Genomic DNA, 129,604 nt, shown 5'->3' with positions numbered 1-129,604 from the left:
ATGAATTGATGATAAATAAGTTCATTTAGCAGATGTCTTCAACTCATATAATTTCTCTATCTTTTTTTTTTCTTCCTTTCCATTAGTTCCCTTTTTTCAAAAATCAGGAAGTTTGAAAGACAATTAAACATTTTGCCCCAGATATCAAGAAGGAAGCATATAAGATATATATTCAACTATTATAAACTCAAATGGTTAGCAGATATCAAAAACTTCGAAAATTTTGACCATAAATTTCCAAAGGGTAAGACTCATAGTAAGGGTAAAGCAGTCCCTGTATTTCCCTGCATGATGCTAAAATTTTACAAATTGATAAGGATAGCTACATGTACTCAATTTACATGGTCTGCCAGCAGACCGCAGTCCACACAAAGATTATGTTGTAGATTAAATAGACGGTAAGATAACAGATTCATCATAATTTATAATTGCACTGCAATCTTACATTATTAGGATCATCTCCTTATTGCAAAAGTTATCTCTAGAACAGGGACGTAAATTGACTTGAGTCATCCAATGAAGACGATCATTCGATTAAGCATATTAGTAAACAAAACTTCTAAATATTATAAAAGCATAATGAACCCTTTTGAAGATAGAACTACCATGTTTGCTAAAAGGATAGCTAGCTCGAAACCACAAGTCAATCAAGGTAAAGTTGTCTCTGCAAAATCGGCAATGTCCACCAACCAATTATCAGAAAATGAAACAGGCCAAACTTAGTTCACTTCTTTACTCCATCCATAAATACTCTAAAGTCTAAACCCATAGCAGCCAAACCCGACCGAGCCAGGGGAATGCGGGCAGCCGCAAGAGGTTCATTTTCATAGTTTCGTACTATAATTAAAGGGTTATAAACAAAATCCTGCAACACATTAGCAACTAAATTTGACTAAATTATCAAATTAGGCTGGAAAAACCGCACAAAACTCTTCTTGCAGAAGAATACCAACGTAAATTGCACACAAAAAAGATTCTAGCAACAAAATTGCTCGTTATAATCTCTTATAACTTCAGTAACTATAATCAACAATTCTAGAGTAAGAACCCTAAATTGACAATAATATTGACGATAGTATGAAACTAAACCCTAGATTTTGAAATTGATGATCGGTGATTAAAAGGTTTACCTCAGGCGCAGCTTCAATGGAGGAGAAAAAGCTCAGGCGCCGCTTAAATGGAGGATTCAGAGTATGCTTCAATGGAGGAAGGAGAGGGTGCAGCGTATAAGTGAGAAGCTTAAAGGCTAAACATAATGAACATAATTGGAAGATAAATAATACGCATATTTTCACCCGTACGATCTAAAAAATACGGAATATCAACGTTTAAAAGTCATTTTCTTTTAAACTAAACTAGTATTTTAGCCCGTTCGATGCACGGGCTGGTTATTTTTGTTGAAATGTGTTGCATATATATTTGTGTTATATGTGTCGATGTTGTTTTGGATTTTAGTTAGGTATATATATATATACATAGATATTGCGTGGTATGAAATGACTTATTGATTTAAGTTATATTTTAAGTTTAGGAGATGAAAATATTATTTTATTGTCTATGTAATTAGTTTAACTTTAGTTTATCATGGTAGAATGAAACTCTTCATTTTCTTATTACTTAAATTTGCAAGTCTTGGAATGCATAAAGACTTTAAACATTATTTATTTTACTCTATTGAAAGATTAAGGGAGGTGACATGTGGCATATGCGTGATTGGTGACATGTGGCTTAGTATGAATTTTGTGGTTAGAGTTTTTAAATACTAGGTATAGATTTTCACTTTTACTAATTTTAAAAAGCACTGATTTGATTTTAATTACATTAAGGGGCCGTTTGGTTCGCACGAGGGAATCGGAATGTAATAAACAAAGGGAAAGGAGAAGAATGGAATGAAAATACCCTTTTTTTGCTTTGTTGTTTGTTTTTAAAACAAGGGAATCAATCCCACCACCACCACCACAACCACCACACCACCACACAATTCATATAGTTTTCATCATTCCCAGCCACGAAACCCTCGCCGGCCCTCCCCCTCCCCTCGCCGGCTCTCCCCCTCCCTTCGTCGCCCTTCGCAAACTCTCCCCCACCACTCGCTGGGCCCAAAACGACGAATCTCACCCTCAAATAACCTCCCTTAGGGTTTTCGGAGGTTTTTCAAGGTAGGGGAGGGGTTTTTGGGCGGCGAGGGGAGGGGGTTTTGAGCGGCGCATGTTTATCGGTGGGCGGCGAGGGGAGGGGAAGGGGCGGCTAGGGTTTCGCGGGTGGTGGGAGAGAGATCGGGGCTAGGGTTTTGCGGGGCTAGGGGTGGTTTTTGCGTGGGAGGGGAGGGCGGCGAGGCTTGGTGGAGCGGCGGCGGTGGTCAGGCTGGTTTTTCGGTGGTGTTGGTAGGTGTGAAGGTGGTGATGTGGTGGTGTGGTGGTGTGAAGATGGGTAGGGAAAGGGAATGGGAAAGTCTAGGGGGGTGGGGAATGGAGTTGGAAGGATTTGGGGTAATGGGGAGGGTAATGGGAATGATTAAAAGTGCTAAACAAACATCAACAAAGGGAATGGGGCCAGTTGATTCCCATTCCCTTTCCTGATTACCCCAACCAAACGGCCCCTAATACTCAGTAAGAGCTCATTCTCCAACCCCCCCCCCCCTTTTTTTTTCCTAATTTACATGTCATTATTATTTTTTTTTTTGGTCATTTTAACGAAGGGTCTGTTTTCATTGACTGAACTCAGCTGAACTGAATTGAATTGAATTTCAACGTAAGAGAACAAGCCCCAAGTGCCTTAATTTAGATCAAAATTGACAAAAAATAAACATAGGGAAATCCTTTGTACCTTCTTCACTTGCTTTGAACGTGTGTATTTTTTTCTTTTTATATAGCGGAGTAGGAAAGAAGAAGGCACCTTACCAAAACGAATCCTTTCATAAGTCAACCTGATTGGGATAATTTTACATTCCTCACTCAATAGCGACACGCATGAGACGCTGAACTTATGTCACTAAACTTTCTTGCTTGTATTTTTCATTAGTATTCATCTTGTATATGCCCTAACCCAACAATGAAAATTATGCAATCTCATATCTCGAAAATTTTGGTTGGTGAGAGTAGAGGAGTACTAGAGGTGAGCAACAATTTTTTTTTTTTTTTTTTTTTGAAATAAGAGGTGAGCAACATACTCGTAATTTAAAATATCCAAAAATTGCAAAGTAGTCGATAGATCGGTTATAACAAATTCTGTTTCGGATAAAGGAAATGGGATTTGCTCAATTTTAGTACCAATTCCCAAATTATTGGAACAAAACCGCTTGTATACCCGATTGACCAGATTGAGATTACTATACTTACTCATGCCCTAGAAGTTACAGACAACGCGAAATGAGAACCTTACAAATTACGTGCAGTATATTTATTACCTCCAACTTTTTGTTCGTTACATACATGGAGACGATACATGAGAATTTGAATTATCGCGCTATAGGATCAATAGCGAGGCAAAAACTTGTAAAAGAATAGATTGTGATGATAATTAAACAGTGAAAGTCGAGAAAAACTGAATGATGATTTGCAAGGACTACAGCTAGTTTGACAACTTGTTCAGTGATTGAAGAAAATCAATTACACAAGTTTGGAACCCAACAGCAACGCACAGGGCCTGCATGAAGCTGCCAGCTTCTCCTTCCAGAATACTCTCATAGACCCCTGTCAAAAGATTCCAGCAAAAAAAAATTAATAAGTAAGACTTTCCATGTACATAGTATCAATCACTAAGATTAAGCAGGGAAAATGATCTAGCCCATACTCATGCTATGTGCAAGCACCTAGTGCCCTTCCAAAAGAAACTAAAGCTAGATCATAATGCATAGTAGGCTACTAGGCTGTGATCCAAATTACTTGACATCTTAAATTACAGCGCACAGATTTGCTGCTTACATTCACTTATTAAGCAATTACACAAATTAAGCACAGCCCCACCTAAACAAGATTAATTGTGACCGGTGAAAGCCATATATTGCCTTCATTTATCAAGTCATACATTCAGAAAATTATCCCTCTGATGCTACAGAGCACTCAGAGGGCACCATAACATCCCATGTGCTAAACACACGTCAAGCTTTAAGGGCATCATCTGCCTGAAAGATGATGTGGTTGCGGTGTAGGTAATAGGCTATCTATTTGACACCGGAGGATGCAAGTAAGTCCAACATGCAATTTTTATAGTCACAATTCCAGTTGGAGCTGAGTGCTAGTTTCAGACAAACATCAATAATTTATCATTGGATAGCAGCATAATTTCCCAAGAAACATCTAACTTTGCAGAGCTTGCACATGATAACAAGAACTAGTAGGACAAAGTAGCATCTCTCTAAACGATGACTATAAGGTTATTTTAGCAGCATTTCTGCAAGAAAAATTTTGGAGGGGGGGGGGGGGGTTAATCTACAAGTTTACCTAAAATGAGTGTGTATACAATGTGAAGTGTTGATGACCACTTGACCAGTTGTGGTCAGAAATTGCTTTTCAAAATTTCAGCTACAACTATATTGGTATTTTCTCAAACGAATATCCTTGATTCAACCACAATGACCACCCAGTTATCCAGAAAAGCAAATCTTTCACTATATACTTAACTCCTTTTTTTTTGACAAAATCCACATTAGCAAAAGAATATCAAACACATAAACAATGCCGATACAGCAATTTTACGAGGTAGAATGACCACAGTGAGTATTCCAGTTCAATTAAGAAAGCCGACATATCTTTCATTCGGGATAGAGATATGTTGAAAGAGACACAGTCTATTAATAGTTTGATACATAAACAAGCAGATTGACAAGATGTTGACAATTGGTAAGCAATTGCATATCAAATAATGATTACTGGAACGCTCATAAAGAAAATCCAAATTGATGATACCCTTGCACCACTTAGGTCAATATTATTAACCAGTAAATCACCTCAATTCTTCCTTCTCTTACCCAAGAAGCAATGGTACCATCAACACGCTCGAATTCTCAAACCTAACAACATATACTTCAAGCACCAATCCAAATATGCAATCAACTAAGCAATTCACAATTAACAAGTAATTTCTGACAATTGAGGAGCAAACTTTGCTAGCAGTTACCAAAATAGTGTTCAACCAGGCAGTCACATTAATTCTCTCAATATCCACTTCACAAGTGTATCAACATCCTAAACAATCACATATACCCTCATACCAACCAACTCCAACAAAAATTCAATTCTAAACTTACAAATTTCACCCTAAATCATAACTAGTGTAAATCAACCAACAACATCTCCCTCACAACACATACTCGTAGCATTTCAGCCATTTCCACTACCTCGAATCAAATCCCATCTACATCCTTGCCCTGGATGTCTCCTTAGACACCAAAAACAACATTTTCCCACAACATATAACATTTCAGTCATATCCCAGACCTTGGATCAAATCCCGTCTACATCATTTTCCTACACGACTCTAATATATACACAATTAAAATCAAATATCATTTCCACAGCATGAATTCATACCCAATCAATAGAAACCCTTAAATAAAAATTAAAAATTGAAATAGTTCTGACCTGACTTTCTTGATGAGGATGGATTTGAGCTTACGAGCAAGGTCCTGAGATTGGAGACGACGATGAAGAGCTTTGCGGGCTAAAACGCGCTTCTCAGAATTCTTGATGTGATGAGTTTGTTCTTTCTTAATCATTCGTTCGATCCCACTTGAAGTCATTTTCCTCTGCATGAAAGAAAGCGCTTGCTCCAGGTTACCGTTTTGAACCCTAACTCGGATCCCCCGCCATTGTTGGAGGGATGAGCTCGCTGAGTTGATTGCTGAACTCGGGCGCTTCAGCAGACTCGCCAGATGACTCATTGCTGAGTTCATTTTTCTGGGGTTTTGTTTAGGGGTTTTCGTCGCCGGTGATGATGAAGTTAGAATGTTAATGAGTATGAGTGTGTTTGGCTAGAAAAATTGAAGAGCTGGGTGAATAAGAGCCCAGCCCAATGGAGATTAGGAGATCCATTGTGACAGGGGATCCTCCTAGATGAGATGGTTATATCCATTGTGACATCCGGAGATCCATTTGGATTTACCAAATACGAGTATCATATTCGGATTAAAGAGTTCGGACTACAAAGACTGAACTCAGCTGAAGTGAACTGAACTGAATATTTTATAAGAGAAGGAAATTAAAAGCTGAACTGAACTTCAACGTATAAGAGCAGGCCCTTTAATTTCTTTTCAAGAAAATGAATGAATGGTAACCAATTGTTTTCAAGTTTGAAGCACCATCTCAATATCTTCATATTGGATCGTCATTTGAAGTACAACAACTTTTTTTTTTTTTTAAAAAAAAACCTTATGCTATCACCATCCTCGCCCCTCCCCATTTGTTAAAGTTGGCTTGGAAACTCATCATTACTTAAGGCTTTAAGCGTTTTTTCACACCAAGGTGACCACTTTTCTATCCAAACACCTTGCATTATCGACATTAATTTTCAACAAAAGCGGACAACTATGTGTATAGTGTTTCTACTCTTTCAACTTGTTTCACCACTTCTCTTTCACAATTTCTTCGCTACTCCTCGTTTTTTGGGAAGATATAAGAACATCATGAGCATTAACAGACATCTCTTTTAACTACAAGCATTTATTACACTCGTAGGTGATGATCATGTAATTCATCTTAGTGTCAAAAGATACGCTCAAATATGTTGCATCCATAGTTCCATGCTCTACACTCAGTGTTATACTTGATAGGCATCCCAATCCAATTGATATTAACTTTGAATAACCCACCCAGCTTTGCTTATCCCCATGCCGTTGCAAAATATGAAATTCCTCCCCTCTTGCATTAGTTTTAATTGATATAGCTTCCCTCTGTAGGAATAAAATTTCACATTATGAGCCTTCACTCCTTTACATTATAATCCCGACTCAAATTACATTATCCATTTCGAAACTAAATAATTCAAACTAATCCGAAAGTCATCATAACCAACCATGATTTAAATTGATCCATATCCTCAATTAATCAACAAATTGGCTTGCTATAAGAAATCTGGATCCGCTGAAGTTGACAACAGATTAAACAATTACTTTACCCACTTAACTCAAATTAGCTGAACAATCCAATTGTCACCTTTACTCCAATTAGACTTTATTCTATTCCAACGGGTTTTTAACATTTTTTTCACAAAAAAAAGGGTTTTTCTATATAGTAACCTTGTTTTTTTCACTTTTCTACGTTGTGCCCCAATATATATGACTTTCTACACGGTAACCCCAATATACTTTTTGTTTCCATACGGTAACCTTGCTGTTATCCTGCCGTTAAAAAATTCCGTTAGTGGGGCCCACCCTCCATTTATTAATATTATTTTTATCGAATTGGTATTCCGTTAGAGGTTTCGGGGGCTATTTTGGTTCTTAAGGGTCCAAATTGAGCTCAGATTTGACAAAAAATAACGTAAATGTCTCATTTTGTGTGTTAAAATGTCAACACGTAAATCGAGACATTTCTTAATAAGCAAAACGAGGCATCTACGTTATTATTTTGCCAAATCTGAGCTCAATTTGGACCCTTAAGAGCCAAAATAGCCCCCGAAACCTTTGACGGAATACCAATTCGATAAAAATAATATTAATAAATGGAGAATGGGCCCCACTAACGGAATTTTTTAACGACAAGGTTACCATATGGAAACAAAAAGTATATTGGGGTTACCGTGTAGAAAGTCATATATGTTGGGGCACAACGTAAAAAAGTGAAAAAAACAGGATTACTGCGTAGAAAAACCCAAAAAAAAAAAAGTGCAATGACCATAACACCCTTGTAACTTCTCAACAACTACACAGCACCTTTACTCGAAGTCAGTCTAGAAGTGGTGGATGCCTTGAGTTGTAAGAGAGAAATTGACGGTGGCTTCACACTCCAAACACTGACACTCTTCGCCATGGCCGCTGAGCTACGAGAGCTCCGCCATTCCAGCTCTCTCGGAAGCAGATCTTCTTCCTCCCCTCGTAAAAACCCTCAACAACAACAGCAACAGCAGCGAGACGACGACGTTTCCCCCCTTCTCTCCGATTCTGATGACACTGCCGACGGCGTTCACGTGCGTAACTCACGTGACCACCGACCTCCCTTCTTCTGGTCCCACTTATTCTCCGATGATTCTAGGGGTTCCCCATCAAAGCTCTCCCTTTTCTTGATCATCTTTCTCGTTATTGCTGGATTTGTCTCAGTTTCTTCCCTCATTCGTCGATTGGTATGTTTAATTTTGATCAATTTCTGAGATTTAATGTCACTTTTTTTCGATTTAATTTTCTGGGTTTATAAGAAATTGATGCGTAATATTTATTTTCCTTTCCCAATTTGGCCACTTTGGTATAGTGTGTGGGTATTTCAGATTTGGATTTGATTTTTCTGGGTTGTTTGAGATTTCTGATTGCAATTACTCTTCCCCCAGTTTTAGCAATTGGATAAATTAGTAATCTTGATTATTGCAATGACAAGATTTATAACATTGTTGATGCTGTAGATTGATTTGGGTGGTTAATTTTGTTGAACATTTGATTTTGGTTGATGGGATTGAAGGGGAATTATGCTTACAAACCCTGTAATATTGAATTTGGAGACTTTTCCTGTTTGAATTTCGATTCGTTGGAATTCTATTAACAGGTAGTATAAGATTTAGTGGTGATTAATGGTGGTTATTCTTTGATGCTTGGTTATAAGGTTTTCATTTGGAAGACTGACTTTTATGTTTCAATGTCTATTATCAGAATGCACCCTATTTATGCCAGAAGGAGGGCCTTATTCTTCAGTGTCCTCGGGTAAGCTTTGTGTAGGATCTCGATATGATGTCATCTTGCTTTACTTTTCTCTTTTCTGTTTCGTTTGGCTGATTGTTTGGTGTGTTTCTGTTCGAGATACAGGTCAAAGAGGCGCCTTCTCTCTGGGAGAATCCGTTGTCAGCCACTACATCTTGGAAACCCTGTGCAGAGCGTCGTAGTAGTGGCATATCAGGTTGTTCACTAGAAAATTGTTAAGACTTTTTCTGCTTGTTGGGCTTCTAAATTTTTGAATTTTGATATGATATTGAAATGTTGAAATCCTTTCACTGTGTTAAGTATGTCTAATCATATACAAGTAATTGCATTTGCATTTGCAGTTTATGTTTGCCGGTATGATTTTTATACTAGTGACTGTTCTAAGGAATCCCCATGTGACTTCATATTTTTGGTGCAAATTTTTTCTTTCTTCCATGCACGGTCAGGCCTCTCGATCAGCATAGATGGGCGCATGGCTATTCTAGAACTACATCTATATAAGAACATTTTACATGCCAAATCTGATGTGGGATTAATCAGCTTTGTTAAAACTGACTGTACAATTTATGTTGATGCTCACAGATCCTCCTGCAGAGAATGAAACAAATGGATATATATTTATACATGCGGAAGGTGGTCTTAATCAGCAAAGGATTGCCGTATGGTCCTTATTCTTTTCTCACATATTGTTTAAATATATCTTTTGAGTGATAAAGTCTCTGTTCAGTGCCATCTGAACTCTCTTGGATTGTGTATTTGAGTCGTTCAACGGAGAATTAAATCATGCAATAAGATATAGGGTAAACTAGGAATAGGATATTCTTGTTTATTACTACTGTATGCCGTTATTAGATCATGAATAACTAGTTCCATATGACAATCCTGCATGGGATACGTTTTTCATAGCTGATAGATTATTCCTTTACTTTGATATCTACATTTTTTCATATAATTTCATGTACGTGTTGTCTACTATTATAGTATTATGTAATGTTTCTCAGAATATTTGAACTGTTGTAGTCTATTGCTAAATAGAAACTTATTTGAAATGTATTGGCTTCTGTGTAGATATGCAATGCAGTGGGCGTGGCCAAAATATTGAATGCTACCCTTATATTGCCAGTGTTGAAGCAGGACCAGATCTGGAAAGACCAAACGTGAGACACCTTATTTATCTATTTGCTTTTCAAGGCTTTGTAGATTGAGCTTCTGCTTTAATAAGGCTGATTGTGTCATTATATCCTAATCGTTCTCCTTTCTGCTGTAACTGCTGCTCAAAAACCTTTGTTATTTAGTATCTCCAAATTGGTGTTGAATTGAATTACTGGTAAGCTTAGTAAGAGATGGTGAAGTGCTATCCTGTATATTTGCAGCCTCTGTGTAGTTTGTTCTGTACAGTCCAAAGGCTTTTTGAGGGTTGCTTGGTGCTATCTTTTTGTTGTTGTTTTTATTCCCCCCTTCTTTTTTATTCTCCGATTGATAATTTGCGTTCACAAGTTATATAAAATTTCCAATTTGTATTCTGCAGGAAATTTGAAGACATTTTTGATGTTGATCATTTCATTGACTATTTAAAGGATGATGTGCCGATTGTTCGTGACATTCCAGAGTGGTTTACAGACAAATCAGAGTTATTTACAAGCATCAGGTTTGTTTGTTTGTTTGTTGTATTTTTTATTTCCTTTTTTCGTGTAACTTACTTTAGTTTAGTTGATTCTCTTTTTTACTTGTCCAAAAACTGAGCCTTTATATCAGTAGCTTTTCCAGAATTTTAAGTAAGAATATGTAGCTTGATTTTCAGATAGTGCTATTCTTTTTAAGGGAGCTGTTGTCAGGTGTAGGGTTCAGTAATCAACATTTAACTAATAAGCACAGCGTGATTGTTGGTGAGAAACAGTTTCTAATCTTTCCTGGCCAGGGGCAGGTTTCTGATTATGTGTTAAGACTGATTTATTTCAGCCTTTCGGATTTTGGTCATATGACAATAAATGTTAATATGATTGGCTTGTCACTGATTTTGCATTATTCTTTGGAGTTTAGCAAATTTAGAAGTTAGAACTATGAGGGAAGATCACACAATTTGAAACAACAGCATGTGCGCCTTTACATATACTTGCTTTCCTGTCAATTGATTTAAGAAAACCAAGCATGAAGCAAGTTTTTTTTTGTTTTTTTTTGTGTGTGTGTGTGTGTGTGTGTGTGTGTGAGTGTGAGGGTTAAGCATTGGAATAAAGAAATGATTTTGAGCTTCCAGATTCGGCATAATTTATGATCAGAATTATTCAAATATTAACTGTATGGTTTTATATTATCCACTAATTGTTGTGGACGAAGGTCCTGTTTCAGTTTTGGGCTTTCCACCTGCTTAAGACCAATGTGGTCTGGTATATCTTTTGAAATTTGTGACAGAGTTCATAAAAACTTACAACAAGCACTTAAACTTATTAATGCCTTACTGAGGGAACCTATAAAATTTAGCTTACACTTTCATGGAATAAATATAGTGACTGGGGACCTTTTGAATATCAATCAATTCATATAAACTGTTAGTAAAAGGCCTGATTCTAAATTATTGAAGCAAGGGTTATGTAAGTGGAAATAACTCAAAAGGGGTGAATAAGAATTTTCTTTGAGGGGATCGGACTATCGGAGTGATTCTGAATATTACTCTTCTTTTTCCCTTGGTTGTAAGAGTTGAAAAGACTGATTCAAAATCTAGCATTGAAGTAGGCGAAGGTATTTGTTTTTAAGGTTATGATATGTGTTGATATTATAGCTTCTAAATTTTTTTTGGGATTTCTTGGGTATTGTTACCGTTGCAATAATAATCCATATGGAGATTCTAGTGAGGGCAACTTATACATAGCCTTACACCTGATTAGTTGAGAAGCTGTTAGGAATTGTGGAGCATGCTGAATGTTTGGATAGTTCCCCATAATTGGTGTCATGTTGTTCCTTGAGATCTAAATGTAGACACTGATTTAGGCCATACAAATTACTGTACGTCCAATCAAAATAAGTATCATAAGGTTAAGCTCACACATTAATGAGGGTCATTACATTTGTATATTGAACTGATTTGTAGTATTGCAATTTTTTGATATTCTAAACGACCTATAAGCTATAACATAGATTAAGAGAAATTAAACAAATCATAAATAGGGCATTATTTTAAAGTGGAGGAAATAGAATACCATTAACTTAATGTAGGAACACGATATACTCCTTGTTTTCAGTTGGAACTAGGAGCTCTCTCTGTATCCTTTTAGTTCGGAATTGTTTTAAATGAAACTTCCTGTTGTTTCTCATGGTAACCATTAAGATGCTTGTCTGTGGTTTTTACGGAGTATTTCATTTTATTTTACAAGTATTTTATTTATTTTTATTACATGGTAGAAATTAATTTTTCCACTTCTCTGGGGTTTGTATGATAGGCGGACGGTGAAGAACATCCCAAAGTATGCTTCAGCCCAATTTTATATTGATAATGTTCTGCCTCGAATCAAGGAGAAGAAAATAATGGCCTTGAAGCCTTTTGTTGATAGACTTGGGTAAGTTGTAGCTGGTGTTGATTTGTAAACTCCTTATAAATGCAGGTTTCATTACTTATATGAGGTATACACCCTCCTCTGTCAGGTACGATAATGTTCCTCGAGAAATCAACAGGCTAAGGTGTAGGGTGAACTATCACGCTCTGAAATTTCTTCCTGAGATTGAGCAGATGGCTGATTCACTGGCATCAAGAATGAGAAATCGCACAGCTAATTCAAACCCATACATGTATGAACCTTAACTCATGGAAAGAGAGTCACCAATGAAACATTTCATTTAATATTTGCTATACTCTAATACTGGTGTTTCTTCTGAACAGGGCTCTACATCTTAGATTTGAGAAGGGAATGGTGGGTCTATCTTTCTGCGATTTTGTTGGGACCAGAGAGGAGAAAGTCAAAATGGCAGAGTACAGGAAGAAGGAATGGCCAAGACGCTATAAGGTGCTTTCAAATAAAACTTTTTTTTTTTTTTTTTATTTGACGATTCGTTATTTCTCCAGATTTTATTGCTGTGTTAAGCCTTTAAGTGTTGATAGATATAAACAAACATATGCTTAATGTGTTCATCTTAGTTTCTCATGAGAGTGTTTGTTGCAGAATGGTTCCCACTTATGGCAATTAGCTCTGCAGAAACGAAAAGAAGGTCGATGTCCACTTGAACCCGGTGAAGTGGCTGTTATTCTCCGTGCTATGGGATACCCAAAAGAGACTCAAATTTATGTTGCGTCTGGGCAAGTTTATGGGGGGCAGAATCGGATGGCACCACTCAGGAACATGTTTCCTAATCTGGTGAGATTTTCTTACCTCTTGTTTGCACCCAACCCCTAGCTAGAAAGGTTTTCTTTTTGTGGATAAATTAAAAGCAATGACAAAAGTGGAACTGATCAAATAAGTCTTATTGGTGTTTAAATGTGCTGTTCCTTTCTGTCGGGAAAAAAAATAAAATAAAATTGTGCTGTTCCTCCCTGAAGATACCACTATACCTGAGTAACTGCATCCCTGTTGTCTTCTTTCCTTCTTTTTTGGGCATGGTGGGATAGGGAATAGGGGAAGCTTAACATTATTATTCACCAATCCGTCGTATTATCATATGTACCTTTGTCAGAACTTAATACTCCTTCCATATTTAGCCTCAGAAGTCTGTATCTGAAATCTTTTTTGTCATTTAAATGAAGCATTCCAAACAAAAACACTTTAATATGTATTTGCGCTTGACACTCGTAACAAAGTTATTCACTGAAAATCGTATGGCCTCTATATAGGGTATGATTCCTGAAACAAAGTTGATCAAACATATTGCGGAGTAGTGATTTTGCATCTAACTTGTCAATATAAAGGTTATATCACCAGACTATTGTTAGACTGAATCATAGATGATATTGTTTTTGATTTCAATTACAGGTAACGAAGGAGGAATTGGCAAGTAAGGAAGAATTGGATGGCTTCAGAAAGCATGTTACAAGCCTGGCAGCGCTTGACTTCTTGGTTTGCTTGAAGTCTGATGTATTTGTGATGACCCATGGAGGTAACTTTGCTAAGCTTATCATTGGCAATAGGCGATACATGGGCCATAAGTTAAAGTCTATTAAACCAGATAAAGGCCTTATGTCCAAATCTTTCGGGGATCCATACATGGGCTGGGCCACCTTTGTTGAGGATGTTGTGGTGACCCACCAAACAAGGACGGGTTTGCCAGAGGAAACCTTCCCTAATTATGATCTATGGGAAAATCCTCTAACCCCTTGCATGTGTAGGGCATGAAGAGTGCACATATATGGAGTTTGAAATCAGGTTTTGTACAAGAAAATTGGAGTGGACATTGTCTTAAAACAGATGCCTCCTTTCTCGAGATGGGTTTTATGGAGTATCAGGTTGAAAATTGCTTTGTTGATGCTCCTTACTCAAGACCAGTTGTGGTTCTAAAGTATGCACCAAAGTTTGAAGTAATCTGGAGGTTGATAGACTGTTTAGAGGGAGACTGGTTTCACGAAGTTCTCGAAGGGTTGTCATATAATTGTTCTTGTACTAACTGTTAGGCAATTATAACCTGTATATTAATTTAAATAGAAAACTTAGATGCCCAACTGCTACTATTATATTGTTGATGTGTATTTTCACTTCCCACACGTCGTTTATAATTTGCTCGGCGCAGCTGAATACCTGATTGTTCTATTAGTGTCAACCAGGAACAACTCACTCATTCACAGATTAGAAATTGGTTGCTTACTACTTCCATCTCAAAATGAACTTTAAACTTGTTCACATTGACTGCATACTATTCTCGTATTATCAAGTCATTTCTTTGATTACTTAAGATGAAAAGGATACAAAATTAGATACAAAGTGAACAATAACCCTTCTGTTTCAATCAATATACTCAAACTGATATTTGCACCAAAAAAAATATAGTCAAAACTGATATTCACAAATCGAAACAGTCACTAAATTCAGCATTCAGTAATCTCTCATACTCATCATAATCACGGAATAGCCATAGCTATTAACCCTGAAATTATTTACCTGAGATAACATGTACTAGTAATAAGCAAAATTTACAGCACTTGGTAAGTTTGTATAATCACTACTATTCAATTAATTCCTAGCAAAATTTCAATCAAACAATTTATTGCTTGAAAACATCAAAATTAGAAAGAGGATTATGACTTATGATTGTACCTCACTCTCCCAAGTTCACATCCTCCTGATTCTCCTGTGCTTCTTCCACCATTAATGGCGGCAGTGGCGGAGCACTCCAATTCGGCGACCAATTGTTAGGTGAGAGAAACTCTGTATGCAACCACTCTGCAAACCCTGGTGGCATCGAGTATTCACCATGAGAGAGGAACTCCACTGACGGTGAAGGCGCCGGAGTTTCCACATCCTCTTGTGAATAAGCATCAATTGGCGGAACTGATATTGAATTGATGCTTCCTCCAGTGAATGCCACATCATGAGACTCTGGAATTGCTCCAAATTCCGGCCAAAATGCACCAATCGGTGATCTAACTTCTGAAATTTCCGGTGATAATACGTTAACTGGCACCGAACCTCCGTCAATCTGCGGTGAAAACGCTGGAATTCCTCCAAAATCCGGCGAATACGGCGGAATTCCTTCAATCTGCGGCGAGGTAAAGCCTATTGGCGCTGATGTTCCGTCAAACTCCGGTGGAAATGACGAGAAAGCATAATCTGGCGCCTGAACTTGCTCAATCTCAGGTGAAAACGCCGGAAAACCTGCAATCTGCGGCGAGAATGCGCCAATTCCAGGAACAGAGACTGATTTGATGTCATTATTTCCAGTAATTGGAGCAGGAGTAGGAGAGAAAATCGGCGGCGGAGTAATGACGGAATCAAGGCGATGGAAGAATTCTTCATTAGAGGAGACGAGAATTCCGTCGAGGCCATGAACGGCGATATTAGACCTCAAGTAGAGATCAGGAAACGAAACACGAACTCCATCAATGGCGACGCGCCGGCGACCAGAGGATGCGACATGGAGAAGATGACCTCGCACGAGCGTCTCCAGATGAGGATGAGAGGAGAGAGAAATGTTGCGAAGCTCCGAAAACGAGAGACGGCGAGGAACGACATGGAAGCGCAGAGAGTGAACGTAGGTGAAGGCGTCGGTCGACATGTCGAGAGAGAAGAGGACGGAGTTCGGTGGTGCAAGGAAGGTGAAACCACGGCGGCCGACGACATGGAAGGCGGCGGAGGAGGTGGAGTTGAGCTTGTGTGAGAGGATTTGGACGGAGAGGTCGGAGACGGCGATGGAGTTGCCGAAGAGGTTGAAGCCGTGGAGATGGAGAGCAAAAATGGCGGATTCGAGGTCGGTGATAGAGAGGTCCGCCATTGATGATGAGATGAGGAGAGAGAAAGTGAGGAAGATGATGAGAGAGTGTTTTTCCGCCATTGGAGGTGTTTGTGGAAGAAGAGAGGGAAAATAAAAGAAGAGAGGGAAAATAAAGTTTGAATTGAGGAGTAGTAGGTTTTTATAGTGGCAGCTGGCTGTAGGTAGTTTGTTACGTACTGGTGGATTAGTTGGTGGGTGTTTTATTTTTATTTTTGTTTTATACGAGTACCATAATTTCTCATTTACACCGTAGTACGAAACTACTCACGAACTGTACCGAGTAATCGAGTATATACTACGGAGTACTATTAAAGTTCAAACTTTTGATCTCAAGTTAGTAGGAATTTATTGAGAAAAAAATAAAGGAATTTAACCATTAAATTATATCTTAGCATGTACGAGTATTTTTAATAGCCAAAAAATATTGTAATTGTAATACATGTCTTAGGGCCTGTTCTCATACGTTGAAATTCAAACCATTTTAGTTCAGCTCCTAATTTCCTTCTCTTATGAAATATTCAGTTCAGTTTGGTTCAGCACAGTTCAGTTCAATTCAGTTCAGTTCAGTTGTGTTCAGTCAATGAAAACAGACCCTTAATATATATATCTTTAATATTATTCACAATTACTACTTACTAGAATACATGTAATAAACTAATAACTCGAGGCATCGTCCGATACAAAACTAGTTGAAAATAAAATGAAAAATGTGAGGAGAAAAAAAAGAAAAAAAAAAGAGATGGAATGGAATAAAGTAAAAAAAAAAAGGAAAAAAATGAGAGAAAAAATCATTATAGGATTATGATCTGAGTATATTTTTATTTGTTTGGTTCAATTAGGAAATGAGTCACTTAAAGTCTTAAATAGTGGGATCCGGTAATTATTGCACAAGCCCTCTAACAAGACATTTTTTTTTAAAAAAAAAAAAATACAGTATATATTACGAGTAGTATTTTTTGGTCATTTATTATTATTAGTTTGTTTATTTTTAAATATTAAATATGCACAAAATATGTCAAATAAAAAAAAAATATGCACAAATGAAATTAGCAAAAAAAAAAAAAAATAAAAGACATATTTGGATGCACCTTAACTTTCTTCTCATTTTAGATAAAACTAGATGTAAGCCCGTGCGATGCACGGTTCTAGTAATCATTTTATTTAATTTAAAATTTGTATACTTAGAAAGATCATTCATTAAATATATGGATAAAATTCCTAATATTATAAGAAATTTTTTTAATTTTAACACTAAAGTTATCTTTTGTTGTTTTATTTATTTTATGTGACGCTTGAATTTAAAATCCTAAACCTTATTCACTAATTTTGCTTATGTGACAATTTAAATTTTTAATTCAAAAAAGAAATGACAAATCTCGTTTTTTTATTGATCAAAATAAGTCTTTTGCCTATGCGTTTATTTAATATACTCGTTCGGTTTAAATTGTTAGTCTCATTTATAATTGTTTCACTATAAAATATTATGGGAAATTAGTCATATGAGATTTAGTTTTATTCGTCTCGATGAGTACATTATTAAAATCAAACTTTTTCTTAGGGAGAGATTAAAGATATTAGTGATTAAAAATTTGCATCCATAAATGTAAAAAAGATAATTATTACTTAGTTAATTTTTTTTTTTAAAGAAGATAATTATTGGTTTTTAAAAGTAATTTAAATTTTAATTATTCTCTATTCGTTGTTTTTACCTGTGTGTCAAAATTCTTAAATCTTATTCGTCACTTTTTCTTAGGTGGCGAGTGAAATTTTTAATTCTAAAATAAATTATTAATCTTATTTTTCATTGGTCAAAATAACACTTTTACTTATGTGGCGCGCCATATGCTCCCGAAAAATGCCTACTTTATATATATATATAAATTAGGTTGTAGATGATATCTTGATTACTGGTTTTCAAATTGATAATATAAGTTGGTTTCATTTAAGCGTGAAGACAATTTTGTTGTTCATCATCTCGCTAAATTAGTGTCTTTTGGTGTAGAACAAGCCTGGAAAAATCATTGTCCTTAAGAGGTTACCCCGTATGTCCTTTCGGACAAAGTAGCTTTGAATCTTGATTAATAAAGCACTAGGAACTAATCTAAGTCATTGATGATCACACTCCATCTAATAGGAATTAGGAACTAATCTTAGTCATTGATCTCACTCCATCTAATGGCTTACATTACACCCGTTCTCATTAACGACATTATCGTAGTTTCGCAGTTTTTTTTTTTTTTAAAAAAAAAAAAAAAACTTTTAACTCAATTTCATTTACTTTAAGATTGATTTCATTTACTTTTACTAATTTTGCATTTTGTAGTTAGCGGGGCTCGAACTTATAACCTTTAATGTTATTTTAATGTTATTGGCGATCCTTGTTTTTCTCCTTTTGTAACCTAAAATGTTTTAAGGGACGACATAAGGAGCTCTTTTTTCCTAGTTTTTCTCCTTTTGTGTCCTAAAATGTTTTCAAACAATTTTAAATTTCAATAACCTTTTTTTATAAAAAAAAAACACACACACACATTTTAAAAAATGATAGCTTTGTAATTACAATTGAAATCAAATTCAACAAAAACAATCAGCCATGCCTTAATTTGTTTTTGTAATACCAAGATAACTTGCATTATGCTATAAAAACACTCAAACACCAAGGCACCAAGCCCCATGAAAAAACACACACATTCCCTATAATTCCCCTTAATCCGCAGCATAATTGTTAATTAATTGGTTGCTAATCCTGTTTATCAAGAGAAACTAATCTGAAAAAAAATAATATTACTCCGTATTACACACTTTTAGTTTGTAATCAACCACAAAAGCTTCTAACACCACCATTAGGGGGTGTTGGATATAAGATCGAATATAGGTAGATGAGGATAAAAGATTTGGCATCATTACAAAATATTTGGATAAAATCCAAACGTGATGAGGGATAAGAGATTAGGACAAGGATACGATGTTGTTACAGTACTTTATACCATACCATAGTGAGACAGGATAAAAGATACATCACCAAACAGACTGTAAAGGTACCACGTATTAACGCCATTTAAACGTATTCCTATATAAACAGATGGCAGATGTTGCAGCTGCTTAGCTTATTCAAGCAGTGATCAGTCTCAATGAAGTTCTTTCTTTCTCCCATTTTCTCTCTCTTCTCTCTGCTTTTACTTACCAGGTAAATATTCAAACTAACATTTTTTTTTTTTCTGGGTTAATTTTTTTAGTTTGTTTTATTTTCTGGGTTTATTTTGTTGCTTGAAGTTGTTATTGAATGTTTCTGCTTTATATCATACTCGTGTGGATGCCAATTAGCTTAGTTGGTATAGTCTCTGGGTTGTGCCCGTGACTCGTAGTCGAATCTTTGTCTACATCATTATCACTGCCTATTGTGCTTTAAACACATTTTTTATTTCCTTTTTAGTGTTAAATCTGTTAATGTAAGTCCAAGAATTGAGAATTTGATGATGAAAAAAAGTTGGGGCATCCCCTTGATTATAGGTTTATTACAGTATTATAAATGGCCGCTTATGTTAACCTGTTGTGTTTCAGTACAATTTTTGGTTAAAAAAACTACTTAAGTACCCAGTTGTCCTAATTATAGGACTATTTTTGGTAACTTGAAGATAAAAGTGTTGTAGTTTAGCACCAGTTTAGCTTAAGTAGAAAATTTGGTGATTGGGAGCTGCTAAATTTGACAGAAAGTGTATAATTTCTGAATTGGGACTATCATTTGTGCATAATTTTTGTGTTAATTTTTGTTAATACTAGTAAGTTGGATGTGTTTGTTGTCAATTGGTTCATAACTTAGAGTATGTGGGATGCTTATTTTATTCCAACATCTTATAATAGAAATGGGATCATACAATTTAGAGAAAGGTTTGGGAAGGTGTAGATTTGGTTTAACCGTTTAAGAGACAATTGTGAAATATATACTAAAGTCGGTTTTCACAGTTAGTATCATGTTTCTTAGCTCTAGGATGCTACTATTTTGTCAAAGAGATCTTAATTTAAGGGGAATGATACATTTTGAAAAATGGGGTTTGTGACTTATAGAGAAATATCAAGTCGAGGATCTTAAATTGCATCGAAAGAAGATAGTAAGTGATAGAGTATAAAACATATTCCTGGGCCTCAACCATAAGCTTAAGCTTTTGGTTGAGTTGATCCTTTAACATGGTATCAAGAGCTAACGTGACACAAAGGTCACGGGTTCGAATCTCATCCACCCCTCCTTCAAAGTGGAGTTAATTCGCACCAGGTATGGGTGGGCTTGTGTTGCATCCACATTTCAAGCCCAAAGGGCCTTTCATGTGAGGGGGAGTGATAGAGTATAAAACATATTCCTGTGCCTCAACTATCAGTTTAAGCTTTTGGTTGAGTTGGTCCTTTAACATGGTATCAGAGCCCAGGTTGCGGGTCTCTTCTAAACTGGGTATTTAATCGCTACTGGATAAGGATTTACCTCGACAGGATGTCCAGCCCCTAAGAGGATTATTGATCTGGCCTTATCCAGTTAGCTCTGAAGTTCTAAGGACATTCATAAGTGAGGAGGAGTGTTGAAACCCACTGTAGCCCACTTATGAGTGTCCCACATTGGAGAAAGAGGAGAGATGGTTTCACTTTATAAGGTAGAGAAGTATCTCCTACTGTTAGCTCAAGGGATTATATTGTATTGTTGTTCACATGTGTTTTGTCAAAAAGAAAAGAATCATCAAAGCTTAGAAGTGTGGTGAACTAACATTAATATTTTCTCAACAGGGTAACATCTAAAGGCTTACTCCATGCACATACAAAACATGCTGCGACACCACCAAGGGGTTGGAATTCGTATGACTCATTTTGTTGGACAATCTCAGAAGAAGAATTTCTAAAAAATGCAGAACTTGTCTCTAAACGGCTTCGTGCTCATGGATATGAGGTCTGTGCTGTGATAGCTTTGATTTTTACTGTATTTGTTCCTCTCATTTAAGACTTCTACTATCCTGTAATGACCTTTTACCTAGAACCAACAATTTCTGTAATTTCCTAATTTTCTTGCAGTATGTTGTGGTTGATTACCTCTGGTATAGAAAAAAGGTACCTGGAGCTTTTGTAGATTCTTCAGGATTCGATGTCATCGATGAGTGGGGAAGGATGGTTCCTGACCCTGATAGGTGGCCTTCATCCAAGGGTGGGAAAGGATTCACCGAAGTGGCCAAAAAAGTGCATAAAATGGGGTTGAAATTCGGAATTCATGTTATGAGAGGAATAAGTACACAGGCAGTAGATGCTAACACACCAATCTTAGACACCAGTAAGGTATTGTTTTCAATACTGAGACTCATTTGTTAGTTGTTCCATTGATATCATCTTTTATATCAAGTTATCTTAGCAAAAGAAGTTAATTTTTGCCTGGTGTAACATGGTTTAGTTGATCTTGGACCATTCAAGGCATAATTACAGTATGAGAACTATAAACTACGGATTGTTTTGGTTTTCCTATTTTTAATCTTGGTTCCCCCCTTCAGGGAGCTGCTTATGTTGAGAATGGAAGAAAATGGACTGCAAGTGATATAGGGATTAAAGAAAAGAAATGTGTGTGGATGTCACATGGGTTTATGAGTGTGAATACAAATTTGGGAGCAGGAAAAGCATTTTTACGATCTCTTTATGAACAATATGCTGAATGGGGAGTTGATTTTGGTAATTTAATGACTGCTTACTAAACTTCTCGTATAAAGTTTCATCATGCTCTACATTTTAATACCTTTGTCCATATCAGATTCTTTTGGCATTGTCTTAAAAAATGTGTGACATGATCATTCCAATTTGTCAGTACTGGAAAATATATCTAATGCTTAACTACTGCATCTTGTTTTGATTTCTTGTTGTTTAATGTTTGTTTGAATGTCATTGTGCCTTCAAATGGTACAGCTTCAATATTTTTTAACTCTATAAGAGCAATAAATAAACATTTTGGCATGCTTTTTAAGTGAGGTATAATGTTTTCTCTTAAGTTTTTGTCACAAGTCTGGAATGTGTATTTATAATGCCCATTATTTTGCTTACATATTGTTATTGTCTTGATCACAGTGAAGAATGATTGTGTTTTCGGGGATGATTTGGATATAAAAGAAATTAGCTATGTATCAGAGGTATTGAGATTAAAAAAACTCTACTACTTCATAGAACCTACTTTATATCTGTTAGACCTTTTACTAGAATATGTTTGACTCTGTGTAGGTTCTTAGGAAACTTTCACGCCCAATTCTATATTCTTTATCCCCTGGTACAAGTGTCACACCTGCTATGGCCAAGGAAATTAGTGGATTAGTAAATATGTACAGAATAACCGGGGATGATTGGGACACATGGGGAGATGTGGCTGCACACTTTGATGTAACAAGGTGAATTAGTTTCTTACCGTCATTTTCATCTATGTACATATCTTCTGGTGGATCTACATCTAGTATCTTTTCTTCGTTCAATTTTGCTACTTTCCTTTACTAATATTATTACTCTTTTCTATTCCCTCTATTCAGAGATTTTGCTGCTGCGAAGATGATAGGATCCAGTGGCCTGTTGGGGTTATCATGGCCTGACTCAGATATGCTGCCACTGGGGTGGCTCACTGATCCAGGTATGTAATCACACTCACAGATACCCTCCCGTACTTTATAAAAGGCCACATTGGACTTGAATGGTAAAACCTTACTAGCTTAAACCATTAATTTGAATGTAGTTAATTAAGTAATGACTTGAAAATTATTATTTTAGATTTATCATAAGACATTTGTAATTGATGTACAATGATAATATATAATGGTCAATATATAGCTTGACCACAAAAGGCAGAAGTGGCCCGTTTATAGAGGAAATTTCATACTCGTATGAGAACTGTTTTAGTAAGCCTAGCCTCTGGAAGTGCAATATGATTGTAAAACCTATCCTATTTGAGATTTTAATCTTTAAGGGCCATGACATAAGAACTTTCTTCACTTCAACTTGGCACACGGGGGGTTCTGGTTTGTCAGAAAATAGGCTAATAGATTTAATAATGCTAGATCTTTTGGTACTTCAATCATGGAACAAAAAGGATTTTATTTCAACTAGTTAATATGCATGAAACTCATGCAATTTTGTTTTTTAGAAACATCAAAAGGATTTTAATTTGATTATATTTTATTGTTTAGCTAATAGCACTACTGACTTCAATAACTGAATCATATAGGCTCTAATGAAGGCCCACACAGGAACTGCAAGCTAAATTTCAATGAGCAGAAAACTCAGGTGGGTAAAGCTTGTACGAATGAGCTGTGATTCCTTACAGTACTGTCTTTGTACCTTGATTTTCTCAACTATTTGGGTTGTGAAACTTAATTTTCCAGATAACTTTGTGGGCTATGGCCAAGTCTCCGCTTATGTTTGGAGGAGATATGAGAAAACTTGATGACACCACGTATAATCTCATCACTAATCCTACCATTCTGGAAATCAATGCTTTTAGTTCAAATAACCAGGAGGTATGTTTTGCTTTAGACTGAACTTAAACAGTACTTTGTCAAATTCAACCTAATGAGCTGATATTTTGTGGTTTTTTTTTCCCTTATAGTTTCCTTTCATTACGAGCTCTGATTCTACCAAAAGTGACCCCTCATCTCATTCAGCACATAAGGAAAACATTCAAAGTTCTCACACAAGTTCTTTGGCTCTTGTGAGTTGCAAGGAACCCAAAGCAAAAGGCTGGTTAGTTGAATCTTTTGACCACGGTCTTGACCAAGTTTGCTGGAAAGATAATTCTGAAATCAATGAAACGCCCTTCTGTGTATACAAGGGAGAAGCTCAAGCTACATCGTAACCAATCTAGTTCCTTAAATATAACCTTCAAATTTTCTTATTGTTAGCTTTATGCTTTACTGATCCTAATGAAATGATTCTGTAGAGATAAAGAGCTCTATGGAACACAGTTTGATGGAAAATCTCATCTATTAGAAACTTCCGAAGCAGAACTCTGTATTGAGGCTTCTTCCAGACAAAGACTTACTTCACAAGAGTTCAAGAGGGGCTCTTCATCTCCATGCAAAAGGGATGCCAATCAGGTAGTTTTTGATCTAAAATGGTGTCTATATATGCTTAAATACTCTGAGGGATCTATTTTATATGCTTAAATAATTTGCAGAAATAGCAATATACTTGTATGTAATTTTGTGAGATTAGTTATGTGCCAATGTTCATGGTGATGCAACTCCATTTCCCATCACGTGTTTTTCTTCATAAGTTTTCATGGTAGTGGCTTACCATAGGCATTGGCACGGGAATTTTCTCACACTACCATTTATTACCAACAATGGGCCATGAGCAGTGGTCCTTTTGAGGAGCCATACTCGAAGGTGAGATTAAGGGTGACAGTCCCTGGAAATATTCTTGCCCATGTTGGACAGGTAAATAGCTAGTTATGTACTTATGTCAATGTGTTGAGCGGATCAAAGGTAGTTTATGATGTTGAGACTCGGCTGATGCATATTGTCCAAAATTTTGTTAGATGACTATCTATGAGTACTCGGATTCTGATGCATACAGAAGTGTATCAATACTAGAACTTTTTCTATCAAGGGCTAATGCAGCTAAATTTTCAGATGTGGGAATTAAATATGAATGGCACCCTTGCAAACAGTTATTCTGGTTTATGTGCAACTATAAAGACAGTTAAAGGTAGTATTTTGAAGCATCTCTCTCATTTTCAGTGCACTGTACTCTCTCAAAAAATTGATGAACTTAAATGAGCTCCTTAATCTTTCTTTCTTTTTGTTCTTCAGCTAATGCTATCCCTGGAGGAATTCGCTCTTGGGTTGCCACTGGAAGAAAAGGTTTGATTCAATTTCTGGACTTAATAACGATGCATATTGTGCAAAGTTTTATGCACTCCAAATTGGCTTTCAGACGTATTTATGTTTTATATGTCATCTATATTTCCAGGAGAAGTGTATCTCGCCTTCTTCAATCTGAACGAAGGGAAGACAAAAATAACAACGCACCTGTCAGATCTAGCAAAGGTGCTCCCTGGTGTAAAATTCAAAGATGAAACCAAATGCGGAGAAGTTTGGAGCAGGAAAGACTGTCATATAAGAAAAGGGTCAATTTCCATGGATGTAGAAGCACATGGAGCAGCATTACTTGTTCTGGCAAACAGCAGTGAATTAACCAAAATAATTAGCATTGGTTATAGAGTTAAGGTTACCTCCAAATTTTTAGTGCTTTTTCCCTTGAACTTTGTTATGGGAATCGGAATGTTTATCAATGGCTAAATTCCTTTTTATTTTTCTTTTTGTTTTTCTTTGACAGATCAATGGCTAAGTTGAAAACCTGAGAAGAAGGTTTGTGGGGAGAAATAGAGAGCACCCCTTAATCTTCTTACTCCGGGAGATGGCTCGAAATTATGGGTGTTACAAGGCAATAAAGGTTTTTGTGCGTTCATAATCTTATTTTGCATCCAGCCCAAAGGGCAGTCATGAACTCTTTTACACAATAATATGATGATTCTCTTATTGTCCTGTTGCCTACATATCTGGTGGTTTTGTGGCTGTATGTATTATACGTGTGCCGAACAGTACAGAGGGAAAAATTGCACCAGACTAAGAAAATAAATCATCAATCATCAATCAATCAATCAATACTATATACTAAAAGACACACCAGCAATGACACGTGTCATCTCCTGATGTGTCCTTAGTTTTTTTTTTTTTAACTAAAAAAAAAATATTTCAATTAAGGAAACAAATCACTTACAAAATCATATTATTATTATTATTATTATTATTTTTTACATATTCCATATTAACATGTAGTTATTATTATATTTCCTCCGTTAACTATTATTTGCAACAAAGGGGGTGTTTGCGGACTCTTAGGCAAAATTTGTTTGTGAGAGTAAAATGGAGAGAGAAAAAGTTGGGTGCATGTGATGAGGAGAGAGATAGAGAGAAATGATTACCTAAAAAGGAAAAAAAAACATTTGTTGCACATGATAGTTAGCATCCATTTATAGTATATGTTGCAAATAATCGTTAATGGAGGTAGTATTTAACATAAAAGATTTATTCACAAATCTTTCTAAAAATAATCAATTATATACCAAAAATCAAAATTTAAAATATATAATCTTACAATATTGCTCAGATTTTTTGCCTACTTTTGTTTTAGTTGTGTATTGGAAGCTACAATTAAAATTGCAAATACCAAATTAACATATTTCATACTTTTATTATTTCTCGACTAATTTATGATTATACTGAGTACAGTAATACTTCTCAATCAATACTATATAACTATATATATAACTAAAGATCACCGTGCATGGCACGGGATCTAGAAAACACTTTCGCTTGGCCTCAATATGAAACTAATGAAATTTTTAAAGCGGATGCACCATGCTCTGTGCATCTGGTTTTCTTTAAAAAAAGGCGGAATGAACATATAGTTGTTCAATAAAGAATATATAGTTGTTTTGTAAAAAACATATAGATATTTCATAAATAACATCATATATAGTTGTTTTGTAAAAAATATATAGCTATTTTATAAAAAAAAACATCATAAATAGTTGTTTTATAACGAACATATAGCTATTTAGTGAAAAAAAATCCAACTTTACATTCTTTACATATATCTAAAGAACACCCGTAACATTAATAAAGAACGTGATAATATAATGTAATGAATATTATTGTTATTTAGCCAAAAAGAAATAGAAAAAATGTAATAGTATTTTTAAAGAACATCTAGTTTTTCAATCTTTAAATGAATTATTTGTTCCATAATTGAAGAGTTTTGATAATTTCCCAATCTCAATTTAGAAATTTGTATATTTCTTCATATTTTAATTTCACTTGTTTGAATTCTTTAGAGAGATGAATAAAAATCTTAGAGAGAGAAACATAAATATATAGAGAAAAAGAAATTCTACTGATAGAAGACGATGGCTGCGTATTCAGATCGAGTTTTGTGATGCTTTTGATCATTAATTATTTGTTAATGGTGATTGTTAATGTAGGTGAATATGTGGATTTCTTAATCAAAGATCTAAGGTAATTTTGAATGAAATTTTTTATTTATTTTTCATTTATTGTGTTATTTTAGATTTGAATTAGAATATTTTGTAATCATAAAATTTATTGTTTATTTTCCTTTTTAAAATTTGACGAATTTGGATGTTGAATTGGAGAATAATGTGACAAAGGTTGAAGATGATGTTCTTTATAAGATAGTGTTATGTTCATTTTTATTAATAGCTCTATGTTCTCTCTTTTTTTTTTTTTTTTTTTTTTTTTTTTTTTTAATATCTCTTATGTTCAATTATTATATTTTTCATGTTCTTTTAAAATAGACGCTCAAAAATTATCACGTTCATTACATTTTAACAATATGTTCTTTTCACTTTTGATATATATTCTTTAATCTTTATAATTTTATAACATGTTCTTTCAACTCTTAATAAAATGTTCTTCTCAATTTAGCTAAATGTTCTTTACATCTCTATACAATGTTCTTTCTGTTTTTTTTTTGGGAAAAGATGTAGCAATGTACCATGCGCATGGTGCATTTGCCTCCACGAATCACTAATTGTGAAACTAATACAATCTTAACAAGTTCGTATAAATCAATTGATTGCATCAAGAGGTTGTCAATTCGGGTAAACGGTTCAGGTTTGGGTTGGGTTTATTAGTTTCGGGTTACGTGTCGATTTATAATGGGTTGAAATAATAAACTGGTCGGTTTGGGTCAGTTTTGAAAATTATCGGATTAGTTCGTTTTGGGTTTTTTTTTTTTTTTTTTTGTGGTTTCTATTCGGGTCGGGTCCTAATCGGATCCGGTTGTAACAGGTTCGGGTCATAATCAGTTTGGGTTGATCTGATTCGGTTTGAAAACGGGTTTAGCTAGTTTAAAGTGGGTTTAATCGAGTCAGGTTGTAATCGGTTCGGGCCATAATCAGTTTGATTTAATTGGTTCGGTTGAAAATGGTTTTCGGTTCAAAACAAATCAGGTGAAATCGAGTCTAGTCATTATCGATTCAGGTCATATTCGATTTGGATTGAACTGGTCGGTTTGAAAACGGGTTTAGCCAATTTAAAGCCGGTTCAAGTTCAAATCATATTGGGTTTAAATGGAGTTGTATCATTATGGAGCCGGGTTAATCAGATAATGGGTAGGAACGGGTCTTGTTATAATCAAGTTAAGTCAAATAAAAGTTAGGTTTATCGAGTACTATGTTGAAAAGATATCAGATCACAAACATATTGGGTACAGTTGTAAACGACTAAGTCAAAACGGGTACAAATTGGAAACGGTTCGGTCTCAACACAGGGGTGCTTATGATGTGAGTTGAGTTCGAGTTTGGGGTAGCTCGACTCGACTCGTTGACAAATTTAGTCGATCTTTGATCGAGTCGAGTTTTGACCGAGCTTTGACCGAGTTGAGTTTTGACCGAATTTGACCGAGTTGAGCTTTGACCGAGTCGTCAAGTAGCTTGCATTTTGATTTGTCTTAGTAAAACTCTCAATTTGGTGTAACATCTTTTCATTATCTTTAACATCTTTCATTCTCTTTAATTTTGTCATTTAAGAGTACATAAATAATATTTATTATTAATGTATAATCTAAAATAAAATTTGGTTTTTTATCAAAAATCTTTATTTTTTTTTTGTATATATAATATTTTATGAATGAATTCGAGCTTCTTACGAGCTTTCAAGTCGATTAATGATCAACTCAACTCGGCTCGTTAACATTTCGAGTCAATCTCGAGTTCGAGTCGAGCTCACTCGAGTCGAGTTTTGACGGAGTCGAACTCGAGTTACTCGCGAGTTGTCTCGTCTCATAAACACCCCTTAGTCAACACGATACGGGTAGTAAACAGTTTGGTCTCAACGGGTTAGGGTTGGAAAGAATTTTTTTACAACGGGTTACAGGTTATAAACGGTTCAGTCACAACGGGCTACATACGGGTTGGAAAAATTCAAGTTTATCGGATTGTTGTTGGGTTTGAACAGTTTTCGGTTTGAAATGGGTTGGGTTACTATCAAGTTACGATTTCTTCTATTGGATTGAGCAAGGAGATCCCTCAGACGTAATCAGTTCAATTTGTTTTCAGTTTTGGGTTGTAATGGTTTGGCTTAACGGGTCGGGTCAGTAACGATTTGATCAAATCCGATTCAGGTCAGTTTTGGGTTGAAAAAAATTGGGTCAGATTACGGGTTTTATACGGTTCAATTTATTTTCGGATCGGTTCGAAACAGTCGGATTTAACGGCGCGGGTGAAAATCTGACAGCTTTTTGCATGCAATAGATAATGAAAACTAATTTACTTAAGGGAAAACTTTTGTATACACCCGGTTTTCAGTAATTTACTGTCCATCGGGTACACTTTTGTCAGATTTAGTGTCACTTTTGTCAGATTTAGTGTCACTTTTGTCAAATATATCAATGAAGCATAAATAACTCTTATATATATGTCAGGGTAACTTTTGTGCATTTTAGTATAACTTTTGCACATTTTATTGTCACTTTATAACGGATGTTCAGTAATTTACTGAACATCTATCCGTTTTATTTAAAAGTTTGTGTTACTTGACAACAGGGCCGTCTTCGACAATTTGGTGGCCCTGTTCTAACTTTTAAAATTGGGCCCTTTAATTTTGGAGGACTATTTTAAAAGGTTAAAAATATTATTATTATAAAATGACTTTTTCTTTTCGAATACAGTACTACAAATTATTATAGAGCTTAAATATTCGTAGTAATAAGTTTAATAGCAATTCAATAAAACAACAAACAAAAACTTTTTATTTAAAAAGTGTCATCCTTTTAATATTTTTTGAAGCAAAATCCACAAATATATCTTCATAATTAAAAATGAATTTTTAGGTTTTAGTTTGAAAATGATGGTCTTTTACGAAGAAGAAGGTGAATTTATAAGGTTACAATTTTTATTTTTTAAAATTATGAGGCCCTGATTTTGGAGGGCCCTGTTGCGTGTGTGAGAAAAAACATGCCTAAAGACGGCCCTGCTTGACAACCTTGAGCAAGGAGAAAGAAAGGAGAATATGTGCAACGATGTTACAGTTGTGGCGCTTATTTTTTGAGTTCTAAGCACTTAATTACTACCTCCGAAAAATAACCCCTGCTTCGTTTTTTTTTTTTTTTTTTTAAAAAAAAAAATCTTCAAAATTGATGTCTTCGAACAATTTGTGACACACAATCATTTATAATTAAATCAACATTGATATTTTCTAGTATATCTCCCTCTCATAGTTTTCAATTGACAATATTGCCAAACCATTCAACATTTTTTTGTACATAATTAATAAACTCAAATTAATTTTTAGGCCCCAGGCAATAACCTGAGTTATTACGTTAATTTCATGATTAAAATCCTTAATTATATTCAATTTCAATAATATTTTAGTACTATATAATATGGTACTCTATAGGTTAGTGGCTAGCAAAATAGTTTTGATACTTGATGTTTTGAGTTCAAACCTTGTCACCTTTAAATACATAGTACTTATCGATATAGATTTCTTGTACGTATTTGATTAGTAAGCTTTAATTATTCAAATTCAATTGATAATTAATAAATAATAACTTGTACGTATTTAATTTGTAAACCTCTAATCTGTTTTATGTAAGGACCTTTTCTCTCTCAAAAAAAAAATGTAAGGACCTTTTCTATCCATAACATTAGCTATTCTGTCAATTTAGCATGTTTATTGTTTGTGGATAGTCTTTCGAGCCGTTAAATTCTTGCTGATCTTCTCGTATGTTTGATTCAATATCTAATGTATGATTTTGTTTATTAATACGGAGTAGTAATGATTATAATCTTATACTAGTACGAAGTAACTTTTGTTAAAGATGTGATATATTATGAACTACAAGTATGCACTGAAACATATTCAACATGGTCATACAAGATTATTATTTGTATACTCTGATCCTTATTACTTGTATTTATCAAAGACAGTCGAAATTGAAGTTTAAATAGTATAACAGGTTCACCCTTTTATTAGCTTCAAAAATTTTTGTGTATACCGATTTACAATAAAATTAGTGTACATTAAATAGTTTTTGGGCAATTTTTAATCAATTTAGGCAAACTTTTAACTTTTTTTGGAGCAACTTTCAACCTAGTACGATTTTAAAATACATAGGCAATGGAAAGTTTTCAAGTGTGATATTCTAATTTTGACTCAATGAGATTTAAATTTTACTCATTTAAATTGGATAGCTATATCGATAACACAAAGTTTTATATACGGTTGGCCGTAACCACATTTTTTTTCTAATTTTATTTTAATTTTTTTTGTTTTAAAAAAAATTTCTCTCTCTCCTCTCTCTCTCTCTCTTCTCTCCTTCTCCTCCATCAATGGTCGAGCACTGACTTCCTCGAAGCTCCAACCCATATCGTCGTCGTCTTCGTTTCTCTCTCCTCTTTTCTTAATTCTCCATCCGATCTACCAACTGTCGTCGTCATGGATTAGGGGCCGGGCTGGTCATGGTTAGGGTGGTTTCGTCGTCGTGGGTTATGAGTTCGGTCAGGGTAAGGGTGGGTTTTGGGTGTGGGTTCGGGTTCAGTCAAGTTAAGGGTGGGTTTCGTGGGTTAGGGGCTGACGGCGTGTTGTTTGGGGCTGGGGCTAGTGGCGTGAGGTGGTGGTGTGGGGTAGTGGTTTATTTGTGTGATGAGTGAGGTGCAGCAAGTGGTGGGGTGGTGGAGTTTAAGGCTTTGAGGTGGTGTTGGATTAGGGGTTACTTACTTGATTAGAGGTTACTAAGGCCAGGGGGTTAGGGTTATTTACTTGGTCAGTGGTTACTAGGGGGTACTAGAGGTTATTAGATGAGTTACTTGAGGAGTTACTTAAGTGGGGTTACTAGAGAAATTAATTGATTGGGGTTACTTAAGTAGGGTAACTTAAGTAAATCGCATTTGACAAAGCTATTTGATGATTTTCGGGGTGAAAGGGGAACCAAAAACTTGTTGTATCGATAAAGCACAACTTACTTTATTTAATCCAGGGTAACTTTCATTTATATAAATAACTTTTATTGATTTTGGTTTTTATATTTTATTTTTCAGATGTACATAATTTATCATGTACACCCTTTATGTAAAAGTTTGTGTTTCGCTTTGATTAATTAACTAGTTATTGGTCTAGGGCAATACCCCCGTTCATCATGAATTTATAATTTTTTTTCCAATTTATAACAAATGAGGTTCCTGTCGAGTAAAATTATCACATAAATTTCATTCATGCATTCAAATTCAAGCGTTAAGGCCCTGTTCTCTTACGTTGAAATTCAGTTCAGTTCAGCTCAACTCCTAGTTTCGTTCTCTTATAAAATATTCAGTTCAGTTCAGTCCAGCTTAGTTCAGTTTAGTGCAGTTCAGTTCAGTTCAGTCAATGAAAACAGGCCCTTAGTTGACAAATTCAATAATAAAAATCCAAAAATGATTTATGACTTATGAGAAGAGAGAATAACGTCCAATCTGCAATTTGACCTTCAACAAATCTAATACTTCCTCCGTTTCTTTTTACTTGCAACACAGCCTTGTGGCACGTGGTTTGAGGTCGGGTTTATGTAATGTAAACGGATAAATTATTCATTATAATTTTTACAAACGATACTTAACCCTATTCAATTCTAATCTTCGTGTAAATAATATATTGATAAAATCGCTCGTTTACCCTCACTAATCATCTCCTAAAACTGCGTGCCTAAAAGGTGTGTTGCAAGTAAAAGAAAACGGAGGAAGTAGTACATAAGTAGGCAGAAATTAATCAGCACCAATTAAAAAATACTCGGCACATAAATTAAAATAAACGAAATTTTAAGCTACACACCAAAAATAATTTCCCTCCAATGGTTTCGATGACAGATTTACTACAATAGTCTAGCAATATAGGAAGGGCCGGGTTAATGGCCAAATTTATTTCACTATATATGACCAAATAATGGGTTCTATTTAATTTTGAGCAAAAATAAGATACATCAAGTACAAAAATTAAACACATATGAGCAACATTATTTAGTTCTATTATTCAATCCACAAAACTAGCTAAAAATTAATGGGTTCTTCCTTGCTCACTGACTCACTGGAATTAATAACCAAACGTTACAGTACAGTAAAATAAATGACGTGAACAATAATGGTTTTAAACTTTTAATCTCCATTTAAAGTTTTGATTAAAATTACAAAACATATAATACAAAGACCAAACTCAAATGAGCATAGACATTTAGTTCAATAATCATTCAATAAAACCACCAAATTAGCTAAAAACTGGAATAAGCCCATCAGGTACCAAATTAATTAGGCACTATCCCTTGTTCTAATTGAAGATTAGATAGATAATTGTTATGAAGAGTAAATCAAGCATAACAACTAAATGGAAATAAATTTAAACAATAAAGCTACTCGTATTAAATTAGGCGGAGATTGGAATAAGTCTATCAGTTACCAAATTAAATTAGACACTAATTTTTGCTCCAAACATCCTATTGAAGATTGCTGATTATTATTAAGAGTAAATCAAACAAAACAATTCGTAGTAAATGGACATAAGGCAGTGAGACCATTTCATATCGAGGAAAAGATAGAGCACATTACACATGGAATGACACATAATACACATGTGACGCCTAGTCATTTTGAGGAAAAGGTAACACATGCCAATTTCATATTGTCTCTTTGAGTTTTAATTATAGATAATTAATTAATTATAGATTGTTAAGTACATGTATTATTTTCTTAAACATGTGCATGGGCTGCCACATTTTCTTGATTCTGTTTAAATACTACACGTCTAGACCAAAGAAAGCACACATATCTATTTAACTTAATACCTAAACTCCTAAAATTAAAAATAAAATAAAATAAAATAAAATTAATAATTAAAATTAAAAAAAAAAAGAAAAAAGAAAACCTTGCTTATATATACTCCCTGCACACAAATCATAAACCATGGCACATTGGTCTGATCTCCCTTCGGAGCTCCTCGACCTCATTGCCACCGGCTTTGACACCCCATTCGACACTTGTCGTTTTCGTTCCGTCTGTTCCACATGGCGGTCCGCCATCCCTCAAACACTACCCATATTTTTTCCACCTATAAAATTCCTTAACTGTGACCTCCGACTCACCAAACACACATTTTGCCATCTTTCTGCCTCCTTTGACAACGACGATGGCCCCGGGTGGCTCATCAAGACTGAGGAGCACAACCCGGGGGCGGTCCATTTGTTCAACCCTTTCTCTAGGACCCTCATCAAACAGTTAGCTTCATATATTCCTAGGAAGTTGGATCTAACCAACATTAAAATCAAGGATTTGGGTTGTGAGTATGTCTTACGTAACGTTAGTAATCCTAGTACAGAAAATATGGATTACTACAACATGGAGCAACAAAAGGTAGCTTTTACCTTCCTTAATAATTCTAATAATGTTAATGATTATTATGTTATTTTGTGTACACATAACACGGGTAAGCTACTCATGTACCAGTCCAAAATCAAATCATGGACGTTTTTGGATGATTACACTTTAGGTTATGATGATCGAAGCATATTTGTTAATGATTGGTCGTTAAATTACGTTGATGTAGTAGAGTTCGATGGTACATTTTATGCTATTACCAACTCGGGTAGGACTGTAGCCATTAAAGTTGTTGATAATTCCGTTACAGTAACATTGGTAAATATTGCTATTATTGGTGGCGATAAAAAATGTCTAGTAAAAGTATCTAATGATCTATTATTGATAGACCTGTATACCGATATTACTCCTAAAATTATAAAGGTACACGGGATTGAGATGTTCAAGCTCGATAAGGATATACAAAAGTGGAATTTGGTTAAGAATTTAGAAGGGCATGCAATTTTTATGAGCAACCATTCTTCATTTCCCGCTATTGGTTTAAAAGGGTGCAAAGGTAATTGCATATACTTTCATTTTAAGAACTTAGACAATAAGGATTCATGTTATTCGGAGATTAAAGTGGGAGATTTGGATAAAATGGATGATTTTGAGTGGAAAAGTGATGAAGTTGGTGTTTTTGATTTTGAAAAAGGAATTTTTGGATTGTTGGAAGAATATTTGGATGATTCTCAGCTACTTTCTTGGCCTCCACCAAGCTGGGTTACTTTGGCTCGTGTGACATGAAGTCATTAATTTACGTTATTTAGAGTTTTTTACATGGACTTCGATGCAGAGCTGAGGTAGATGTATTCACTAATAATTTTTTTCCTCATTTTATAATTTTAAGTTGAGGATAAAAAGGGTATTTACAATTTAAAAAGGATAAAAAAAGGGTATTTACAATTTAAAAAGGATTTTTCTTTAGTGTTACTATACTTTCTTAGTGTAGATAGTCGTCATGCATCTTCCTATGGTGGAATGTCCCCCTATGACGGAGTCGTTAATTCTTATTAGTTCGTTGGTAAACATTTGTTCAGTTTTGCAACGGTTGTCGAATTCTCAAATGCGTTCAAGCGAATCATATAATAATCATCCTTACGACTATAATAAATCGTTAGACCGTCTCTTCAAAAAGGCTGCATTTTTCAGCGATGTGTGCGAGGGATGTACCACAATGCAAGATCTTTTCAACGATCATAGCTATGATAAAGGAACCCTTTATTTGATTCAATTTTATGTATTTGTTAACTTAGATTTTATTTGTAGATGTCGTATGACTTTTTATTAATGAATTGATTTTGTTTAAAAAAAATGAGGAAAAAAAAATAAAATCAAATAAGTATCTTAACTCCAAGGGTGCATCTAAAAATATTTTACTTCCTTAGCTTAAAATTTTGATAAAGAATGTAGACTTTAATTAATCTAGATTTTTCATTTTTTCCCCCACTATTCTTTTTATAAAAATTGTCAACAATAATACGACATCTGACAGGTCTTCTGAAAATAATACAATCTTTTGATTACTCTCCAATAAAATGAATATTACCCACATGAATGATTCATTGTATAGATGTTGAGCTTGTTGACACATTAATTAAAAATAGTTTGAATCGTATGTTTGCCATTGTTGGCCTATAAGTCCAAGCAAACGATTAGTTAGGGGTTGTTTGGTTCGCTGAATATAGGTATGAGGTATGGGTTAGAATGACTAAAACCCATACATTATGTTTGGTTGTCAAAAGCATGAATTTTAAACCCATAACTCAAACCCATGAGATATGGGGTTTAAAAACCTTAGGGGGGAGGTGGGTTTGGCTCATTCCATTCCCTTATGTATCAAATACATAGTATTAAGGGGATGAGATTACATTCCATAATTGAACCAAACACATGGTATTAAGTATCAAGTTCCAACTCGAAACCAACTGAACCCCATTCTTGATTCTAAACTCATACCACTTTGCGAATCAAACGTCCCCTTAATCAGTTTTCCATCTAATAATTTTAGGGAAAAAAAATTTATATATGAGTTAGGACTAATTTTCCTACATTGAAAAAAAAAAGATATTTAATTACAAAGTTACGAAGTGTAAGGTTGGTGAACCACTCCACCTATCTCCAATTGATTTGAAATGGTTAATCCGTACAATAATGACAAATATCGGATGTATACCCTGTAATGAATGAAAGTTACCCATTATATATAAGTTACCCTGATATAAATAAAAGACATTTATACTTTATTGATAAAAAGTACCCAAAAAAGTCTAAAAATGACCTTAAATTCAATAAAAGTTACCTCGATGTACATCGGATGTATATAAAATTTTTTTATGTTTAATTCTTGTGTTGCCAGATTCGGGTACTGGTAGTCCAAGCCTACTGGCTACTACCAACTAGGTAACTATAGATGATAAACCAATATGTTTGTTTTTTTAAATTTTTTTTTTTTCAATCATTAATAATCAATACAATTAAATAGCCAACTGCAACGGAAGAATCATAATGAAGACCAAAAATTGTAGTTCCAAATAATGATGAAGCTGCTAGTTGGTTTGCTGTATTCATCATATTCATTTCTACTGTAGTTTAGGACGAGGAAGAAGATGGGACGGTAGGGGTAGGAGCGTAGATTATTGTAAGGGTAGTTTGGTCTTTTGTGTTTATACATGTTATTTATCTATCATGCATTTAAATTATTTTGTACTGCATTTAGTACTTGTGAAAAAAAAAAAAAAGCCATTTTGAAGCAATTTTTCAACATGTTGTGGCTGGCCCATACAACAAAATTCTGTTAAACCAACAGGGTCTGAGGACCTTATTATGCATATTGGTTTATGCTCGAAATTCCAGATGGCCCAAAGTTGGAGTAAGCAATAAAAGACGCTAATCCCTCGCAGCCCAATTTTATTTTAGTTACAAAGGAATATGTTAAAACTTAAAAGGCTTTTGATGACATAATGCCTTGCGTTAGCATCTCCCATTTTTATATAAAAGGAATTACTAGTACATCACGTTGCATATTCCTAAACTTTATAAATCATATTTCCACTTTCCCAATAATTCCAGCCACCCCAAGTAATTGGAAAGATTTAAATTAGAGTGTACTATAATACTCTTTTTTATAAGTGTTCCTATAAAAAAGGAATTTTATGTTTAGATGAAATACAAATCTCCATTAAATATTAATACAAATTAATCCCAAAATTAGGATACCATTTTCGAGTTCCCGAAAATACATCTTTTATCGAAGCTATTCCCTCCGTCCCAAGATATTTTCCCTATTAAAGCTTCACTACTAAACTTAGTTTCATTTTGCAAAATTAAAAATAAGACAAGAAAAGGAAAAGAATTTTTGGCCAATCTTTTGGCGCCTTAATTATATTAATTGTAAACATATAAGAACTACAAAATCCAACATTTTTAGTCATCCTCTTCCCAAACTTCATCATCTCTCTTGCAAATATATAGAACAATCGAACCAATTCTTCATTTTTGAACTCTTTCTCTCTCCTGAATCTTCTCCACCATCTTAGCAATGTCCCTCACCACCAAAATTCCAACTCTACCCTCATTCAATTGCTCCTGTTCTAACACAATCTCCAATAAACTCAACAACCCACCTCAAAAATCATCTCTTTCCACCCTAAAACCCCTAAATTTCACCAATTTCTCTGTAAAAATTTCAAATCTAGGTCAAAAACCCATCTCAAAATTCACCTCATTTTGCAATTTAAATCCATACCCAGATGAAATTCATGGAATTTCCCCCATTTCATCATCTGGGGTTGTTTCTTTGAGGTTGTCGAAATTGGTTACCGAGTTCCGGTCTCTTCTGGAACCGATTGATAGGGTTAAGAGGCTTCTAGCCTATGCTGCGGTTTTGCCTCGACTCGGTGAGTCGACTCGGTCGCCGGAGAACCGAGTTCCTGGTTGCGCCGCCCAGGTTTGGCTAGAAGTGGTGGTTGATGAGGTGGGGAGGATGAGATTTGGGGCTGATAGTGATTCGGAAATTACTAAAGGGTTTTGTTCTTGTCTCATTTTTCTGCTTGATGGTGCTTTTCCTGAGGATGTTTTAAAGGTATGATATAATATATCCTTGATTTTTCATTTATAGTGTATTCTTATGGTTTACGGAGTATTTTTTTGTTGAAATGTTGTTGATAACTAAGGAAATGTTGCTCATTTTAATTTCATTTATGTTGAATTAACTATTTTTAGCTAGATTTTGGTAAATCAAATTAAGGGTTGATTTGAGGATATGGACGATTAGATAATTAATATCGATTTTATTAGAGATTAAACTATGGATAAAATCAGCTTTCAAAAAAAAAAAAAAAAAAAAAAAAAATGGATAAAATCACTGGAATTTGGCTATAATTAGTACTCTCTCCGTCCCTTTATTACATGCCCGTATTCCTTTTTGGGGTGACCAAAATTAAATGTCCATTTCCATTTATAGGTTGTACTTTTTGCCAATATTATTCTTGTTTTGATGATTTGTCATTATTTTTCTTTTTCTTTTTTGTACTTTACATCAATTTCCAATGCTTTCTCTCTTCTAATTCTCAACCACCTTTTATTCCTCTCTATCTCTCTCTAACCCCACGTGCACATTTGTACTCCCAATTTTTAGTTTTAAGGAATCTTTAACTTTCTTAATTCCCGTGCAAAATGAGAAATAGGCATGTAATAAAGGGACGGAGGGAGTATTATTTAAGTAAATGGTTTCTAAAGGTATTATATCAAAAAGATAAATTAGTGGTGAAAGTGTGTCATAATTGACATATTTTCCTGTTTGTAGAGGAAAATGATATGTTCCCTGATTGACGCATGATTTTGTCATGAGCTATAAATTTTGTTTTAGTGCATGATTATTTGGTGGGTTTAAAATTACTCATAAATCATAATTATGATTGCTTAGTAAATGTTTTAAGGTTCGCACCTTAATTATGGCCCTTGATTCAGGAATCACAGCACCAGAAAAGAAATAGTTTTTTATGGGGTTGGGCTGATTACTGAATAATTTATGCTTGTTGGTTCTTGATTAAAGAAATAAGCTAAACGGTTTGGTGCATGTTGTGCGAGCATATGCTTAGATTCTTTTAAGGATATCCTAACTTTCCTTTTACCTTTGTAAAAATGTTTTTCTTTTGACAATTGACACCCAATCTAGGGGTGGTGCGCAAGATTTGGGATCGAATTGTGCATGTTATTTAAAAAAACCTCTGTCAATTATGTATCTAATCCTGTGGCAATATTTCACATTTGCACAAGTTAAGACATCTTACAAACATGCCTAATCACAAAAAATAGGGGGGTAAAAGCCTACTTAATCTTTATGATGATGTTTGTTTGTTGTTTGAAGGTAAAAGCAGAGGATTTGGCAGACATGAACGTTGGCCTCCCGGTTCGTTCGAGAGTAAATAGTTGGAATAATGTGTTGATCAGTATTCAGGAGAGAACTAAGAGTTTCCTTGTGGAGAAAGATCAGGAAGCATGCCAATTAGATTCATTGAATACTTTTCTTCCTATGGTTGTCCCTGCTGATAGTGTGGTTGCTAAAGGTAATCATTTCTGCAACTTATGTCATTGAAAATATGGCATCTTGATATTTACGTTCCTGCCCTTTATCTTTCTTTGCGCTGCATCAATACACATACTGACATACCAAATGATCCAAAACTTTAAAGTTAAGTTTTAGAAGCCGCCTTTGTTTTGTTTGTTTCTGTTTAGCTTGCTAATGTATTTAAAGTAGCAACAATTATGATCCACTCCCTTTGTTGGAATTAATAATCACGTTATTTTGCAATGTCTGAAAACACACCTAAATGTAGTGGTGGAGGCGGCAGAGAGTAAATTGGTGTTTTTTTTTTTTCTTGTTTCCAGACCGAGGGAGTAGTTGGTAATTTAGTATTGAAAAGTTGACATGGATGTATTGGCTTGTACTATATAGTATATACAATAATCCTATACAAATTTGTTATCTGTGATTTAGTGTGCTGAAAATTGATATTCAAACTTTTGCAGTAAGCTGGTGAGAAATCACTATGGCTACTATTGTTTAATCATGGATGGTAATGGTTTAGAGCAATCACTTCAAAATTCCCACCAATGTTAATAGGAAATATAATACTACACTAGTTTGAATCCTCAAAGTTAGGAAAGCTCAAGACAATGTATTAAAATGTTTGAAAAGAATACTAAATCCATGTCTTTCGGGAAAAACAAATAAATATGGGCGAAGCATACTGTAAGATAAGATTCTGCCTTGAAAAGAAGCTTTAGCCTTTAGGATGATACCACCGTACAGTGATTTAGGTTTGTATAGGATTAATTAATTAGTTATATCCGAGTCAGTGAAAGATTGGCTATTCAGCTTTCTTCTAGGCGTTGCTTGAGGAGCATTATTTAAACAAAGGCTTTCCAATTGTCAATTTTGCTTAGCTTTGTAACAAGCTTGCTATCCATGATTGTTTGACACTTTTTCATTGCTTAGTTGCTTATACTTTGTACTTGGCTGTTTAACTATTCGGAAGCACTTCTTTTAAGGGCTAACATTAGATGATTAGTCCTAATTATTATAGACCATAGTAGATGTCAGCGGTCAGCCTAATGTTCTTTGGAAGATTTGGTTTCACAAAATGCGCTGTTAATCTTGAGTGGTTGGACTGATTCGATATTGGATGTTTATCTGCTTGACTAACAATGTTAATCCTTCGATGCTACATTTGTAAATAAGACTAATTAACTGCTTGAAACTGAATGTACCTGGTAACTTCAAGCCTTTGAAAGTCTATTTGCTGCGTTATTCTCTTGTCTCTTGAGCCTTGACTGGAATTTGTTGCCTTTTCTTGATTGCAGATGAAGTTTGTGTTAATTGTTGATACTTGATAGTCTTAAAGATATCTGAAAGGGAGATTATGGTTCATTGCTGAGCTTTGTACAGATTGAGGCCTTAGAATTGGTCTCATGGAAGCTTCAGCTGATTTAAGTTGATTGTCTAGTTCCATGTAATTAGCCGTGATTAGCGTGATCTAATCAGTTTTGTATTAACCTTGTTTTGGTCCTGTATTCTAGGTTTAGAAAAGATAACTACCTACTTTGCACCCTTGGCATTTACTATGCATTCGAATCATTCACATAAACAAAAATGACAGGATGTTTTCACATAATTACATCTCTACATACACGGAATATGTTTGTATACTGCAGATGTTAAGGTTTACATTCACAACACAAGTACTGTTATGAATGTAAATCATATACTTTGTATGAAGAATTTCAATGCAAATTAAGTTACTGATGATGAAACTGGTATCTGAGTTCATTTGCTCAGGCTGCTCTGTATGAATTTATGTAGTGGATTGTAATTATTGCTCTGGAGTAGTTTCATATCGCATGTTATATTGGATGCATTTGTCATTCCTTCACCCCCTTCCGGGCTCTCCCCAACCCTAGCCTCCTAATCTGAGGCTACAAGAATACAAAGAATGATGTCAGATGGGCATGGACTCAAGTGGATGCAGCTAGACATAATACTCCCCGAAAAATGACCCTATACTCATTCTGAACTTCCTGCTTCAGAAACAGACCTAACTAACTGCTTGAATTATGTTCAAGTTTGCAGCTCTTCTTGCAATTGACTCCTTAGAGGGTACTTTTTTACCATAGACATGTCCTCAATTCAAGTTTCAATGACGATTCCTTAGACTTCCACAATTCTCCCCAGCACTTTTGCTTTCTGTTGCAGCATCATAGCTCATATCCTAACAATTGGTGTTACATGTGCCATAGTTGATCTGTTTGGCTGACAGGTGCATAACAAAACTTCATCCGTATGTCTCTCTCCGTCTTCCTCCAGCTATAATATACCAACGGTCCATTGTTGCTCCTAATGACAGTAACAGCTGCAAAGTACATTAGTTGAGAAGTTTATTTTACTACACACTATTATTCATCTATACAATGAGATCATGAGTCATGACAGCAGTAACAACTATTGTTTTGTGACAACCCCTACCCGAACAAGATTACATAACTCAAATGTAGCTAAATGAACTAGTACTAGAGTGGGAACACTCCTATCCCAACAATTCTCCAAACATGACTCCAAATCTCTGGCACACTTGGGTAGGAGACACAAGGGGCAATTTCCTCATATTCGGACTCGCCTAACACATTTCTATATTACGGTATACTGTATTAGCCTACCATCACATGGTTCTAAACCCAATAGATAATAATTCAAATTAAATTCGTCTCATCATTTACCGGGCACTTCATCATTAAACTATTTGATACTCATTATTGAACAAATAAATGAAGTACAAAATAAAATCATTACCATTAGTCCACCGTAACTTCTGTAACGTTAAATCAAAGCGGACACTCGTTACACCAGTACTCAAGAAATAAAAGAAAAGTCCATTTTAGGTAATGCAGTGGTCTAGCGTTACACACAAGTACACAACACACGCCTCCAAGTATTGAAGCAAAGATATGTCGTTGACTTTATGGCAGTTGTTACCAACTGTCATCTTCTGTTTTGTGCGGTCCATATAAAAAAGTACGGACTACTAGTAAAGTAGTAATGGAGGAATCTTATTAATGCATGCATGCGTAACTAACAAGAATAATGCAAAATATACTCTTACTTCCACCATTTTTCTTCATCTAAAACTTCAACTTTTTTTGTGAAAAATAGGTAGGCAGAACTACATATTTGTTGATCTTTGTTGTGCCGTAATAAATTAGTCTTTTGCCTAAGATTAGTTTGATGAAATGAAATACTTTTCTAATAATTATATTTATACATTTGTTTGCACATGTTGGAAGAGAGGCATAATTGCATAGATATAGTATTAATTGATGAATTGCCCACCCCACTATTTATATATAAGCTTCTAAGATAGATGAGACATAATTATTTGTTAGAAAGGAATTAACCAAGATACACAAACCCAACAAACATAATACAAAGTACGTTCTTATTAGAGTTCTCTCTCCAAACAGTTTTGTATGTCATTGTATACTCAACATACATGATTGAGTTCTTACTTTCACAGCCTACTATATTAAAATATTAAATTATTTTATAAGAAAAACATTAAACAAAATTTTATTAAGATGGACTATTATTGAAATTTTTGTTTAACGTTTTTCTTATAAAATAATTAACTGAAACATGGTGTCCAACCTTAAAGTTGCTGAAATGACGAAGGATTCAAAAGCCCATGAAAAAGCGAGACATGCTTGTAAAATGGCACAACCCTTAGGCCTTAATATGTGTCATGTATTCACATATTATGCAGTCAAAGTGTTCGTGCCTTTTTAGGTTAAAAAACAAAGTGAGACATGCTCGTAAAATGGCACAACCCTTAGGCCTTAATAAGTGTCATGCATTCACGTATTATGTAGTTAAAGTGTTCGTGCCTTTTTAGGTTAAAAAACTTAGGAGCACGCCATGCTAAAGGGATATATATACTATCATCATATATTGATGGGACATGTTTTCATTCATTTAATTTATTGCATAATTTAAGGCAAAGTTTCAAAGGCACTAACTTCTCTCTAGTCTTCTCTCCGATCTCACTCTCTTAGCTCTACATTTGCCTTCTTAGTGACTAATTTGATCGTCGAAGATGAATATTTTGGTGATTGGAATATTCATTATTTTGCAGGTGACCATTGGCATGAATTACAACACAATGTTGTTGATTTTCGAAGGACACAAAAAACTTAAAAACGAACACCTTACCCAATGCATCCTTTATAACAATGCCAAACCCAACATAGCCCCTAACCATACTATGGCCGTCTACATGGATTTATACCCTAGTTAATTGAATACAATTTTGGTTGAGAATGTTAGAAATCGTTAATTATGACAATTGTTTAAAAATAAGTAATTCTTTCGTCCCCAAAATATTGGCTCATTATATACCTTCTTTCTCAGCTTATTAAAAGTTGTATTAAGTGAGTAAATTACTTTTGAAATTTTTTGCATTTGGATTGATGAACGAATTAGTAACAGAAGAAGAGGGCCACAGTAAAACAAATGAAAATTGAGATAGTAATATTTTAAGAACAACCTAAAAGTACGTAAATGGTGTAATCTTAAAAACAATGGGAGTAACCAACACTTCAGATTTGTTTTTAAATAAATGACACCAGATATATGAAGTCAATACCCTATATATGTTTTCGAATCGAGTTAATATCAAATCGAGTCAATTTTGAGCACAATTTGGATATAAGTTGAATCATTCATATCAAATCATTACATGTTACGAGTTCTTAAACCATTTTAGTCTAAACTTTTGAATATATGTTTTTTTTTTTTGATGAAATTGTTATTAATATTTTTTTTCTTTTTGAATTTTCTTATTATAATTATTCATTTTTTGTTGGTATTTTAACACTTTTCACCAAAGCAAAAATCACCTTTTGTTGCCTTGTTGGCCTCTACCCTCAAATCGGGCCCCCAATCCTTCAATCGGAGCCCTAGTCCTAGTCCTAGTACTAGCTATATATCACTAGCAAAAAATAAAGGAAGACTAAAAAAAAAAAAATTTCGAAATTCCAAAATTCAGACATTACAATTACCAAAATAAACTCAATCAAACCAAAACCACCAAATATTCCTCCATTAAAATTTAAAATTAAAAAATTAAATTAAAATTAAAAATTAAATTAAAATTAAAATAAAAAAAAATCCCAGATCAAAAAAATTCCTTTCTATTTTCCACACTTTACCCTTGTTCAACCTCTCATTTTCTCAAACACCCATCTTCTTTCTTCTTCTTCCTTTTTTCTTCTGAAACCAGATCTTTCCAAATTAGGTTAGATAATTTCCGCCATTTTTGCCGATGTCGAAACCTTGGGGTGGTATCGGCTCTTGGGCCGCCGAAGCCGAGCGTGAAGAAGCCGAGGAGAGAGAAAATGCCACCACAACCGCCGCCGCAGCAAACACCCAAAGCTTCCCTTCTCTCAAAGAAGCCATTACTGAAAAACCCAAGAAGAAGAAGATGTCACTTTCTGAGTTCGCCTCTTATGGGTCTAAATCCGGACCCGTTTCTTCCGGATCCACCCGTTTAACCCCTGACGAAATGCTCCAGTTACCCACTGCTCCCAAACCTCGTTCTGGGGACGAACCTTCTGGACCCCGTTTAGGAGGTGGGTTCTCTAGCTATGGTGATGATCGAAGAGGATCCCAACGTCGCGGGTTCGATGATGATAGGAGGCAGAATCGGAGGGAATTCGATTCGATGCCTCCTCCTCCTTCTAGGGCTGATGAGGTTGATAATTGGGCTTCTATGAAGAAACCCATTTCAATGGCGGATAGTGGTGGGAGAAGTAGTGGTGGTTCGAGGTATGGTGCTTTGGGTGGTGGGTCTAGGGCTGATGAGGTTGATAATTGGAGTTTTGGGAAGAAACCGCAATCGACGGGGTTGAGTATGGGAGGTGGGAGATCGAGTACATTTGGGTCAGGGTTTCGTGATTCGGGTTCGGATTGGAGGAGGGGAGGTGGGGAGAGGGAATTGGGTGGTGGGGAGAGAGAATTGGGGAGGACTAGATTGGTGTTGGATCCTCCTACTGGGAGGAATGGTGAGAATGTGGCAAAGGCGTCAACACCGGCATCAACGGAGAGTAAGGTCAATCCATTTGGGGCGGCGAGGCCGAGGGAGGAGGTGTTGGCTGAGAAGGGGTATGATTGGAAGAAATTGGATTCGGAGATTGAGGCTAAGAAGGTGGTTGCTGGTGGGAGTGTTAGTGGGAGTAGGCCGACTAGTTCGCAGGGAAGTCGGCCCACGAGCTCGCAGAGTAACCGTGGGACGGAGAGTTTAGGTGGGGTTGGGGAGATTAAGCCTAAGCCTAAGGTGAATCCCTTTGGGGATGCTAAGCCAAGGGAGCTTTTGTTGGAACAAAAAGGTTTGGATTGGAAGAAGATTGATCTCGAGTTAGAGCGTCGTCGAATTGATAGGTTTGTTTCTGTTTTTGATATTGGTGTTGTGTTAATGATGTTGCTTTGTTCTATTGTAAAGAGTATGCTTTATTTGCATGGATGAATGATTTCCTAACTTATTATTTTGTGTTTGAAGTTTCTTCATAGTAGCTTTGCTTGATTATTATGGGAGTAATTAGCTAGTTTTGCACTGTTTGTACTTTGTGATTCATTGCTTGAGAGTGTGAGCTATTGAAATATTGACTAAAATTTGGGTATTTTGAATCAATTGGAAATAATGTGGGATTGTGGGGTTCTGTATCGATGACATTACTCATTTTAGGTTTTCTGTAGTGCCTTCTTGATGGGTTTGTGACAGCGAACATTGCCAAATGAACTTGTTAAGGCTTTGAGCAAAGTTGGAACCTTTATTATTAGGTTGCTGTAGACTGGACAAAAGTTGGGCTTTATTAACTTTTTGGTTTAGGGATGAGCAATTCTAGTTTTTTGCCTAAATTGAAAGGCTTTTATTTGATCAATGATCATCCTGTCTTATAAATGATTGTACTTGTTATATTGTTTATCTTTAATATTGTGGTCTCTTGTAAGTTGTAAGGGTGTTGTGACTAGAGCTAATCATTTTGTTGAGGGGATCTAAATTATGGTGCTGATTTTAGAATCTCCTGTGCATGTTGCAATGCCTTTTATTGTTGACATCGACTTCCATCTTTCAGCATTTGGTTCTCCCTGTGCTCTTATGCACCCCTCATTGTCTTTTTTATAGACTTATAGTGCATGCAGCATGCATATAGGGTGATTGACTTACAAGTATTGTAATTGGCTAATTGCTACTGGTTGCTATAATTATTAAGTGTGACCTTGGGAGGTAGATTGCAGCAGTTTAATTGTGTGTATGACGGTTGAAGCTTATGTAAATGCACTCCATCTCTTCTGGCTGGGTGCCAAACATAGTTTTGAATCATGACTTAGCATATTGTAGTTCGCCTGTGTGTTGTATCAGGTTCTTGCAACTCAAAGAAAGTACCTTTTTTGCTTAAATAGTAACTCGAAAGCCTTTGTCCTCAATATGTGTTATTTAGGCTATGACCTACTTCTTCAGATTGAGCTTGTTTATGAGCTTCAGTACACTTTGTAGCTAAATTATTTCTTTGGGGGGATCTGTTTTGTTATCATTCATTGTAGGTGGAACAAAGGATGGGTCTACTGATCAACTTGTTTGATGGATATTTTTTCTGTTTTATTAATTATTCTGAAGAATTTAAACCATATTCATCTATGTGCGATGGCGTGTTCAGTTTTTGGGGTTGATGGTCTTGGTAGGGTATGTTCTTGAAGTTTTATATAGTGTGAGAGGGAGCATCATACTTTGGTTTGGATCTTTCCTCTGGATTAGTTTTTAAAGCAGTCGGTCTTCCGAAGGCTTAAATTAAGTGTTTGAGGAGGTGTGCCATGCTTAGGAAGTAGGAACAGGGAAAAAATATGAGTCATGACATTAGATGTTACTTGTTGGCAGCTATTGCTATATGAAGAAAGAGCTGTTTGAGGTTTAGTCTAAGAGATTTGCTTTAATTTTTTTGGTGGAAATGTGGGAAGTTCCTCAATTTGTAAGCTGTGTTCTTATTTTAATAGAGAAAATAATGCTTTGATGGATGGCTCACCTGTCAAATGGGAATGGTTCGGTACTCCCCATTTTCTATGAGTAATAAAATCTGGCTATGAAGAAAGGGTATATATATTTGAAGGCTAGTTTTTGTAAGCCTGAAGACAAGAGCATTAAACATTAAAAATTTTGAGAACATCTGTTTTTATTTGCTGGCTTTCTTACAATGATATGTTGCAACTCACGAACCTTTTCTTTTCATGTTAGTAGATATTGAGGTATGAAAAACCTGTGAAATTTGTGGCAATATTTTTCCCCTTGCGTGTGTATATAAACCAGAGTGATACCTTATGCCTGACTAGTTCCAAACTTCCAATCTTGGGAGGTTTTTTGTTATTACTTTTTGCTGATGTATATGTAGTTTGGGATACTTGCTTATTCTTCTGTTTGAATTGAAAGATTATTATGAAAGTTCATGTTATATCCCTTTGGCTTGAGGATTTATTGGCATCATTTAAAATCATGGAAATAGATTCCCTGTCATTTGTATACTGTTTTAGATGGCGCTGTGCCTTTTCTTTTTTCAATTACTTTGGCAGGATCACATGCTTGTTGAACTTAAAATGTATTTGTGACTTTTCAGCTCATGTTGCGCATTTTAAAATTGTTATAGGCCTGAGACAGAGGAAGAAAAGGCTTTGAAGGAAGAAATTGAGAATCTAAAGAAAGAACTTGAGAAAGAATCTGATAATGATGCTCCCCAAGAAACTGAAGGTGAACAAACTAGTTTACGTGATCTTATAAAAAGCAAAGAGAGTGATCTGGAAACACTGACAAGAGAATTGGATGACAAAGTTCGATTTGGTCAGAAATCAGTGGAAAGGCCAGGCTCTAGGCATGGCTCTAGACCAGGTTCTGGAGCTGGGAGATTCACTAGTTATCCAGAGAGACCTCCTTCTCAGTCTGGATCTTTTGATAATGGCCGTGTTCCAGAAGTGATGGACAGGCCCCGGTCACGCGGAACAGGAGATGTATGGACAAGGCCTGGTGAAGATAGAAGAGGAGGTTTCCAAGGTGGCAGAGATAGAGGAGGATTCCTGGGCAATAGAGACTTTGACAGGTACTTTTATCTTGGAATTATCAGTAACATCCTATGATCGTATAGTGTCTGGTGAAGTTAGATGCCTCTTTTCTGTTGATTGTCTGTCTCTCTAAGTGATAGTCATGGGATGCTTATGCTTTAAATGCATTTCTTTATGCTTGTAAAGCAATTGGTTTCTGAAGGAATCCACATTGACCCCCTAGATATGACTGATTTTCTTTCCATTAAAATTTTTATGTTTATTGGGTAGTTGTGTGCATGTTGCTCTTTTAATTAGCTTGCAATTATTAGTTGAGATGTCCTGTTAAGTGAGATGCCTTTCTGCTGTTGGCTGTCTCTCGGTATTGTTCAGGCCAGCCTACCCTAATTACTTCTGAAACAAAACATTTTGACCTTGCTTTTTAAATCTTTCCAATTAAATAACTCATAAAATCCTGCAATCATAAGGCAATTAGCTAGGAGTATAACACTGAGTGGAGCTAGCTTGCACCTAAACATATGCACTAGTACTAGTCAAGGGAGTGGCTATTAAGGGACTTGCTGCTTTTTAACACTGGGGAAGCTATCAGCTTGCAACCTGGTGCTGAACTTACTTTTAAATTTTCCAAGTATTTCTGTATCTCATCTGGCTGCTGGTACCTTCTAGCTTACGATCACATTGCCTCATTCCAGACTAGCAGTGACCTTGCCCCGTTTGAAAAAGCATTGTTGCCTATCAGGTCATGTCATTACCTTTTGTATTAGCATTGTAACAGAACAATAGTCCCAATTTCCATTGGAATAAATCCTTACTGTCCTACAATGTATCCCTCGTATGAGCTCTTCCATGTTCTGATATTTTAGAGGCTGTACTTGCACTTGAAAAAGCATTGATTACCTTTTTACTGAGATACTTATTCATTTATTATCAAAGCTGCAATTTTCCTCTAGATTGTCCTGTCACAGTATGATGAGCAAATCCCAGGTAACCTCCTAAATAGGGGGCCTTTTCTTAACATTTGTGAGGGAGTAAGATGCTCATTGCCATGTGTGTGTCCGTGCATTTTTTTTTTGTTGGGGGGGGGGGGGGGGGGGGGGGGTGGTGGGGGGAGCGGATAGTTGTGACCGTGTGAGGATTCTCAGTCTCTTCATCATTTTTGGAAATATGGCTTATCAGTGGAAATATTTTACTGTCCCTTATGGAGCCAAAACACTGTTGACTTTGTTTTAGGATTTTAGGTGGATTAAATAAAAACTGTCATCTGTGTTCTGTTCTAAAGGTTAACATTGATTGTTCACTTTGGTGAGCATGATCAAGTATAGCTGTTGTTTTTTTGGTTATCTTCTTTCCCTAAGTTATTGTGATTATATTGACTGTGGAGGCTGATAGGTGCTTCGATTTTGTCTTTTGGCAGGTCTACGTCAAGAGAGAGATGGTGAATCAAATTTTTTTTGGGTTTCAAGACTGGATTCTTCAGAGCTCTCCTTTGATAGCATTCGGCAAGCAATGGATAATAATATTTTGTTTAAATTTGTTCAGGTCTTTGTCAAATTATTCTACGGCTTAGCACTGGCGCTGATGACTCTTGTTAATTAACTGTTAATTTTGATACCCTTGTAAAATTGCCATTTTTTTTGGGTCTGTATCGAGGCAAGGATCTTGTGTTGTTCGTAGACTGACATGTAATGGAACATTATGTTATATTCTTCTGGTCCTTTCCTTAAAGACTGTTTTAGGCTTCATTGGCCTTTTTTTTTTTTTAAATTCATACGTGAATTTTGAGGTATTGTTAAGCTGTTTGAATGGCATCATTGAATGAACTTGTACATAGTATAGTTAGATTGCAAAATGTAAGCATTACAGTTATGTTGGAGTCTTTTTACTTATTTTTGTTGGTTCAAAATGTGTCGATGTACATCACAACAGGAATTTGCATGGATTTTGTATCCCCCTTCCCCTGAATGATTTTACATCTTTTCTGTTGTATTAATATGCATATTTTTTTCAGTTTCTAATACTGTATGTAAAGTCTTTTTAAATCTGACAATGGACGCAGTAGTCGTTCTTTCGTGCACTTTCACGTTTGCTATTCTCCAAGTCGTCTATGATCCTAACCAATAAGGACTATGTGAACGATGATCCTGTGCATTGGAAATCATTTGAATATGTATGTGCCTTATGTTCATCAGTTGTACTCTTAATGTATTCTCTAAAAGCTTCTCGCTTTCCAGTTTTCTTATTAGTTGCTGTCTTTGTCAAAAGGCGTAAGATTGAACAACCATCGAATATTGATTGATTTATGTAGGTTTATCTGATGAAAAACGTGTATTATGCTTTTGACTTTTTTGACAAAAAGGTTCTGAAACAGTGAAACTATGAAACTGATATTTTTTTTTGTAATCTGGATATATTTCTTTCATCTTGTTCATTCTTGAGTGCTACTTATTTGTTGAAACAATGAATTGGTGTAATTTTGTTACTGGAAGTTGCTTACTTGTGTTAGCTTTGGGGATAGTTTTAAATGGTGTACCACCCCTTACACCTCTAAGTAAAGAATGTCGAATTCCTGCAATTTACAACTTTGGTGACTCGAATTCTGATACCGGTTAAAGGAACGGTCTCTCGAGCTATATCAGCAAGGTTGGCAATTGCCTTTTTTTTTTGTTATCAACAACTTGATCATTATTATCATACACGCCTCTTTACTACAAGTTCAAGATTTGTTTTTATTCTTTCTTTTTGCGTGTGAATTGCAGCTAAAACCTCCAATGCTAAATCACGGTTGCCAAGGCCTGAAGACTTCTCAAAGGCCCTTTATGTTTTTGATATTGGTCAAAATGACATTGATTTTCTGTTAAGATTAACAACAGAGGATCAAGTACAAGAGTCTCTTCCTTTTATAATCAATTACTTTGCTTCGGCGATAGAGGTAAGTGATATATATGCTATATAAGTTCCCTTTTTCTTCCACTGGTTTACAGCCAACTCGAAATATTCTGTTGTCATTTTCAGAATCTACACCAAGGAGGAGCTAGGAAATTTTGGATACACAATACAGGACCGTTTGGTTGCTTACCGGATTATGTGGATACTGTGAAGAGAAATCTTTCCAATACTCAATTTACTGATGAAATAGGTTGTGTGAAGTCTTATAATGAGTTAGCTCAAGAGTTCAACCGTCTACTCAAGGACAAAGTGTCTGAATTACGCGCTACTTTTCATGACTCACTTCTTGTAATTGTACACATATACTCTGCCAAGTACACTCTTATAAGAGACGCGACTCAAAATGGTACTTAATTCACAAAACTTAATTACTACTCGTTTTCTACACGATAGGCATGTTAATGCAACAGTTTAACTGTGATGGCAGGTTTTGTTGATCCTTTCAGTTACTGCTGCAAAGATTGTGCAGAATATCATGTACCTTACTGGGAAATGAAAATTGTTAACGACACCACTACAACCCATCCAACTCCTTGTAATAGTCCTTCTGAATACATTAGTTGGGATGGTGTGCATTACACTGAGGCTGCAAATCGTTGGGTCGCTGACCGGATTTTGGATGGATCATTTTCGGATCCTCCGCTATCCTTAGCTAAATTGTGTGTTTAATGTGTAAATGATGATGATCTGATCTCCCAACTTGTTGCTCTTTGTGTCTCCTACTCATTAATGTAATGCCCCTTCGATAAATGTTACTAATATCAGGTTTTTAGCTGGTGTTGAATCCCATTGTAGCCCACTTATGAGTGTCCCACATTGGAGAAAGAGGAGATGTGGTTCCACTTTATAAGGTAAAGGAGTAACTCCTACTATTGCCAATTGGTTTTAGTATGGAAGCTCCAAAGCCTTGTTTGTGGACCTAACTCTCCTCCTCCTTGTTCGGGTTGCCCAGGCCCATTTCATATTGTTTCGGAATTTAACAGATCATAATATGATAGACTTTATCAATCAAATATAGACTCTTAAACTTCCCTTAGATCCACATAACTTTAAACTTAAGCATAATGTATAGTTCCTGTTATCATTTTCGCTGACATTTTTTTTATAAAGACATACCACTGTTAAATACTCCCTTCTTTCTCAATTCTTTTTATTAAACATTTCTTGCAAATTAAGCTCAAACTTGATTATTTTTATCGATTTGATGTTCGCCAATCACCAATTCACCATCTATCTCAGATCGCATCTTGTAAATTAAGCTCAAAGTATATTATTTTAATCATTTCTCAGCAATTCAATCCCAAATCACATAATAATTTCACTTTTTATACTTCAAGCTGTAAGGTATGTTCTTCCCAATAATCAATTTTTCTCACCATTTTAAATATCTTTTATTTCGTTATTATGATTTGATAATGAAGCTTTATCAGCTTTTGGGTATGATTGAAATGCGTGTTCTTTCTGTTTTAAGAGTAGTAGAAAATGATAAGAACTGTTGTTTGTTGTTCTTCTTGTGATCTATGTTGCACATTAGGTGTTTGATAAAATGCGTGAATGAGAAAGATGTTTGATGTGCTAAATTGTTTTAGTTATTCTGTATTTCTGTTGTAGGAGATAGTATGAATGCTTGAGAGAAGTTTTTTGTGCTGGGATTCAGCTAGAGCTTTAGATTGAGTATGACATGTTTGATGAAATGGTTGAAAGAGGAGACTATAAAATGATGATGAGTTGGTGGAGTTCTGTTAGTAAGAGATTTAATGCTACCTGGGGACTGAAAAACCGTCTGGTAGTAATGGCAATTGGGGTTGGTGTAATTGTTGGGTTTGCATTACTTTTATCTCTTGGACCGCGAAGCAAAAGGGCAGTTGGTTTAACGGAAGAATGTCGAATTCCTGCCATTTACAACTTCGGTGACTCTAATTCTGATACTGGTTGTGTGTCAGCTGCATTTCGACGTGTTCCACATCCGAATGGTATATCCTTCTTTGGCAAACCTTCTGGAAGGTATTGTGATGGGCGGTTAATGATTGATTTCATTGGTGAGTAGTGAGTTGATGCTGCTAAACTCATTCTTAATTTCATCGTCTGGAACTTATGCTTGCACATTCCATGGATTTCTTGCTAATTACCTATGCTTTCGTGTTCTTGAAATTGTCGTCTCTCTGTTGGACTGATAAGCTTGTGATTGGTATCAGTTTGTCCTAGAATGTAGCTCTTTAGAGAAGTAACACATTACTTTGAATCATTTGAAATGATTAAGTACCTTCCACTGATGTTTGGTGCCAGCTTTTGTGCTATTATCAAGTGAATTAAACTTGTTTAACTGCATACTACCAAGCGAACTAAACTTGTTTTCTTCTTAAATCATACATTCTTAGATGTACAGGGGTGAATAGGACTTTATATCTTTTCAAGTTTGATAGTATTTGATGAGTCCACACCCTTGCTCTCATATTTCCCCAAATTTCCTGCAGCCGAGAAGTTGGGATTGCCTTTTTTGAGTGCATATTTGGATGCACTTCAAGGCAACTTTCAGCATGGTGCAGATTTTGCTGCAAGTGGGACCACAATTCAGCATGTTGATGGGAAGCTGTTTGGAGGTGGTATTAATCCTCTTTCCCTCGATGTACAACTTTTTCAGTTTGAAGGGTTGAAAGAACGGACTAGTGAACTATCTGCACAAGGTTGTGGACTACATTAAAATCTTTTTTTTTTTTTTTTTTGTAGAAAGAGGTTTCAGCAGCATAAGATTTTTGTCCTGATTGTGTATCAGCTTTGTGGCTTTTGGTTTTTAGATAACATTAAGAGCCGCTTCCCAAGACTTGAAGACTTCTCAAAGGCCCTATACACATTAGATATTGGGCAAAATGACCTTCATCATGCATTAACGACTATGACAGAGGATGAAGCTCGTGAAATTATTCCTAAGCTTGTAAATCAGTTTGCAATGGCAATAAAGGTAACTGCAAGTTCAACATGCATAATTTATTTGCTTACATATTCTACACTCCATTACCAATACTATGTTGATTCATGTGTGTGTGTGTGTGTGTGTGTGTGTGTTTGGGGGGGGGGGGGGGGGGGTGGGGGGGGGGGGGGGAGGGGGTGTTTGGGGGGTCTTGATATCATTTAGAGTATATAATGCATACTGAAGATATAAAAAAAAAAATACAGTTTTAATAGATTAGTAATCTGAACCATCTGGTTAATGATTATCTATGGTTTCATTTATATCATAATCCATTTATCATTGCTGTATTCCTTCTGCAACCCAGATGATTTAATGTGAAGGGAACTTTTGCCATCAGTTATATTATATCCCATATGCATCAACTGATCAACCACTTAGATTTTCAAAGAACAGTGAGTTAGATTTGGATTTTCTGTTTGGTTTGGTTTGGTTTCATAATTAGGAAAATAGGAGACTATATCTTTCAGTCCTACACCTGCATTCTTCCATACTGATGTCGAATAAAAATTTACTCTTACTTTCCATCTTCTCAGAAACTTCACAGTTTAGGAGCCAGGACATTTTGGATGCATAACACTGGCCCTATCGGTTGCTTGCCATATATTTTGGTGAAATATCCTCCCCAGCCTGGAAATGTGGATGGAGCTGGTTGTGTCAAGTCTTACAATGAGGTAGCCAATGAGTTCAACGAGCAACTCAAGAATAGGATTTCTGAACTGAGGACTCAACTCCACGATTCCCTTCTTGTATATGTTGACATTTACTCAGCTAAATACTCACTGATTAGTGAATCAAAGAAATATGGTAAGATTTGTGACAAGCCTATGCGGGCTATGCCCCCTCCCCCACTTCCTCAGCGAGAGTCAAATGCATCCAAACTCACTTATTATTCAGGAGATCTTCCAAAATCTCTTATAAACATGCCTGTGATCAGTAAAATTTGCCATCTCCGATATTTATCTTCTCATCTCCCCCTCCTGTATTCAAGCATTAGCTGATATTTTGTGTCCATGGCGATTTCAGGTTTTGTTGATCCACTCGGTTTCTGCTGCAAGTATACTGGTAATTATTCTAGCTTGCATTGTTGGAACAAAGCAGAAGTGAACGGGACTGCAGTTTATGCAACTCCGTGCAGTAATCCTTCAGAATACTTAAGTTGGGACAGTATACATTACACCGAGGCTGCCAATCAATGGGTTGCAAACCGTATTTCGGATGGGTCTCTCTCTGATCCTCCTATACCCTTGACTAGTTTATGTACGAAGTCTTCCCTTTGAAGTAATTCTGGAGAATGACCTAATATTGTCACTGCTTTCTCTTGGCTTCAGTCCCCATTTCATTTTATACCTAGATTTGCGACTACATGTTTACACAATCCATCCAAGTGGGTATTACTAATTGACTGATCTTTATAGTCATCAAAATTTGAAATGATCATGATCTGAGCTTTGGTATATTGATCAATGATCCTATTGTTTACAGCTTCAGTATATCTTTACAGTAGATGCTTAAAAATATATTTCCTGTTAACTTGAAAAATTGACCATGTTTAGGGTGGATCAGTTTTGACAAGTGTACTATTGAATCGCAGCTCGTCTCCTCAGAATCCTTCATCAAAATACAAATAAATCGTGCAACTATTGTGAAACGAAGGTAATAAAAAAAAACTAGAGCTTACTTCAAGTATTGTGAAATGAAGGTAATACCGTAATAAGACATACTAGAGCTTACTTTTTTTTATTTCAAAACAGCATATAATTAAAAAAACGACTCCACTGGGGATCGAACCCAGAATCTCTGGTTTCGTAGACCAGCGCCTTATCCATTGGGCCATGGAGTCGGAATTACTCCCGTCTGATATTAACTCTCATGAAATTGTATATATACACTCTCACTTTTTGTCTTTTATTAATCAGTAAATTTTAATTTTTTAATCTTATTCTCCTTCAATTTGTGTGCTTAGCTTTTTAAGCAATAACAGTATAACAAACAAACAAAAAAAAAAAAAAAAAAAACTGTATATAAGAGTACGAGGAGGGATATTTTAACAAGAGTTTGCATGATATATGTTGATCAAACAATTTGAAAGAAGTTAATCCTTATGATGTGTTCTTTAAACTTGACTTTTTTTTATTACTAAAAAATTAATATGAGTTTATTAAAACTTTTTTTTAGCTATGAATTAACTTCATAAAAACTTATAGAACTTGTTGAACTTATTTGAAGCAAATCGAATGTTAAACTTATTTTACTTGTTGTACTTATTTTGAATTATCCAAGCTTATTAAAACTTATTTTAGCTATGTTCAATGTAACACAACAATCTTTACATAAATGTACTTTTAATTTGAATATATGATGAATTGAATAATGATTGCCTTCTGATTTCATAATTCATGTCAGCTAGAAAAACAACAAGGTAAATTCTATTTAGAACTACCTATTTAAATAAAGATATAATATCTCCATTAATTATTCAGCAAAAATAGTACTTACTTTATACTAAAGATATGCGACTCCACTGGGGATCGAACCCAGAATCTCTGGTTTCGTAGACCAGCGCCTTATCCATTGGGCCATGAAGTCATTGTTACTGTCAGTAACTTCTTCTTTCCATATTAATCTCAATATTTTTTTTTTCCCATTTTTTAACTTTTTATGAATTGATAACTAACAAATACGTAGTATTGTAATGTGTTGTGCAAAACCGATGAATGATACAAGTGTAAAAGTTAAAGTGTACTGTAACAATACAATCGTAATTTAAAACGTTGGAAGCTTTGGTGCCATTATTTTACCACAACCTTGTCATGTGGGTGAAAATTTCAAAGCTGAAATATAGAGGTTTGTTTCCATTTTCTTCAAATAGCAAAAGAAAAGTGCTCCCTCCGTCCTCTAATACAATGCATCTTTTGAGCATTTATTCCTCACATAATAAAGAGAAAGAGACATTGTATTAAGGGACGGAGGGATTACAAGAAAGCTTCACAGTAGTGATGTAGTGTTATTGATCTTCTTCTTATATTACAAGTAATTAATCTGTTACATTGATGGACTTATTATTTATACCATGTAAATGATGACAGAGGAAACTTCATATTTTCTTAATTGATTTATAGTATCATTCATTCATGACCATCAAGAGAATCAGGCTGTACTTCAATTACAGCATCTCGAAACGTGCTTAGCTGATTGATAGTAAGAGTCATTCAGCCTCTTTAACAATGGAAACTCGTTCAGATCAACGTAGAACCACTTGATTGCACCAAATGAACATTATATAAATTAAAGACTTGTTCTTTTCAACGTGTTTCAGATACTTATTACTCAATTAATTCAGATCAGATCAAACCAAACTAGAAACATTCAGAACTGATCAGAATTTTTAATTGCTCCGTATCATTTACTTATTGTTAAATATCGTTAATTGCGTATCAATTAAAAAAATAATGAAGATTACATATTTAAAAAGTTCACATTGAAACAAATCTAACAAGATCTATTTTGATTATGTTATTCTTTATAAAATGCGGTCAAAAGTTTAGTTAAATTGTTAAATCATATCAAACTAGTCTAGATAATAATATGATTCCTTCTATTTTATTGTCCTAGCTAATTATCGATCATAAATATACTTGTATATTATAAATACATATATCTCATCAATCTTATGCACAATTTAGATCCAAAAAAAAAATTACTAGCCTTGAAAATCCGATCTATTTATAAAAATGTCTATTTAAAGTTCTAATATTAGCAACTTTTATGTAAATAAGGATCAAACTAATAATTAGCATTATTTTTTTTTGGGTGTTTAGACTCTTTAGAGAGCCACAAGGACGGATAATTAGCAGATAATGATAGATAGGGAATTCAAAAGTTATATAAATTACGCCCAATTTGGAGTGCATACTCCTTAATTCACATTTCAATCGATTAGCATGAAACTTCCAAATTTAGCCAATTTGATGCTCAAATCTCCATTAATAGTTATATCAGGATTTATAAAAAAAAAACAGAAGAAGTAATATTTAATTGTCGGTCGAACTATATAAGTCAATGCAATATTGTTTTATGGAGAAACAAGTCAATGCAATATAATAATATTCCTTGAACCATTTCCATCTTGGTCCCATTTGTACATTTTAGTTCCCTCCTTTTGGCCCCTTCTTATATTTATGCAATTGCTCACACCACAAACTAAACAAAACACACATTTTCTCTCTATCCTCTCACTTGTTCTTTCCTTGTAGAAATGATGGAGTGTGTCAACCTAAAAATTGTAAGATCCCTAGCATTGGCATCAACTCTAGTCGTGCTAGCAAATTGCGCAATTGATAACAAAGGTGAATGCATGTTTCCAGCAATCTTTAACTTCGGAGACTCGAACTCGGACACCGGTGGCTTGTCCGCGGCGTTTGGCCAGGCAGGACCGCCTCACGGCGAGACTTTCTTCCACTCACCTGCCGGGAGATACTGCGATGGCCGCCTTGTCATTGATTTCATTGGTAATGTTTTTCTTTGTTGTTGTAACTCTTATCATAATCAAAATCATTTTTACCTTTCAATTGTGTCCTTATTTGGAACATATCCTTCCTTTTTTCTAATCCCATTTTAGCTATAAAAACTTACCATTATCATTAGGATAATGATATATTTATCCTTACACATCTAGTGCATGTATTTTTTGAACAAGGACAAATATATGACAAAATCATACGTCAATTGATATAAGTAGTTATGCTTTATTTGACTTAATATTTGCATTTCTAACTTCACATATGCAACTTTAAATGGGGATTATATATATCATTTTCCTTATATAGTTTTAACGGTGATACCTAAATATCTAAAATATTTGTTGCATTGTACATTTGTACGTACACTCATTATTGCATCTTGGAAGATCAAGACCAATCTAAAAAATTATTGCACTTTATTACTAAGCGTGGCTTTTATTTTGTCCTCAAAGAATAACTAAAGGATTATGGTATATTCATAATTTGTTTGTATCGTTAGGTCCATCGTACTTTTAGAAATTCGAAGCATATAGGATAAAAAAAACTGGTTAAAAGATATGTATGCACAAGAGTATGGCCTATTATTGTTGTTTGTCAATTGTCATTATGTGCAAGCTAAAATCGTTGAGATTCTAATAAAATCCATCTTATGAATGTTACAACCCTATAACTATAAGAAATCATTGTTTTGCACCTTATACAACATTATTTGAATAATTAGGAAAAAATCCTGTGCCATAGTTACTTAGTTATTCAGGATTCGTTTATCACACTTACATATAAAGATATTTGTAAGAACACATATACGCACGTGATATATATGTCATAATGTCAAGATGTAGTTGTTGCATATATAATTAGAGTCAAACTTGTGTATGTGTTGATCAATAAGAGATTCATTCCGAACAATTAAGGTCCTTCACTTAACTTCCTTAACATAATAATGATATCTTTGTACTTCTGTCGTTTTGTTCATATTTCTAATCATCATCTTATAAAAGAATATGGTACACACTTAGGGCCTGTTCATATTTACTGAAATGAGCTGAACTGAACTGAACTGATTGGAGCTGAACTGAACTGAACTGAACTGATTGGAACTGAACTGAACTGAACTGAACTGAGCTGAAATGAATATTTTATGTGAGAGAGAAATTAAGAGCTGAATTGAACTGAACTGAACTGAACTGATTGGAACTGAACTGAACTGATTGGAGCTGAACTGAACTGAACTGAAATTAAGTAAATGTGAACAGACCCTTAATTAAGCTGATTTTTTGGTAAAACCTTTTTTTTTTGGTAAAAGCACAAAGCTTGGGACTTCCTTATCTGAGTGCCTTCCTAGATGCTGTGGGATCGAACTTCAGCCATGGGGCGAATTTCGCTACGGCTGGTTCGACCATTCGACCTCAAAACACAACCCTTCATCAAAGTGGGTTTAGCCCTATATCTTTGAACGTTCAATTTTACGAATTCAGTGACTTTCATCGACGTACCCAAATTATACGTAACAAAGGTCAGTTTTTAATTTGTTATCCTTTCTCCTTTCAATTATACCCAAATTATTATGTAATGATTCATGAAATATAACAGGACATGTCTTCAAGGAATTGCTACCAAAAGGAGAATATTTCTCAAAGGCTTTGTATACTTTTGATATTGGTCAAAATGATTTAACGGCTGGATTTTTCCTAAACATGTCTACTGACGAAGTTAAAGCAAATGTTCCAGATGTGTTAGGTCAATTAACTACTGTTATTAAGGTAAAGGAATTATGTTTTTATTTTTTTTTTCCCTTCATATATTGATGTATTTTCATCGCCTCATATATGTCATTATTCGGATCTTGAATTTGTAGAATAGGAACGCAAACTAATATATTATGATGAGAATAATTTATGTGCGTTTGATATTTTTTTTTTTTTTTTTTTTACTTTACTTTAAAATTCCGGCTTTTATCATGGATTATTAATGGGTTTGAGGGTCCTAAAAATAGATGATGAATCTCTTTTCCCCTTAAAAAACTACTTGAAGTCGGTTGACAATTAGTCATACATGCATTCAAGTGCATTGAGAATTGGTTAGCCCAAAGAGTTTACCCAAAAGACATGTACTCTGTATATACATGTGAATGTCAATCATTTCAATTGATGTTACTTTGGATTAAAGTTTTGTGTCCACGACCTAAAATTGAATCTCATTACATCAATGTGGAATTATAAGTCATGAATGATGATGTATTTTACCATTTTGATGTGGTTGTATAGGACATATATGATCAAGGAGGTAGGTATTTTTGGATACACAATACAGGACCAGTAGGATGCTTACCATACGTAATGGACCGCGTGCCAATCACGGCAGGCCAAGTGGACAAAGTAGGATGTGCCAGCCCACAAAACGAAGTGGCCCAATACTTCAACCGAAAGTTAAAGGAAGTGGTGGTCCACCTAAGAAAAAAGTTAGCCCATGCGACCTTAACTTATGTTGATGTTTATTCTGTCAAGTACGACCTCATTAGCCATGCTACTAAATATGGTTAGTTTTCTACTCTTGTACAATTTTATTGTATGATGATGCATGTCTTTGGTAATCTACATTCACCTCGTTCAAAATCAGTAATTTTTTTTAATGGTTAAAATATGATCATGTGATAGATGTTCAACATTTTTAATGTAACTTTGAGTTCATCGTGGCTATTGGTATGGTGCCATAAATTATGGCAGAAGACAACGGTAAATCGATCTAGTAATAGGCATTGGTAAATTAGAGGTGCTGATAACGGTAGAGGTTGAATATCGAACAACATATTATTGTTACGATGGAAGCTAGGTTTGAAAAGAAATCATCATGTTAAATTGTTTGTGATTGAAACAATAGCGTGTGATTTTATTTTATTTTTTTGTTTTAATTACAATTATGATTATATGATTACATTGCAATTGCACATGTTAACATTTTTAGAGTATCTATTAGGAAAATTTTGATTTTTAAAAGATCATATTTAATGTAGTTATTACAGTTCAAACCTATGTCAAATCATATCGTACGGAGTATGAATATGATGACTAATGACAAACAATATGCATTTGTTGTAAGCAAAGGAACGTGTGGAGTTTCATCATTCGCTACTTTTTGAAAATGCCTATATGATGTGGTAATCAATAAGTCTAAGCAATTAAGCATGCGTTGTAAACAACATTGGACCATCATCAACACAATCATACATAATACCCCCACAATTTAGAAACGTGAATTTGATTTCTTTCATTCCTTTTGAACTTTTTGTTAAGGTTTTGAGCATCCACTAAGGGCTTGTTGTGGTCACGGAGGAAAGTACAATTATAACGAGCACATTGGTTGTGGAGGGAAGATAACTGTCAAGGGCAAACAGATTTTAGTAGGAAAAGCGTGTAAAGATCCTTCGGTATCTATCAATTGGGACGGTGTCCATTACACTGAAGCAGCTAACAAATGGATCTTTGATCGGATTGTCGATGGTTCTTATTCGGATCCTCCTATTTCCTTGAAAAATGCCTGTCATTAGCTTTGGTTACTACAAATGTGTACTCTTTTATGATTGTCAATCAAGCCAAGTATTGAATTGGCTTAGTATGCGAACTCCAATTAAATAATTATATTCAAAATTTGTTCTCAGGTCTTTAAATGCTTAAATATTTGATATAAATGAAATTTCATTCACCAATTACCTTTAAAGTAACTTTATTTTTCATATCAATATCAAATATATGAAATTTCTTTCACCGAGCTACCACGAAATTTGTTAAATTATGTAATTTGTGCAAAGTATGTGGTGGTGTCAAGGTATGACGGCACGTATTCCAACCCTTCTGCTTTAGTCAAGTTTTTGGTTTAATTTTTAATTAAATTTGGAGAATGTTTTTGTAGGTTACATTTTATGAATGAAAAAAAATTGCAGCTTTTAAAGTTAAATTTACTGTATTGTTATTACTTTATTTTTCATATCAATACTAAAACCTCTAAGGTTCTATCTATATTGATGAACCAAATATACCTCTTATAGATTTATTCTAATTTTGCAACAAACCCAAACATGATCCAAGTGATTAGCTCTTGTAGCATGCCCTTTTCAATGGAATAGGCGGATCCGAATATGATCCATCAGCTAAACGACCAAAGACCCATTTGTTAGCCGCATCAGTTTAATGAGCTCCATCCCAACTGATCTTGACTTGTGGATTTTTGCAAGCTCCAACTAAAATTTCTTTACCATGATCCATATACCTTGCTCCACAACCTTTATGCGAGTCATAGTTATATTTTCCTCCTTGTCCACAACATGCTTTTAATGAATCTATAAAACCTACATAATGTACGACCAATCAATCATCTCAAAATTCGAAAAAATACATAAATTGGAAAATAATTAGAAACACCGAGCAAATTTTGCTATATGAAATCCAAGTACTTAAATCGAATCGAATTTTTTTTTAATCTCACAATGAAATTTCGAACAAGAATAACGAAATAGAACGAGAAAGTATTTAAATTTTGTATTAAGTACGTACCATATTTGTTAGCATTGCTAATGAGGTCATACTTAATTGAGTAGACATCAACGTATGTGATTGAGGCTAATGGCATGTCTTCTCTGAGCTGGGCCACAGCTTTCTTTAGCCCAATGTTAAAGTATTGGGCCAATTCATTAATAGGGATTGCACATCCAATTGGGTCCATTTGGGTGGTAAGTGGGAGGCCATCCAGCACATACGGTAGGCATCCAAGTGGGCCCGTATTGTGTATCCAAAAGTACCTTGCTCCTTGCTCGTATATGGACTGCATAATTAAGAATGTAGTAAAACTTGAAAGGTATCCTATACAACGGGAAATTGATTTTGGCACACCCTTATGTAAGAAGAGCATATAAAACTGTGCTCTCACATAGGGGTGTGCCAAAATCAATTAAGGGTGTGCCAAAATCATTTCCCTATACAACGTTACATAACAATATTACATGTGTTTATTACTTTATTATATAGAAGATGAAAGTGGTTGGTTATGTACCTTGGCATATGTCTTGAATTGATCCAACATGTCGGGTATGGCTGCCTTAACTTGATCGATTGACATGTTTGGAAAATAACTAGCCACCAAATCATTTTGGCCAATATCGAATGTGTAAAGAGCTTCCGAGAAATACTCTGCCTTTGGCAATAATTTCTTGAAAATATCTTTCGAGATCAAGAAAATGAAAAGGAAAAAATGCATTAGACCTCGAACACATTGAAAAAGACTACATAAAAAAAAAAATGTTTAGGACAGGAAAAATAAAAAAACAAAAGAAGTACATATTTTAAGTACCTTTATCACGAAAGATTTGAGAGCGTTGGTGGAAATCATAATATTGATTAGATTGGATTTTAAGAGAAAATGGGCTATAATAAATGGTAGTCTGAGGTCTAATAGTAGATCCTGCCGTAGCAAAGTTGGCTCCATGGCTAAAGTTAGATCCAACTGAATCAAGGAACCCGTTGAGATATGGAAGTCCAAAGATTTCAGCTGCATAAAAATTTTCGTTATACAAGTGCTTCATAGTTTATTATGGATTTAATATTAAATTAACATACAAGAATGATGAAGGAGTTCAATATAAATGCAACAAAACAATATTATTACATACATTCACACTCAAAACAATGATGATAGTTACTTTGGTTAGCCACATTTGATCTAAGTGGGCACGGTTATACTATAAACCCTCTCTAACGTACAATATCTTACTTGTTTCTTTTGGACATGTTTGTCGATATACAACTTCATCTATTTTGACTATCTATTAGCATTAATTAAAAAAAATTGCAATATTAAGTAATAATCAACTAAGGAGTATATTTTTGCAGCAATTAATTTTTATTTACAAATTATTTATAGATACTTAATAGTGCAAAATGGGTAAAATATTTTGAGAACGTAGTAGTAAGTTTTGTTCAACTTTGAAGCATTGGGTTATTATATCACATTTGGGGTAAAAGAATATAGAGTACTAGAGTGGAGAACATGAAATCAAAGTTTGACATTAGAATAAACTGAAAATTTTATAGTAGTCTTTCACTCTTTTGAAATATGACTTGAAGAATTCTAGAACTATCTGGAATTTCAGAAGAAGAGGAAGAAGAAAACTAGAGAGAATTTCTGTAAAAATGAAGTAATTTTATATCAAATGATAACTTAGTTTATTCAGAGAAGCAAGTAGCTTTAAATAGCTATTATTACAGCTAACCACCTTCTAACAAACTCCCTAGAATTACGGGAAGTATCTAACAAACTATCCTAGTCAGCAAGTATAAATATTTGTACAAAAATACAGCAATACAACAACCCTTAACACCCCCCTCTCAAGATGGAACAGCTAAGGGCCAATCTTGAACTGGAGGCTGACAAACAATACCAATCTTGGAGCAAAGAAACCTGTGCTGATCTGTACCCAAGGCCTTAGTCATGAGATCAGCAAGCTGTAGAGCTGACTTTACATGGAATAGCTGGATAAAACCCGATTGAACCTGCTCCCTGATAAAATGAACATCCATCTTCTGAGACTTAGATCTCAAATGCTTTGTTTTCTCATGAAAACATGGATTTTCTGCTATGAGTTGAGCAGAAACATTATCACAATACAAAGTTATAGGAGTTGGAATATCATATCCCAAATCATAAAACAACCTTTCCACCCAAATTAGCTCATTTGTTGAATAACTCATGCTTCTGTATTCAGCTTCAGTAGAGCTTTTAGACAGAACTTTCTGTTTCTTGGTCTTCCAAGAAATCAAAGCTTTGCCAAGAAAAATACAATAACCAGACAAAGACCTTCTTGAATCCACACAAGTGTCCCAATCAGCATCACAATAACTAGTAAGCTTCAGATCTGATTGAGCAGGATAAAACAGTCCATAGTGTAAAGTACCCTTAAGATACCTTAACACATGAACAGCAGCAGAGAGATGTGGATCCCTAGGATCATGAAGAAATTGACTCAATTGTTGAACAGCATAGCTAATATCTGGCCTGGTCAAATTCAAATACAAAAGTTTGCCAATAATCTTCCTGTATTTCTCAGGATCATCAAGCAAATCACCCTCAACTTTACTAAGTTTCAAACCCTTAGGCAAAGGAAAAGAAGCTGGATGACAGTCTTCCATATGTGCATCTCTCAACATATCAAGAATATATTTCCTCTGATTCAAAAGAATACCAGATTGAGACCTAGATACCTCAATACCCAGAAAATATTTAAGGCTACCTAAATCCTTAATGGTAAAAGCTTGATGCAGGGCAGACTTCAAATTCTGAATTACTTCACCATTAGTACCAGTGATCAGAAGATCATCCACATAAGCAACAACAACTGTATAAGAAGTATCAGTCTTCATAAGAAAAAGAGAATAATCCTGTTGAGATTGAGTGAAGCCATATTGAATCAAGAATTTGCTCAACTCCTTGTTCCAACATCTTGAAGCTTGTTTAAGTCCATAAATAGACCTTTTCAATCTGAAAACTTGCCCTGGAGCAGCTTTAGTGTAGCCTTGAGGTGGTTTCATATAAACCTCTTCATCAAGAAAACCATGCAAGAAAGCATTGTTCACATCAACCTGCTGTATATCCCATCCAAAAGCAGCAGCCAAAGCAATAATGACCCTGACAGTAGTGAACTTTACAACAGGACTAAATGTATGTTTATAGTCCTTACCCTCAATCTGCTTATCACCCCTAGCCACAATTCTTGCCTTACATCTCTCAATAGAGCCATCAGACCTAAACTTAGTCTTATACACCCATTTTGAACCTATAGCTTTCTTCCCAGGAGGTAACTCAGTGAGCTCCCAAGTTCCAGTTTGCTCCATAGCATCAAACTCTTTCTGCATAGCTTCCACCCACTCTGAATGATCTTTAGCTTGGTTATATGTACTTGGTTCATAAGCAGTAAGTACATTTTCCAAACTTACCAAAGAGTCTTGAGCCATAAAAGCCAAAGCAGGCTCAGAAAACACACTAAAAGATGAACTAAGAGAAGTATCAAAATGTAAAGAAGGAGGAAGTTTAAGATGAAAATCAGTGAATTTTTTAGGATGATGTCTGGATCTAGTAGACTGCCTAATAGGAGGAGAAGAATTATTAGAAGGAGAAGAAGAAAGAATAGAATGATCAGAAGAAAAAGAGTCATTGGGAATAGCTGAATTTGATGGAGAAACAGGATCAGAATGAGAATTAGGGATCATATGATCAATATTACTAAGTAAATCCAAATCTGAATCAGAATCAGCAGAATTATGAGTAACATTAGGAATATTAGGACTTGATTCAACAGGAGCAGGATTAACCATTGGAAGAATAGGAACAACATCAACTGGCTTAGGAAACTTAAAAGGGAAAGTAGTTTCACAAAACACCACATCTCTGCTCAAAATGATCTTATTAGCAACAAGATCATACAACTTGTACCCTTTTTGTCCATATGGATAACCAATAAAAACACACTTCCTTGCCCTAGGATCAAATTTGTCACCAGACTTATGTGCGGCATAACACAAACAGCCAAAAACCCTCAAAATACTATAATCTAGAATCTTTCCAAACAAAGATTTAAAAGGTGTCTTCCATTTCAACACAGAACTAGGAAGAAGATTAATGAGATAAGTTGCAGCCAATAGACACTCACCCCAAAACTTCAGAGGCAAAGAAGCATGGATCCTTAAAGTCCTTGTAGTTTCTAATAAATGTCTATGCTTCCTTTCAACCCTCCCATTTTGCTGAGGGTTGCCAGGAATACTTCTCTGATGTATAATCCCTCTATCAGCAAACATCTGAGTACATTCTTCCTGTATAATTTCTGTACCATTGTCACTTCTAATTGTCTTAACTCTCTGCCCAAACTGATTCTGAACATACTCAAAAAATCCCTTCAAAACACCACTAACTTGAGTCTTATCATGCAAAAGATAAGTCCAAGTTGTCCTAGTATGATCATCCAAAACAGTGAGGAAATAAAAAGCCCCTGACAAAGATGGTCTTCTATATTTTCCCCAAAGATCCACATGAACCAGCTCAAAAGGAACAGAAGAAATTGAATCAGAAACAGGAAAGGGCAATTTATGGTGTTTTCCAAACACACATGCCTCACATGAAAAATCACAGTTATTATTACCAAGAATGGAAACTATTACATGCTTTAATGTGCTGGCAGAAATATAACCTAACCTAGCATGAACAAGCTCAACACTAGGCTTTACAGTTGAAGTAATAGTGTTGTTAACATAACAATCACCACTAGTATTATTTGCAGACAATACAAAAGAAACAGAACTAAATCTGTAAAGACCTGACACTCTTGTTCCAACAGCCTTGACTTGATTAGATACAAAGTCCTGAAAGAAACAAGAATTTTTCTCAAAACGAGCACACAAATGATTTTGATCAAGCAATCTCCCAACTGACAACAGATTATGCTTGAAATCAGGTATATAAAACACATTTTTCAAAATAATGTGTGGAGTTAAACATATACTGCCAGCATAAAGCACAAGTTTAATAGATCCATCTGGTAAACTAACTTTAACTGGATTTTTAAGCAATTTGTAAGAAGTGAACAAAGCCAAATTACTTGTCATATGATCTGTAGCACCAGTATCAATTATCCAGCAGGTACTATCAAAGTGATTAACTACAATCAGGCACTCCATACAACCTAAAACATGAATCAACACTATGGCCTCGTTTCTTACAATGATCACAAACCAGATCACCTTTAAACCTCTTAGAATTATCTCTTCTCTGCTGAAAAACAGGCTTAGGAAACAACTTAGGTTGAGCAGAAGAATGTGTAGAAACATTCAAAGCACTCATTTCAACTGAACCAGAAGAATGATTCAATTTATGCTGCTGCTCAATTTGTTGTAAAGTATGATAAGCCTTATTAATTGTTGGTAAGGGATCAACACTCAACAAATTTGTAGTGACCTGATCATAGTTTTTGTTCAAGCCTGATAACAATTGCATCAGCTTCCTTCTCTGATCCATCTCAAAAATCTTCTTGAGAATACCGCAACTACACTTAGACAAAGCACCACAAGAACAATCTGGAAAACCTTCCAGAACATGCAATTCATCCCAGACTCTCTTCAATCTACCATAATACTCAGCTATATTATCACTATTTTGAGCAGCAGAACTCAAAATTCGATGTAATTCAAACAATTGAGGTGCATTAGAATGACCAAACCTCTCAGAAATTTCAGTCCACAACTCAGCAGAAGAGCTAACAAACATGAAACTCTTAACAAGACTCTTATCCATAGAATTCAAAAGCCAAGACATCACCATATAATCATTTCTCAACCATTTATGGTAATCATCATGATCAATACCTGGAGAAGGCAGAGTTCCATCAACAAATTGTAACTTGTTCCTCGCAATCAACGCCATCCTTACACTTCGATTCCAATTAACGAAATTAGAACCAGTAAGAATAGCGTTACCGAGCTGCATTCCAGGATGATCACTATTCGCAAGATAATATGGATCATTGAAGTTGATTCCAGTAGAAACAGAATTAGACGAAACTTCAGGCGCCATTAATGAGAAATCAAAGCTTAAATAAAGCTCAGAAGAACGAAATCAGATCAGAAAACGATCGCAAATCGCAATCGCAAAATCAAGAGATCGGAAATCAAAGAAATCGTCCAAATAATCGAACGAAAAACAGAGTAAATCAACAATTCACCAGGAATTGCTCTGATACCATGAAGAATTCCAGAACTATCTGGAATTTCAGAAGAAGAGGAAGAAGAAAACTAGAGAGAATTTCTGTAAAAATGAAGTAATTTTGTATCAAATGATAACTTAGTTTATTCAGAGAAGCAAGTAGCTTTAAATAGCTATTATTACAGCTAACCACCTTCTAACAAACTCCCTAGAATTACGGGAAGTATCTAACAAACTATCCTAGTCAGCAAGTATAAATATTTGTACAAAAATACAGCAATACAACAACCCTTAACATGACTACTTGAATAAAATCGTACATATACTAACACATACCTATAAAATCAATTACGTGACGTCCATCGGAGTATCTTCCGGCAGGGGCATGGAAGAACGTCTCACCATGAGGTGGTCCTATCTGGCCAAACGCGGCCGACCTGCCACCAGTGTCGGAGTTTGAGTCTCCAAAGTTGAAGATGGCCGGGAACTCACATAAGGATGGTGATGAAGTACTACTAGTACTCAAACTTTGACATTTATGCATCATACACACACCAATTACTACAGTGACCAATAACAATGCGTCCACTGATTTAGAGCCATGCATTGCACTATAACTGTGCACCATTATATGATGAATAAAATCTAGTGCCGCTTGAATTTATGTGATAAGATAGAATGCGTGACTTGACGACTTGAGCATTAATAGATATAATTAAGTAGTTAAAAAATATGTAGTATAATTAACTCAATAGCAAACAAAAGTTTGTGGTACACTATAACACTAAGCTAGCTAGTTATAATTTTCTAATTTTTTAATGTTGTCATTGTCTCTAAAATATCTATTTTATACCAAGTATTTTGTTTTTAATACTAGCTTAGCTTCTTGGTAGTCGTATAAGGGAAGCGAAAACTGTCCTTTTATGCTATAAAATTTGGATTTTTTTGGTTGTTTTGATAATGTGTGCCTATAAGGGTTGACTCAGATTGCAATACTTACAAGTTGTCAAAAACTTAATTTTTTTGAAACTTGTCATGTCTTGATTAAATACTCCATAGTAATTATAGCTAGATCTAGTTTTTCTAATTTATTGGACTTTTTTTTTTTTTTTTTTTTTTGGTATTTTTAATTAATGAGCTAGTGTAAACATCAGATTCACCGCTAAAACAAAAATATAAACGTATAGTATAAAAGAACCCATATTTTAGAGAGAGTTAATTATTCCTATTTTTAATATATAATTTATTAAGTGACCCCTTAAATACAAAATAAGAAAAGTTTATTATTAGACAGAGAAAATGACTAAGAGAATAAATGAAATAAATTGACTCTGAAAGTGGACACTCGTTACAACCTTGGTTGAACGCATTTGTATCAATGGATAATGCGTACTAAAGGTGATAATGACCCTATAATTAGACAAGAATCAAAAGCCATAAACTACCACTAGTGTCTTAAATTGTACTTTGTAATTGTTTTCCATGTCTATTATTTATTATAAGCTTGTAAAAGAATTAATAGGATCTCCTTGCCAATATTGCATCATGTTGTGCCATTATTAGTGAATAGTGATTAGTTGTCTCGATCATGCCCCGTACCAATTTCACACATTATGCTTGGTGGAAATGTCATATGTGGTAGCACAACCAAGTGCATCTAATATATAGTATGTAGTATGTGTAAAATTAAGATTGTATTTTAAAAAACCTCGATGAATACAATAAATTTGCAACTAGCTATAAAATGGTTGGAGACCTACAATTGCATGGATCAAACTCATCTAAGTTTACACTAAGGAAAAGAAGGGCAAAATTAAACTTATCATATTAACTCATCATTGCTTGTAACATGCCATTTTCAATGAAATAGGAGGATCCGAATATGATCCATTAACCATACGGTCGAAAACCCACTTATTTGCCGCCTCAGTGTAATGAGCTCCATCCCAACTAATCCTCACCAATGGATCTTTGCATGATCCAACCAAAACTTCTTTACCATTTTCCATAATCTTTGCTCCACAACGTTTTTGCATGTCATAGTTATTCTTTCCTCCATGTCCACAACATGCTAAAAATGGATTTTCGAAACCTACACGTATGACCAAAATGAAAAATGTTAAATGCGTGATTTCTTTTATAATAGAATGAGAATCACAAATATTTTATCACGTTAAACTAAGAAGGAACAAATGGATTAATAATCAAGCTGAAACATCGGAATTTTAAAGGAAACAAAGAGAGTAACATTACGTACTTTGAACACTTACTTATACAAGAGTAGATTGAACTTTATTTCAAAATTACATATAATTCGAACAAAAATGATAAGAGAGAAATGAAACGTACCAAATTTTTTAGCATGACTAATGAGGTCATACTTGATGGAGTAGATGTCCACATACGTGATAGCTGCTAATGGCAATTCTTCTCTGAGTTGGGCCACAATTTTCTTAAGCCCAGAGTTAAATTCTTGGGCCAATTCGTTTAATGAAATAGCACATCCAGTTTGATCCATTTGGGTTGCATTCAGTGTTTGACCATTTAGCATATACGTTAAACATCCAAGTGGACCTGTATTATGTATCCAAAAGTATCTACCTTCTCGGATATATACTTCCTGTATTGTAACGAAACAATTACTAGGAGTATGAGATTTAAGTTAAAACCTCCATCTAGACTAGTGGAATTGTCAAAAAAATCGACCCAATTTAATCCTCACAAACACACAAATTTTACATAGCCTAAATTCGATAATTAAAATCAGTAAGGAATAACTTGTTTGAATATGAAACTTTTGAGATACAAATCGAGTCTGATCAATGGTGATTTAAATATTTAATGTAGCTAGGCTATTATTAGCTTAAATTTGTTGAACATGAATAATAATGCGTACCTTGATATATGCTTTGAATTGATGCAAAATATCAGGAATTTTTTCTTTAGCTCGATCGATTGACATATCAGGAAAGTAGACGGATGTTAAATCATTTTGACCGATATCAAATGTGTAAAGAGCTTCAGAGAAGTACTCTGCCCTTGGCATTAAGCTTTTGAAAACATCTCCTGGCCTCATATAATAACGAGGGAAAAATACATATGAGCAATATATATACATGATCGATATACTTTGCAAATTTGCGTACAAATTATGCATTTGTATAACCAACAATTAAAAGGTACATAGGCTCTTACCATTAGTATTGTTCTAAGAGTCTGTTCACATTTACTGAACTGAGCTGAGCTGAACTGAACTGATTGGAGCTGAATTAAACTGAACTAAATTGAGCTGAAATGAATATTTTATGAGAGAGGGAAATTAGGAGCTGAACTGAACTGATTGGAGCTGAACTGAACTGAACTGAACTGATTGGAGCTGAACCGAACTGAACTGAAATTAAGTAAATGTAAACAGACCCTAAGTTCATGATTTCCTACTTTCAAGATTTACTCAAAAATTAAATAACAAAACAAACATACAACAATAATTTGATCAATAAGGGAAATATCGTAAAATTATAAAGCATTAATGTAAACTTAAGAAAAACACATGCACTCCCAAATTTAATGGAACAAATAGTAATAAAAAAAAAAATTTATTATTGTATACATACCTCTATTACGGATTATCGGCAACCGCTGTCGGAAATCATGAAATTGATAAACTTGGACATTCAACGAGAATGGGCTGAATGAAGTGCTATTCTGAGGTCTAATGGTGGCCGCTGCCGTAGCAAAGTTGGCTCCATGGCTAAAGTTAGATCCCATTGAATCCAGGTACGCGTTTAGGTAAGGGATTCCTACACCTTCGGCTGCATCAATTTTGTAACATTATATATAATGAGCGACATTAAACTGTTAATACATCGTGGATGTCAATTAGCTTAATTTATATTTTTTGAAAAAAACTTAATTTGAGTTGAATTAGAGTTATAAAACATTTTGACGTTTTAGGACTCACATTTTAAGTACAAATTGGTATATTTTGGATTAGTTTCGATCCATTACTTTACTTATACTACTACTAACATGAAAATTGACTTAAAAAAGGTCTTTTGACTTTTCTAGTACTTGAATTCAATATTTCTCAAGTGTCATGCTAATCACTTTTACCTAACACAATACAATGTCTCATTCCTAACTAATGGGAATATCCGAATATGAATATGTAATGGTGAATTGGAGATACAAAAGAAGTACATGTACTAACTAAAATGTTAAAACATAACTCGAAAGACTCGAAACGTACCTATAAAATCAATCAAGAGACGTCCATCAGAGTACCTCCCAGCAGGAGCATGAAAGAAAGTCTCACCATGAGGAGGTTCGGCCTGCCCAAACGTGGCAGACCAACCACCAGTATCGGAGTTTGAGTCGCCGAAATTGAATACAGCCGGAAAGTTACACGGAGAAGAGGACGAGTTTAGAGTTTGATCATGACGAATTGTTGCAAATAATTGCCTTGGAAGTGCCTTAGACGACACACCAATTAGTAGAATGGCTAATGGTAATGCTAGTATCAGTTTAGTAGCATGATTCGCAAAACAATTGTTATCCATTTTGTAAAATTATTTTTGTTTGTGAGAGTAGAAGACGGAAGTTGTTCTAGCTTTGTAATTAATACAAACTTACATAGTACGTAGTGGAGAGATTAAGATATAGGGGTTGTATAAAATATACTATGATCACGACTTTATGAGATCCACATAATCTCGTGTAGTATCTAGTATGCGGTTGTTTATTACTGTAATTAATTAGCCTTAAATTGAGCATCGATTGGAGTTAATTAAAAATTGTTCAAATTGCTTTTATTTGTTTTTTTAAAAAAAATTGTGTAAATCAAACATGGAAAAAACTTGTGTGAACTTATGCGCACGCAAAGAACTTTGTATTGAACATAGTGATCCTAATTTTAATACAGTGATCTTTATATAAATTTTGGTGACGTTTAATACAGTATTATTATAAAGCTGAAATACATATATATTAACCGATGCTATGTTAAACATAATGACATTAATTTAAACATAGTAACATGTATTATTCATATTGACCAGCTGTATAAAAACACATTCATTTAAAAAAGAAAAAAGAAAAACCATCTAATGATCTTCTACTGTATGTACTAACACAATAGTTTTTTTTTTTTTTTTTTTTTTTTTTTTTTTTTTTTTTTTTTTTTTTTTTGTGACAAGACAATAGCTTTTTTTAACATAATTGTCAGATAAATAACTTTATCTTAACATAGCAACCTTACTTTGATTAATATATAGTGACTATAGTTTATAGCGGTTCAATTCACAATAAATTAGTAATATGAACCAGGTCTTTAAAAATTTGTGTCAAACATAGGCTTGTGGAAAAAAAAAATTAGTCAAAGGAATACTCTTGTGTACAATCCTAAAGGTCACTGTAAATAAGCCAATAATAAGAAACTAATCGATACGTGATTTTATCATGCACTTTTAAAAACTTGGTTCATTAGAAGTTTAGAATTACAGTACTAAATTAGAAAGTGTATTGAATTGTTATTTTTATTTTTTAAAAATAAAGGTAGGTTTACGAGTATAGTGCACACACAATCATGTTCGTAATTTTATATAAGTATTTATGCTTGATGCTTATTCATCTAGAGTATAAGTATCCAATGAATCACATTATATAGGGAGTAGCACTAGTGCTGGGCACGTGCCGTGCCGGGCCTGCCGTGGGCCGTGCCTAGGCGGGCCTGGTACAGTGTCGTGCCGGGCCTGGTACAGTGTCGTGCCGGGCCTGGCACGGCCCACGGTGGAGGCGGGCCGTGCCGTGCCGGGCCTGCCTTCAAGCATCCCTGTCCACGGCACGGCACGGCCCACCGTGCCGGTCGTGCCGTGCCGGGCCGCCCGTCGTGCCGGCCACCGTGCCGGCCCACGGTGGAGGCGGGCCGTGCCGGCCCACGGGCCACGGCTTACCCTTTTTTCTTTTTTTTTTTTAAAAAAAAAAATTAAAAAAAACTTTAAAAAAACTTGAATTTTTTTTATGAAAGAAAAAATTGAATTGAATAATTATACAATTTAATATTTGAATATAATAATTATTAAATTTTTTATGGAGTTAAGTTATATTAAATATTGTTTAAATTATATTAATATTTATTGTTCATTCATAATTTACTATATATCATATTATTCATATAACTATATAAGTATTAGACAAAAATTAAATAACAATATAACATATTCCATAAAATTAAAAGTTGAAAAAATTCATTCATAAAAATTTATTAAGTAAAAGATAATATGAAGTACAAGTGTACAACTAACAATAATTGATGAATAACTTATTTTGTTATTTTATTATACGGCTAATGTTAATAGAGTACATAGCCAACATAGGATATACTAACATTTTCACTAATTAATAGAGTACATAGGAAATACTAGAATTTTCGCTAATTAATATTAATTCTCGAGTTGTTGGTAATCTTCAATCAAGGTCTTCATTATCTTCTTCGTCTTCATCTTCGGCTTCATGTTCACTAGCTAATGCGGAGGAGCTAGTTGAACCAGAACGATCGGAACCATCGATGTTGTCGTTGGCCGTAAAAGTACGATCTTGGATGCGTTCTTGGGCATCCATCCAATCCTTCAAGCAAACACACATTTCTAGTGTTTCGGGCTTCAAACTTGTTCTTCTATCGTCTAGAACCCTTCCCGAAGCACTAAAAGCTCGTTCCGAGGCAACGGAGGAGGCTTGGATGCTGAAAATATCACGTGCCATTGCCGCCAAAATTGGATGCTTTGTGCTTTGGGATTTCCACCAATCTAGGATGTCCATCCCCAACCTCGAATCTTCGTCCAAGCCTTTCATGAAGTCGTAGTTTAAGTACATTTGCAACTCCGAAACATCGCTTTGTGTTCGCCTTGATGATGATCCACTACCTGAAAACTTAGATAACATGTTAGCAGCTTGGGCCGCCAAACTTTTGCCCGTTTTACTTACGCTTTTGGATGTTTGAGAAGGGGCAAAATGAGTGACGGTTCCATATTTAGATTCATAAACTCTATATAACTCAAAAAATTTATCTTTCACATGATTTTTATATTGTTCGACACCATCACCGAGTTGCATGCATTCATAGTAAATATCAATTAGCATAAATGTGCCATCATACTTTGATCTAGGATCTAAAATAGAAGCAAACATATAAACCATAGGAAGCTTAGTGTAATATTTACGCCATTTAGCCTCCATTTGTGGAACATAATCATTGTAATCTTGTTGTGATCGATGTTCATAAAGAAGTTGAGCAAATAAACATGCATTTTGAAGGAAAGAATGAATGCAAGGAACATAAACAGAAGAAAAACAGTGAGTCATACTATATAATAATTGTAAAAATTGCATATATTTTTCACAATTATCCCAATCGGAGTCTGCTATCATGAATTGTGGATACTTATTATTGTAAAACAATGAAAATGGAACTCTATACGAAAGTGCCTGACTCAACATGTCATAGGTGGAGTTCCACCTAGTTGGACAATCCGTTTTAATTCTAATAGGCTTTATCTTATTTTGCTTAAGATATCGCCTCCATTCCTGATACCTACTGCTAGAAGACATAATAGACAAAACAGCATTTCGAATTTTGGAATAGTATGGACCAATTGCTTCTTGTCCATCCTTAACACACAAGTTTAAAACATGACAAATGCATCTAATATGTAATGCATCTCCATCCATTATGACATTATGCAAGTTTGGTTTAATTAGATTAGCACTAGCTGTCATGGATGTTGCATTATCAAACGTCATGGACATGATTTTGTCCCTAAGACAATATTCATCAAGAGCACTCATAATACAATTAGAAATATTAAAGGCCGTATGGGGGTATTCAAGCAATTTGAAATAAATAATACGTTTTTGCAATAACCATTCACTATCAACCCAATGACAAGTAACACACAAATAATGTAAACCATAACCACCATCCCATGCATCAGAAGTTATAGAAACTCTTGAAGTAAGAGTTTTAAGTTCTTCAATTAATTTCATTTTGTATTCTAAGTAAGTTTTCATGGCAGCTGTTTTAACGGTTTTTCGGGAGATTTTTTTGTGTTGGGGTTGTAGTGCTCGTTTAATGTAATTGTTAAACGGATCACTTTCAGCAAAAAGAAAAGGTTGTTCGGCTTGGACTATCATTCTCCCAAGTTCATCCCTATCTCTCTCATAATTGTAAGTGAAGCCATAAGGATGGAATTGAGAAATTTTTGGTTGAGTTGGGTCAGTACTTGGGGCACCACATTTTTCACTGTGTCGGTTTAGGTGCCCCGTACCGCCTTTGGCTGGAGCCGAATAAATATTACCACAAGTTTTACACTTGGCTTTTTCACCATCTCTACTTAACAAGAAATATTGCCAACATTTACTCTTTCGGTTTTTCAAAAGGGTCATTTCTTCTTCGGTGTACCATTCAATGAATGGGTTATCAGATGGGGGAATAGTATTTTGGACGGATGGGTCACTAGAGCCGGCAGGTTGTGTGTTGCTTGCTTGAGTTGTTTGATAGTTAAATTCAAAAGGCATATCATGTGCGGAGGCATAATAAGGTGGAGATTGGGTGCTTTGCCATGGTTGGAATGTCCCTTGTTGATCTAATCCGGTGGGAAAACCGGTAGAAAACCCGGGGTGGGTGGTGGCCATTGTAGGGATTTGCATAGTAGGGATTTGCATTGTAGGGGGGGGCATAGAAGAGCCTTCCAATGGTCGTTTAGATTTGGCTTTTTTAGAGGAGGATTGGTTCGGGTTTGATGCCATGATTAATTAAGATTATTAACTAATAAATAATAATTAACAACAATATTAACAATTATAACAAATTAACAATTATAAGTTTATAACACTAACAAAGTAACAAATTATAACAATTAACAAGTATAAGTAAGTTTTTTTTCTTAATTATTACTTAATTAGTAAGTTAATAAATTTTCAAAAATAATTATAATAATAGTAGATTATCTAAATCAATGAGATCCCAGGTAGGTTATGGTTAGGATCGACGTTGTCCAGAGCCCAAATCCCGCCTTAGACAGATTTCAACAATCCAAATAACCCACAATTAAAATAGAAATTAGTTTTTATGTAATTAAGTAGTTCCAAGTATACAATAATAATAATAATAATAATAATAATAATAATAATAATAATAATAATAATAATAATAATAATAACAACAATAATAATAACAATAACAATAACAAATTAAAATAAAGTTGAGTTAGATCTTACAACGACGCTTCAACGCTTTCCCAAATTTATAATTTCTCGAATTTATAATTTCCCGAAATTATAATTTCCCGAATGTAAATATAACAAAGTATTTTTTTTTTTTTTTGGTAGTAGACTAATAATATTAAAAATGTAAAATTTATAAGAGAATAAGAGATTAAGAAATATTAAGAGATTATAATTTATAAATTATAATATATGAGAATAATGAGATTATGAGAATAAGAGAGTAAGAGAATGAGATGAGAAGTTGAGTTGTGGAAAGAATTGGAAGTTTAGGGTGGTATTTATAGGTGAAAATATAGCCGTTTATAGCCGTTTATGGCCGTTTATGGCCGTTGGAGGGAAAACACAACCAGCCTTATAGCCGTTAGCCCGCGGGCCGTGCCTGCGGGCCGTGCCTGCGGGCCGTGCCTGCGGGCCGTGCCTGCGGGCCGTGCCTGCGGGCTATTGGCCGGGCTCGTGCCGTGCCGGGCTGTTTTTTGGTTTTTTTTAACCGCAGCCCGCACGAGGCACGAGGGGCGTGCCATCGTGCCGGGCCGGGCCTGCCGGCGGGCCGTGCCGTGCCGGGCCATCCTCGTGCCGTGCCCGGGCCGCCCGCGTGCTGACCCGGCCCACGCCCAGCTTTAAGTAGCACTGTCAAAACGGTTTGACAATTCGGTTTCGGTTCGGTTTGAAATCGGTTCGGTATTCAATCGGGTCGGTTTGGAATCGGTTTAATTGTCTCACGGGTTGGTTTTGGTTCGGTTTAAATAGTTATCGGTTCGATTCGGTTTCGGTTTATTCTTAAGCGGTTTTAATTCGGTTCGGGTTGTAAACAGTCCGGATAGTAAACGGTTCGGTGCAGACGGGTTGCGGTTTGTTAACGGTGCGGTGCAAACGGTTTTTATCCCGGTTCAAACAGTTTCGGGTTAAAAACAGTTCGGTTCTTTTTTGGTTCAGTTTATAACTGGTTCGGTTCTTTTTCGGTTCAGTTTTTAACTGGTTCGGTTCTTTTTCGGTTCAGTTTATAACTAGTTCGGTTTTTCGATGGTTTAACCACTTTAACGTTATTCATATCGGTTCCATTTCAAGTTTACTAAATTACGGTTCGGGTCGGTTTTCGGTTTCAAAAAATAAAATGTTTATCAAGTTGTTTGGATTCGGGCAGTTAAATGGTTTTGGTTTGAAATTTGATAGTACTTGCTAACCTTTTGCGTTCACAAGTTTTATATAAAGTCGCGAATCATTTCATATTTACTATTTAGGCATCATATTATAAACAAATTCTCATTGATTTTATAAATACATATTATGTTCTGTTTCAAGTTTAGTCATACTGATCTTACTAGTTTATTACGAAGTAGATTATAAGAGTTAGTGTATTAATGTATTACTGTGTTTACAATTAGGTTATTATATGCTTCTTATTTAATCATTTATATACATGACTAGAGGCAGTAGTGTTGCTAATAGTTTGAGGCAGGGCCTGAGCCTGCTTGTTTTGCTCTTGTTTGTGAACACTGATTATCCTTAATGAATGATTTGCCTTGCTATTTTAAAAAAAAATATTCTAAGATTTCTAATATTTAATCCATTTAATTATATTCCCGTAAAAAAAAAATCCATTTAATTATATAAAAAAGTTCGTAAACGGTTCGATTTAGAAGCGGTTTGAATCATAAACGGTTCGGTTTATAACTAGTTCGATTTACAAACAGTTCGGTTTTTAAATGGTTCGGTGCAAACGGGTAGCAGTTTGCTAACGGTTCGGTGTAAGCGGTTTTTTTGCCAGTTTAAACGGTTTCGGGTTGGAACCGGTTTCGGGTTAGATACGGTTCGGTTCTTTTTCGGTTCGGTTTTCTTTCAGTTCGGTTTATATTTGGTTCGGTTTGTTAACGAGTTCGGTTCTTATACGGTTTAACATTATTCGGGTCGATTCGGTTTCGGGTTTACTAAAATACGGTTCGGGTCGGTTTTCTGTTTCAAAAAAATCGGTTTTTAATCGGTTCGGTTCTCATTTGGGTCGGTCGGTTTCGGGCAGTTAAACGGTTTCGGTTTGAAATTTGACAGCACTAATAGGGAGGTTAATATGAAGAGTTTTCCATAAAATTAAACATTATTATAGAGAGGTTACACATATGAAAAAATTTTCAGGTAGCTTAAGTATTGTTAATCACCATTTTACGCCTTAGATATTTATAACATAGCTTTATGTGCGCCATGTGGAGGTGATCAAAGTTAGCCCAGCCTGATTTTGGGCGGATTTAAGAAGGTCAGTGAATCATGTCCTACAACTATAATTTGGGGCTTTGGGCCGATTATTTTTATAGGCATGAATTTGCTGATTATGGAGGGTCTTATTTTGTTATTTAATGTACTAAAGTACTAAAGTACTTATCCGTGGTTTATACACACGGGTGTACAGTGCTCATCGTACACCCGGATAAATAAAAAAGGGCGGAAAGAACATCTTGTGTTTCATAAAGAACATACATGTATTTGACAAAGAACATGTTTGTATTTGACAAAAACATGCATTACTAAAGAACATAAAAATATAATAAAAAGAACAAGATAAAAACTTAATAAAATTTTCTGAAAAATTACACATTATTAACGGAAAAAATTTAGAGGTGAGAAAAAATCGAGTAGGGCCGGGCCATATCATAATTTCTCGTGCCCAAACCCGTAGAAAAGTAGCGGGTTTTCGGGCTTTTTTCAAGCCCGGTTCTAGTTTTAACTAAAATTGCATTTTTAGGTTTGCCCAAACCCACCCTATTTCGGGCCGGATCGGGTCGGGATGCGAGTCCTGCCAATGTTGATCACCTCTTTAAAAATTCTTACCAAAGATATCATTTCCCCCAAAAATAGTTTTCTATCTCTCCAAAAAAAAAAAAAAAAAAAAACTTCCCATAATAATTTTGTTTTTTTACTCTAATATTATTTTCAATTAAAAATAATTTAAGATTTCAATATCAAATTTCAAAATAACATATGTTCAAAGAACATAATTTATATTGTGAAGTACACATAGTTAATACCTAACTAACACACTAATCAAACTCAAAGAGCATACGATAATAAAAGTAATTTATATATGACATATGATAATAAAAATAGAATTTGGGCATCACTACGACCTTAAAGAACATACACGTCAAACTCAAAGAACATACTTTGTATTATTAACCCAAAAAAAAAATATGTTTATCAACATATGTTAAATAACATAAGTTATAATGTAAAGGATATATAATTTTATTCAAAGAACACACTGATCACGCTCAAATTAAAGAGCATATTAAAGGTATGTTCTTTGTCAAACGTAGGTATGTTCTTTATTAAACACTATATGTTCTTTCCGCCTTTTTTTGTTTACCCGGGTGCACCATGAGCGGATGTATTATCTAAGTACCACTAAAGTACTCCGTACTATGGAATTTAAATCTTGGTAGATGTGAAGTATCTCAATTCCACAAATTGCCTCTAAACATCATTGAAGGTATCTTATAATACTCCATACAATCTTTCATCTAGTTCATACTCCATAAATTCTGATTTTCAGGGTGTGGAATGTCAATTCGAGCTCAAGAGGCTAGTTGATCGAGGTGGTGTACATGATTCCATAAAGTTTCCAAGCAATGATCAGCGCTGGTTTATTGTGCACTTGAAAAATTATAGACAGACAAGCAGAACATTGAAATTTGAATAGCAGATCAAAATTTGAAGTCCATAGTACGTTAAATGCACCATATATACAAGTAGTTACTTTGAAGCCCATAGTACAATCTGACTATTTTAAAAACAAAAATAAAAAAGAAAGACTTGATCGAGCAGAACTAGCTTAGTCAATGCTCTGTTAATTACATCATTGCGTCAAAAACAAGGGATTAGCACACAAAATCATATTACAGAATATCGCGATTAATATAATTCAAAAAAGAAAGGACTATTTGCATACATTATTTTTACCGGATTAGAGTAGCTTAACTTGCTCTTTCTATGTTCATTCTCCTTTAATTTTCGTGTAATTTTTAGTGAAATGTTAAGGTCTTTTTCTAATTATTTAATAGCTCGTTGGAAGGTGGGGGTATCATGCACTCCCTTACTCCCTACGCATCACTTGGTACTATAAATTCAAATTCAAACCCACCACTTTCCTTCAATATAATCTAATGGCTTCAACACTGAGTTTTCTCCTCCTCATTCTCTCTGCTTTCTCCTTTCATTTCTCCAATTCTACCTTTGTACTTCCTATTTTAAAGGACAACACAAAGTCCCAATACTACACCTCTTTTCTAGTAGGAACACGCCCATCTATTCGCGTTTATCTGGTTATTGATCTCAGTAATCAATGGTCATGGTTCGCTTGTGACCTCTATGGTTACAACACTAATTCCACAACCTACCATGAAGTACCCTGCTTCTCACCTAGCTGTGAAGGGGCTTTTTGTTACGGTGAGGAGACTTGCGGTGTTTACGCGTACACTTCCCTTAATGATGGATTCTATGACGGTCCTTTAGTTGAGGATGTATCGACCTTGTACAAATACAACTCATTAGCTCAACTCAATAAAGTTAGCTTACCTACTTTCCCGTTTACTTGCGCTGATAAAGGCCCTTTGAAGGGCTTATCACCTCATACCAAAGGTTTGCTAACCCTTGCAAGGGCACCTTTTTCTTTGCATTCCCAAATCTCCTCTACTTTTAAGGTCCCTCGCAAGTTTGCTCTTTGTCTTCCCTCTTCCTCTTCTTCGGGTTATAATGGCGCTATCTACTTCGGAGGAAGCCCTAATCATTTGTCTAAATCTCTTGTAACCACACCACTTATAATCAATCCTAATAGCACAGGGCATATATGGTATGAAGGAAATACTCCAGCCGAATACTTCATCCAGGTAAGATCTATCAAAATCGACTCAACCCCATTACAGTTTAGATTCTCGTTGTTAACCTTCGACGTCAAGGAAAGAGTTGGGGGGACTAAGATAAGCACTCTGGCCCCTTACACTGTACTACATAGTGATATATACAAGGCTCTTATTAACGTGTTTGTAACAAAAGCGGCCGCCATGAAGATGACTAGGGTCACTTCAGTGGCTCCTTTTGGGGCGTGTTTTAGTACTAAAACAGTGGTTTATAACGCTCACACTGGTCCATTGGTCCCAATTATTGACTTAGTAATGGATGGTAAAAGTCCCTTGTTGCACAACAAGAATGCAAGGTGGAGGATCTACGGCGCGAATTCAATGGTGAAGGTTACAAATAATGTAATGTGCTTAGGATTTGTAGATGGAGGTTCAAGCCCAATTACTTCAATAGTAATAGGTGGGAAACAAATGGAGGATAATTTGGTGGAATTTGACCTTGAAACTAATAAGATTGGAGTCACTTCATCTCTTCTTCGCATGGGTACAAGTTGCTCCACATTTAAAGGAATTTAAATTAAATACTACTGGTATTAAGATCTCATAGTCCCATATTTCTGGTTTATTTCATGATAGATCTCGAAATTGATCTATCTTGTGCTAGGTAACTTGTTTATTTGTTTCTATCTTGTAACTTGTAGTCATCGACTACGGACGATTATGGACTTATGGTCGATTATAATAAGAGACTAAATCTGAACCGTTAATATTTTTATTGCTTAATCTTAGCATTCGAATAATTTGTTTTTAAAAAATTAAAAAATCAAAGATACACATCATTTAAGTCATAACAAGTCAGCAATCACTCAGCGCCTAGTAAGCAAAGGGTTGTTTGGCTCATTACTTTTAAGGGTAATTTTTTTTTTCAAGTTATAAATTTATAATTTATAAAAAAAAAAATCATTGAAAGTTATAAAATTGAAGAAAATCGTCCAAAATAAACAATTGACAAAATTCATTTGTATACCTTCATCCCCAATTTGATAGCTTCATTCATCCCATTTTATTTGCAACAATATTCGTACAAATTTAACATTCTCATATAAATTTTGCCTTTTCATGTACTTTTATTGTTTTCCCTCTCCACTTTTTTGTATACACATTGTAAATTTACCTTTCCAATGTACTTATACTAGAGTACTTATTTATGTTTATTAATTTCCGTGAAAATTGCCCATAAAAAAACTACTCGTATCATTAAGGGATGGAGGGAGTAACTAACTTTAAAGCATTTTGGCTTTGGAAAGTTAGATTCATAATTTTAGGTTGGAAATCAAATTAAAGTTTTGCTTAATTGGTTAGTTGTTTATGGATACTAAGAGTTTATCCCAAAATTAAATCTTCTGAAATTAGAAATGATGCATTAACTACATAAGCTATTCAAAATTTTAAATAAACCAAAACTATTAGATATGAAGTATATTGATAATAAAATAGTACTCCGCAGGGTTGTTCGCAGTGTGGTTTGGATCCCAAATCGCACCAAACCACTAAGTTACGGTTTGCAGTTTTTCAAACTGCACCAAACCACACCACAAAATGCGTTGCACTGTGGTTTGCGGTTCAGCCACCATCTATCTATCTATACTATATACTTAAGTAATCACTAAAGGGGACACTTGGCATTTTATGAAATTTTTTCCCTCCAAATGCTATTTATTTATTTTCCTTTAAAAATTTTGTTAAAAAATTAAAATTCTTTTAATAAATTTTATTTATGCAACACAAAATTTAAGAAGTTAAAAGATAGACATTAATAAATTCAAATTTGAAAGAAATAAAACAAAATTGTTATATATATTTAATTTCAATTAACTCTATTTATTTTCAATCGGCTATAATTATTAATAAATCTTACTTTATAAATCTGTGCATTGCACGGGGCTAAAAACTATTTTTTTTTAAAATAAAATAATATACTCCCTCCATTTTTAAATACTTCTCCATTTCTCTTGGACACGCATGTCGATGCTAATCTTTGATCACTAATATCTTTAACTATCAATAAGTATAAATTCTGACAATTGAAAATTAATATTCTATTCATTAAGATGATTCCAACAAGTACCCAGAAAACTATATTTTTTTCTATGCATAAATCACAAACATTAGTCAAAATAGGACAAATGAATAGTGCAAAAAATAGAAATGGAGCAAGTATTTAAAAACGGAGGGAGTAGTAATTTTATTTTCAAAAAATAAAACATATTTTATTTTGTGATCTATAATTCAAATATTAAACACTTTTAACCTTCAATTAGCTAATAGTCAAAGATTAATTACATCATATTTTAAAGTTATTTTTATATATTTTTTACAAATTTCATAAAAATATTTTAACGGTTTGAGGTTTGATGATTTGAACCGCAGATTTGATCAAACCGCAAAATCAAAGTTTGGTTATTTTTTAAAATCGCACTGCAATTTTTAAACCACAAACCGCAAAATTGCAATTTGGTCGCCCTAATACTCCACTACCCCCGTAGCAAATAAACCGGATAAAAAAAAATAATAAAAAAAAAATAATATTAAAAAAAAAAAAAAAGGCCCAAATAGAAATTTGAGTCCAATTAGGAAACGAATGAAAGAAGGCGGTTTATGTGCGTTCTCAGCACCTATAAATACCCTATACCCTTGATCTTATATAAATTCCCCTTCTTTCAAATTTCCTTCACTCTTCTTTTTCCTCCTTTCTCTCTGCTCTTCTTCTCTTACATCGGCCGATCGGCGTACCTGCTAATTTCAAGTGAGTCGTTAATTCTACAGTGATTTGATCTTAAATTTCAATCTTCTTTCTCTTTTCTAAAATTGCAATCAATTCTACTGTGTTTTGTTATCCAATTTCAATTAATCTTTAATCGGAGTATAATTTAATTGAACTCTAGTCACAAATCATACTTGTTTATTTCACAATTTTCGTTGGTTTAAGTGTGATGATGAACATGGTATCCTTTTGTTTGTCAAAGTATTTTAATTGAAATAAAAATAGAAAGAGAATCTAAGTAATTAGAAATTAGGGTTTTAATTTTAATTTAATGGTGATGAAATTAACAATTTTCCCCAATTTGATTTTGAACAGAAGGAAAGAAAGCAAAATTGACATGGAAGAATCTCGAGAAAGGTATTGATTTGATTGAATTTGGCTTTTGATTCTTGAAATTTGGCTTTGAATCTTGACATTTGGCTTTTGAACATCCATCTAGGATCATCCCTAATTTCCAGATTTTTTTATTAAATTTGGTTTTTGAATATTGAAATTTGGTATTTAGGGTTTTTTTTATTGATAGAATGTTTCAAAGGTCAAATTATACTGCGTTAAATTTGGTTGATTGTATTGTTTTAGTAGTGCATAATCGGCCTATATAATTCTGCAAGGATATGGATTGTAGAATGATTATGAGTCGAAACCAGCAAAATTTGGTTAAATTGCCTTGTGAACTCTCGTTTTATGGTAATCTTTTATTATTATTATTGTTATTCTCATTATCTTTAATAAATTATGTTCTATTTATGTTTTCCAGAAATATAAATAAAACTAATTAAACCTGAAAGATTATACATGATAATGTAAAACTGTGTTATATTGCATCTTGTATTATAAATACAGAGTTCAGATTCATATACCGTATTTTGTGTTATAAATACAGAGTTCAGATTCATATATTGTATCATGTGTTGTAAATACAGAGTTATATATAGCATCTTGTGATTATTGTTTCCGAGTGGTTGATGTAGTTAGGTGGTAATGTTATCTGATGACTGATATAATTTCTTGGATATTACGAGGTGTAGTTATGTTGTAGTGCATGCTTGATGTTTATGAATTATGATGTTATGTTCCGGGTTATATTTTTATGTTTCCTTTTATGTGTTTGTTTGTTATTTGGTCTTCATGCTAATGTTTGTTCTTTATTTTTGTAGGAACTTTGTATCAGCTGTCAACATGGACTGCACTTTGGATCTTGAATTTATTGCATCGCAAGCTCGTAATGCAGAGTATAATCCAACGGTAGGTTCTTAGAGCTTGTGATTGTGCAGTGTAACATGTCTGACATTTGATAGATTTTGTAATTTTTTCTTAATGCTCTAAATTACTTATAATTGTTTCCTATTCTGCTGTCCTGTAGCGTTTTGAGGCTGTCATTATGAGTATAAGGGAGCCAAAGACAAAAGGCCTAGTATTTGCTTCTGGAAAGTTGGTGAGCTTCTACCTTAGCTCTTCTTAAAACAGGATTTCTTTTTAAGGTTCATCAGACTACCATGTTAAATGTTTTGTGTTCACTTATATGGCCTGAATATGAGTTGTCATGCTTGTTCAACCATAGTAGCTTCACTAACGATTCCATTTTATATCGGTTATGTTCATCCTCAGTCTCAATGTAGTTAATACTTAATAGTATAAGATTTTTTCATGAAAAGGTGTCTGAGTGTGTTGTTGTTCATTGTGTGTTCGTTCACTGATTATTATCTGCCAATCTAGATTTGCATCGGAGCTAAGAGTGAGAAGGACTCAAAAATAGCTGCTCGTAAGGTAAGTAGTCATTGTATTTTGTGCAGACGAGAGGTTGTTCCATTTTCATGTACTTGACTATTTCATTTTCTTGATCTGTGGTTACTAAACTCTCATCTTATTCTCTCTTTCAGTGCGCTCGAATTGTTCAGAAGCTGGGATTTCCTGCCAAATTCAAGGTATCTCTTATTCGCTTTGTTCGTGCATCCTTTTTTCTTATATCTTGCCAATTTTCTGATTTCAGCACCTAGTTTGCTTCTGTAAGAAATCTTTTCTTTCCTGAAATCTCACGCTTCGGTTTCCTTTTGCAGAATTTCAGAGTCCACGAAAGAGCATCTGCAGGACTTCCTATCATACGGAGTAATTTGTAATTAGAATAGTGGATAGATGAAGTGATGAACTTATTCTTTTTTTATTTGGTAATTTTCTTTGATACTTATAGATGATGCTCTGATTGGATCATCCTTTAGTTTGAATTATTTACCAATTCTATACAGTAAGAAGTAGAACTAGACTCTCACATTTGCAGACTTGTGATTTATACTCATTCATTCAATAAATTTAGTTATGTGGGTTGAAATTTCAGAAGTTCTTTGCAACTGACGAAGCATCATATGTGCCAAAGCTAACTAACCATTTGCAAGAATAAGTTTATGTTTTTTTATTTTTTGAAATGAAGAACAAGTTTATGTTCTATACACCTTATGTCCTTATTTGTTTTCTTTCAAAAAAAAAAAAATGACCTTATTTGTGTTGAATTAAATTTTAATTTATTGTAAATTACTGAGTTTTACATACTGTAGGCGGAGTAAAAAAATGCCTTTTTTTTTTTTTTTTTTTTTTTTTTTGGGTAATATGACACCATTTGAACTTTTACGCTTTTTACAACATTCATTTGACCATCTCACAATTAGTATTGTGAAATTCATCGATTTCAATTAATATTTTTACGGAGTTTAATGGTCAAAGTTGTGTACTGACAAATATAAAACTCCATCATAGTAATCTAGTCAAGTCACATCAAAACAAAAAACAAAGCAATAAAAAAAATTAAAAAAAAAAAAAAATACAAGTCAACTAAACACAGCCTAAATCACAGCTGCACAACCTTAAAAAAGTCTATAAATATTTAGTTAACCAATCCATCAGTTCCTTATTTCCCTCACACTAAACAGATAGCAGGAGAGTAAACAGAAAGCATGTGTACAATGAATAAAAACAGGGGAACGAGATTCGGGCTGATCAATCTCATGATTTGTAGTAGTATTTTTCTGGTATCATCTAATTTGGGGTTAACAGTAGCATTGAGTAACAACTCTTCTCAAAATAAAAATATTTGCGAGTTTCCGGCTATTTTCAACTTCGGTGATTCAAACTCCGACACCGGTGGCCTTACTGCGTTGTATGGCCAGGCACTTCCTCCCAATGGTGAAACCTTTTTTGGTAAACCTGCTGGCCGTTTCTGCGACGGCCGCCTCGTTATCGATTTCTTAGGTACTCCTCTTTTATCTTCATCTTTTTCTTTTTTTTTTGTCCTTTTGTAAAAGATGCTGTTTATGAAAGAATTGGCACATTATGAAGTCACAATGTCTTAGGTCTGTTTTACTCCCTCTATTTCGGAATAAGAGATGACTTAATGTTACTAGCAAGACCTAGTAAAAAAGTCAAGATTGATGCACTTAAAACCAGTAAATGTAATTAAATATTTAATACGAATAAGTATTGATAGGTAAAGGTGTAAAGCATCTTAAAAAAATTAATCGATAAACATTTTTCATAGGAACATATGTCAATGTTAAATTTTAATCAACAATATATTTTTATTTAACGATAAATAATGACCAATAATATGATCAATTATTTTTTAGCTACAACTCTAATTTATTGGATTTGAATACAATTTTTAGTAATTTACTCGTAGTTTTTTATTATAAGTATTAGTTGTCGTCAACTCGTCATAGGGTCTTGCTTTACGGATTGGATTACAATTAGTCAATTAGCATTGTCTTAATCTCCTTGTTATCCTATTTTGTCAACTTTGATAAATTACCCGATGATAAATTGGCCATTTTTATTTGTTGTAAAATAACTCTTTTTACCAAGCAAGCTGATGAAATAACGCCTAATTATCTATTTTTTCACTTGATACAGCTGAAAGTTTGGGATTACCGTATCTAAGTGCGTACCTAAACTCAATAGGGTCAAATTTTAGTCATGGAGCCAACTTCGCAACCGCAGGTTCAACGATTAGACCTCAAAACACCACTGTATCTCAGAGCGGATATAGTCCCATCTCTTTGGACATCCAATTCGCTGAATACTACAAATTTTACAAGGAGTCTCAAGTTGTTCGTAAACAAGGTAATCATCAATCGACAAATTAAAGTGTGTTGTACTTGTACCCTTTATCGCACATTTATGCTCCTAGTCGTGTTTTTAAACGTGCCTAATGTCCCTTTGTGCATTGTCGAGGGTACGGTACCTTTCTTTAATTACACTTGAATGTACATACTACATAGAATTTGCGATTGGTCATGCCATGATTTGATTGAAGAAAACTTATTTATGAAATGTCGATGTAGGAGGAGTTTTTGAGGAGCTATTACCCAAAGAAGATTACTTCACTCGTGCTCTATACACCTTCGACATTGGCCAAAATGACATCACTGCTGGTTACAAACTAAACTTGACTACAGAGCAGGTCAAGGCCAGTATACCTGATATTATTAGTCAATTCGCCAAAGTTGTTAAGGTAAGATGGTTAAATTACTAGCCCAATTGATCCTAGAAATATCAAGCTCGACTCAACTCAACTAAACTCGACTTGTTGCACATTGATGTCCCTCCTTTAACAAAGTTAACATGTCTTTGTTGTCTACTTTATGTAGGGTGTGTATGCACAAGGAGGAAGGTCATTCTGGATACACAACACAGGTCCATTGGGCTGCCTACCATATATGTTGGACCGCTTTCTCCTAACAGCGGCCCAAGTCGATGAATTCGGATGTGCAAGCCCATTGAATGAGGTTTCCCAGTACTACAACAGTCACCTGGAGGATATTGTTACTCAACTAAGGAAGGATTTGCCTGCTGCTTCAATCACATTTGTTGATATATACTCTATCAAACTTAAGCTCATCACCCATGCCAAAAAATACGGTAAGCCTCTCAACAACAACAACAAAAACAAAAACAAAAAAAACTTGTTAAGCCATCAATTTTTTTTTTTTTTGATACAATTTGTTATTACGTGTTGCTTCACATGTATCTAGAAAAGGTTTGATCTCTAGTATAATTAAAGGTTTTATTCTTTGGTAGATGGGCTATAGATAAGATTCCACAATTTATTGAAACAAAAACATCATTTACGTATTTTTTAGATACAAACATAGTACAAGGAACGTTACTTAGGGCCTGTTCTGATTGACTAAATTGAGCTGAGCTGAGCTGAACTAAACTAAACTAAACTGAAAATTTTATGAGAGAAGGAAATTAAGATAAGAACTAAACTAAACTGAACTTATTGAAGCTGAACTGAACTAAACCGAACTTAACTTATTGGAGCTGAACTTAACTAAACTAAACTGAAAATAAGCTGAAGGGAACAAGCCCTTAGTGCTAGTTGTTAGCTATACCTGTGAGTATGTTTGTCCTACGGAATAACAAATCCGTAACAAATAAACTTTGAAGTAGACTATTCACTATTGTCACTAAGCTAGCTCACTACGTACTTATTGCCAATTGAATTTAGGATGGATCTTTACACGGTTAGGTTCATGAAAATTTTATTCTTCTTTGTCTATATCTTTCATCCTTAATAAAATCTTAAAACAACCCCAAATCGTACAAGGATACAATCTTTCAAAAAAGATGACGCTTGTTAATTAACATAAGAATTTCGATAATTTGAATTTACTTATGAAATAACTTGTATATGAAACAATATTATGCTGTAGGCTTTGAGAAACCTCTAGTAGCTTGTTGTGGCATTGGAGGAAAATACAACTTCAACAACACAATGAGATGCGGAAGCACAGAGATTGTAGATGGCAAAGAGATTTTGGTTGCGAAATCATGCGATAATCCATCCAAACGTATTATTTGGGATGGCATTCATTACACTGAGGCAGCTAATAAGTGGATAGTTGATCAAATTATGAAAGATTCCTCATACACAAATCCATCCATTCCATTGGAAATGGCTTGTCAAAAGTAAAATTAAAGGGGTTAATGTGTATGTTCAAGTTTATGTGTGCTTGATTAGAGTGATTAATCTGATTACTATGTCAAAGTTCATACGATTTTCAATAAAATTTAGTAGAACTTTAATCCACAATGTATTAAGCTTTTGTAAAAGGAGTTTAGACTGTGTGAATACTATGATACTCTTGTCATGTGCTGATAGTTTCCCGATGTCCTGGCACAACAAGCCTCATATGAGGCAACCTCCCTATGCTTGTGTGCCTTACTGATGCATGTGTTTGTGGTGTAGGTTAGTGTCATTTCATGTTGTTCCTCTATTTATATATTAGCTTGTTACACATATGGGGAAGGCTTGCCTGGATCAAGCCTCTTGATCCAGGCGCCGCACGTGCGATTTGCACTCGTCCCGTGACATATGGTATTCGCCTCAACATCGTTCAAGAGGGGAGGTTCTGTTAACCATCAGATCAGAATGTCCACCAAGCTCCAATATATTACTTCAATTATTTACTCGTATATTATTTGTGTGTTTTTCTATATCCCATACGTGAAAGTGATCATGAGTCGAGTGACTCAAGTCAGATTCCATTACATAAATTTAAAAAATACCCATTATTATAATGGGCTGAAATATTTTGCCTATATCAAACAAATAAGGCCAAAGTTAAGAGATTAAAAATATGAATCGGAATTGGCCTCATTGAGCCATGGCCAAATCTGTTAAGCTCTAGGTGCTATGTATTGACATTATGTAATGTTATAAGGTTTTGACACACCCATTAAGAATTTAGTTAGAATAGAGTAACATTCCAGTGGTGTAGAAGCTTTTCTCTACTCCCTTAACCTTATGGTAGGTTTTTCTATAAGTGGATTAATTGGGATTCTCCAATCAATGGTCATAATCGAGTTATGACCCCAAATTGAAACCACCAAAATTCCTTATTAATTGAGCATCTTTTTATTTCTTTAAGCTTTTCTATATAGTGACATGCACAATTGCACATACTTTTGTTACATTCAATCAAAGTGGTGAAAAAAATATGCTTTCTAGCTACTTTAGACCCATCCATTTCCTTGAAATTAGCTAATCATAAATTTAAAAGTTGGACCACCCCACCCTTAGTCGTCCTAGTCCTAGTCCTAGAAATTAAAATATGCTCTAATTTGTAATTTTATTAAATTACCCTATCTTCTTTCCTTTTGTGGGCTTCTTTCACAATTACTAGAAACCTTTTACAAAGCCTTTTAGCTTTTTTAGGTAAATCACTCTCGTGTTCATTGACTATATTTGACCTCTTTTCTGGTATCGTGTCCCCCATTATCCTCATCAATTATCTCCTAACTTTTTCCTTCATTCATCTTTCACATGTTTTGGTGGGCTCTCATTATTTTGAACTTTTTTTGGTTAATTAGGCTAGCATTACACAAAGGCACAAAGTTAAATAGACTAGTCGAGAACAATAATATATGTATAGTTGTAATGATGGTGGGTAATTAAACGGATAATGCCCGATATATTATTGTTACTTTGACAGAACTTGTTTTCTTGATGAAAAACTCCTCTCATTATTTATCATCAAAATAACATAAAAGATTAGATGAGAGTATTGAAAAAGACCACATATGGAATATAATAAAAGAATCTTTAGACTTTAATTGATCCCTAAATTTCATCAAGCTAGCCTAGCTTAGGTCTAGGATGACTTGTTATATGTGTTGTCCTAAAATGACTAGGTATCATTTATACTCTTAAAATTCGAACATACGGAGTATAAATATCATTTAATCCTATGACTTCGTGTTTAGTTGAATTGATTCATCCATGATATATAGATAGAAAAATAGAAATTGAAAAGGTATGTAACAAAATTAATTTTAGAGGGTAAATATCAAAAGAGAAGCCAAAGTTAGTACTAATAATATCAAATTCCAACAAAGGTATGACAGTATGACACCGTTAAAAGAAGAATTTGATCCGCACATAAAAACACTCTTTCAGTAGCATATACTTGTATATCATCTAAAATAGGTTACATCAAAATTAATCAAAAGCTAAATAAAGGAGAAGATTATAATTCAATACTCCAAAACGGATGGAATTTTGCACAAAATTTTCTTATGAAATGGAATTATTCAAGACACAAAAATACTCTTTATATATGCCCATAAATACATAAAATCGGTCCCATTCTTATATTTATTCAGTCCCATATTGTCACAACTCTTACATACGTTAACTCCCTTTCTTTATGTGGGCTCCTTTTAATAATTCCATGTGATATGATCAACCTTTGTTCCCTTTCTTCAAATCTTACCATAACAACATCCATGGAAATACTTTGAAGCTCATACTATGATACATAATCATGATATGATCATCACACTATCATCATCATCATCGTCATCATCATCATCATGTACATGCCATGCATCATTCAACTTTCCATGCATAAAGAAACAATGTAAACTCTGATGATCCATTACTACTCCAATCATCCTCCCTACATGTAGGATCATCTCCATGAAATGATAACGGCGACGACAACGACGAGGAGGAGGACGGTGGTGTTGCCGATGACTTGAACAAGAACATAGCATGTCTAGGACCGGACCCGAAAATCCAATCATGAACATCCCAATACACTTCAAGCTTAGCCTCCTTAACATCAATAGATTCATTCCCTCTAAACTTCCATTGTAGATGTTTAACTTGAGTAGCTAACTTCCCATCAATTTTTATATCCATTTCATGACTACTAATTCCTTCTAAATCACCCTTAATATTATTGTTACACTCAACAGAAATTTCATGACATTTGCCTCTTTCATGAAATTTAACCTTAGTTGAAAACCTCTTCTTACCAAAAATGTGCTCTTTCCTAGAGACTAATAGAGGATCAATAAGAGCTGGCCTACACCCGGTTCTCCGGAACGCGTCCTTCTTCATGTCTCCAACCACTAGAACAACCTCCTCCTCGGACACAATCGCGACGTAATAGTCCGATTGAGGTTCGACCTCACCGTTAAACTTGGCAGCCTTAAGATCCCAAACAATACCTATGATTTTACCATCTACCACAAATTGTTTGCACCCTTGTTTCCTCCAAAAGTACCAAGGTTTAAGCTCAACCTTGCTATGATAATGATCTTGACCTTGAGGACCGTCCACGGACACGGATAGGCCGTGTAGGAGGAGATTCTTGCACCATGTGATGGTGACTAATCGCGGTTGGCTAGCTATCTTAGTCCTATACACGGACATGATCAGACTCTGGGGTGACCCCGAGGCTGATCGTATTAAGGCCGTGTTGGCGTTGGTGGTGGTGGTGGTGATCGAGGTTGCCGGTGTCGCGCACCCCCGTGCAGGTGTAAGATCATGCTCAATAGGGGAGGATGAAAAACATGTTGGAATGCTAATAGGCTCATGCATCATTCTTATTGATCACACAATAAATATAACCAATGCAAAGTGATCATATAAAAGGGTTTAACAAAAGAAAATATATGTATATATGTTATAGACTTATAGTAGTTAAAATATAATATAAAGAATTATAATATTTAGACAAGTAATATAAGGTGGAAGAAAAGTGTAACGCTAATCAATCTTACCAGCAAGATGTTATCTTGGAAGCTGACAAAAGGATATGATTGTGGCCTCAATGTTAAATGAATAGGAATCTAACCATAATTTTCCAACTGGCAACGTATGATATATAATGGTAAACAGTAATATACGGAGTAGAATTCAGTTATTGTAACAAACCTTCTCTTTTTTAATTTCGTTGTTCGAGGTCGATTTCGGTTTTTTAAATACTAGTCCGACTAATTGCCTAATAGGCGGATAGGTAGTACATAAATGGAAGAAAGTGTTCAGATTACCCTTTAACTAATTTTTAGATACTACCTCTGTTACATATTATTTACAATGATTTAATATAAATAGAGAGGAAAAATCTCTAATCGTTGAAAACATCGATCAGATCTCACCTTGTATCAGTTGTCTAACTAACTAATTATGCAAATTCGGAGTGTATAATTTTTTATACTTGTATGTAAAATGGGAATCATGATTTCATCAACTTTTTGACGATTCATTTGTTCCCCTTTTTCATGTAAGTAGAGAGGAAACACATCCCTTTTTCACCGAGATGTAAAGTTTGCAATTCCTATGTACAAAACCCAAAAAGCAGGGGAAGGAAAGTAAGAGGTGGGAGAGGTTTTAGGCAAGAGAACATGTGATGTGGGGGCAATATACCATAGTATAATAATTCAATATGTATGGTATTGTTTGGATTAATAAAGTTGGCTTTTAATGATGTTATCTTAATTTTTAATTATTTGATTCATGTAAAGGAGAGTTTTGTTCATCTAAATGAGGGATTTTGTCCAACTTTAATTACTTCTTTGGCAATATAGTTAGGAACTTATAGGGATCACATATATGCATAACAAGATCTATTCTTGTAACTTTCAATTTATCATCTAGCCAATTATTTTATGAAAGTTGTTAAATGGTATTGATCCCAAGCTTATCATAGTGATTGATGCATCCAATGAATCCTTGAAGACAAGAGGTAAGATATGATCAATGTCGATATTACCCTGAATGGTTACTATTTGATTATCGAAAAAAAATATTTGACATTATTCCTTTTAATTACTCTGTAAAATATAATCATTTTATAATTGACTATTGATAAGTAAATTATTAATTAATTAATTATATTTTGTTATTAGAAGAAAGAAATATAACATTAGAAAAATCTTGTCTCAATAGTAAAGCCTGACTTATCAAAAGTAACTAAAAAATTACTATTTAGTTTCCCTATTTAATTATATTAATAAATTGATTACGTTATAAAAAAATAATTCATAGTTAGTACATATAGATTAATATTAATTATTAATAAATGATATTTGATAAATATTTTAGTGTCCATAAACATCATTTGGTATAGTTACAACTTACAATCAACAGTTCCTTAAAAAAAAGTGTCTTCAAAAAAAAAAAAAGTTAAGCTATAACAAGATTAAATAATTTATGGAGTGTATGTATGTATATATATATATATAAATTATAAATAAAATAAATTTTAGGAAAATTTACACTTTGGTGTCCTAACGTTTAAGTAAATTCCACTTTGGTGACCCATGGTTTTAAAATTCCCATTTTAGTGTCCTGTCATTAGATAATTGTTCTATATTAGTGCCTAATAGTTAACGGTGTTAAATTCTCCGTAAACAAAAAAACAAAAGAAAAAAAAAAAAAAAAACTAAAGTTGTATAATTAATTAATTATATTAGGGTCTCTAAAATTTCCCCCAAAACCCATTTACCTCATCTCTCTCAAAATTTCCCTCTAAGTTCTACGCCTCTAGGTTCTACACTGCTACCCATTTCTATAATTCATCACAAACTAAGTATCTCCTCTAATAAAATAAAATTTGTCTCATTCATTGGTGAAGATAATGCCGCAATCGTAAAACTCAATCCAAGCGACAAGATCTTACAACAGTTGCATCATCGCAATACGCCAAGTTCCACACTGAACAATATAATAGTATTCTAGGGATTTTATTTTTTTATTTTTATTTTATTAACATTACTTTTTGGGCATGCATGTAGTCATGAAATATTTTGGGTTACAAAAAATGATGTTAAAAGTGCAGTACATTGACTTTTTAATTATTTTTAATCAATTTATGCATGCCTAAGGATATATTTTTGTTTAATTAGCTGTAATCTTAGTTTCATGGCTCTTAGTTTCATGAGGAGAAAGAAGTTCCACTACTATTGACATCTTTTACACGTAGTATACTAGTATATATATATATCATGGTCTGGTTATGTTTTAATGCTAATATTTAGCTTTAGTGCTTTAGTTTAATAAAAAAAATATTGATATTTTCCAAAAAAAAAAAAAAAAAAAAAATAATAAATTAACGGATTGTTTAACACCATTAACTATTAGGCATTAATATTGAACAACTATCTAATGACAGGACACTAAAGTGGGAATATTAAAACCATAGGTCACCAAAGTGGAATTTACTTAAACATTTGGACACTAAAGTGTAAATTTTCTAAAATTTTAATTCTAATAATAAGTTCAGATAAGTGAAAATCAGGTGAATAAAACACAACTAAATCCCAAACGGTGAGAATAAAATGTTAGGTGTGCCGGAGGTCCCAAGGTTTTTATGCGTGACCTAGGACTCTAGGAGAACAAAATGTTGCAAAGAAAAGTCGAAACATCAAACTATGGTTCACTCAACTGAAATTTCAGTATCTTGTCAAAAAAAAAAAAAAAAAAAAAAAAAAAAAAAAGAAATTTCAGTATGTACATTTGCACAGTGAAAATGTGAAATAATCCTTCAGATGGTTATAAATTCTAATTGAACGAAGTTATTTCTGAGGATTATTCATGTCAGATTACTAGATAGATTACTAGATTAGACTAAGTCAGAAGGTAATCTACGAGAACCATGTTTGAATTATATACTGATAGGTTAAGTCTTGGCGCATAGCGCCTATTGATTTCTAAGCATATAGGATGGCAATTTTGCAATTAAAAAGTACTATTCAGATAACTTATATTTTAGTGGTACATTATATGTACCATTAGAGAGTCAGCTTTTTCAAGAAATTGAAACTTATAGGATGGTAAAAAGTATCACTACACTCGTAATAGTCCACAAAACGTACTATTCAGACAAATTTTACTTTAATGGTACATTATACATGCATAATGGTGCATTATAATGTACCACTAGAGAGTCAGCTTATTCTAGAAGCAAAAATTGAATCAGCGGAAATTACTTCCTTACCCTCTGATTTACATAACTCGCCCATAGGTGCTATGCGCCCAGACTCACTCATACTGATATACTGGGAACATAAGTGCAAGTATCTATAAACTAACCAATTGAATCTTACAAGGTAGATTCAGATCAATGCAAAGCATTCCTATCTAACTTATAATGCTTCAGATCAACTACCATCACAGTAATGTCATCCATACTACCCCTACTTACAGCGAGATTTACAAGCTTTTTGCAAGCAGCTACTAGGCCATCAGAAGAGGGTTTCTTATTCTCTCTATTCGGGGACTGAGTTTTTATGCTCTTGGGCGAAAACAATGGAATTCGTCTCAACTTTGCAGGACTCTCATTTTTGTTGTAGAAGTCAGAAAGATCTTCCTTTACTGTGCAGGTGTTTTCTGTCTTTTTGCAGCTTGGAGACAAAGAGAGATTTTTCATATTCTTGTGCGAAAACAGTGAAGTTCTTCTTAACTTAGTAGGAGGACTGTGATTTTCATTGTCAAAGTCAGAAAGACCTTCCTTTTCTATCTTCTTGTAGCTTGGAGATGGAGAGGGAGTTTTCATGTTCTTGTTCGAAAATACTGAAGTTCTTCCTAATTTTACAGGACTGTGATTATCATTATCAAAGTAAGAAACATCTTCCTTTGCCATGGTTGAATTGTCTGTCTTCCTGAAGCTTGGAGATGGAGAAAGTGTTGTCTTCTTTTTCTGCTTGATGAGAGAAACCCGTTTCACCTTCGGAGAGGAGCTTGTGCTGACACAAGCATATTCATCATCATTCACTTTTAAGCTCCTCTGGTTTTTATTATTTAAATCATCAACTGGAAGTTCAGGTTTCTTGTCAAACATACAAGACTGCTGCACAATGTCAATGGCCTCTTGGTTTCCTACCTAATTGAATAGGAGAAGCAAAATATAAGTATATAATTGTTATCAAACTCAATAATGTCTCCCACTCTAAAGTACCAGTGACATGATTGCTAGTTAAGCCACATAAATCAATAATGTGAGTGATACTTCGAAAGCTTAAGGATAAGTGCATGTTCTTTCAGCTGAACATATTAAGTTTTTGGCCGACAGGCTCAACTTCGACTGTAATTTCTTAATGTTATAACTAAGCTAGGGAGAGTATACACAGTGACACAGAACACCCACCACTATCTATTATAATATAGAATAATAGAGCCAAAGGCCAATTCTCATTCCAGTGAAACCGCAAGTACAAAAGCCAGAAAAAATTAGGACACTTCGAAAAAATAGATTATTAGACAATTATATGATATTGGAAGCAAATCATTTTTTAAAAAAAGGGTTGAGCAAAATATGTAGCACAAAGAGCAATAACATGTACACAATGACCACAAAATACACATTATGACTACAAATTATACCAGCAAAATACAAAATCAACAGGCAAGTGTATGGAGAATAGCAATAAGTTGTTACCTCTTCCCACAGTCCATCAGACGCTAAGACAAGAAAATCCATATCAGGAGTCAAATCCAAAATTGTTGAATGTGGCTGTGCCACCACCCAATTCTTTAGATGAGCATCTCCAATACTTCTCGAAACTGACAATACTCCGTGAACTCTCCAAGCTCCCTTATGGAATTCTACATATCCTCCCTATATAACAAACCCATTGAAGCACCAAATTTCAGATCTTTTTTCCGAAGCTATGTACTTCTAATATGACCATAATGTCCATAACCATATATAACTATATAAGTATTAGAAGGTACCTTATCCTCGATTCTTTTCCGCTCTTCCTCCACCCCAGCTCTATGGTCCTTTGTGAGAGCCTCCGCCACTCCACCTCTACAAAGAACAGCCCTGCAGTCTCCCAAATTCGAGACAACCATCTCTGACCCTTCTATCAGAGCTGTGACACAACAGGAACCGCTGCTTACTTCCTGGATAGAAGAAAGGGTCGGAGGAAAAATACTCAATAACAATGACACATGCAGCAAAGTAAACATTTATCTTATTACAAAATCATACACTTCAGGCCTTCAGCTGTCCCACAATGATCATAGTATTAATTTTTTTTTAATATTAAGATGTGAAATAATTTATTGGGATTTTATCTAAAGTGTTTCAGCAATAATAGCAATATAGCATTGTCAGCTTCTTATTTAATACTATAGCATACATAGCAAGGATATGTTATGGAAACCCAAAATTGTAGCTTCTTACAGAATACATCTCTCTCATTGTATTCTCACTGCATTACAGAAATATTTGCAACATTAACTTAATCCACCAAACAAGCTCAAAATGAGCTCCCAAATTTGAACATGATTTGAACTTAATAGCGATTTGCATGTCCAACAAACGAAAATCCGGTCCATAGGCCACTCAAAGAAATAGTTCATACAAGAAACAACAGGCATTTGACCAAACATCAACTTATTGATGAAGACAGTTAGACAGCTACATACAGAACAAGAATTACATTTTTTACAACATCTTTTTGGAAGGAAGCTCCAAGAAAAGTTTTATATTCATTAGATTACTTAAAAGCATATAAAATATAAACAAATAAAGAAAGATGTGCCTCAAAAGTTACCTGCTCCAAGAATTCTCTGTCAGTTTTAAGATAAGCTGCTTTTACTGCTTCTTCTTTAGCCATATTTCCCTCACAACTATCAAGCAACTCAATGACATTCTTATGTAAACTCTCTGCTACAAACTCAGCCGCTTTTCTCCCTCCATGCCCATCATAAACCCCAAAAAACCCCTGCAAAATTAAACAAGTTTCACTATTTTAGTCGCAATGCAATAAAATTAACACTACAATTATACAAAAAAAAAAAAAAAAAAAAAAAAGGCTGCATTTTGACAAACAGTTGGTGTGCATTAACATACCTTCTTAGCATTGCCGTTAATGGAAGAAACAATCTTGTGGGTATCTTCCATAAACTTCTTCTTACCCTTAATTGAACAAACCCCAACACCCAAATCCTCAAAACAATAAATTCCATCATTTTTAACGGGAGAACACCCGAATTTAACCTGGGTATCAACAGAAATTTCCTGCAATACATTAGGGATCTGAATTTTCGGGGGTCTTTTACGCTTCAAAGAACAAACAAATTTTGGGTTTTCTACAACAGGGATTAAAGATTCAGATTTAGAAACTAAATTACAGGGTTCCAAATCTTTACCCATTTCAATTGGAAGATCAGAAAAGGATGAATTAATAGAGGGAAATTGTGTATTGCAGGTCGTTATGATTCTGGGTTTTGCTGGGATGCAGGGCATTGTGAGAAAGGAAGACTGAAATTCTGAAAAGTTTTAAAGTTCTAACGGCTAGAAGAAGAAGGGGTTAAATTAATGGAGTTGGTCAAAGTGGGAGGAGAGAGAAAGTCAAACTATGATTAGTGAAAGATCGTAGGGTTACTATTGCGTTTCGAGCGGTTAAGAGGGGAACTTTAGGAGTTTAAGGTCTAAAGATGGGTGTTGGAAAGATATTAAAATGGGTCAATGTTTTGAAATTGATTGGTGGGAAATTATCAAATTTAGACAACCATGGCTTAATGCCAAATCCAATGTCTAGTGGTATGTTAGAACATATTTTAGATTGAATTTCGTATACGTTAACGGTACGAGTATTGATTTATTCTTACGACAAATAGAAAATTTCCAACAATTTTTTAATTTTCTAGGTTTGGAATAAAATGAGAGCGATGTGTTTTCTTTAAGACTCTTTGGATAGTTAATATCATCTACTTGACCCTTTATGTGTCCGAATAGTAGTTATATGTGATTTTAAACAATATTATATTCTTTAAAATGCATTTCTTACAATTACTCTTTAAGCTTACTCAAGTAATTTTTGGCTTTGACAATGGTAGATGCTAAGATGCTTCTCGAAGTTCCCAATGAGCCCTACAAACCCTATTTGGTGCTCTTAACCCCCCCCCCCCTCCCCTCCCCTCTAGATCATGTCTCCGGTTGCATTGCTTGGCTTGGCCTTGTGTTGCCTTAGACCTCTTGCATTGCTTTATCTTGTTTTGACCCTAAGAGCACTCTCATTCATGAGCATTTTATTTTATTTTTTTTTTGCCCATGAGGAAAACTTTATGGTAAAAAAAAATGAAATAAAACAATGTCCATGAGAAAGTTCAAAAATGCCCATAGCAATGGGCCAATGGCAAGTTGGCAACAGTAATGTGGGACATGCAAGTAAAATCAAACTAAAAAAAAAAAATTGGGTAAACTAAAAAAAAAAGAGTCGTTTGCTTTGTATATCTGATAGGGACCGTTAACGCGCCCAATAAGGCGCTGCCACATGTTCTTGTCACTCACAAAGGTTATTCCCAGCCAATTTTTTGAGTGTATGAGAGAGAATGGCATAACCTTTTTTTTTTTTTAAAGCCCATGAGTGTGTCTATGTGTAAGAAGTTGTTAAAAATAAAATGCCCATGAGGAAAAGTGGGAAAGAGGGGTGAAAAAGTAGGTAGAGTGAGAATGACATTTTTTTTTTGTCCATGAATGAGAGTGGTCTAAGGTAAGCCAATATGCTCTCTTTATTACCAAGTTGGTTATTTAATTTTTTTTTTTTCAAGGGTGGGGTGGTTTATGCCTTGTCCTTGTACTCATGTCTTGGCTCAACATACCATCTCATGCCTTGGTGCGCCTTGGCTAAGTTGTGGTAGTAGCATTAACACCCAAACGGTCTGGGCATGGTCGTGTACTTGTGTTCAAATAACAACAATACCAACGATTCAACACCCCAAGGCATAGGCCAGTGCTTGACCATCATTACTTATTCTTAGCATCACTTGCTCCCGGTACTAGCCTCATTTAGCTAAGCCACTGCTAAGGAGATAACTTAAAATGTCTCGGCAAAACACAGCCTAACCCACAATATTAGAGCAAGATTAGCCCTGAGTCTTAAGACTCATGATGACATCATCATTTTTTGATTTTGTGATCTTAAGACAAGACTTTGTTTTTTTTAATGCATTTAAGAAGCTAAGTCTTAACAAAATCTAAAGTGGAGTCTTGAAAACTCAAGACTCAACTTAAGACTCAACTCTATACACTATACACAGTGTTTTCCCTATATATACATCAAAACACGGTGTTTTGATAATAATTTTTTTTTTTAGTTCTTTAAATACATTATAATTTATGTACATTTCTTTAAAAAAAAAAAATCTATGTACGTTGTTTAAAAAAAAAATGTATGTACGTTGTTCCAAAATTTTTTTTTTATAGATATGAACGTTGTTTTTAATTTTTTGTATACAAAAATCATGTTGCTTGTTTTATATTATCTTAATTATGTACTTATCTTGTTGCAAAAAAAAAAAATATTCATACATACCAATCATGATTTAACAACGTTTGATTTCTTTCCAAAAAAAAAAAAACAAAACGTTTGATGACAATTATCAATAAAAAATATATTCAACGTTTATCAATTTAAATTATCCTATTTTTCTTGTTATTGTTGGTTGGTTTTTAATATCTATCATGTATGTACCTAGTCATAATTAAACTAGAGAACGTATAATATTATAGCTTTCTCTGAATATGGATCCCATTCAAAATTTTGATTTGCAATCTTTTATGAACTTGATTCAAAGCAATAAAAATCAAAATCTACCCTCACAATCAATGTAAAATTCCCAACTCCCTGAATTTTCTAGCCAACAAGGGTTGGAACATATTGAGGTACAAACTCCTCCTACGACTAGTCAAGGCCGAAATAGAAAATCGACTCCCTGGACGATTAAAGATGATTTCAAAAAAAATATATTGAAATACATATGTTAAAAGACAAAAAAAAAATTAATAAATATTTTAAATAGATCTAAAATAAGTTTTAGGATTGAAGAGATAAATCTGATTGAGTCTTAAGGAGTCTTAACATAATTAAAATTAAAAATAATAATTAAATTTAATATAAAATCTGATGTGGAAATTAGTTAAAATCTTAAGATCAGACAGGGCTAATCTTGCTCTTACATTTAAACCAACGTGTAGGAATAAAAAGACCGATCTCAAATAGGGGTCTTGGTGAGGCAAGGCCTTAGATGATTGAGGCAAAAGAAAGCAGTTACTACTCGTTACCAACCACCATTTCTTATCATCACTCTCCCTTCCACTAATTTAGAACCCCATTTTTCATCAACACCAACACAATCAATCAGTAACCCAGAAAAATGATGCATCTTCTCTCTGCAATCCCCCCACAACATTCTTCTCTCTCAAACCCATCTTTCTTTTGCCCTAATTCAAACCCTTTTCACCATAATCATTCCCATAAACCCCAGAATTGTTGCTTCAAATGCTACTCTTTTTTCCCAATTCACCAAAAACCGCCATTTTTGGCTAATTCTTCATCTTCTTCTAGTTCTAGTTCTACTTCTACTGCTACTTTAAGGTATGTAAATAACCCCATTTTAGAGGAAGAAGGAGGAGGTGAGTGGGTCCCTTCTGCTTCGGCATTGGCTTCTGTAATACGAAAAGCTTCATCTTCTCCCATTGAATTTACCCAGAAAATTGAAAGGGACCCTAATTCTCAAGGTATTATTCTACCTAGCCCTGATTTTCAGAGGCTTTGTCTTGATCAATTGGCCCTTTTCCGAAGAATTGTTGATCCCAGTGCCCTTCTCTCTGTAAGTTTTTCAATTCTTTTTAAAGGAATTTTTAGGATGCCCATTTTAGAATAGAATAGAATAGTTGATTGATTGCTTTAGTTTTTGATAGATATGATTACCTGTCGTTAGGTTAATGATTTTGCTCGGGTTTATTTGGGGTTTTAAGTGATCGTTTGGTTGAACATAGGAAGTTAAATCTTGTAGGAAATTGGTTGCTTTTAACGTGTATTCTGTAGTTTCATTTCCAACGAAGTGTAAAATGTTGTTTGGTTAACTATGTATGTAAAACTTTGGACAGGAAGTTCCTTGTAATAAGAGGTACAAGTTAAGCAACTTCCTCCGTTTTGTATATTTTTAGTGTTTTAACATCCCATGTTTATTATGCTTTGCCATTTTAATGGTTTTGTTGATCCAAGGAACTTGCCTTTGAGCTTACTGTTTACTATTGATCATGATAGGGTATCAACAACATAAATGAAAACAATGGGCTAAAGGCTCAAATGTGAATAAATAAAACTCTAAAGAGAACAGTATCTAATCTAAGAGAGCATGGCAGAGTTTGTTTAGTAATTAGTAGTACATGGACACACATATTTTTTTCCTAATTTCTATCTAAGGTTCTTACTCAACTTAGATTATTGCCTTTTGAATTTTATAGGAAAAATTGCCCGCAATAATCCCACCTTTGGCCCGTCCGCTGAAAATAATCCCACCTTTCGATTATTTTTTAATAATCTCACCTTTACCCCCCGATCTTTTTTAATGGTCCCAACCGGTCACTCAACTTGCTGCAGCAAGTTACTTGACACGTGTTGGCACCCGATTAGTCTAAATAATTAAAATTAAAAAAAAAATTAAAAAGTTAAAAAAAAACAATTAATTAAAATTAAAGCCACCCACCAGCCAAAACCACCTCCCCAACCACCAATCCCGGAGCGGCGACCTCCCAAGCCACCAATCCCGGCACGACAACCTCCCTAACGACCAACCCCGACCACCCCCATCGCCTATTCCGGCCTCGCAACCACCCCCATCCCCCAATTTCCACTTTGCCGACATCCCCCGCCCCCCTTTGGCCGCGTCGACCTTCCCCTTTCCCGAATTCCAGCCGCGTCAACCACAAACCCCCATTAAATCCTTTCCCCGAATCCCGAATTCCAGCCAACCCAACCACAAACCCCCATTAACTCCTTGCCCCGATTCTGCGTTGAACCTGTTGGGTTTGGTTTGGTGGGTTTTGTGGTCTTGAATTAAAGGGTTAATGGGGGTCTGTAATTGGGTTGGCTGGGTGGGGTCGTCAGCGCGGCGGCTTCTAGGTGGCGGTGGTTTCAGGCATGGGTGGGATGGTGGTTCTAGGGTTTGAGTTTGGGTGGTGGTGGGAACGGTGGTGGCTGAATTGGGGTGACTGTGGTGGTTTTTTTTTTTTTTTTTTTTTTTTTTTTTTGCTTTTAATTTTTGGCCAATCAAGTAACGACACGTGTAAATTAAACTTAAAAAAAAAAAAACCTATTCAATCGGTTCCAGGTAAAATGGGACCATTAAAAAAGATCGGGGGGTAAAGGTGGGATTATTAAAAAATAATCGAGAGGTGGGATTATTTTCAGCGGACGGGCAAAAGGTGTTAAGGTGGGATCACAGAGTATTTGGATACTGATAGTTTTTTTTTTTTTTTTGATGGCCTGCAGGTTTATGTCAGGCCTGCTGGTAGCTATGTGATGGATCGTTTAGAACTTCGACGTGTTACATTTTATCCAACAGTGGATGGGTCTGATGTTGTCATTTTAGTAGGTAATTTTGGTGTTCCAGCTGGGCTGCGCGGTGCTGAAGCCGCTCTTTCAAACATGCAAGTAGGCTTTTAATTTTTGTGCAAATTAAATGGGATTTTTCTGAACCATTCCGCATGGGATCTTTCATTGACTTATCTTGGACTCAACTTTCTTATGAGTTGCAGGCTGAGGCAATACCTGAGTGTAGATCTGTTGTCTTTCCAATGGTCAAACATCCATTTGTTGTCGGGTTTTTGGTTGCTGAACTTCCTGGTGTTGAGCTTGAAAAGGGACCTCATGATGCTTCTCACTTGCCATCCCCAGAAGAGTGCTATGCATTGCCCCCTAAATTTGATTCGAAGGCGCCAGATATCCCATTATGTGGTGGAAATCCACTGACATGCTTCAATCTATCAGCTGACCAGAGATTAAATGCTATAAATATTTCTCATTCCCTTGCTATGGCTTATGTTATGGATCAGGTAGCTCATCTTTGTTTAATTTCATCCTTTTTGCCTTCAACGTTTATTAACCTTGGGCTATGCAATATAATTTACGCATTTGATTTATGCTTCTTTGTCAAGGTTTTTCAAAATTTATTTTTAGTTCACTTGGGTTTAATTGTTATTGGAATCCAATAAAGTTGATGATATGACATGTAGCTTGAAACTGATGTGATAAGTATTATGCTCAAGGTCTTTACTCTTGTAGGGACTTTGGTTTACATATTGTAAAGATAAAAAGTGTTTAAAGGCCCTCCCTCTCACAGTCTCATGGGTTGGTTCAAAATCTTCAAAGCTCCTCCAACAATATCAAAGAGGGGTGGATAAACTTCCATAATCACTACTGTGTTATTAAATTTGAATGATAGATGCCTCTATTATTGGTTATGATTTCTTTTTACATAGGTAAGTCCAGCATGTAATTTATTTGCACAATTTTTCTTTAACTTATTTTTTCTTTGTTCTAGAAAGCAATGCTGCTTCAACAGACATCTTGGCAAAATAACATCCGGATGAGTAATCTTGTTGAACAAGTAATATATCATTTTTTTTTCTGTGGCTCAGTGCCTTCCTTGTGTATGGTTCCACAGGACTTCTGGAACTCATTATGTGTGCTGTTTTATCCAATTATCATCAGATTCGTGGGCCATTGTCTAGCATACGGAGTCTATCTAAATTGTTAGCAGTTCAAATCAAGAGAAGTGAGGTGATCCTTTTCTTCTCCTGTGGCCTGATCTTATGGATTTTAGGAAATTTAACCTCATATTGTTCAGTGTTTAGCTGTCCATGTTAGCTAAACTGATGACTTTGCTCTGTTAGATTGCTCATGACATTGTTGAAGACATAATGGTCCAAGGAGATCATATACGAGACACCTTGGAACAGCTGCAGGATGCTGTCCTCTTGACAAAGGTTTATTCTCTTCTGTTGAGTCCAAATATATTAATTCAACTTTTGATCTCTTTACCAACCTTTTGATTTGCAATTTCACCTCCATTACTCAATTACTGATTCTTATTGAGGTCTTCCTTGGATGAGGAAGAGCAAGAATTGGACAATGAAAATTGATGAACCTGCTAATCTATAATGTGAAGGATTGGTTTTGCAAGATTCTTTCAATTTCCCTTGTAAAAAAGCATTTCTTGTTTGGAAACATTGTTTTTGAGCACATAATAGAGATGATGAGTGCAATTAGGCCTACATTAAAGGTTGCCAGATGTTTTTTCTGCCTAGATTAGTGTTCATTTTCTTGGTTCTTTGAGATTTTTTTGTTAGGTTGATTACAAATGCATCAGATGTGCTTTGCTTAGATTTCTGTCTGATGTTGGAGGATCACTTTAATTCCTTGTGGGCAAATTACACCTATGTTCTTGCGTGTCTTAATGTGAAACAGTTATCTTTTATACTTAAAAGTGTAAAGTTCTTGAAGCAGAACTTGTATTATTGGAACCAGCTTTATATTTCTATTTGTTCATTTTTTCACTTCTTGTGTAGCTGGCCCCATCATTAGGATTAAGGCTTCTTGTGTTGCTGTGGTTTCTTTTTTAGTTGTATATATAGTCATTATTCAGCTGATACAACATCTGCTTTTCATATAGAGGAGTGGACAAAAGCAATTTCCTATTATACTTTTGGACTATGTTTCTTTTTTCAGAACCATCTCATTGTATCTTTCATATCTGTCCAGGCTAACATAATGAGGTTCAATGAAGAGTCATTGAAAAAAATGGATGGCTCGAATTATGCTCAATCTGAAATGAGAACATTTAAACTGCCAAAGGATATGCCAACTCACCCACCTGCTGAAAAGAGAAGAGTTTCTGATCAGGAACGTTCGTTAAGTTTGGCAGTTAAAGATTTAGAGATGCCAATGCCACCATTGGCACTAGCACCTGTACAACAGCATAGCATCAGGTACACCGTACACGTAGGGCAATTTTAATTTTTTCCAACCCACTTGGCCAAGGTTTCAAGCTTGGCCACTGTGAAGTGTTTTTCTGAGCTATGGCATTAGATCAATGAAGCATTTCTGTTAAGTGCTCTATAGGGAGATCATGTGGAAATTTCTAGCGCTTATTTTAATATAGAAGAGGAACATATTGAAATATTCCTCAGCAATCCACATTTTCTATTGTTCTCGCTATTGTCATAAAATTCCTGTTCTTATGCTCTTTGCTCTTGTCAGGAAGACCGTGCAATGTTTCTGATATAGTGGTAGATCTGGTCGGAGCTGCACAGCCTCTTGCTCTAAACCAGAAGCGTAGATTGGAATTAAGTGAATTCTCTCCATACTTGCCAGTTGCTATAGAAGAACCTGCACTGCGTCAGGCCCTCAGTAATCTAATAGAGGGTGCTTTATTGCGCACACATGTTGGGGGAAAAGTTGAAATCGTCTCTATAGGAGCACCTGCAGGTGGTGCTCTTGTTGTGATCGATGATGATGGTCCAGATATGCACTACATGGTAAGATCATCTCTGTAATTTTTAACACCCTCCCCTGGAACAATTGTCATGTGGCCCCAAAAAAAAAAATCATGTCACAATTTTACTGAAAGTTCTTTAGTAAAGTTAAAAATTTCCACACTTGGTCACTCAATCTTGACTTAGGATATTTTGGTAAAAACAAGGCTACAACTTTTTCCCAGAAATACTTTATTTCGTATATAACTAAAATTTCTTAAATGTAGCTATACATCAAAATCCAAATATTTTGTTTGTATCCCTGCTACAATGAAATTTCATCATTTATGCTATTCTTTTCTTGGGGCTCAATCCAAATCTACTTCTGAGTTCTGATCAGGGTATTAGTGGTTCAGTTCTTCAAATTCAGTAAGTTATGACATGGATGTGTTGAAGAATTTGAACTTCTAAATTTTTCTTCGGTATTGTAGTTGATATCTGCTAAATGTAGTACTTGTTGCCCCCATAGTAAGTTAGCATGTGGATGCATAATTGCATATAACGATGAATCAGCTTGCTTAGCTTGGAATATTTATACTTGCATTGCCTGTTTCAATACTGTCTTTATTTCCTGTTTTCCTTTTTCTTGTTAATTTACAGACACAGATGCATTCACTTACACCATTTGGAGCAGAACTTTTTTCTGAACAAATGATGGAGGACAACATGACATGGAACTTTGTTGCCGGCCTCACAGTAGCACGAGAAATACTTGAGAGCTATGGTTGTGTCGTCCGTGTCATCTCTCCCCGGAACACAGATGCTGCTCTTGGAACAGGTGGGACCCGAATTGAAATTTGGCTTCCTTCTTCGACTCCATACAATCACAGTTCTACAGCTGATGGCGCATAATCACATAATAGGGTTTGGTTGCTCCCCTTATTATTCAAGAAACCCATTATATGTTGTATAGTCCTCTGTCCTCATATTGCGTTACGTTATATCTTCTCATTAGATAGCAGCTTCTGCAACCTGTAAATACAAACCCCATCTTTACTCTGCATCAGGAATGTAATTTTTGTTTAAGACATTATTACTACGTGCTGAATATTATTACTCTAGGTCTTTTGTACAATGTGATCTCCTTCGTCCAAAATTAATATTATAACTGTATTCAATGTTTAGCTAAGAGTGTGATTAGAGGAACTTGACTTGTATTCTGTACATCATCCTTTTTGAAGAGTTTGTGAATCATAGGATTATAATATAATTAATATGTTGTATAAAATATTGAGACATCTTCCCAATATAGAAACTATATCTTTTTTATGTGGAAACTACAGAAGAATTATTACTTTGTAATCAAACAATTACATATAAAACATGATATGATTCAATATTGCTCAATCTGTAAATACTAGAATTTGTTTAAATGCACTGCATTCTGATGTTTACACTTTAAGCATTATAACAACAATTGAGATCTTTAGCAATGCTTTAAACTGTAAGTAATTTGTTCTTTTTGCCTCAATTTTTATATACAATTTTGTTGCATATACATTATCATTTCTCACTAATTTCCCATTCTCCAGTGTTTATAAGTGTAATCTTTGGCCTTCAATAACTTCTCATCTATCGCAAATAATTATTGAAGAATCTTCGTCAAGCTAATAAGCTGTGATTAAAGGTCTGTTGTTTTTTTTTTCCCTTGGATTAATTTTACTGTTATTTAGGCATAGTATAAATGTATAATTGTAATAAAAACCAGCAGAAATTTATATATATTATTAGAATGTTGTTTTTACATGTTTAAATCATCCATATTCGATGCAGAATGGTAACAAGGAGATTACCAAATGAGTTTTCACGGCCGATTTTGACAACTTTCACTGCGATGGTTGTTGGATATGTGATTGGAACTTATGTTACATTCTTGATTTTAGTTTCTAAGGTATGCATTTCAAAATACAAAAACTTTGCCTTATCAATTACATACTTTGTATATATGTATATTTATTATTCACATGATACATCAAAATATACGTATTTAAATACGAGTACGATTCATATTCATTATTAACAACCCCTGTGAAATTTACAGTTTAATACATCGAAGTATATTCCAATGGCTTATTTGCCTAGTGAACCTAATGACCAAAGTCATATGGTGCATGACTCAAAGGTAAGATTTCTACAGAGGACACTTTATCGTCATACTTTTAGAAACCCGTTTAATTGTATGTTTTAGGTCTTCTAATATAATGTTTCGGGATAGAGATAAACTTATTATATGTAATCATCAGACTCTCCTTCAACGTGAGCTTGAAATCCCTAGCTAGTCATGCATAGTCTTGAACTTATAATTATGATTTGATGAATATCAGATGCCATTTTGGGTCCAAACAAATCCTAGAGGTGCAGAGAGTCTACCATCAGGCATAATTGCATCTCAATCGGACTTCTATCTTCGTAGATTATGGGGTCATCCTGATGAGGTATTTCAACAATATAACTCTGTTGAAAAAAAACTTGCTCAATTCTAGTGTAACACAATAATGTGCTTCTTTTGTTTCAAATCGTTATCTACTTATGTAAGCTAAGGTATCCCCATTTCTCGATAACATATACTTCCTCTGTTTTTGTACACATGCAACAATTGCCTTTTACACTATTTATTTGCTTCACTTTGACTAACATTGGTGATTTATAGCTAAGGAAAGACATAGTCAAGTGCGATTTTGTTAAATTTGTCTCAATATTAGCAATTGAAATAATGCATTGGTAATCGTGAAAAGAGAAGTATTATTGATACAAATATTGAAAGTGTAATCTCTTGCCTATGGCTTCTACAGGATGTGATAAGAAAACCCAAGTATCTTGTAACCTTCACAGTTGGTATAGATATGAAGGATAACATTGACGCAGCTGTTAAAAAGGTTTCCTCCTTTGATTATTTCTAATCTTTTACTCCTACTAGTATATGTAATTGGGTTAGTTCTGGCGGATCACATGATGAGTTTTTATTTTAAGCGGTGTTCTCATTCTATTGTTGTCATATTATCTAAAAGCGTACTTTTAAATAATATTTACTTTCTGTTGTTATGTATAGTTTCCATCAGATGACTTTTCTATTATGCTTTTCCACTACGATGGGAAGACAAGTGAATGGGACCAATTTGAGTGGTCAAAGCGAGCTATCCATTTTAGTGTTCTAAAGCAGACAAAATGGTGAGTAATTTTCTTGGATCATTGTCATTCGAAATTGGCCATTAATTACCTTAGATTATTTATTATTCACCATATTAATTTCTTTTTTTTAAAGGTGGTTTGCAAAACGTTTTCTACATCCAGACATTGTTGCAACTTATGATTACATTTTCGTCTGGGACGAGGACTTGGGAGTTGAGCATTTTGACCCTGTAAAGTAAGTGTATTACTCTGTATGATATATGGATACATAACATACATTGATAACCTTTGTGTTATCAAATTTGAACATTAACTTGAGATAAAATACATTACTCCGTATTATATATTCTTGTTGGGTGTTAATACTTGTGTTCTAAACCATGGTAATGAAAATTAAATAATACATTTTCAACGTGTCTTTTCTTTTGAAAGATTTGGAAGAATGGACAAGCAATTTAAGGCTTCGTTAGAAAAATTACACATCAATTTATTATCATACTCGTATAATTGTCTCAAAAATTACACTACCAATTAATAAGGATATATGCTCATAGCCTCATAGTACTTAGACTATTTTCATAATACGTTTAATAAACTATGATCATTTTAATTATATTGATTTTTCAGATATATCGATTTGGTGAAGAAATATGGTTTGGAGATTTCGCAGCCTGGTCTGGATCCCAGTAGTCGAAGGTCATGGCCATTGACAATGAAAAGAAATGACAGTGAAGTTCACAAGTAATAATAATAAAAATAATTGTCTAAGTATATTTTCTTTTACATACAAGTCTAGTAGTCTACTAATTAAAATGAGGATTTTATAAAATTAATTAATCTAAAATATTGTGTATATTCTCTATCTGTATTGACATATACAATACTGTTGAGTGTTAACTTCCTCATTGTTTTTTTCTTGTTCTATCGTTTTATTTTCGCTTTCTTGGGTGCTTTCTCTAGGGACTCAACGGAGAAGATCGACTGGTGCAAAGACCCCAATGCACCTGAATGTATCTACTTTTCGAAATTATCAATATTGTTTAGGGATAACCTTAAGAGAGAAGGTTCGTGTATAGACCCAAGTTTACCACCTTGCGCCAGGTATGTCACACAATAAGTTAAGAATAATATTAGTTATTGCATCAGATTTAAAATTGACAAGTAGAGCGTAGATATCTTGAAGAATTAATCATTTCACAAAATGTTAAGAATTTGTTATTTTACCGTCTAATCTCCTATTTATACGTATACGTAATATATGACTATTATAATATTTAACTTGTATTGGTAAATATTTTCACTATTAGATTCACAAATTGGTAAATATGCACAGCTTTGTTGAGATTATGGCTCCTGTGTTCTCTCGAAATGCATGGCGTTGCGTGTGGCATATGATCCAGGTATGTGCACTTTTTGTCTTTATACTATGTTAAGTATATTGTAAATTTGTACAAATTAAGCACACTGTTTGAATTTATGGTTTAGATCTTAATAATTAAACTTTGCTTGCATTGCTAAATGGCGTCGCATGCAGAATGACTTGGTCCATGGATGGGGTCTTGATTTTGCCCTTCAAAAATGTGTACAGGTTTGTGATTATAATTCCTTTTTACCCTGTTTAATTAGTACAACGAAGCTAAGAAAGTGTTATGCGTAGATTTGTTAGATTCATTTTAATATGTATACTCAAAATTTTAACTTTTTATTATTTTAAATATTTTTTATACAATTAAGTATATAATAATGATCAAAGTTATAGACCATACAAAATATAAATGAATAGCAATGATTGAAATCCTGCGCAAAATGAGATGATTGGAGTAAATTTTTTTTTTTGATGGTGATTTTTGTTCTTTTTTTTGGAATTATGGGGACCGAAATAGCCTGCACATGAAAAAATAGGCGTTGTTGATGCTCAATGGATTTTTCATAAAAGTGTTCCTTCCCTCTATCAACAGGTACTCTCTTTGTTATTATTTTTTTTTTTGCAATTGAATTTCATGGTCTACAAACTACAATTCTAAAAGGTTAATATGATGCATTTCAAGGCCGGAATTCAAGCCGAATCTAATGAAATCTCACTTAATATGATTTTGATAATTATAATAGTAAAAATTTTATAGTTAAAATTGTAAGAAATTAACCATAAAAGTCAAAATAATAAAAGTAAGAAGTGCAAAATACTGTATAACTTTTTAAATTTTGTTTTTGCCTACATATCATTTTTTGTTTCTTTTGTTCTACAAAAATATCATTTTTTGTTTCTTTTGTTCTACAAAATACTTATATAATGAATATGGTTAATGTTAGGGTGAATCATCAAGAGGAGATTCTCCAAGGACCGGGGTATGTGAATTGTTTAATTCATTTCAACTCTTTATAACTTACTACGTATATACATCCTCTATTATTTTATTCGTCTTATAACTAGTTCCACGAGCCATAAAAGTCAAAGGAAAAATATACTTTATTAATCCCAACTTTGACCAATTTACTTTGAATAATCCCAACTATCGATTATTCTACAATAGTCCCAACTTTCACCTCTGTTTTCTTCTATCAATCCCAAACCGGTCAACGAAGGTCAACAACCTTTTATTGTAGGTTGCTGGACACGTGTTGCAACATGAGTGGTCCAAAAAAAAAAACAAAAATACTAACTCAGCCAAACAACCACCCCAATTGCCACCCCTAACCTGTCGCCGCCAACCGCAACCCACCTAGACCACCTCCATCCCCGACCACCCAACCGGATATGACACCCTCCCTCCAGATCCACCGTCGAAATCGGCCAAAACCCCAACCCTTATCCTTAAAACCACTCCCATACGCGAGAACGAAGGCGGGGAACGATATCGATGCTTCCATCACCGTCAAAGCTCGAAACGGCGAGAACGAAAGTGGAAGATAGGAAGGTGATCCAGATCGCGGAGAGAGAAACAAGAAACAAGGAATTGGTTTGCTATGGTGGATGCGGGCTTGCTTCGGAGGAGAGGACGAGGTTGGCTAACTGGCTAAGGTGGATTGGTGGTTGCGGGCTTACGAGCTTGCGGCGGGGGAGAGAGAATTTAACAGCGGTGCGAAGGACGAGGTTGGCTATGGTGGAACGCGGAATTGGTTGGCTATGGTCGTGGCCTGGTGGTTACGCGGTTGCGGCGGAGGATAGACGGTTGGGGCTTGCGGCTAGGGAAGGGGGATGATTTCCCGGTGATGCTAGGGTGGAGGGGATGGGGCTGGGGAAGGGGGATGATTTCCCGGTGATTCTGTTTTTTTTTTTTTGCACCAATGAAAAAGTGACACGTGGAATTTTGATTCTTACAAAAAAAAAATAACCTTTTTAGCAGGTAATCAGTTTTTGGGATTGATAGAAGAAAATAGAGGTTAAAGTTGGGACTATTGCAGAATAATCGATAGTTGGGATTATTCAAAGTAAATTGGCCAAAGTTGGGATTAATAAAGTGTATTTTTCCAAAGTCAAATTATAGTTGGGATCATGATGATTTGTTTAATGAAAAATAAAGATATACCAATAAAAGGGACAAATAGTATACACCAATAAAAGGGACAAATAGTGATTCATGGTAGTACGTATTAATTTAATTTCTATCCAACATATGTTTATCTTTGATATCTAATCACGTTATCAAAATACATGATGTACTACATATATTATTATCATGTCAAAGTCATAATACTTATACGAGTAATTTACATATATTTATATATAGGCTGCATACAATAAGAGTAAATCTTTAATTTAATTTGGTTGCAGGTGCGAAAGAGATGTATAAAAGAATGGAAGATGTTTGTGGCTCGGCTTATTGAAGCTGAGAAGGCACAACAAAAGAATAATGAAAACTCTACAAGACTTGATAATAACTTAGAGATCGAAGCAACCAACACAAGTACGAGTAATTAAACAGCAAATCTTTACTTAAGAAGCAACATATATAGAGCTTGCTTCCAAAGTTACGCTATTTGAGCGCTTTGAATTACAAATTTTCTTTTCAATTCTAAAAGAAGCTAAGTGGTGCAATGTGCCCTAGCATGAATGCATGATACCAGGAAAATGCGAGTCTTGAACAAAATGTTACAACTCAACCTATTCAAGATCGACCAAACAAGTTATAAAAGTTTACAACACTTTTTTCTTGTTTCTATTATAGTGTAATATATATAATTAAGTCAAAGTATAAGATACACCCCGCGACTATAGCAAGCAAGTGATAGTATATTCCCCTATTTTTTTCTTATAAGACTGTTTGATTCCGCGTCTAGACTCCGAAAGATAGGCTGGCCAAACAAGGCATATTTACTCGTATAAAATAACACTTCTTGAGATCTTGACATATTCAATGTCAAAGTTCAACACTTTCAACATACAGCTCGGTGGAATTTATGATACATAGTGTACATTTCGCAAAATTAGGCAGACCTGTAGCTATAATTCGGTCAATTCCAACTAGTTTAAACAATACTGTTTTATTTGGTATTGGCATAATTCAACCTTTCAACTTTGGGTTCTAGTTTTCTAATAATTGCCATTATCATGAAAGAAAAGTTGAAAATAATCGTCTCAAACTCAACACTTTTCAAAAATTTTGTCAAGGGTTTTGGACCATTCATGGTGATTAGATATTGTTACATTATCACCAATTATAGATCATTGAAAAAATGTTTTGAGTGATATTACCACTAATTTCTATTAGAGGTGGGAAATAAATTATTTTCATGCTGATCTTTGGTGTGATTATTGTTTATCCACTTTAAATTATAATAATACCTCCGTTTATAATACTCTTAACATTTACTACTGTTTGTACAAACATTACTCTAGATATCATTATTTTTATTTTAAATGTAAAACTTAAAATATCAGTAATTCAATATATATTAATAAACAAACTATTTAATTAATATTTTTTTTAATAGATTCATAATTAAAGATATTAAAGATTAAAGATGTAAATTGAAAAACATGCACAGTCAAAATGATACGAAGTACAACTATTATTGTAGATTCATAATGTATTGCAAGAGATCAGATTATATCAATCCTTTGCGGTTCGTATATTATTACTCTGGTCATCAAATTACTTCTTGTATTTTCTAGTTACTACGTATATTATAATCTCGATTCATGTTCATGGATATGACAAAGTTTTATGTTAATTGTCACTCTTTCTTTATTTTTCCAGGCTTGGGACTAGCAATTGCAACTCAATCAAAGTTTTATGCTTAAATATTTGCTTGTAATGCTCCTAAAATGTTGTTGATTTTTGTACCTGCTTGCTTGCTCCTCTAGTCTCTAACGGATGCAAGCATAAGCTATGTAACATGCGTATAAGAAAATGTATTGCCCTAAATTCAAGGAAATGTAGTGTACGTGTCCATAGAGATTAATTAAGATGTGTGTATTTATGTGCACTTTTTTCTAGACGGGATTAATGTATTGTGTGTACAACGAGTAATATACTTCGTATCTTTAATTAGGCAAGTTTTGACATGTTACATCATCATAATTGAAAAAAATATTTTCATCAAAAAGAAGAAGACAAAGTGTCTTCCTTTTGATTAGTATTTAGTCATAACGATGCTATTTCAAGATTTAAGATCAACTCAAGTCTACTCAACTTATTTTTCCGCCTTTAATTATATTTTTTTTTTTTTTAAAGGGGGAGATTAAAATTCATTAATAATAAGCCATACGACACTTACATAAGAGATCGTAATCGAACAATACAAAGACAAAATAACCTATTACAGGTTTGAAATAAAGGAAACTACAATTGCACTCGCAAAATGACTTTCTTAAGTACCCTTGGCTCATATAACGTTGTCCTATGCAGCCTCTTGCAAGGGGGTCTGGCAATATGTTGTAGTTTCTGACGTGAACCTTCATTGGCTAAGAATCCTGTACTCCTCAACCTGAAATCAAAATTGGTGTCGTACACTTCACCTTAGACAAGACAATCTCCGATTCAAACACGGATATCGGCATGGAAGCATAACCCTTTAGTCCAAACCAACAGAAGATCAAACCGAAGCCCCATAGCCAAAAAACCCGGCTTAAATCCTGCACCAGAAAATCGGTACACCGATCTGCATGCCCCATATCACCCAACCACACCACACAGAAAGAAAAAATAACAAAACTAAAAAGCACACAAAGACTCCTAAAAGAAAAAACAGGAAGAAACTTAAAAACTAAGACAACGAACGAAACCCTAACAACCCACCCTGCCGCCACTCCGAGCACAACCACCAAAGCTCCGAGGTTCACCAACCCAACCCACATGCCACCTGACAATAAAACCCGAACCACCAAGGCCCGCCCGAGAAGCCCATACCCCCCACACCCCTGAACCGCGGCAGCGACGGCCCTACGCGAGGGACTAAGAACGGCCCTACGCGAGGGACTCAAAGGGATCTCCCTCCCCGTTCTCGAAAACAACGACGCAACGACGGACAAAACGGAGGGGCATAGCCACGGCGGGGAAGCGGCAACGAAAACCGGCGGCAAGCCGGCAGAGGCCGGTGAGGAACTGGAGCGGCCGAAAAGGGGAAGCGTTGCGCGATGCTAGGCCGAAAATACAAAAAACCAAAACGAAAACTAAAACGCAAAAGAGAAAGGAAAAAACAAATTAAAGGAGTAGATCGGAGGCTCGCCGACGCCGTGGCATGGGCGGTGAGCCGCACGCCGGCCGGCGAGCCTCATGGCTGGAGTAGTTATGGGGAGGCGATAGGGTTTGAGAGAGAGAGAGAGAGAGGGGCGCTAGAGAGAGAGAGTCTTTTCTTGAGTTTCCGCCTTTAATTATATGTACTAAAGCAATTATTAAATAGTAATCATTGTTGATTTAAATTTTAGGTAGCTTAGCTAATACTTGTATACATATAAATTTGAATTCCACAAATTATAAGCTTCAATGGGATGAATTTTTATTTTTTTATTTTATTTTTTTATTGTATTTTTCGAATGGTAATGGGATGAATGTAAATACGTAGTAATGAATTGCTTCTAGGAGTACACAATTCTACATGTACAAATCATTATACGAGTTCCTATAAACATTTGATCTCTCATGGCTAAGGTTTTGTTAAACTAAGAAGAAAAAAAAACCTCTCATTTTCCTACTTATTTAGTACTTCGTATTATAAACTTATCAAATATTCCTTAAACTTGCAAAAACCTTTTTAAATTGTAAATCAAAATTTGATGCTATGGTAACCCTTGTTAAGTTATTTCATTAACTTTTTATTCCTGAAACATATTTAAGGTAATTCGATTCATTACGACTATTACATCACAAGCAAGAACTAATTACTAGATGCTTATTTTTTTAAAAAAAAAATGTATAGAAAAGATAAAAAAGAATATAAAAAATACAATCGAGATTCGATCTTGAGCCTTAAATAATTAAATTCCATATCGACATGTCTCAAACTATTACCGACTAATAAAGCTAGTTGATATCCACACGCATTGATACCAGATAGGTTGAATCGTCACTAACATGCTTTTAGTCTTTTAGATCATGATTCATAAGTTAGTGTTTGCTAAACTAAAATGCTTATGGCATGACTATATGCTATTCCATGGGCCCATGCGCATAACTAAATACGAAGTAAATACTTTTATCATAAAATTGCGCGCCGTATAACATATGAATTCCAAGTTTACAATGAGAATTGTCGAAACACAAAGAAATAAAATTCAAAAACCCAATAAACAAATCCACCCTTTTCTTTCTCTGTCGAGTCTATCCTTTCTCCTCCAAAAAAAACACAAAGATTTTCCACGAAATTGTCGCTTCATATCACCAAATTCTAATAAAAACATAAAGAATTTCAATTAAAAATCAAAAGAAATACCAAATACACATTGAAATTGTGAGACCTCCCTTAAAAAAGCCCTTTCTCATCAGGTGATTTCTGATGAGAAGGGTGCTAAATCTTGTTAATTTTTCTGGGTAATGCAATTTTTTCTTAAAGTGGGTGTTTTTTCTCGTGATTTTATCACTGCCCATTTAATTAATCACCCGCATTTTCCTGGGAAAAAATCAATATGGAATTTCAGTTAGCATATTCAAATTTTATAAGGTGCGTTTTTCATGATTAATGTCTGTTATTATGTACTTTCTGTAATATAAAGTTTCCATCTTTGCTTATACATAGTTCTTGTTACAGTTTAGAACTTTATTTTACACGATTACGCAATTTCCAATATTTTTCTGTTTTCCAGAATCTTATTCCTAGGTTGTCTGGATACAATTTGCATTAATTACTGAAATTTTAAGTAGAGCTTAAATGAAGAGAAGGCTGATTGCTGGGTAACTTATTTTAGACGTTTTTCCTGAATTCTATTTTGATTTTTCATTAGAATGATTAGTTGTTTAGTATGATTTATTTTGGGGGTATGTGAAATTTTTGAAATTTTAATCAATAATAATTGCAATAGGGTGTGTTGGTCAAAAGGGTACTAGTTAACTTAATTTCTGCGTTACTTGGTTAAATCTCAGATTGGTGATCACACGATTGCTTGTTTATAGAGTTGCTTAGTTAGCTGAAATTAGAATTTAAAAGCACATGCTTATATAAATTCTAATCAATCTTGGTCCTTGGATTCATATGCTGAGCGTTTGTGCTAGAATTTTTGGTCCTTTGCATCATATGTTGCGCGTTTGTGCCATATTTCTTGGTCATTTCCATTATATGTTTCACATATGTGCAATATTTCTCGGTCCATTTCTTTTGGCTACATTGAAGTAGAGTTTTTGAAGGATAGGAGATATTTTTTAGGCTAATATTTTTGAGATTTTCTCGAAATTTTAGTACTTCAATTGTTGTTTGCATGTCAAATAGTGGCCGCGATTTTTGGCTGCCAAGGTAGAATGCTTTGATGCTGATAATTGTTATGTACTTTCATATGCTTTTCTTTAAATAAAAATAAATTACATAGCACTTTTGCTTTGAGCTCTTTGTGCATACTTCAATCTGTATGTTTGCCTTTTCCTTTTTTGCTTTTTTGAGTCATTTGCAAATCCTATGTTATTAGCAGAATCAATCTTTCTATTGATTCCTTTTGTCTCTCTGTGATTACAATCTTTGACATTATGTTTCATTTATTGTGATAAATCAGTGAAGATTCATCCTTGAGTTGTGATTAGATTATTATTAGAAGCCTTGTTCGTCTTTGCTCATGTTAATAGTTTCATTATAGGCTTGTAATTAAGAATAGAAGATGGGAGACTTTGGCAGAAAACCTCAAACTGTCAAAAAATTTTGTTGTTTACTTTTAAACCTTGATGGATGCAGAATGGTGAGCAGAAAACCGAATGAATCTTTGCGGCTTATGTGGACAACTTTCATTGGAATTGTTATTGGTTTTATAGTTGGTGTTTATATTTCACTTCTTTCAGTTTCTAAGGTATGCAGTCTGTTAATGTTTTTTAATTTCTCAACTAATATATTATAATTTGGGGTTTGGTTCTAATATATTTATTTCAATCCCTCTGAAAATTGCAGACTAATCCAATGAACTGCCTTCCTGTGGTGATTCAGCCCTCTACCAACCAACAATTAAACGAGACTGTTAAACAAAACCAAGTGTTAAATGACACAGCAATGGTAAATATTCCGATTATCATTGCATCTTTCAAAACTGTATTCAACCCTGCTGTAAGCTTAAAGTTCCTACTCCAGAGCATATTATTCATCACATAAAATTTTATGTGAAGTTTTGAATCATACAAAGTCTGAGATGAATATAAGGATAGTCTGATAGCTTGTAGTTCTGTTCTGGTTTTTTGTGATTGATGATCTTGGTTGGGTTTTGGGCATGTAGATGAAGGATCCCTTCTTAAAAGGCAGCCTTTCCCTTCAACCCATGTTTTAGTTGTTTTATGACTGCAAGTTTTGTGTCTGGTGAACAATTCAGTTTTCCCTGCTTGCTTTCATTTGGGTGGGGGTGGGGGGGCTTATCATCTCCTTCAACCTCTTTGTTTCTCCGATAATTTTAATTTGCTATTGTACATGCACACCAGTCTTTCTTTTTCTGGTAACTAAGGTCTTGTTATGTAATTTTATCCTGTTAGTACACTAAGGTCTTGCGAGTTGCCACTTTAATCCTTGTTATAAAAATACTTCATGCTGACATATATTTTACATCTGTTACTCATTGAAAGATCAGGCATCATGTATATTATTTTGTAGGAATTTCAGCTCTGATGTATGGGACTAGTCTTCTAAGGTTCTTATTACTCAATAATATTTGTTGTTTGACTGTCGTGGATTTTCAGATGCCATTGTGGGCCCAATCAAACCCTAGTGGTGCAGAGAGACTACCGCCAGGGATAGTTGCTTCTAAGTCAGACCTCTATCTCCGTAGACTATGGGGTCTTCCTAGTGAGGTATGTGAACATTAATTTCTTGTCACATACACGTTACTTTTAAACTCTCTTCTGTTATGTAGATCCTCCTCTTTTAATCACTATCCTTGATACTTGTTTTTACTCTGTTTCCCACATTACACTTTTTGGGTTAATAGGGGTTTGAGTAATGATGTGAAGGAAAAAAAGTTGCAAGAGAAGTGTAATTTGCAACATCTATTTACGTACTTTAAGGTCTCTTGATGAATTGCATTATCACCACAAAGATTTGAGTTTTTTCATCTTGATAATAGATTTTTGAAGTTTGAATATAATACTGGTTCAAAATGGCTTCTGCAGGATCTGAAAACCAAACCTAAGTATCTTGTTACCTTCACAGTTGGCTTAGATATGAAGGAAAATATTGACAAAGCAGTTAAAAAGGTTTCCTTTTAGCACTTCTTAGTCCTTTATTACTGCTAACATCACCCTTGTATTAATTATATGCTCTTTTATCCTTGCACAGTTCTCAGACAACTTCACTATTCTGCTCTTTCATTACGATGGCAAGACGACTGAGTGGGATCAGTTTGAGTGGTCAAAACGTGCTATCCATGTCAGTGCTCGAAAACAGACGAAATGGTTAGTACTTTTATTCTACGGCAACTGGGTCAGATTAATTATCATACTAATCTGTTCTTTCATTGTATGGTAAAGGTGGTATGCAAAACGATTTCTACATCCTGACATTGTGGCACCGTATGATTACATCTTTATCTGGGACGAAGATTTGGGAGTGGATGATTTTGATTCTGAAAAGTTAGCACTCATTCTGCATCATATCCTCTAATGTCTTGAGCTATTCAGCACAGAACTTTCGTCATTAATTCTTTGTTGAATTTTCAGATACGTTGATTTGGTTAAGAAACACGGTTTGGAAATTTCACAGCCTGGTGTGGATCCTAAGAGTCCGTTTACATGGCAGATGACAAGGAAAAGACATGACAGTGAAGTTCACAAGTAATAACTACTAATGAATTATGAATTTATGATGTATTCTGCCCAGTTATTTTCCTTTGCAACAGCAGGATGCCAGGATTTCGATACTAATTACCGGATATTGATCTGGGTTGTTTCTTGGGTGCACTTTGCAGGAGCACAGAGGAGAAACCAGGCTGGTGCAAGGACCCACATCTACCCCCATGTGCTGCGTATGTGAACTCTTTACTAATGTTAATTCTGTTTCTATCAAATCCTGCAGGCGTTAACTGATCTCATTATATGAACAGATTTGTAGAAATTATGGCTCCAGTGTTCTCTCGAGATGCATGGCGTTGTGTTTGGCATATGCTTCAGGTATGCTGTACTTTCGTGATTCCAGAGGCCAACTATTCTAGTTAATTGGTAACGTTTTTAGGGAAAACTCCCAGGAATTCGAATCCAATCATGTATGCATTATTACTGAAATAAACTACATAACTATTAACTAGGTGTATCTTTGTAATGTCAAGTATGTGGACATTATTCTTCTTAACTCCATGTTCTGAATCTTGACTATGGTTACTCAATAACATTGCAGAATGACTTGGTCCATGGATGGGGCCTTGACTTTGCCCTCCGAAAATGTGTAGAGGTATGTGGCTGAATCTTGGAACACATCCTTTATGTGTCTTCAGAAAGTCCTTAAGTTTGGTGTATTGATTTCTCTTTTGGTACACCTAAACACAGCCTGCATACGAAAAAATAGGAGTTGTAGATGCTCAATGGATTGTTCATAAACGCGTTCCATCACTTGGTAACCAGGTAAAATTTTCTTGAAGAATTTCTCTAAGTTCCTATCTGTCTCTTTCTTTCATTCCACTGACTATACGTCTATACTGTCGAATTGGGTTTATGTCAGGGTGAATCATCAGGCGGGGTTTCTCCTTGGCAAGGGGTATGTAAACTGTTTATTCATCTTGAATTCTGTACTATACTAACATAACCAATAAAACACTGTTATATTGTAACGTTATTTCTATAGCTGATCATAATTGGCTTGAGCCAGCACTCGGTCCACACCTGGAAACTTTGAATTAGTAATGTTTCTGATGACATTAAGTCCTAATCAATTCGTGCAGGTGCGGAAAAGATGTGAAAGGGAATGGAAGATGTTTGAGAGTCGATTAAACAACGCCGAGAAGGCACATCAGAAGAAGAATATGGGAAACACCACATAATTCAGGGTACACCATAAAACATTTATTCTTTGTGCAAAGGAAATATTTAGGCCAAAAAAAGTGATAGAACATAAGATAAAGTTCACCAAATTGTAGGTTTTTTGGCAATATCAGGCAACAATTATTGTGTTTTCCCTTGGAGTTTTTTGTCCATAGAGCTCTAGTGTTTGAGTGGTTGACAATGCTCTTTTTCAGATGTATATATGAATATACAACAATCAGCAATTATTTTCAAGGGAAAGTAAATGTAAATTATATTTGCATAGTTACAAACTTTACATGAAATATTATTCAAAAGCTTATTGCAAAATTAATTCAATTATGAATGAAATAAAATAGATTGAGATTGTGAGACAGACAGACAGAGAGGTAGATAGATTAGGTGGACAGATAACAGCAATTCTCTCAAAATGAGTATTGACAATTTTTAGGAATAAAATACTTGTATTAATCTCAACTTTCATTGCATTTAGACATGTTAATTAGGTCATTTTGGTCTGTCACATTGGATTTGGGTTGGTGAATCTAAATTTTTAGATTTAAGATAGATTTCCTTCCACTTTTAGAAATTTTTTGTAGATTTCGAATTTGGTTAAGTAATTTTTTACCTTATATCCGTCGCGGTACTTTATGTAAATTTTGTCAAGTTTGATTAATTGAGTTCATATATCTCAAATTCTGAGGAAAAATTTAAAAAGCACATTTTTCTCCAACTCCTTAAAATATTTAAAGATAATTTTAATAGACTTTTTCGATTACATAATTGGTTGGGACGAATTTTTGGATTGGGATACTTTTATTACTTGTATAATGACACTAGATGTAAGCCCGTGCGATGCACGGTTCTAGTAATCATTTTATTTTATTTAAAATTGTATATATTTAGGAAGATCATTCATTAAATATACGGATAAAATTTCTAATATCATAAGATAATTTTTTAATTTTAACACTAAAGTTATCTTTTGTTGTTTTATTTATTTTATGTGACGCTTGAATTTAAAATCCCAAACCTTTTTCACTAATTTTGCTTATGTGACAATTTAAATTTTTAATTCAAAAAAGAAATGACAAATCACGTTTTTTTATTGATCAAAATAAGTCTTTTGCCTATGCGTTTATTTAATATACTCGTTTGGTTTAAAAATGTTAATCTCATTTATAATTGTTTCACTATAAAATATTATGGGAAATTAGTCATATGAGATTTAGTTTTATTCGTCTCGATGAGTACATTATTATAATCAAAATTTTACAATATTTTCTAGGGAGAGATTAAAGATATTAGCGATTAAAAATTTGCATCCATATATGTAAAAAAGATAATTATTACTTTTCTTTTTTTTTTTGTTTTTTTTTAAGAGAAGATAATTATTGGTTTTTAAAAGTAATTTAAATGTTAATTATTCTCTATTTGTTGTTTTTACCTATGTGTCAAAATTCTTAAATCTTATTCGTCACTTTTGCTTAGGTGGCGAGTAAATTTTTTAATTCTAAAATAAATTATTAATCTAATTTTTCATTGGACAAAATAATACCTTTTCTTATGTGGCGCGACATATGCTCCCGAAAAATGCCTACTTTATTTATATATATTAGATTATTATAGGTTTTACTTTGTTTTTTTTTTTCAAAAAAAAATATAAAAAAAAACATAAAAAAAAAAAAAAAACTATTTTTTATTTAACGAGATTTATTTTTTTAATATCAATGGGTTTGGCACTTTATGAACTTTTGGATACCTGGAGTATAACTTTTTCCCAGAACTTTGTATTTTAGTTGACGTGGATAATTATTTACAAAAAGACTGCACATCAGCAGGAAAGATAAGAACTTGAGCACTGAAAGTTGAACTTTTATCAATTATTCAAATATATAACATGCATCTATGTCACCCCTAAAAAAATGCATCTATGGCGCACACGCGCACACAAAAAAAAAAAAAAAAAAAAAAAAAAAAAAAAGTAATAACTATGGATTGATTTTTTTGGTGTTTAGAGAAACGCAAAGACATGCAATGAGGATCGGTTCTAAGATTTTCTAGTATTAGAGAAAAGCTCTAAAATAGAGCTTTTCTAAGTTGTTCCTCACTCTCACATGTATATATAGTGATTGATGCAACATAAAAAAAGAGCTTGCAACAAATCCATTAAAAAAATAGTGGCCATTATACCTATCAAAAAATCCATTAACAAATACAACACCTCATGAGGAAAAGGATAAGCTATGTGGTTAACATACAATTATAAAACCGCACAATCTTGTTCCTGAGGTTTCGGGTTCGAAGCTTGTGGGTACC

At 34.6% G+C, this 129,604-nt stretch overlaps 18 protein-coding genes, 2 non-coding genes and 1 pseudogene across 22 annotated transcripts in view; 14 read left to right on the top strand and 7 right to left on the bottom strand.

Moving 5' to 3' along the window:
* The window catches only part of LOC145602072 (sm-like protein LSM8), a 3,436-nt gene extending 2,166 nt beyond the window's left edge, over positions 1-1,270 (bottom strand). Inside the window, exon 1 of one of the 2 annotated variants that reach the window (XM_081658206.1) lies at positions 1,131-1,270. The gene's annotated coding sequence lies outside the window, so the exon portion shown is untranslated. The remainder of the gene's footprint in view (positions 1-1,130) is intronic. The other variant, XM_081658207.1, reaches the window with a different exon arrangement.
* A 6,611-nt stretch (positions 1,271-7,881) lies between these two features.
* LOC145601766 (protein PECTIC ARABINOGALACTAN SYNTHESIS-RELATED-like) lies at positions 7,882-14,612 on the top strand. The gene is made up of 11 exons (XM_081657834.1): positions 7,882-8,277; positions 8,795-8,845; positions 8,948-9,038; positions 9,425-9,501; positions 9,911-9,999; positions 10,371-10,490; positions 12,277-12,393; positions 12,479-12,622; positions 12,714-12,837; positions 12,994-13,185; positions 13,798-14,612. The coding sequence occupies exons 1-11, from the start codon at positions 7,966-7,968 to the stop codon at positions 14,155-14,157; spliced, it is 1,677 nt and encodes a 558-aa protein (XP_081513960.1). The 5' UTR covers positions 7,882-7,965; the 3' UTR covers positions 14,158-14,612.
* Positions 14,613-19,274: 4,662 nt separating this feature from the next.
* Positions 19,275-25,779, top strand: LOC145601735 (uncharacterized). 2 transcript variants are annotated; one of them, XM_081657804.1, is made up of 15 exons: positions 19,275-19,430; positions 21,014-21,173; positions 21,296-21,553; positions 21,763-21,937; positions 22,328-22,389; positions 22,478-22,641; positions 22,777-22,874; positions 23,466-23,524; positions 23,623-23,757; positions 23,847-24,088; positions 24,177-24,333; positions 24,871-24,946; positions 25,051-25,101; positions 25,211-25,461; positions 25,577-25,779. In XM_081657804.1, the coding sequence occupies exons 1-15, from the start codon at positions 19,375-19,377 to the stop codon at positions 25,586-25,588; spliced, it is 1,956 nt and encodes a 651-aa protein (XP_081513930.1). In that variant the 5' UTR covers positions 19,275-19,374; the 3' UTR covers positions 25,589-25,779. The 2 variants fall into 2 exon arrangements, with proteins under 2 accessions (XP_081513930.1, XP_081513929.1); XM_081657803.1 differs by having other exon boundaries at positions 25,211-25,467.
* Positions 25,780-34,250: 8,471 nt separating this feature from the next.
* On the top strand, positions 34,251-35,447 carry LOC145600769 (F-box protein SKIP23-like). The gene has a single exon (XM_081656634.1). It carries the CDS (start codon positions 34,251-34,253, stop codon positions 35,445-35,447), a length of 1,197 nt encoding a protein of 398 aa, XP_081512760.1.
* A 2,696-nt stretch (positions 35,448-38,143) lies between these two features.
* On the top strand, positions 38,144-42,028 carry LOC145602553 (sufE-like protein 2, chloroplastic). The gene is made up of 3 exons (XM_081658744.1): positions 38,144-38,784; positions 40,072-40,270; positions 41,568-42,028. The coding sequence occupies exons 1-3, from the start codon at positions 38,242-38,244 to the stop codon at positions 41,588-41,590; spliced, it is 765 nt and encodes a 254-aa protein (XP_081514870.1). The 5' UTR covers positions 38,144-38,241; the 3' UTR covers positions 41,591-42,028.
* Positions 42,029-45,405: 3,377 nt separating this feature from the next.
* On the top strand, positions 45,406-51,111 carry LOC145601586 (eukaryotic translation initiation factor 4B2-like). Its single transcript, XM_081657629.1, has 3 exons — positions 45,406-46,689; positions 48,945-49,391; positions 50,768-51,111. Exons 1-3 carry the CDS (start codon positions 45,575-45,577, stop codon positions 50,790-50,792), a joined length of 1,587 nt encoding a protein of 528 aa, XP_081513755.1. The 5' UTR covers positions 45,406-45,574; the 3' UTR covers positions 50,793-51,111.
* A 699-nt stretch (positions 51,112-51,810) lies between these two features.
* Positions 51,811-52,968, top strand: LOC145600768 (GDSL esterase/lipase At5g14450-like). The gene is made up of 4 exons (XM_081656633.1): positions 51,811-51,958; positions 52,110-52,282; positions 52,366-52,645; positions 52,727-52,968. Exons 1-4 carry the CDS (start codon positions 51,811-51,813, stop codon positions 52,966-52,968), a joined length of 843 nt encoding a protein of 280 aa, XP_081512759.1.
* A 404-nt stretch (positions 52,969-53,372) lies between these two features.
* On the top strand, positions 53,373-56,899 carry LOC145602006 (GDSL esterase/lipase At5g14450-like). Its single transcript, XM_081658115.1, has 6 exons — positions 53,373-53,643; positions 53,911-54,338; positions 54,774-54,983; positions 55,095-55,258; positions 55,804-56,074; positions 56,294-56,899. The coding sequence occupies exons 2-6, from the start codon at positions 53,981-53,983 to the stop codon at positions 56,545-56,547; spliced, it is 1,257 nt and encodes a 418-aa protein (XP_081514241.1). The 5' UTR covers positions 53,373-53,643; positions 53,911-53,980; the 3' UTR covers positions 56,548-56,899.
* A 138-nt stretch (positions 56,900-57,037) lies between these two features.
* TRNAR-ACG (transfer RNA arginine (anticodon ACG)) lies at positions 57,038-57,110 on the bottom strand. The gene has a single exon. It is a non-coding gene; the product is annotated as a tRNA-Arg (tRNA).
* A 673-nt stretch (positions 57,111-57,783) lies between these two features.
* TRNAR-ACG (transfer RNA arginine (anticodon ACG)) lies at positions 57,784-57,856 on the bottom strand. The gene has a single exon. It is a non-coding gene; the product is annotated as a tRNA-Arg (tRNA).
* Positions 57,857-59,468: 1,612 nt separating this feature from the next.
* LOC145600913 (GDSL esterase/lipase At3g26430-like) lies at positions 59,469-63,496 on the top strand. The gene is made up of 5 exons (XM_081656780.1): positions 59,469-59,778; positions 61,097-61,306; positions 61,384-61,553; positions 62,058-62,328; positions 63,084-63,496. Exons 1-5 carry the CDS (start codon positions 59,526-59,528, stop codon positions 63,335-63,337), a joined length of 1,158 nt encoding a protein of 385 aa, XP_081512906.1. The 5' UTR covers positions 59,469-59,525; the 3' UTR covers positions 63,338-63,496.
* Positions 63,497-63,878: 382 nt separating this feature from the next.
* On the bottom strand, positions 63,879-71,155 carry LOC145600767 (GDSL esterase/lipase At3g26430-like; annotated as a pseudogene).
* Positions 71,156-72,362: 1,207 nt separating this feature from the next.
* LOC145600766 (GDSL esterase/lipase At3g26430-like) lies at positions 72,363-75,086 on the bottom strand. Its single transcript, XM_081656632.1, has 5 exons — positions 74,777-75,086; positions 74,142-74,339; positions 73,424-73,593; positions 72,877-73,147; positions 72,363-72,619 (listed from the first exon to the last, which is right to left on the bottom strand). Exons 1-5 carry the CDS (start codon positions 75,084-75,086, stop codon positions 72,363-72,365), a joined length of 1,206 nt encoding a protein of 401 aa, XP_081512758.1.
* Positions 75,087-83,957: 8,871 nt separating this feature from the next.
* On the top strand, positions 83,958-85,255 carry LOC145601605 (putative aspartic proteinase GIP2). The gene has a single exon (XM_081657653.1). It carries the CDS (start codon positions 83,958-83,960, stop codon positions 85,224-85,226), a length of 1,269 nt encoding a protein of 422 aa, XP_081513779.1. The 3' UTR covers positions 85,227-85,255.
* Positions 85,256-87,352: 2,097 nt separating this feature from the next.
* Positions 87,353-89,941, top strand: LOC145601276 (TATA-box-binding protein 2-like). The gene is made up of 7 exons (XM_081657261.1): positions 87,353-87,456; positions 87,790-87,831; positions 88,632-88,719; positions 88,838-88,909; positions 89,191-89,241; positions 89,355-89,399; positions 89,532-89,941. Exons 2-7 carry the CDS (start codon positions 87,812-87,814, stop codon positions 89,589-89,591), a joined length of 336 nt encoding a protein of 111 aa, XP_081513387.1. The 5' UTR covers positions 87,353-87,456; positions 87,790-87,811; the 3' UTR covers positions 89,592-89,941.
* Positions 89,942-90,088: 147 nt separating this feature from the next.
* On the top strand, positions 90,089-93,641 carry LOC145601275 (GDSL esterase/lipase At3g26430-like). Its single transcript, XM_081657260.1, has 5 exons — positions 90,089-90,714; positions 91,372-91,581; positions 91,803-91,972; positions 92,109-92,379; positions 93,177-93,641. Exons 1-5 carry the CDS (start codon positions 90,420-90,422, stop codon positions 93,434-93,436), a joined length of 1,206 nt encoding a protein of 401 aa, XP_081513386.1. The 5' UTR covers positions 90,089-90,419; the 3' UTR covers positions 93,437-93,641.
* A 1,816-nt stretch (positions 93,642-95,457) lies between these two features.
* On the bottom strand, positions 95,458-97,169 carry LOC145601556 (uncharacterized). Its single transcript, XM_081657595.1, has one exon. It carries the CDS (start codon positions 96,854-96,856, stop codon positions 95,855-95,857), a length of 1,002 nt encoding a protein of 333 aa, XP_081513721.1. The 5' UTR covers positions 96,857-97,169; the 3' UTR covers positions 95,458-95,854.
* Positions 97,170-100,219: 3,050 nt separating this feature from the next.
* LOC145601555 (putative protein phosphatase 2C 14) lies at positions 100,220-103,616 on the bottom strand. Its single transcript, XM_081657594.1, has 5 exons — positions 103,116-103,616; positions 102,817-102,987; positions 101,990-102,160; positions 101,694-101,873; positions 100,220-101,138 (listed from the first exon to the last, which is right to left on the bottom strand). The coding sequence occupies exons 1-5, from the start codon at positions 103,509-103,511 to the stop codon at positions 100,377-100,379; spliced, it is 1,680 nt and encodes a 559-aa protein (XP_081513720.1). The 5' UTR covers positions 103,512-103,616; the 3' UTR covers positions 100,220-100,376.
* A 2,665-nt stretch (positions 103,617-106,281) lies between these two features.
* Positions 106,282-112,665, top strand: LOC145601341 (chloroplast sensor kinase, chloroplastic-like). Its single transcript, XM_081657341.1, has 9 exons — positions 106,282-106,879; positions 108,547-108,708; positions 108,813-109,109; positions 109,598-109,663; positions 109,768-109,836; positions 109,950-110,042; positions 110,818-111,044; positions 111,320-111,593; positions 112,191-112,665. The coding sequence occupies exons 1-9, from the start codon at positions 106,424-106,426 to the stop codon at positions 112,440-112,442; spliced, it is 1,896 nt and encodes a 631-aa protein (XP_081513467.1). The 5' UTR covers positions 106,282-106,423; the 3' UTR covers positions 112,443-112,665.
* Positions 112,666-113,367: 702 nt separating this feature from the next.
* On the top strand, positions 113,368-118,786 carry LOC145600889 (uncharacterized). Its single transcript, XM_081656748.1, has 13 exons — positions 113,368-113,481; positions 113,632-113,712; positions 113,915-114,025; positions 114,383-114,466; positions 114,640-114,758; positions 114,853-114,954; positions 115,347-115,460; positions 115,680-115,820; positions 116,053-116,119; positions 116,254-116,307; positions 116,603-116,677; positions 117,030-117,065; positions 118,492-118,786. The coding sequence occupies exons 1-13, from the start codon at positions 113,425-113,427 to the stop codon at positions 118,636-118,638; spliced, it is 1,188 nt and encodes a 395-aa protein (XP_081512874.1). The 5' UTR covers positions 113,368-113,424; the 3' UTR covers positions 118,639-118,786.
* A 3,627-nt stretch (positions 118,787-122,413) lies between these two features.
* LOC145600104 (uncharacterized) lies at positions 122,414-127,438 on the top strand. The gene is made up of 14 exons (XM_081655988.1): positions 122,414-122,819; positions 124,035-124,146; positions 124,245-124,346; positions 125,018-125,128; positions 125,447-125,530; positions 125,613-125,728; positions 125,804-125,905; positions 125,993-126,106; positions 126,241-126,297; positions 126,376-126,442; positions 126,666-126,719; positions 126,815-126,889; positions 126,987-127,022; positions 127,207-127,438. Exons 1-14 carry the CDS (start codon positions 122,785-122,787, stop codon positions 127,303-127,305), a joined length of 1,164 nt encoding a protein of 387 aa, XP_081512114.1. The 5' UTR covers positions 122,414-122,784; the 3' UTR covers positions 127,306-127,438.
* Positions 127,439-129,604: the final 2,166 nt, after the last annotated feature.

This window comes from Chenopodium album, chromosome 21 (assembly GCF_948465745.1).
Source record: "Chenopodium album chromosome 21, dcCheAlbu1.1, whole genome shotgun sequence".
Classification (NCBI taxonomy): Eukaryota; Viridiplantae; Streptophyta; class Magnoliopsida; order Caryophyllales; family Amaranthaceae; genus Chenopodium; species Chenopodium album.
The sequence above is the reverse complement of the archived record's forward strand: the minus strand, read 5'-3'. Positions and strand labels throughout refer to the sequence as shown.

Bases quoted from the DNA above. Each gene is read 5' to 3' on its own strand.
- LOC145601766 (XM_081657834.1), top strand. From the start codon at position 7,966: ATGGCCGCTGAGCTACGAGAGCTCCGCCATTCCAGCTCTCTCGGAAGC. The intron at 8,278-8,794 runs GTATGTTTAATT...GTCTATTATCAG, and splicing joins CTTCCCTCATTCGTCGATTG to AATGCACCCTATTTATGCCA. The intron at 10,000-10,370 runs GTGAGACACCTT...TGTATTCTGCAG, and splicing joins CAGATCTGGAAAGACCAAAC to GAAATTTGAAGACATTTTTG.
- LOC145601735 (XM_081657803.1), top strand. From the start codon at position 19,375: ATGAAGTTCTTTCTTTCTCCCATTTTCTCTCTCTTCTCTCTGCTTTTA. The intron at 19,431-21,013 runs GTAAATATTCAA...TTTTCTCAACAG, and splicing joins TCTCTGCTTTTACTTACCAG to GGTAACATCTAAAGGCTTAC. The intron at 24,334-24,870 runs GTAGTTTTTGAT...CTAAATTTTCAG, and splicing joins GCAAAAGGGATGCCAATCAG to ATGTGGGAATTAAATATGAA.
- LOC145600769 (XM_081656634.1), top strand. From the start codon at position 34,251: ATGGCACATTGGTCTGATCTCCCTTCGGAGCTCCTCGACCTCATTGCC.
- LOC145602553 (XM_081658744.1), top strand. From the start codon at position 38,242: ATGTCCCTCACCACCAAAATTCCAACTCTACCCTCATTCAATTGCTCC. The intron at 38,785-40,071 runs GTATGATATAAT...TGTTGTTTGAAG, and splicing joins TTCCTGAGGATGTTTTAAAG to GTAAAAGCAGAGGATTTGGC. The intron at 40,271-41,567 runs GTAATCATTTCT...TCTTGATTGCAG, and splicing joins TGATAGTGTGGTTGCTAAAG to ATGAAGTTTGTGTTAATTGT.
- LOC145601586 (XM_081657629.1), top strand. From the start codon at position 45,575: ATGTCGAAACCTTGGGGTGGTATCGGCTCTTGGGCCGCCGAAGCCGAG. The intron at 46,690-48,944 runs GTTTGTTTCTGT...AAATTGTTATAG, and splicing joins GAGCGTCGTCGAATTGATAG to GCCTGAGACAGAGGAAGAAA. The intron at 49,392-50,767 runs GTACTTTTATCT...GTCTTTTGGCAG, and splicing joins GGCAATAGAGACTTTGACAG to GTCTACGTCAAGAGAGAGAT.
- LOC145600768 (XM_081656633.1), top strand. From the start codon at position 51,811: ATGAATTGGTGTAATTTTGTTACTGGAAGTTGCTTACTTGTGTTAGCT. The intron at 51,959-52,109 runs GTTAAAGGAACG...TGTGAATTGCAG, and splicing joins TGACTCGAATTCTGATACCG to CTAAAACCTCCAATGCTAAA. The intron at 52,283-52,365 runs GTAAGTGATATA...TGTCATTTTCAG, and splicing joins ACTTTGCTTCGGCGATAGAG to AATCTACACCAAGGAGGAGC.
- LOC145602006 (XM_081658115.1), top strand. From the start codon at position 53,981: ATGTTTGATGAAATGGTTGAAAGAGGAGACTATAAAATGATGATGAGT. The intron at 54,339-54,773 runs GTGAGTAGTGAG...AATTTCCTGCAG, and splicing joins GTTAATGATTGATTTCATTG to CCGAGAAGTTGGGATTGCCT. The intron at 56,075-56,293 runs GTAAGATTTGTG...TGGCGATTTCAG, and splicing joins TAGTGAATCAAAGAAATATG to GTTTTGTTGATCCACTCGGT.
- LOC145600913 (XM_081656780.1), top strand. From the start codon at position 59,526: ATGATGGAGTGTGTCAACCTAAAAATTGTAAGATCCCTAGCATTGGCA. The intron at 59,779-61,096 runs GTAATGTTTTTC...TTTTGGTAAAAG, and splicing joins CCTTGTCATTGATTTCATTG to CACAAAGCTTGGGACTTCCT. The intron at 61,307-61,383 runs GTCAGTTTTTAA...GAAATATAACAG, and splicing joins CCAAATTATACGTAACAAAG to GACATGTCTTCAAGGAATTG.
- LOC145600766 (XM_081656632.1), bottom strand. From the start codon at position 75,086: ATGGATAACAATTGTTTTGCGAATCATGCTACTAAACTGATACTAGCA. The intron at 73,148-73,423 runs GTACGCATTATT...GTTACAATACAG, and splicing joins AATTCAAAGCATATATCAAG to GAAGTATATATCCGAGAAGG. The intron at 72,620-72,876 runs GTACGTTTCATT...TCATACGTGTAG, and splicing joins TAGTCATGCTAAAAAATTTG to GTTTCGAAAATCCATTTTTA.
- LOC145601605 (XM_081657653.1), top strand. From the start codon at position 83,958: ATGGCTTCAACACTGAGTTTTCTCCTCCTCATTCTCTCTGCTTTCTCC.
- LOC145601276 (XM_081657261.1), top strand. From the start codon at position 87,812: ATGGAAGAATCTCGAGAAAG. The intron at 88,720-88,837 runs GTAGGTTCTTAG...GCTGTCCTGTAG, and splicing joins ATGCAGAGTATAATCCAACG to CGTTTTGAGGCTGTCATTAT. The intron at 89,242-89,354 runs GTAAGTAGTCAT...TCTCTCTTTCAG, and splicing joins CAAAAATAGCTGCTCGTAAG to TGCGCTCGAATTGTTCAGAA.
- LOC145601275 (XM_081657260.1), top strand. From the start codon at position 90,420: ATGTGTACAATGAATAAAAACAGGGGAACGAGATTCGGGCTGATCAAT. The intron at 90,715-91,371 runs GTACTCCTCTTT...CACTTGATACAG, and splicing joins CCTCGTTATCGATTTCTTAG to CTGAAAGTTTGGGATTACCG. The intron at 92,380-93,176 runs GTAAGCCTCTCA...ATTATGCTGTAG, and splicing joins CACCCATGCCAAAAAATACG to GCTTTGAGAAACCTCTAGTA.
- LOC145601556 (XM_081657595.1), bottom strand. From the start codon at position 96,856: ATGATGCATGAGCCTATTAGCATTCCAACATGTTTTTCATCCTCCCCT.
- LOC145601555 (XM_081657594.1), bottom strand. From the start codon at position 103,511: ATGCCCTGCATCCCAGCAAAACCCAGAATCATAACGACCTGCAATACA. The intron at 101,874-101,989 runs GTACCTTCTAAT...TTTGTTATATAG, and splicing joins GGAAAAGAATCGAGGATAAG to GGAGGATATGTAGAATTCCA. The intron at 101,139-101,693 runs GTAACAACTTAT...CTATTCAATTAG, and splicing joins CTGATGGACTGTGGGAAGAG to GTAGGAAACCAAGAGGCCAT.
- LOC145601341 (XM_081657341.1), top strand. From the start codon at position 106,424: ATGATGCATCTTCTCTCTGCAATCCCCCCACAACATTCTTCTCTCTCA. The intron at 108,709-108,812 runs GTAGGCTTTTAA...TATGAGTTGCAG, and splicing joins CCGCTCTTTCAAACATGCAA to GCTGAGGCAATACCTGAGTG. The intron at 109,837-109,949 runs GTGATCCTTTTC...TTGCTCTGTTAG, and splicing joins TTCAAATCAAGAGAAGTGAG to ATTGCTCATGACATTGTTGA.
- LOC145600889 (XM_081656748.1), top strand. From the start codon at position 113,425: ATGGTTGTTGGATATGTGATTGGAACTTATGTTACATTCTTGATTTTA. The intron at 113,713-113,914 runs GTAAGATTTCTA...GATGAATATCAG, and splicing joins ATATGGTGCATGACTCAAAG to ATGCCATTTTGGGTCCAAAC. The intron at 114,026-114,382 runs GTATTTCAACAA...TGGCTTCTACAG, and splicing joins TATGGGGTCATCCTGATGAG to GATGTGATAAGAAAACCCAA.
- LOC145600104 (XM_081655988.1), top strand. From the start codon at position 122,785: ATGGAATTTCAGTTAGCATATTCAAATTTTATAAG. The intron at 125,129-125,446 runs GTATGTGAACAT...TGGCTTCTGCAG, and splicing joins TATGGGGTCTTCCTAGTGAG to GATCTGAAAACCAAACCTAA. The intron at 125,729-125,803 runs GTTAGTACTTTT...TGTATGGTAAAG, and splicing joins GCTCGAAAACAGACGAAATG to GTGGTATGCAAAACGATTTC.